Below are 139,300 nucleotides of genomic sequence, written 5' to 3' on the forward strand. Positions count from 1 at the left end.
GGATGGAGTGAGTCAACCACAGTCCTGTCACATTCCACAGAGCGACCAGGAGAGAAAGATACACATTATTATAACTATATATGATTAGTATTATTAGAGAGAGAGAGAGAGAGAGAGAGAGAGAGAGAGAGAGAGAGAGAGAGATCACGAGGAGGGGGTAGGGGGAAATAGAGAGAGGAGAGAGAGTACAGAGGGAGAGAGAGAATACTTGACATTGAGGAAATTGAAACAACCTCTGTCAACGTGTACAGGTCTGGGACAGTAATGGTGCAGGGCATCCTCATGCAGTTCCAGCAGGACTTTTATGGGATCAAAGAGAGAGCAGAGCAGGAAAATCTGTCTCTCTATGTGACGACTCCCCCATTCTGAGTGAGTCTGATCACACATCTTCAAATTGTCCTGCAGACGAGGATAGTCCCCGTCCTCTCCAGCACTGAACACACCCAGGTCCCACAACTGCACTGCTCCTCCATCATTGAGAGGGATAAATTCACAGAGCTGGAGAGAGACATGGTGGAGCTAAGAGAGCTAGTCCACACAGTCCAGACAGAACAGACCCACAAAACAGACCAGCAGAACAACACCCCCCCAACAACAAGACCAGGAGGGCGGAAGGTGGAGACATGGCACAGCTAACAGCACTGAAAGAGGAGGTGAGAAAGCTGAAGTGTGACAGAGCAGGACACTCCCCCAGAGAAGCCAGCAGAACAGCCCAACTCAGACCCGGACCACAACCTCAACACTAAACAGGGACAGACAACACAGGACGCACCAACCCAACAGACCCCACCCCCTCCTAACAGCCCCCCTGTCAGCTCCCCTGATAGCTCTCCTGACAAACCCCACACATCCACTGAGGACAAACAAAAGCCAGAAATTGTGCTCCTCATTGACTCAAACGGCAAATATATTCAAGAGAATAAACTTTTTCCCAAACTCAAAGTGGCTAAACTCATGTGCCCAAACACTAGGCACGCCCTGGAGCTGTTGTCAGAGGACAGACTAGGGTTCCCCAGCCACATTATAATTCACACGGGCACAAACGACCTGAGGGCCCAGCAGGAAAGGGTGAAAAAAAAGTATTCTACATTCCCCAACACACAAGTGGTTTTCTCCACCCTGCTATCACCCCTAGGTGGTAAGGGTAGACAACAAATCATACGTCACACCTGATCCTCAACACTGGGGCCCCTCAGGGGTGTGTACTTAGTCCCTCCGGTACACCCTGTTCATCCACAACTGCGTAGTCAAACGTCACTCCAACACCATCACTAAGTTTGTGACAACACAACAGTGGTAGGCCTGATCACCGACAACGATGAGACAGCCTATAGGGAGGAGGTCAGAGAACTGGCAGTGTGGTGCCAGGACAACAACCTCTCCCTCAATGTGAGCAAGACAAAGGAGCTGATCGTGGACTATAGGAAAAGGCGGGCCGAACATTAAGGCCCCCATTAACATGTAGTGGAGCGGGTCAAGAGTTTCAAGTTCCTTGGTGTCCAAATCACCAACGATCTATCATGGTCCAAACACACCAAGACAGTCGTGAAGAGGGCACGACAAAACCTTGTCCTCCTCAGGAGACTGAACAGATTTGGCACGGGTCCCCAGATCCTCAAAACGTTATACAGATGCACCATCGGGAGCATCCTGACCGGTTGCATCACCGCCTGGTATGACAACTGCTCGGCATCTGACATAAGGCGCTACAGAGGGTAGTGTGTACGGCCCAGTACATCACTGGGGCCAAGCTTCCAGCCGTCCAGGACCTCTATAATAGGCGTGTCAGAGGAAAGCCCGTAAAATTGTCAGAGACTCCAGTCCCCCAAGTCATAGACTGTTTTCTCTGCTACCGCAGCGCCAGGTCTATAACCAAAAGGCTCCTTAACCGCTTCTACCCCCCAAGCCATAAGACTGCTGAACAATTAATAAAATGACCACCGGACTATTACATTGACCCCCCTCCATTTGTTTTGTACACTGCTGCTACTCGCTGTTTATTATCTATGCATGGTCACTTCACCTACATGTACAAATTACCTCTAATCTGTACCCCCACACACTGACTGGGTATCGGTACCCCCTGTATATAGCCTCGTTATTGTCATGTTATTAGGTAACTTTTTATTATTTTTTACTTTAGTTTATTTGGCAAATATTTTCTTAACTCTTCTTGAACTGCACTGTTGGTTAAGGGCTTGTAAGTAAGCATTTCACGGTAAAGTCTACACTTGTTGCGCAGGTGACAAATAAAGTTTGATTTAATTTGTAAATACATTCACCTTGCCACTATACAGCGGGTGAGTGCAAGTATTTCCTGGGACTGTGCCTCAAAACCTAATGTCTACCTGGCCCACCACTCCACCCTGGACTTGAACAGCCTCCCAACTTTTGTCAGGACCCTAAAGGACGTCACCCTCAACCACAGCCCCAGCACCTCACACAGGAGCAACAGACACCCCGCCCAGATCGGCGAGACACCCTCCCAGACCTGCAAGACCCCCTCCCGAAGGACCTGCACCGAGAGACCCCTCGCCAAGAGGACCTGCACCCAGACCACAGCTTCACCAACCACACCCCGACCAGCTGAGACCAACCCAAACAAACCCCAGTCACACCCTTTATAGGCCCTCCCAGATCAGACCCATGCCCCTTCTGCCCCCCATGTCCCTCGTCCCTGCAGCAAGGACCTCAGCATGACAGCTGCACATATGCCCAGGCCGTGAGCATAGCAACAGGCCCAATCCCCACTAATGCACCCCCCCAAGCTCCATCCTGTGACCTCAGAGTTATGTATCAGATGCTCAACATGCTCTGCTCACACCTACTGTGATGGTCCCGGCCTAAACCACACAAAAAAACACTAGACACTATGGAACACAAAGCTCTTACTATCTCATCCTGGAATATACAAGGCCTTAGGTCATCTGCCTTTGGCCAAAAGAGCAGGAATGCAGACTTCATCAAAGAAATTGGAAATACAGACATTGTCATCCTACAAGAAACATGGTATAGAGGAGAAAGACCCACTGGTTGCCCTCTAGATTACAGAGAGCTGGTAGTCCCATCCATCAAACTACCAGGTGTGAAACGGGGAAGAGACTCAGGGGGTATGCTAATTTTGCATAGTGCAGACCTAACCCAGTCTATTAAATTTGTCAAAACAGGAACATTTTACATCTGGCTAGAAATTAATAAGGAAATTATCTCAACAGAGAAAAATGTCCTCATGTGTGCTACCTACAGTATATCCCCTCAATAGAATCCCCATACTTTAACAATGACAGCTTCTCCATCCTAGAGGGGGAGATCAACAATTTCCAGGCCCAGAGACATGTATTAGTCTGTGGCGATCTAAATGTCAGAACTGGACAAGAACCTGACAACCTCAGCACACAGGGGAACAAACACCTACCTGGAGGTGACAACATTCCCTCCCCCATATGCCCCCCTAGACACAACTATGACAAAACAACCAACAAAAATGGGTTACAACTCCTGCCGCTCTGTCACACGCTGGGTCTGTACAGTCAATGGCTTCAAGTTGACTCCTATGGTAGGTACACCTATAGTTCATCCATTGACAGTAGTACTGTAGATTACATTATCACCTCAACCCAGAGTCTCTCAGAGCGTTCACTGTCAGCCCACTAACACCCCTATCAGATCACAGCAAAATCAGTCTTCCTGAACAGAGCAATACTCAATCATGAGGACATCAATGCTAAAGGAACTACATAATATTAAGAAATGCTATAGATGCAAGGAAAGTAGTGTAGAAATCACCCGAAAAAGAATTAGGCAACGACAAATTCATCCTTTTTAGACAACTTTTTATATTTTTTGTATTTTTAAGGCCTGAGGCCTTTTGCATTTTGGTAGGCTGTCATTGTAAATAAGAATTTGTTCTTAACGGACTTTCCCAGTTAAATAAAGGTTAAATAAATACTTTGTTTATCCATTTCACTTGCTTTGGCAATGTAAACATGTGTTTCCCATGCCAATAAAGCTCCTTGAATTGAATTGAGAGAGGGAGGGAGGGGGTAGAGAGAAATAGAGAGAGAGGACAGAGAGCACAGAGTGGGAGAGAGAGTGAAACTGAATCACAAGAACACTCTGACTCACTCATGTTTAGCAGTGGTATAAAGTATTTCAGTAAAAATGCTTTATAGTACTATTTAAGTAGTTTTTTGGGGTATCTGTACTTAACTATTTATATTTTTGACAACTTTTAATTTTACTTCACTACATTCATAAAGAAAACAATGTACTTTTTACTCCATACATTTTCCCTGACAGCCAAAGTACTCGTTACATGTTTAATGCTTAGCAGGACAGGATAATGGCCAAATTCACACATTTATCAAGAGAACATCCCTGGTCATCCCTATTGCCTCTGATCTGGCGGACTCACTAAACACAAATGCTTTGTTTGTAAATGATGTCTGAGTGTTGGAGTGTGCCCCTGGCCATCTGTAAATGATGTCTGAGTGTTGGAGTGTGCCCCTGGCCATCTGTAAATGATGTCTGAGTGTTGGAGTGTGCCCCTGGCCATCTGTAAATGATGTCTGAGTGTTGGAGTGTGCCCCTGGCCATCTGTAAATGATGTCTGAGTGTTGGTGTGCCCCTGGCCATCTGTAAATGATGTCTGAGTGTTGGAGTGTGCCCCTGGCCATCTGTAAATGATGTCTGAGTGTTGGAGTGTGCCCCTGGCCATCTGTAAATGATGTCTAAATGATGTCTGAGTGTTGGAGTGTGCCCCTGGCCATCTGTAAATTATGTCTGAGTGTTGGAGTGTGCCCCTGGCCATCTGTAAATTATGTCTGAGTGTTGGAGTGTGCCCCTGGCTATCAGTCAATTAAAAATGCAAGAAAATGGTGATGTCTGGATTGTTTAATAAAGGAATTACTTTTACTTTCAATTACATTTACTTTTGATACTTAAGTATATTTAAAACCAAATAGTTTTAGACTTTTACTGACTTTCACATTCACTTTTACTTGAGTCATTTTCTATTAAGGTATCTTTACTTTTACTCAAATATGACAATTGGATAGTTTTTCCACCGCTGATGTTAAGGCAATGCAGAAGATGTATATTTTGAGTGGGGAAAGTCCACTGGCATGAGATGGGCCAGCTATGGCGGACTACATACCTCTGCCAGGGGGAGCTCAGTGTAAAAGGACGATGTCTCTACATCCAGGTACATGGGGAAGGACTGGGATTCTGCACAGCTGCACAAAGACAGAGAGACAGGAAACTGTCAACACTAAACAACGCTACAGCCACACCCCTGCAGCTTGACCCTCACACTCACTACAATGTATGCAACACACCGGTCAATACACAGTACTAGGGCCCAGAGTTTTCCCTGATGGTCCATTCATGCTACTAGGGCCCAGAGTTTTCCCTTGATGGTCCATGCACATTACTAGGGCCTAGAGTTTTTCATTGATGGTTCATGCACAGTACCAGGGCCCAGAGTTTTTCCTTGATGGTCCATGCACAGTAGTAGGGCCAGAGTTTTTCCTGATGACCGATGCACAGTACTAGGGACCAGAGTTTTTCCTGATGGTCCATGCACAGTACTAGGGCCCAGAGTTTTTCTTGATGGTCGATGCACAGTACTAGGGACCAGAGTTTTTCCTGACCAAATGACATGGAATACCCTAAAGTATTTCCTGTTGATATGTAGGCCTCAGTGTATAAACATGACTTGTAGGTTCTGGTGTTGTCATCAGTGACAGTGTTGCACCAGGAGGCCAGCCTAAGGGAGAGGGTGACAATGACCCATCCAGACACAGGCTCAGGGTCAGGAAGGCAGAGAACAAGGTGCTGGAAAAGGAATACAATAATAACATAGGTGACAGTGAACAAGTGGAAACATTGCCATTTGACATAAACTGTTATAACTATGTAATAGTAGTTAGCCCATAACACATAGAATGCATTGCACCATTTTATATTTCATAATGGTCATGATTATTATTATCAGGTTGTTTATGCAATTTCTGTTTCATTTGTATAATTATTTTTTGAAATAATAATAAATATAATACGCCTACTTTATGTGCTATTGATTAACTATTTAAAAGCCCATGTAAAGTGCACTCACTCGTCATGCCGTCCCTGGAGATAGAAGATGCTTCGCCAGCCCTGAACTGCGCCGAACATCACCGTGAAAACCCGACAAAAGTAGCGAACTGGCTAGCAGCCGGTAGGCCCCATTGTTGTACCACCAAATGTGAAATCTCACCCGGTTCCCCAGTAACTTCGGTTCAATTCTCCGTCCTCCATGAACCCGTGGTGAAAAGCGCACAACGCCCTTTGAAAACTGAGCCGTTGAGCGCAAGCGGGACAACCACCATCAACCCGAACAGGACTGACAGGGTGTGTGGGTTGCGCAGTGAGCCACCAACATTCGCCAATCAAGTTCCATAGTCCAAAAGATCGAACAGAACTAACTAAATACAGGATATCTTCAGGCAGTGCCTACCCGTTTATTCGGTGTTATCTGGAATTATTAAACCACCATCTGTGTTCCAAAAGAAATCAGCGGATATTTAAAGCACAGCCTGCATGATGGCTGGCAATCCGTTATACAATTCTCCCCTAGCAAATGTGCCAGTGATGCACTAGCAATCAACACATACCGGAGCACTGGCCAACTGGCCTAGATATTGGTGCTTTCGAGACAACTGGGAACTTGAAAAAAACGAGGTCAAATCATCTTCAGGTCGGAGCTCTAGAAAGATGCCCGAGTTTCTAACTTGGTATTCCGAGTTGGATGACCGGTCCAAACAAGTATTCCCAGTCGGAGATGCCCGAGTTCCCAATTCACAGTTCCCAGTTGTTTTGAAGGGTGCATAAAATATGCTGTCAAAATTGTCATTGAGTGATACTTTTTATTCAGTCATTATCCAGGTCGCCTTGCTTGCTTGGGGGGCAGGTAACCTAGCGGTTGGGCCAGTCACTTGCTCCATGCATTGACCTTTTGAGAAATATTTTTGTTTGTTTGTTATACAGTATAAGATGCATGGGATAGAATGTAGGGCGGGGTCGACTCCCCTAACAATGGAAAAGGCATTTCAAATTGCAAAAGGCTCATTTGCACTTTTTCCTTAGAACTATTGAAGGCTGACCTATAAATAATAAATACTGCAGCCTATGATATCCACAATGTATGAACTATTGCATTTGTTCCGAACAAACCTCGACAACCTTCGAACACTCTTCATCAATTCACCAAAGTGATAAACATCGACAACACTATTTTAATTTTCAGTATTGATTAATTTTGTTTCATTGATGAAAGCGTCACAGAGTTATGTCCATGTTGCTAAAGCATGTAGCGCTAAACTAAAAATAAGTTCCGTTGCAGTGAAATGGGATGGGTTCCTCTCACCACAGAAGAAGAAAAAGCAGGAAGTGCCTGCCTCTACCAATGCTGTGGTTGTTTGCATGCTCATTATTTACTAGCTACACTAAGTAGGTGGGCAAGTTCAAGTATTTGTATTTTGTGTAAAGATCAATAGACTGTAAGGTAAGCCGCCATTACACTTTTATTTATAACGGTTAACATATGGCCATGTCAATTGCAGTTACTTTGCATTTTGTTCACGCAAGGGCTAGCACCAGTAAAACCATTTTTCTCGCTTGCTTATACATGACCTAGTAGAACACCCATGTAACAGTTATTGAATGAGTTGAAATGACTAGCTAGTTCTTCTTTTAAAAGCAATCGTGATGGGGGGTCTCAGATCTCGGGTTTAGAGCATCTTCATGTCTTTAATTATATCTAGTTTTGTCTTAACATTTAGTGTTGGTGTGGACCACCCATGTAATATAATGTGTTCAGTCATCTAATATCATGTCTTCTCATGTACTTATTATCCCATCACTAAGTTCCATGGCAAGTCCAGAGACACCAGGAGATGAGAGTATGGAGCTGAGGTCCGGGGCTGCAGGGGTAAGCTGTTCAGGAACGCCTACCAAGCTTGGCCCCTCAGGTGCCAACGTAGACTCCCAGCTACAAGATGCCGTCCACTTAAAAATGGAGGGGAACAAATTCTACAAAGAGAAAAAGCTTCGGTCTGCAATTGGACGTTACCACCGTTCGTTGCTCGTTCTGCGTAGTTTCGACTCTGATGTCACTGCGGCAGTGAAGGGGTTTGGTCCTGAGGCTCCTGTCCTCACCGCAGGACAGGAAGAACTACTTAGGAACACACAGGTCGACTGCTACAACAATTTAGCAGGTATTACAGGCCTTGACATGTTTCATGCAGTAGATGAGTTGTTTCAAATGATCCACTTAAAGGAGGATAATACGAAGCATAATGCACAATCCGCCTCTTTCTGGACTTACCTTTATCTTCACTTTTCTGTCACTTGGTCTCCCCCTCTCTCAGCCTGTCTGCTGCAGAGGGAGTGTGTCGACTACACGCGTGTCCAGGAGTACAGCTTGCGGGTGTTGCAGTTGCGGCCAGATGACATCAAGGCCCTGTACAGAGCAGGAGTGGCCACTCTGGAGCTGGGAGACGCACAGAGCGCCAAGCAATACCTCACTCAGGCCAGCAAAGGACAACCCAATGGTAGCTCAGCTTTTTGGTTACTATCTTCCTGTTTATGGGCTGCTGTCCCTACCACAGCCTTTCAGTAAAACAAAACAGATTATTGATGATTTGTGAGGGCGTGTTATAATCCTAGGCATACGGTACAATTCCCCAACAGAATGAAGTAGAACACAATATATTGTATTATTGTCTCTATGCTATTCCCATTCCCCCAATTGTTGATTGAAATTGAAATCACTGTATTTGTGACTGTCTCTCTTTGACAGACACTAATGTGAGGAGGCACCTGCAGCGAGCAGAGGAGAGGCTGAACACGGAGTACCAGAAGGAGAAGGCTCTGTACCGGGGCATGTTCTCCTCCAGTTAGAGAGCCGGGGAGGGGGCCAGCGGAGGAGTCACCCAGAAATAAGTTCCCATCAGGAGGGATGTTCTATTGTTCTGACCCTGAGAATTGAGAAGAGAAGAAAAGAGGAACCAAGCCTGGACTGGACACATAGATCATTGATTCTGTGCAGAGCCTTGATCAGGCTGATCCTATTGAAGATCCTATTATGCTATAGAGAATATTTGTGCCTGATGACCAACAAGGAGATGGAGCTAAATTGTTGGAGGTTCAGCATAAGGGTTGAAGGTCAAAGCGAAGGTGCTAAAGAGAGACTATTTGTGCACTGTTCAAACTCAGTCCTGTTATGACTTCTGAAAGTGGTTGTTTCTGGTCACATAATCAGTCATGTTCCTTTTTGTGTACAAAATGTTTTGATTAAACCTAAGAAATATTTTTTGAAATTACAGCCTTTACTACAGCAATATACCAAACATTAGGAACACCTTCCTAATATTGAGTGTTTCCCTCAGAACAGCCTCAATTCATTGCGACATGGACTCTACAAGGTGTCTAGCATTCCACAGGGGTGCTGGCCCATGTTGACTCCAATGCTTCCCACAGTTGTTAAGTTGGCTGGATGTCCTTTGCGTGGTGGACCATTCTTGATATACACGGGAAACTTGAGCGTGAAAAACCCAGCAGCGTTGCAGCTCTTGACACAAACCGGTGCGCCTGGCACTTACAACCATACCCTGTTCATAGGCACTTATCTTGTCTTGCCCATTCACCTTCTGAATGGAACTCATAAACAATCCATGTCTCAATTGTCTCAAGGCTTAAAAATCCTTATTTAACATGTCTCTTCCCCTTCATCTACTGATTGAAGTGGATTTAACAAGTGACATCAATAAGGGATCATAGCTTTCACCTGGTCAGTCTATGTGATGGAAGTAGCAGCTGTTCATAATGTTTTATACCTCAGTGTAGAAGTGTTGGAGATGGATGTATTCACAGAGTCAAAAGTTTAATTAGAAGTTTCCTTTATTAATAATATTCCAAGATACACACATTTGTTTCAAATAACATTTTATTCTTAGTATTACTTTATTGAGATCCATTTCAAAATCCTGAGCACAATATCAATTTATAGCACAATTTGCCTGTTGATTTTGGTCTTTATGGCCAATATGATTGTACTTCAAAGGCAACATACAGTATATAAGGTTTGATTTGATATACACTCAGAGAGGAGAACAAGCTTACGATAGCCATGATAGCGCACAGAGATAAGTCACAGAGTTGCATGCAGAGGGGACCACTCACAGTCACACACTACTGAGAGTCAAGTTCAACAGATTCATAACATTGGCACCGCCTTATCAACCAAAATACAACCGACTGAAATATTGACTGTAACTTAGTGGTTTGGGGTTTTAGGCTGGGTTTCTGTACAGCACTTTGAGATATCAGCTGATGTAAGAAGGGCTATATAAATACATTTGAATTAGTGGCAAAAACACTATTTCATTTATTGTGATCATCTCACTTTCTAGACGTCTTGTGTTTCAAACTCAGAGACCTCACTGAGCTAAACACCCTTCTACTCAGGTCCCTCAGTGAGCGCGAGCGTGTGAGGGTTGCCCGAGAAGGAGGGGGGGATGGCGAGAATGATGGGGAGGAGAGAGGAGGAGAGAGGGAGGGACAGCTTCCCTCCAGACTCTGAGAGCGAGAGAGGTGGAAGAGGCTGGCAGTAGAGGACAGGCGCTTGTCTTCTTCCCCTCTTCTTCTCAACGTCAACGGACGAACCCGCTCCATGCTGAGCTCCAGGGAGGAGGTCCACTGTGCCCCCCTCAGACGCTCCTCTTTCTGGGCTCGAGGCTCCAGCACGTCCCCCTGGGACTCACTGCGGAACAGAGCCCGTCTGGACAGCCTCAGGCTGGAGCTACGCTTGTCCCAGCCACCACCACCACCCTTCCCTTTGCGTTTTGAGGCACTGCTCTCTTTCTCTCGCCTCTCTGCCTTGGCATGCTTCTCCTTTTGGTCATCTTTCTCCTTTCTCCTGATCCCCTCTCTCTTCCACCTCTCCTTGTTCTCCTCTTCTTCAGCCTCTTTCCCCCATGAACGTCCTTCAAAGCCCCTCCAGAGTTTGGCTGCCCCCTTCTTTGGCGTCTGGGCCGTGTCATGACTGCGTTCCTCTCCCCAGTTGCTGCTGTAGCACCTCTGTTTCCTGTGGAAGCTGCTCACTGTCGATGCCCTCACCAACTCCTTGGACGCATGCTTCCCCTGGTAGAGCCCCTCCCCATCCACCCTCTTCCATCCTTCTCCCTCCCCATCTACCCTCCATCTACCCCCTGAACCCCCTGCACCCTGCCGTAGTGACCCCCCTCTGGGCTGGATGTTGCCCCTTTGTGGTGAGCTGCTGTCCCTGACGCGAGGCAGGGAGCACTGGAATGGGTCATCCCGCCGGAACACAGAGAATGGAGTATTGGCAAGGGGGGAGGGCTGGAGAGGGCGGGGTGGGGAGTGTACCTTGGGGCGGTCACGGGACGAGGGGGAAGAGGCGGGGTCAGATGTGGAAGGGGTTTGTTGGCAGTGGAAGGTGTGTGTGTGGTGATGGGTGACATGATGATGGGTAGGTGGGTGAGTTGAGGTGGACTGGTAAGGGTGATTGGGGCTACTGGAATGTGGACTGGAGGAGTTGGGAGGTGTGAGGCCTGAGTGGGACTGTGGGGAGTGGGTGACACTGAGGGACAACTGGATCGGCCTCTGGTGGTCAAGGTCAGTCTTGCTACTGGCGTGGAGGTGATGGACGCTGGAATAATCATGATGATGAGACTCGTGGTCAGTCTGGGCTGTCTGGTGGGAGGAAGGGGAGGAGCTTTGGGCTTTAAACTCTGACCCCTGACCTCTTCTCTCGGCGTCGCTCTGGAAGCAGTCGACATCCAGCTCTACGCCCTGCTCCATCAGGCCCACCACCACAGCCCGGGGCAGGCCAGAGAGACGGGAGATCTCCCCCACCATCGCCGAGTCCTCGCTGAGCTTACTAGGGCTGGCGTCCGGGGCATTGACGCTGGGTTGACTCTTTGTCACTTTCCCTGGTGAAGAATCCAGTCCACTCCAGTCCAGCGAGCGGGAGAACCCTAGCCCTGACCCAGCCCCTGACCCGGTGACCTCCAGAGAGCTCCGGTGATTGAGGTTGGAGGGACATGTTGAGATGCGTGGCCGAGACCTCAGGGCAGGGGTGGGAGTGGCGGTGGTGGAAAGGGAGGTTGAAGGAGAGGGGGAGGCAGTGGGGATAGCATGGTCACTCCTTAATACACCACCAATGCTAATACCTTCCTTGGAGTTTGAGTCTAAACCCAGGTTTTTGTTCAGATTGGGGCTGAGGTTGAGACTGAGGTTGAGGTGGAGGTTGATTTTGAGGTCTTCTCCTGTCACAGAGGGCAGGTGGCCCAGGTTGATGGAGTTCCTACTGGCCTTCTTACTGATATTGCTGAGGCTGACCCGCGCAGAGTTACCCAGAAAAGACTTGCAGGGTGTCACACTGCCCCCTATCAAGTTGGAGGGGGTACTGCGGCTCTCGAAGGCCAACAGCGACTGAGTGGAGCCGTGGCCAGGGGTTCTGGGCCCCCTGTGGCAACTTGGCCCAGGGGTGGCAGTAGGGGTGGTGTCAGAGGGGGAAACCCGGCTGCGGTACTGACGAGCCAGCCTGGTGATGTACTGCTCCAGCTGGGTGAAGGTGGAGGGGTGAGGAGGCTGGGGGGGCCGGAAGAGGGGGGTGGACTGAGATTCCTCAGCCTGGGCAGAGAAGTCCGGACTCGGCGAGAGGCAAGAGGAGGGTGAGGCGTCCTGACTGGAGGTGAAGAGGGGGCTCTGGAGGGCCACAGCATGGAGGGGGCTGGGGTAATGGTACACCTCCTTGGTCCTCCGGGACACCAGATCAGAACAGAACCTGGGGTCGAGTTGGGGTCGGGGGTCAGCGAGTGGGAGGAGGGAGCCGGGATGGGGGTCACCCAGGCTGGAGCACAGGTCAGACAGGAAGAAGAGACTGTTCATTTCCAAGTCACCTGGGTTCAAAGGACGAGAGTGAAAGTTTATGAATGTTAGTCAGCTTATAAAGAAGCCAAAGCATTTATCTAGGACTATGGTCCCAGGACTCTCTGGAAAACAGTGACATTTATCTAGGACTATGGTCCCAGGACTCTCTGGAAAACAGTGACATTTATCTAGGACTATGGTCCCAGGACTCTCTGGAAAACAGTGATATTTATCTAGGACTATGGTCCCAGAACTCTCTGGAAAACAGTGACATTTATCTAGGACTATGGTCCCAGGACTCTCTGGAAAACAGTGACATTTATCTAGGACTATGGTCCCAGAACTCTCTGGAAAACAGTGACATTTATCTAGGACTATGGTCCCAGAACTCTCTGGAAAACAGTGACATTTATCTAGGACTATGGTCCCAGGACTCTCTGGAAAACTACTGGTTAAACACAGATGAACTGTACTGAAGTGTAAGTGTGTTTATGTGAGTGCATTTGAATGTCCATATGCGTGTTATATCTGACCCGTAGATACTGGTCTCCTATCACTGATCTCTGTGGTCTCCTCAATGCGCTGAGTTCTTGGCTGCTGCGCGGCCTCCGGCCACTGGATGTCACTGTGGTCTGCAGAGAGGGGCCGTTGTTCCCACAGCCTGAAGGCTCCCCCTGAGGGTGCTCCTGGTCCGGCCCGGACTTGCCCACCTGGTACTGGACCCCCCTGGGCCAGGACTGCCTCACTGGACACAGAGTAGCAGGAGTCTGATAGGGAGCTGCCACTGACCGAATAAAAGCCTACGAGAAATAAAGTGAGGGGAAGAGAGATGGAGAGAGAAAGAAAGAAAGAAAGAAAGAAAGAAAGAAAGAAAGAAAGAAAGAAAGAAAGAAAGAAAGAAAGAAAGAAAGAAAGAAAGAAAGAAAGAAAGGAGGGAGTGTAGGTCCAGAGAAAGAGTGATTTGTAAGAAAGGAGTGAGTAAGTGGTGTTGAAAAGATAACATGAGAGGGTAAATAAAGGAACAGGGACAGAAAAGTTGAAGGTTAATATTTAATACGGCTTTGCAACACGGTATCTCACAAAGTAAACAAAACTTGAGGTGAGAAGTGTTGTTGGGCAAAGCCAAGGCCAGATTACCAAACGAGTACGCAGGGCCCCCCCCAGATAGCCTATTCCGAACATGGCGGTCGGGGCCCCCCCAGATAGCATATGAACACGTCACAAGCCAATGTTTATTCGGGGGGGGGGGCCTGGAGGTAGGTATCCCAGGGCTCCAGATGTGATAGTCCAGCCCTGGCCAAAGCCGTATGAGTGTCACAGACCACCCCCAAAAGACCCCCCATGGTAGGATCACACAGTCCAGTACCTGAGCTGGGCCTGGAGTCATAGTCCACCTGGACTGCACCATCAAGGTCCGGGGGGGAGAGCAGGTCAGACGGGGCATCCCAAGAGAGGGTGGACCAGCGTGAGTCATCCCCACCAACCCCATCACCTCTGGAATGAACCAGCCCATCTCCACCAGAGTTCCCCACACGGTCCTTGTCCAACGTGCTGCTGTGGCATGGCAACACTGTTTCTGAAGGGGGAGAGGGAACCTGAAAAACAGAAAAACGGGTGTTCGAGTCACAACATGTCTTTAAAGAGATGATAATTAGAGAGTGGTGTAGAATGGATCTCTAATGTTCTTATTTACCAAACACTGATGTCATCAGCCTTACTGGAAGTTCTGGAACACTCGTGTTTCAAGACTCAGACACAAAAACAGAATATGACGTATTCTTTCTCCTCAATAGCCAATTCATGACTTTCTTCTTACTTAGATGAATGTGATTACTCATGACCTCTGCGGGTGATGCCCTAATATTAGCCTGATTGGGTGATAGGGGTGGGGGGGACAACAGGGGGCTTTGTTCACTGCCAGGCCTGATCAATCCTCCGTTACTACGGAGATAAACAGGAGACAATACAGGTGACTCATACTGCCTAACTGAGAAGGGAAGGTGTCCCAAATGGCACCCTATTCCTTATGTAGTGCACTATTTTTGACCAGGACCCACAGGGCGATGGAGGGCGATGGTCAAAAGTAGTGCACTACATAGGGAATAGGGTGCCATTTAGGACGGATTCTCACTCAGAGGGGGACTTAAAGGAAGAATAGGGGAAGACAGATGATGTAACAAAGAGCAGAAGGAGAGAGGGATAAGGGGGGGGAGGACAGGGGGGTGGGTGCAGGGAAAAAAGTTAGACCTTGATCCTGCTTACCAGCCATGTTTAGTTTTCTCTGTCTCTCGCTACTTTTTCCACATTTCATGAAGTTAGAAAAGGTATTTTCTAAGGGGAATTGAGTGGGTGCTTGAGAGTGGGAGAGGTAATGGTGAGTGAAAAGTGGAGTGAAAGAGCAAGTATATGAAAGAGGTAGTGGGGGAGGGGGTTGCCTGTGAGAGGCAGAGAGTGGCATCTTAACCCCCCCAACCCCCAACCCCACTCCATAATAAGTTAAAGCCACCCCCTCCTCACCATAGCTACAGCTGCTCTCTGGTTCCTGCTCAGTCCACCCACACAACAGACGTAGCAGCAGTATATATCTAACTCATCCAGAGCCTGCCTGCCACACACTAAAACCTGCCACACACTAAAACACAAATAGCAAATAATACTAAGACTAACACTAGCTTGCGCAAGCACACAAACACACTGATAACCGTCAGGGCCATGTTCACCCCCCCACACTCTTCCATGGACATAATGTGAACCATGTTACCCCAGTGTAATGTTACAGTGAGATGGTTATGATCAAATCAGGAGGAGAGAGAGAGAGAGGTGGAGGCCCTCAGCGCTAAGAGCTCTGTAATATGATATCCCTCTATGTGAGACAGAGAGACACAGACATTTACCCTAAAAAAACAATATATCTACACAATGCACAGACAAATCACAGCAAATACTCCAATTAGAATGAAGGACTACATAATATGAATGTACATAACATACTTTTGTGACGTACTTTCATTAGGTATCTACAGTATTTAGGGCTTACGAACACTTTACGAATGCTCTATAAAGCCTTTAAGTTGTTATTTTCAGAATGGGGCGCATCATTGTGACAACGCTAAATACGTTGAGATGTCATGTTGGGAAAGGTAAGCTACATTATCAACAGCACTAGCAGGTAAACATTGGTTATTGATAAACATATGCTTATGCAATGCGCACTATGCATTATTGATGAATTCTGTTTACTTTAACTGAAGAAGCAGAGGAGACTGACGTTTCAATCCAAGATAATGCCCTCTGACGTCATGTTTCTCTGTGTGGGCTGGAGGTTGATATAGGGCCAGCAATACATGTCATGGTCCAAATGTACATAGAAGAATGATGGTGAGGGTGATCACAGTGTGGGCTTTGGCAGCAAATCAAGTGTTGATGGGGTGCAACAGTAGTGTACTACTGTTACCCCACTGTGATAGTTCAAATAGCCAGAGAGAGAGAGACTCACTGCAGTCTTATCTCCAGTCATCTTTCCCCTCTTCCCTCCCTACCATCTTCCATCTCACCTTTCCCCTCTTCCCTCTCTACCATCTTCCATCTCACCTTTCCCCTCTTCCCTCTCTACCATCTTCCATCTCACATTTTCACTCTCCCCTTCCTACCATCTTCCATCTCACCTTTTCCCTCTTCCCTCTCTACCATCTTCCATTTCACCTTTTTCCCTCTCCCCTCTTTACCATCTTCCATCTCACCTTTTCCCTCTTCCCTCTCTACCATCTTCTATCTCACCTTTTCCCTCTCTCCTCCCCTATCTCCTCTCCTCTCCCCTCTCTCCTCTCCTCTCTCCTCTTCTCTCCCCTCTCATCTCTCCTCTCCCCTCTCCTCTTCTCTCCCCTCTCCTCTCCCCTCTCTCCTCTCCCCTCTCTCCTATTCTCTCCCCTCTCCTCTCCCCTCTCCTCTCTCATCTCTCCTCTCCCCTCTCTCCTCTCCCCTCTCTCCTCTCCCCTCTCCTCTCCCCTCTCATCTCTCCTCTCCCCTTCTCTCCCCTCTCTCCTCTCCCCTCTCTCCTATTCTCTCCCCTCTCCTCTCACCTCTCTCCTCTCCCCTCTCCTCTCCCCTCTCCTCTCTCATCTCTCCTCTCCCCTCTCTCCTATTCTCTCCCCTCTCCTCTCTCCTCTCCCCTCTCTCCTCTCCTCTCCCCTCTCTCCTCTCCCCTCTCCCCTCTCTCCTCTCCCCTCTCTCCTATTCTCTCCCCTCTCCTCTCCCCTCTCCTCTCTCATCTCTCCTCTCTCCTCTCCCCTCTCTCCTCTCCTCTCCCCTCTCTCCTCTCCCCTCTCCTCTTCTCTCCCCTTTCCTCTCTCATCTCTCCTCTCCCCTCTCTCCTCTCCCCTCTCCTCTCCCCTCTCCTCTCTCCTCTCCCCTCTTCTCTCCCCTCTCCTCTCTCCTCTCCCCTCTCTCCTCTCCCCTCTCTCCTATTCTCTCCCCTCTCCTCTCCCCTCTCCTCTCTCATCTCTCCTCTCCCCTCTCTCCTCTCCCCTCTCTCCTCTCCCCTCTCCCCTCTCTCCTCTCCCCCTCTCCTCTCCCCCCCTCCTCTCCCCTCTCTCTCTCTCTCCTCTCCCCTCTCCCTCTCCTCTCCCCTCTCCCCTCTCCCCTCTCCCCTCTCCCTCTCCTCTCTCCTCTCCTCTCCCCCTCTCTCCTCTCTCTCCTCCCCCCTCTCCCCTCTCCCTCTGCCCTCTCTCCTCTCTCCTCTCTCCTCTCTCCTCTCCCTCTCCTCTCCCTCTCTCCCTCTCTCCTCTCCTCTCCTCTCCTCTCTCTCTCTCTCTCTCCCCCCTCTCCCTCTCTCCTCTCCCCTCTTCTCTCCCCTCTCCTCTCTCCTCTCCCCTCTCCCCTCTCTCCTATTCTCTCCCCTCTCCTCTCCCCTCTCCTCTCTCCTCTCCCCTCTCTCCTCTCCCCTCTCTCCTCTCCCCTCCCCTCCCCTCTCTCCTCTCCCCTCTCCTCTCCCCTCTCTCCTCTCCCCTCTCTCCTCTCTCCTCTCTCCTCTCCCCCTCTCTCTCTCTCCTCTCCTCTCCCCTCTCTCCTCTCCCCTCTCCCCCTCTCTCCTCTCTCCTCTCCCTCTCCCCTCTCTCCTCTCTCCCCCTCCTCTCCCCCTCTCCCTCCCCTCTCCCCTCTCTCCTCTGCCCTCTCTCCTCTCCCCTCTCCTCCTCTCTCCTCTCTCCTCTCCTCTCCCTCCCTCTCCCTCTCTCCTCCCCTCTCCCCTCTCTCCTCTCCCCTCTCTCCTCTCCCCTCTCTCCTCTCTCCTATTCTCTCCCCTCTCCTCTCCCCTCTCCTCTCCCCTCTCCTCTCCTCTCCTCTCCCCTCTCCTCTCCTCTCTCCTCTCTCCTCTCCCCTCTCTCCTCTTCCCAGTGGGCAGAATTGGGTCGGTGATAACGTTGGTCACGTTGGAAACAACAACAGCAGAAGCAACTTGTCTCTCAATCTGTTGTTTAATATGCTAATAGGGTCTGCGTTGGCGGATGGAAGGGCAAGTAGAGCTACTCTCTATGGTGTTTGTGATGACTAATACCATTTAACATAGCATAGCTGCTGAACGTCACAGGGAATCTATAGAGAATACATTGGTGCAGTGTTTCTGAGAAGGAAAAAGCAGTAAGTAGAATGTTGTGCTGGTTCCTTACCTCGGGATCATTTGACCATTCTCTAATTGATTAATAAAAAGGGAATGACTTGAGTTGTCCCTATTACTGGAGCTAAGTGACTGTTCACCAAACACTGTAACAACAAACCAGTATGGTAACCTACCCTACATGAGGACAGTGTTCACAGACTCAGGTTAAGCTTCAGACTTCCAACTCCATTATGAGGCAGTGCAGGGCTCTGTGGCCATCTGAATTCTATTCTTAGTATTGTACCAACTAGGCCTAACAGTTGTCCAAATGGTAACAATGAAAGCTGAAGGCTGCATCCATAGTGAGAGTTAAAATGAATAGGGTCTGTATTCAATAGGTCTACTTCAGTCTGTGTACCAAGTTGTCTTACTATGGCACTTTCCCAATCAAATGATCTTATCTCACACAAAAAGATCAATGTATTCACATACTACAGTAGCCTATTTACACAGAAGATTTTTGGCCGATACAGAATATAGAACTCTGTAGGCATCTGTCATCTACAGTATGACCTGACCTCGGTGTATGCTTGTATCTACAGGGTGTGTACCAAGTGTACATTCTTTACACAGATACATTCTATGTCACGTCCTTGGGGAAAACTGGACTGTGAAAAGATGTGGACGTTGACAATCTCATCATCTGAGATCCATAAAGGGGACAGAACCATAACACCCTTTGTATTCTACATAACCTTGACTGATACAAAACGGAATTAGAAGCAGTGGAGGCGGGTGGATTACTGTCAATTCTATTAGACAGGTCAAACACCATTGTGTAATCAGTAGCTGTAGCTCCGTGCTTATGACTCCATCACTCAATCAAGGCTATTGAAGTGCAGCAGTCTGTTGGATGCAACGGGATACAAATGACCTACTGGCAGATCTGAATGCATTCATATTTAATAGCAACCAATCTTGTCAAGAGATCTGGGGCTACGCACTGACCTGTTGCCTGCGGGATGTCGCAGAGCCATCCGAGGCTGCGCTCTCGAGGTTTTCCTCCTGTTGATCGGTGATGACAGTCACCGTGGTACCGGTGCTACTGGTGTCTTTGAGGTCCAGCGCCGCATCGATCATGTCCAGATGTTGGCCCCGGAGCAAATCCAGCTCAAGGATTCCAGCCAGGGTCGCTTTCAGCCGCTCGCCAATCCGAACCCGCTCCGTGCCAGACCAGAGAGAATTCACACAACTGCGGCGGCCAGGCATTGTAGAGGCTGAATCCGGGGCGCTTTAGACTAGGAGCTCAGTCTCAATGACAATGGGCTACGGTCCAGCTAAAGTCAGTGCAACATATGTTCTCACGATCGACAATATAGCAACATTGTATCCTCCCGCTCAGTTAAACCAATGATTCGTTGGCAAAATAGCCTAGCCTACTTAATTAAATCTAAGCCATATTACATTGAGGCACGTTGACTAAAGAGTCAAATGTATGACACCAAAGAGATGATCAAACCATATTCCATTTTAATCCTCAATTTTGGTTTCGTATTATGATCACCCAATTGTGTCCGACCATTCAGTACTTCATGCAAATGATGTTCACGATAAACCCGACGTAACAATGCTGTAAATAACGTTACATTGGATCAAGAAAAATGTGTCCAGGGGGAGGAGCCGAGGAGGTAACGTGCCAAAGCTTGAAAGGGATTGGCCAGGGAAGTTTTCGAATAAACGCCTTGAAAATCCCTTGGCCGCCAAACTATTCCAAAACACACAGGAAAATGTTCAAATACACGATGAGTGATGGGCTATAATAAAGGTGATAACGTTCACCACGTGCATACCTTAGTCTATAAAAGCATAATAACACAAAGACTTTCAAAAAGTGTTACAAAGACTCCTCGAATGAAATATGTAGATTGACAAGTTTACTATTATTGTGAGTCTGAAAACGAAATGTTCAAGTTACAGTTGCATCAATCACCTATTTGGGTTGTATGGGACAAGTTCTGCCCCTTTGGATTCGGACAGGTGCACCTCCCCCATCTCCACCCTCTGCTCTGTTATGTCAACCTTCAACCAGCAGAGAGCAGCCTTGTGACAACACCAGGTTCATTCCAAGAACAGTTTTGGGTTTGGCCTAGAGTAGTTTATTTGATCTCTAGATCTATTCTATAATTCATGTTTTCTCACTGTAAAACAAACCTGTATTTCAAAGGGGTATTGAGTATTTCAAAGGGGATTGTTCAAACTCTAATTATGTAAGTGGGGCAACATTCTCCCACCTAGAGAGCAAAATACACAAATCCATAAAGCCCCGTTTTTCAAAGTGCATATAATGCAAAAAGAGAGGGATAAAGCATAGCATAAAGATAACTAGAGCCCGCCCGATGCATCGATTGACTGATACTAGCCTTTCACATAAATATTTGTATCGGTCTTTTTTCCACAGATAAAGCGCCGATATTATATACATATAATACACAAATACCTCTGCTCTTTTGCGATAATTTTGAAGAACTTTGAACATCATCCAGCCCTAGGTCACAACATGATTGGTTTGACAGGTGAGTAACTTGCCGTAGCGAGCGTATTTGAATAAGTAAATAATCAAACGTCGACTTAACCAAGCAAGCAGCCCTGTCCTCATCACATTCTCACGTAGTTAACGTTAGCTGGCCAGTTAGCCAGCAAGATATTTAGCTTAGCTATCTAGCCAGGAAGGTAGTTGTTACCTTAGCTCGCTAGCTAGCAGTCTGCGCTACTTATGTGCTAACACTGCCAAAGTGAACGCTCCTCGATACAAAAATAACGCTGTTATTGTCTCGGCCTATTATGTTTGCTAGTGGACTTATTTGTTTAGTTTTCCGAAATATGCAATCGGCAAAAAGCAAGACATTTGGCGCAGATCTATCATTTCAGGCCATGTGCTTGCATTCATGATGTGAGATAAGTAACGTTAGCAAGCTAAATTATGTGTGCCGAAAACCAGTGCCAAGCATTTCCCTGCATAAAGTTTTCAACCATCAGCACATGCCATTTGGAGTTAGTGTATAGCCAATACATTTAGTATTGATGGTTACTGTCAGAAAACATTGTTGTAATGAACAGCTAGCTTATGCCCTTCATAGGTTGCCATTAGTAATGGCATTAAGTGTTTGTTTACATGACCTTTTGTAAACACTAGTAAATCTACTCAAGACGAATGCTGATGATGGCACCTAGTGGTGACATTACGAACGGCATTTGTGAACTTGTCAACGCTTATTTGTGAACAGTGCAGTTTCTTTCAGATTGACTGAGACTAATTTTATTTAATTCAACCAGCCACCCCTTGTGGTGGTTTAGCACAAAAACCTTCCCTTGCATACTTCTTCTCCACTGCCATAGATAGACACGTCTTTAAGTTGCACCTAAGTATGGCGGCCCAGCGGGGTAAGAATTTGTTCTCAACTGACTTGCCTAGTTAAATAAAGGTAAAATAATGTTCAAATAAACAAGTTTTGTATTTAGTGTCGTATTTATAGAGGATATATAGTTGATTTTCGGTGAAAATCCTGTAAACAACAAATGTTTTAAAATAATGTTCAGTTTAATATTTTGATAAGAAATCATCATTAAGAATATTTGTTCATTCTTGTGTAAAAAAAATAGGTATGATTTTCATTCAACCTTTATAAAAACAACATATTGGCAGATATATCGCTAATCGGTGACTTTTGCCTCCCTAAAATCAGCATCGGACCCATCAGGCTCTAATGATAATACACAAGATACTGCGCAGACAATCCATGCCGGAATGAAGCATGCAACCTGACAACCAGCATTATGGGAATATTCTATTCGGGCCTTTGTGCCCTAATGATCACGTGTGTGGTCACCTGGAGCTGACTATCAGTCCAGCCAAGGGTCAAAGAAGTGTGTGTGTATGTGTGAAAGAGAGAGAGAGATAAGGTGAAAGAGTGAGATCTAGAAGTTTTCACCACAACCCTTTGTAACAGAACTCTTGCAGACAACCCCTGGGGATTTGACAATATGGTGTAGGTATCCCATTCTCTAACCCTAAAATTATTCACACACAGACATCCATCATTCCAGATTGAGGCCCCCATGTATCTTAGTTTTCAAATGTACAGTGAGTAATACAGACATGAATATATCACATATTGATTGTTTATGACTAAGTAGATAGTATAACATTTAATTATTCCTTTCAAAACCACAAAATAATCAAATATCAAAACTATTGGCTACAGTTTGAGGTTTACATCCTCTGGAGTTGTTTGTTATTGTTCAACAGTGAGTATGTGAGCCCTCGTGACACCAACGTCTGAGATATGCTGTAAGTGGTCTGAGATAACCAGTCTGTGTGAAGTGGATCTGAACCAATCATGAGGCCAGGACGAATACACAACATATCATTAGTACGAGGAGTGGGTCCAAGCTTTGTTCATGTAAGCATTCCCATAGCTCAGCCACGTACCGACCCCTCCCAGGGCAGCCCGCCTACCTATAAAAGCCAGCGGTGAACAGTGAAGTGTTGGGGTTTGTGCAAACTTCCACCTGAGGGGACTACTACCGTCAGCCTGGGTCAAGGACCACCGCCGGCACAAGCAGCCAGCAGCCACAGCAAGAAGCAACACCACCCCAAGAAGAAAAATGCCTCCCTTCGAGAAATCTATGGAGCTGATGTCTTTCAAGCAAAGAAAATGCCTTGGTTGGTGCTTCTATTCTAGTCGATTGACTACAGAATAAAACGTTCTTTATGATAGCTCTAGTCTTGATCAATTATAATTATGGTGATTAAGATGATCATAGCCTATCATTGAAGAGTGCATGATACATTTTAGTCGACTCACCTGGTGTTTTAGTTCATTCTACACCCTATATTATAACTTCTGGTGGTCTATAATGAAGTGGTAATGTTCTTCTGTTATGCTTTTTCTAGCAACAAGACAACATGAAGTGTGCAGTATTCGTACCAAATTCCCAAACAAGTTACCCGTGAGTAATTTTGCATTTTGGTAAATGATTGCCTCCAATCAAATGCAAGGAATGCTAACAGTTGTCTATCTGTGTTTTCTAACTGTGAAGGTGATCGTAGAGCGTTACCTCCGTGAGAAAACCCTTCCCCTATTGGACAAGACCAAATTCCTGGTTCCATTCGAGCTGACCTTGGGTCAGTTCCTCTGTCTACTCAGGTGAGCACTGGTTGAGGGTGTGTGAAAAAGGATTTGTATTATGATAAAATCTAAGTAGATTTTCTGACAGTCTGTGTGTTTAGTGTGCGTGTGTTTGCATATGGTATTGACCATGTCTTCACGGGACCCATGTGATAACCTCTCTTCCTATCCTCTACCTCTCCTCAGGAGTAAGATTGACTTGGAGTCCACCCAGGCTCTGTACCTGTTGGTGTCAGAGAGGAGCATGTCCTGCATGTCGTCCAGTATGGGAGACGTCTACTCCCAGTACAGCGACCCGGATGGCTTTCTTTACATCACCTATGCCTCACAGGACATGTTCGGAGGGGACGTGGACGCTACCCCTCCCTGCTGAGCCCACACAATGGGCTCCTTCTCAATTTTCTGAAAGATCAGTCTTCTACTCGCTTCCTCTCTTTCACTGCACTGATCTGGCAGAACTGGCCAGGTGAAATCCAGTCCAAGTAATGATGAGCTTCCACCATATTGTTTTCACCGGTCAAGTCTTTGACGATGAAGTGACAGTGAACGGGAGGAAACAGGGATTTTCAAGCACTTGAGATTGAGCTATTCTCCCGCCCTTCTACCTCACAAATGGACTGCGAATCAGAGTACTGCACCTTCGTCCTTCTCTTGGTTCGTTTCTGACCCCTTCCAGCTCTACCAGAGCTGGACTGAGATGATTGAATACATCGATTAATGAATGAGTCCAATGAGATTTAAGAGATAGAAAGAAACCTCTCTAATAAGTCTTTAATAATTTAGTAAAATATCTGTAGAGATCATTGTCGTAACACCAGAGAGAAATAGGTTGGCGAAGGAAGCCCTACATTGTGGGTACTCACCCTGACAAGTGAAATTACCTCCTGTTGGGATATTGTATCACTTCCAGGAACCACAAGGTCTGTTGGGTGCTCTGGGGTCTCCCCCAAGGGCCTATATCTCCTCTGTCTCCTCCTCCACCCCTCAAAATAAACATGTTGAAACGGAGGAAAATAAGGTCAATGGGAAGATCTCAATTGCATACTCCTCATGTTCCCTCTCCTCGTCTCCTTCTCAAAACCCATTGGAGGAGAAGGCCGGAGGGGAGGGACCTCAAGCTTTCAAATCTAATGGGTTTTGAGATGGAGAGAGGACGCGAGGAGTCTGCTGGTCTTACCTCTTAGCACTTTAAGCTCTCCTTTCGGTCTTCCTCATGAAACATTTCTACAAAATGTGAATTTGTGACCTTCAGGCACAGTGTTATTAAACACAATGTTACAAGTCAGACAAAGTGTTATGCGTGTTATTTGGACTGTTTACACTCAATGAAGACGTAGATATGTTCATGTTGTATGTCTAACAATGCCGTGCTCTGTAAAATCAAATGTAATTAAAATTCCCAAATAAACTCCCTGTCCTTTTAATGTATAATATGGTTTGATTTTTGGCTAGTCAAACATTCTTGTAATTTACTATTCCCCATAGCATCATATAATCATCATAACAGCATGTATTTTCTGTTCAAGGACAAAGTCATGAATGCATGACTTCACCTAAGTTCCAATAACTTCAGAGAGTCATGAGTTATACTAGTCATGTGTGGTTATTGGAGCCAGACCTGTGCCCCATACAGACATACAGGAATGCCATGACACACACACACACACACACACACTGTACTTTCACACAAAGCTGCCATGCTACTTCCCACCTCTGTCTTAGATGTGACACCCTTCTACACATAGTTGTGTTACATAACCTCCTGGCTGCATTTAACAGTACGGGTCAGTGTGTCACAGGGCCATCGGGGTGGTCCGAGCGTAGCGATAGAGGACTCTAGTGCCCCAAACAAATGGATTTAACATACAGGTCCTGTAATTTTGACATGGAAGACCATATTTATGTGATCTATACCTTGGCTTTTTACCTGTTCAAACTAAAACACACTAGGTGGCAGTGTGTACCCCTTCAGTTTGTTTGCCAACTCATGGAAGTAGTAGAAGAAAACTGACTACTTCAAAATGGAGATGGCCTCAATGGCACTGCCCATGCTCTCACAAACGCCATAATGGGACAGATACAATGATGTGATGTCTTAGTCTATTGGGCCAAGGTATTTTCAGAGAAGGACAGAATGACAGTGACCCAGAAATGGACTGATGGAGGTAGAGAGAAAGAGATGGAGACAGCTTCTCAACAGGTTTAGAGACATGGAAACAAACAGACAAGGGGAGAGAGAGAGTGAGAGTATAAGGGTTGAGTTAAGAGAATACACATACCCACTCACTTCACACCATCGTGGCCATTCTAGCACCCTTTGCACATGTTCTAGAACTGGTACTGCTGTTGAAGAGGGGTTTAAACCGGACAACTGGGTGGGTCTCTCTCGGTGGAGTCAATGTTACGAGCGGCAAGGTGCTCTATTTAATCACGTGTGAAGAACACAGAGATGCTAAGGAAGACTTGTGAAATGGCTCATTAGTGTCATGTCACGGGGCTTACATAATGTGTTGTTGGTTTACCTTACGGTACTGATAGCATGATGTTTTTTCCCCATCTGCCTTATACTACTACTGATATTATGAAGACGTTGAAGCATGTAAGCAAGATCATTTGAGCTGTAAACAGATTGTACAGAGTACACCAGAACAGATACTTTCAACACAGACATGGTCGTGGCCAAAAGTTGAGAATGTCACAAATATTAATTTCCACAAAGTTTGCTGCTTCATTGTCTTTAGATATTTTTTGTCAGATGTTACTATGGAATACTGAAATATAATTACAAGTATTTCATAAGTGTTAAAGGCTTTTATTGACAATTACATGAAGTTGATGCAAAGAGTCAATATTTGCAGTGTTGACCCTTCTTTTTCAAGACCTCTGCAATCCGCCCTGGCATGCTGTCAATTAACTTCTGGGCCACATCCTGACTGATGGCAGCCCATTCTTGCATAATCAATGCTTGGAGTTAGTCAGAATTTGTGGGTTTTTGTTTGTGCTCTTGAGGATTGACCACACGTTCTCAATGGGATTAAGTTCTGGGGAGTTTCCTGGCTATGGACCCAAAATATCATTGTTTTGTTCCCCGAGCCACTTAGTTATCACTTTTGCCTTATGGCAAGGTACTCCATCATGCTGGAAAAGGCACTGTTCGTCACCAAACTGTTCCGGATGGTTGGGAGAAGTTGCTCTCGGAGGATGTGTTGGTACCATTCTTTATTCATGGATGTGTTCTTAAGCAAAATTGTGAGTGAGCCCACTCCCTTGGCTGAGAAGCAACCCCACACATGAATGGTCTCAGGATGCTTTACTGTTGGCATGACTCAGGACTGATGGTAGCCCTCACCTTGTCTTCTCCGGACAAGCTTTTTTCTGGATGCCCCAAACAATCGGAAAGGGGATTCATCAGAGAAAATGACTTTACCCCAGTCTTCAGCAGTCCAATCCCTGTACCTTTTGTAGGATATCAGTCTGTCCCTGATGTTTTTCCTGGAGAGAAGTGGTTTCTTTGCTGCCCTTCTTGACACCAGGCCATCCTCCAAAAGTCTTCGCCTCACTTTGCATGCAGATGCACTCACACCTGCCTGCTGCCATTCCTGAGCAAGCTCTGTACTGGTGGTGCCCAGATCCCGCAGCTGAATCAACTTTAGGAGACGGTCCTGGTGTTTACTGGACTTTCTTCGGTGCCCTGAAGCCTTCTTCACAACAATTTAACTGCTCCCCTTGAAGTTCTTGATGATCCGATAAATGGTTGTTTTAGGTGCAATTGAACTGGCAGCAATATCCTTGCATGTGAAGCCCTTTTTGTGCAAAGCAATGACGGCACGTGTTTCTTTGCAGGTAACCATGGTTGACAGAGGAAGAACAATGATTCCAAGCACCACCCCCCTTTTGAAGCTTCTAGTCTGTTAATCAGCATGACAGAGTGATCTCTAGCCTTGTCCTCGTCAACACTCACACCTGTGTTAACGAGAGAATCACTGACATGATGTCAACTGGTCCTTTTGTGGCAGGGCTGAAATGTAGTGGAAATGTTTTTGGGGGACTCAGTTCATTTGCATGGCAAATAGTTACTTCGCAATTAATTGCAATTCAGCTGATCACTCTTCAAAACATTCTGGAGTATATGCAAATTGCCATCATACAAACTGAGGCAGCAGACTTTGTGAAAATGTATATTTGTGTCATTCTCAAAACTTTTGGACACGACTATACAGTAACCTAGCACAAAGATGCCAAACAAGCACTGTATTGATGGAACAGTATCTCATCCATATCCATTACTCACAACAGGAACTACAGTGGGGCAAAAACGTATTTAGTCAGCCACCAATTGTGCAAGTTCTCCCACTTAAATAGATGAGAGAGGCCTGTAATTTTCATCATAGATACACTTCAACTATGACAGACAAAATGAGAAAAAAAATATCCAGAAAATCCCATTGTAGGATTTCTAATGAATTTGCAAATTATGTTGGAAAATAAGTATTTGGTCAATAACAAAAGTTTATCTCAATACTTTGTTATATACCCTTTGTTGGCAATGACAGAGGTCAAACGTTTTCTGTAAGTTTTCACAAGGTTTTTGCACACTGTTGCTGGTATTTTGGCCCATTCCTCCATGCAGATCTCCTCTAGAGCAGTGATGTTTTGGGGCTGTTGCTGGGCAACACGGACTTTCAACTCCCTCCAAAGATTTTCTATGGGGTTGAGATCTGGAGACTGGCTAGGCCACTCCAGGCCCTTGAAATACTTTTTACGAAGCCACTCCTTCGTTGCCCATGCGGGGTGTTTGGGATCATTGTCATGCTGAAAGACCCAGCCACGTTTCACCTTCAATGCCCTTGTTGATGGAAGGAGGTTTTCACTCAAAATCTCACAATACATGGCCCCATTCATTCTTTCCTTTACACGGATCAGTCGTCCTGGTCCCTTTGCAGAAAAACAGCCCCAAAGCATGATGTTTCCTCCCCCATGCTTCACAGTAGGTATGGTGTTCTTTGGATGCAACTCAGCATTCATTGTCCTCCAAACACAACGAGATGAGTTAACAAAAAGTAATATTTTGGTTTCATCTGATCATGACATTCTCTCAATCTTCTTCTGGATCATCCAAATGTTCTCTAGCAAACTTCAGACGGGCCTGGACATGTACTGGCTTAAGCAGGAGGACACGTCTGGCACTGCAGGATTTGAGTCCCTGGCGGCGTAGTGTGTTACTGATGGTAGGCTTTGTTACTTTGGTCCCAGCTCTCTGCAGGTCATTCACTAGGTCCCCCCGCATGGTTCTGGGATTTTTGCTCACCGTTCTTGTGATCCTTTTAACCCAACGGGGTGAGATCTTGCGTGGAGCCCCAGATCGAGGGAGATTATCAGTGGTCTTGTATGTCTTCCATTCCCTAATAATTGCTCCCACAGTTAATTTCTTCAAACCAAGCTGCTTACCTATTGCAGATTCAGTCTTCCCAGCCTGGTGCAGGTCTACAATTTTGTTTCTGGTGTCCTTTGACAGCTCTTTGGTCTTGGCCATAGTGGAGTTTGGAGTGTGACTGTTTGAGGTTGTGGACAAGTGTCTTTAATACTGATAACAAGTTCAAACAGGTGCCATTAATACAGGTAACGAGTGGAGGACAGAGGAGCCTCTTAAAGAAGAATTAATAGGTCTCTGAGAGCCAGAAATCTTGCTTGTTTGTAGGTGACCAAATACTTATTTTCCACCATAATTTGCTAATAAATTCATAAAAAAATCCTACAATGTGATTTTCTGGATTTGTTTTTCTCATTTTGTCTGTCATAGTTGAAGTGTACCTATGATAAAAAGATGAAAGAGGCCTGTAATTTTCAAGTGGGAGAACTTGCACAATTGGTGGCTGACTAAATACTTTTTTGCCCCACTGTATATCATTTCCAGGGCAGTGAATACTCTGTCAGTAGAACAGTAACAGATGTATTGTATATAGTAATAACTAAAGACACAAGAGATGGCTATGGTCCCAATCAAAATGAAAATGTGGTAAACTGGTCTTAAACCTAAACCAGTCACACTAAGACATGTTGCAGGGATCATGTGGAACTGCGTCAGAACATGACAGAGTATGGGGATCATGTGGAACAGGGTCAGAACATGACAGAGTATGGGGATCATGTGGAACAGGGTTAGAACATGACAGAGTATGGGGATCATGTGGAACAGGGTTAGAACATGACAGAGTATGGGGATCATGTGGAACGGGGTCAGAACATGACAGAGTATGGGGATCATGTGGAACTGCGTCAGAACATGACAGAGTATGGGGATCATGTGGAACAGGGTCAGAACATGACAGAGTATGGGGATCATGTGGAACAGGGTTAGAACATGACAGAGTATGGGGATCATGTGGAACGGGGTCAGAACATGACAGAGTATGGGGATCATGTGGAACAGGGTCAGAACATGACAGAGTATGGGGATCATGTGGAACTGCGTCAGAACATGACAGAGTATGGGGATCATGTGGAACAGGGTCAGAACATGACAGAGTATGGGGATCATGTGGAACAGGGTCAGAACATGACAGAGTATGGGGATCATGTGGAACGGGGTCAGAACATGACAGAGTATGGGGATCATGTGGAACTGCGTCAGAACATGACAGAGTATGGGGATCATGTGGAACGGGGTCAGAACATGACAGAGTATGGGGATCATGTGGAACAGGGTTAGAACATGACAGAGTATGGGGATCATGTGGAACAGGGTCAGAACATGACAGAGTATGGGGATCATGTGGAACAGGGTTAGAACATGACAGAGTATGGGGATCATGTGGAACAGGGTCAGAACATGACAGAGTATGGGGATCATGTGGAACAGGGTCAGAACATGACAGAGTATGGGGATCATGTGGAACAGGGTCAGAACATGACAGAGTATGGGGATCATGTGGAACAGGGTCAGAACATGACAGAGTATGGGGATCATGTGGAACAGGGTCAGAGCACGACAGAGTATCACACAGTCGGAGTTTCATGCTAGGCCTTTAGGTGAGCGTTTGACATGAGGCAAAACGCGTGTCTGTGTCACAGGAGGTTGGTTGCACATTAATTGGGGAGGATGGGCCCATGGTAATGGCTGGAGAGGAATGGATGGAATGGTTTCCATGTGTTTGATGCCAATGCATTTGCGTAGTTCTAAAGGAGAGAAAGATGCAGAATGTTGTTTTGCTGTCACAGAGACACAAAGGAAACATATAGAATCAAACAGCTACAGTAGGCATTACCTTCATTGTATGTAGTGGGCATCAAGTTCAAATAGTAAAAGGTGCAACACAAAGCACAAAAACAAGCTTCAAGGTGTGAACAGACAACTGCTTCTACAGATGTAAAACAACCCACATGCTGCATTCAAACAGCAGATGAGCCGGTTATATAGTGAGCATGCCAACACACAGAAGACCAGGGTGCCTCTGCATAACTCACATTCCTGTCCCTGGACCATTCTCTACGAGGTAGATGTCATTTGAGTGAAAAATATCTATGATTACCATAGAGACAAGGCATTGTGTGCAAAACAACTAGGCAGGGTTGGGTGGGTGGGGGGGGCATGTCATAGTGATGGTATGTGAGTTGTGGAAAAAGTAAACATTGTAAATTGCAATCAATCAAGTAAATCGGTTGAGGGTAAACATATGGTTACTCTTGTACTCTGTTTGAATCAAATATGGAAATAAGAGCATTTGAAATGGTGCAAAACAGGTTGTGGTGAAACCAGTCTATTTGTTTAAAACTTGTTTTTGAAAGCTTCGATGGTTTCAACTTTCAACTAAAAATGTATGTCTCTGTCCGTTTATGATTTGTGTTAACGTTCTGGAACTTTTTCAACTGTCCTTCCAGCATTGTAAATGATCTCCACATGTTCACTGTGAAAGTGTTCCAGAATCTCATAATCACTTCCTTCTCTCTCACACTCTCTGTCAGTATCTTCACTTGATCAATAGGCCAACAGCTGCCAACAGCTGCACCCTTGTTTAAAACATATTTTACAAGCAGATACATAAGCCGAGTCCTGTCATCAGGTGTTTGCTTCCAGCCCAGTAGACTGTGACCAGTTCTCACCTACAGGGGGCACTTATGTATTCAATTCAATAGTTTGACATGTCTAAATAACACAATGACCAAACCGGCTGCACGTTAAATTGGTCTAATCCCCACCAGATGCGACCAGGACACGCCGGTTGAAATATCAAAACTCTGACACAAAATTGTGTGTTCTCTACTCCGACAATTAATCCACAGATAAAAGGGGAAACCTAGTTAGTTTTTAATAATCTCTCCTTGTTCAGTCTTCTGTAGATTTTATATTGCGGTTGGCAACCAACTTTAAGGTGCATTACTGCCACCAACAGGACTGGAGTGTGGACTTCATCTTTCAATCACCCACATGGGTATATGCTCCTAAAAACCAATGAGTAGATGGGAGAAGGGGGACTTTCAGCGCGTCAAGTGTCTAACATAGAACCATGTTAAATTTTAGTGCCTGGCTACGCAAATGCTCGCGAGCAGTTTGGATGAAATTATTGAATGAGTAAATTGCAACGCGGCCAGTATGTAAAAGTTTTCCAACATAGTAAATACTAGACTACCTTCTTGGGATAAATATTTCCTTTTAATTCATCTGAGAAAATAATAAAATGGAAGCATTTGAATGCATCTCATAGTAAACAGACAGGAAATACAAAAATATAGATAAAATATTCTAATTTAGAATTGTTTTTTTCTTCAAAAAGGATGTTAATTATGTCTCTTTGGATCAACATATGGACAGTATATTTTTTGGATCTGATATATTTGCAAAACATTTATTTAGCAAGTTTCCCCATCCCATTCCCTCATGCAGCAATCAACCCATTTCGTTCCGTTAATGTCCATTCATAAGTACCAACTCTCCACCCACCCAACCATCCCTCAGCTAATCTTCAGAAACATTTTCCCCCACACATCAAAACAACCCCTCCTTAAGCCAGCCCTCCCCAGTCTGTCCCTGGCTCATTAGATTGTGGTTTTCCCCCTTCCTCCCAGTCCCATATCACTCTCCCATATCAATCTCCTGGTGGCGTTTAGAAGGTGGCACTAGGTGTTCCGGAAGCTTCCCCGGCAGCTCATGCCCTTCCAGCTTCACCTTAATCAGGTGATTGGCCAACGCAAACTCCTCGTCGTCCAGGTAACCATCCTTATCCACGTCGGCCAGCTTCCAGATCTTGCCCAGGACCGTGTTGGGCAGCTTGGACTTCACCATCTCCTTCTTGGCTGCCGCGCCCGACACTTTCCCATTGATCGGCGAAAGCGTGTAGAAAATCTCATCGTATGAGGGTTTGTCCCGGGCCACCACCCACTCCAGCTCGTCGATGCCTTCCCCGGCTCCCTCTCCGTAGCCGTGGCCAAAGGGGCCGGACATGGTGCCCTCGAAGGCGCCTCCGTGGACAGCCTGGCTGGGCATGGCGGCTTCCTCCTGGCGGACCAGGGTCATGAGGCGGGCGATGTCGTTGGCCAACATGTCCTCCACAGCCTCTAGCAGCTTGGGCTTCATGGTAGAGAACTTAGAGAAGTCGTGGCCAGCCAGGAGCTCCTACAGAGATGAAAGAGCGGGGAGATGTATACTATGTTAAAGGTCTGATGTCATTAATAAAGAATGTGTTCATCATTGGATGGTCTTCATTTCTTCAACAACATAATATGGAGGACAGGATAACACTTCAGTTTGTAGAGTCACATTCATTAACCTCTGGTGTGGATGTGTGTACGGAAACTACACCATCAACTTTTCTCTGAGGAAACAAAGGCTAAACTAGATATGGATTCAGAGGCTCCATCTCACCTGCATCTTCTTGAGTTTAGGGAAGTCTCCAGGGGAGATCTGATGTTCCCTCTCTATCTTCAGGTACGTCTCTCCCAGGTTGGCGATCAGCTCCTTCTTCTTGTTCTCCTTCCCAAACACACTGGGCATCTCCTTCTTCAGAGAGCTGATGATGTAGGCATGGACCTGGACAAGGGTTCAAAGGTCACACAAGCTTTAGAAACAAGCTATTGACCCAGACTGATATTCTGCCATAATAAACCTAAAGATGTAGGTATGGACAAGGGTTCAAACATCCTTTAGAAACTACCGGTTGACCCACAACAAAATACTACTAACTCAAACTCTGCTCCTCTCTGCTAAAGTACCCTCTTGGATATTCCATCACACCTTCCCTACACCCATCTGGGAACCCTCCCCCATCCCGTCTCACCTTAGCCAGCCGTGCCCTCTTGATGAGGTCATTGAGTTTCCGTATCGCTGCATTCCGGGGAAGCCCCTGGATGTCCTGGAACAAGTCCTGTTCCTCAGCCTCAAACAGCTTCCTGTTGTCAGGGATCAGGAGAGGCTGGGCCCAGAACGACCCGATGTACACCCTCACCACCTGAGGACCACAATACACACACACTCAGTAAAAAAGGAAACGGCCACACACTGTCAACTGTGTTTATTTTCAGCAAACTTGACATGTGTAAATATTTATATGAACATAACAAGATTCAACAACAGACATAAACTGAACAAGTTCCACAGACATGTGACTAACAGATATGGAATAATGTGTCCCTGAACAAAGGGGGGCAAAATTAAAAATAACAGTCATTATCTGGTGTGGCCACCAGCTGCATTAAGTAATGCAGTGCATCTTCTCCTCATGGACTGCACCATATTTGCCAGTTCACGCTGTGAGATGTTACCCCACTCTTCCACCAAGGCACCTGCAAGTTCCCGGACATTTCTGTGGGGGGAATGGTCCTCACCCTCCGATCCAACAGGTCCCAGATGTGCTCAATGGGATTGAGATCTGGGCTCTTCACTGGCCATGGCAGAACACTGACATTTCTATCTTGCAGGAAATCATGCACAGAACGAGCAGTATGGCTGGTGGCATTGTCATGCTGAAGGGTCATGTCAGGATTAGCCTGCAGGAAGGGTACCACATGAGGGAGGAGAATGTCTTCCCTGTAACGCACAGCATTGAGATTGAGCTTGTTGTCATTGCAGGCAGTCAAATGATGCTGTGACACACCGCCCCAGACCATGACGTTTCTTTTTTTTGCTGAGTTTATGCACACACACACGTTCAAAAGTTGGGGTTACCTAGAAATGTCTTTGTTTTTGAAAGAAAAGCACATTTGTCCAGTAAAATAACATCAAATTGATCAGAAATACAGTGTAGACATTGTTGTAAATGATTATTGTAGCTGGAAATGGCAGATTTTTTATGGAATATCTACATAGGCATACAGAGACCCATTATCAGCAACCAGCACTCCTGTGTTCCAGTGGCACATTGTTAGTTAATCCAAGTTTATCATTTTAAAAACGGCTAATTGATAATTAGAAAACCTTTCTGCAATTATATCAGCACAGCTGAAAACTGTTGTGCTAATTGAAGAAGCAATAAAACTGGCCTTCTTTAGACTAGTTGAGTATCTGGACCATCAGCATTTGTGGGTTCGATTAAAGGCTGAAAATGGCCAGAAATAAAGACTTTCTTCTGAAACTCATCAGTCTATTCTTGTTCTGAGAAATTAAGGCTATTCCATGCAAGACATTTTGAAGAAACCGAAGAGCTCATATAACGCTATGTACTACTCCCTTCACAGAACAAACTGGCCCTAACCAGAATAGAAAGAGTGGGAGGCCCCGGTGCACAACTGAGCAAGAGGACAAGTACATTAGATTGTCTAGTTTAAGAAACAGACGCCTCACAAGTCCTCAAATGCCAGCTTCCTTAAATAGTACCCGCAAAACACCAATCTCAACGTCAACAGTGAAGAGGCGACTACGGGATGCTGGCCTTCTAGGCAGAGTTGCAAAGAAAAAGCCATATCTCAGAATAAAAAGAAAAGATTGTCCATTGTGGCCCCAAACTTTTGAACAGTAGTGTATATGCCATTTAGCACACCTTTGTCCAAAGCGACTTAGAGTAGTGTGGGTGACCCCAGAGAGATCACAATAGAAATAAGTTGTTAGACTTTACTGTTTCTTTTATCCTTAAACGTTGTTTTGTTTTGTTGTCATCCGACAGCTAAGGCAACTCTATATGTATTTAAAAATGTCTGCATCTGATATGGCACCCTACTCCCAATATAGTTACTTTTGATTGTGGGAAAGTAGTGAACTATATAGGGAAAGTAGTGTATTATATAGGGAAAGTAGTGTATTATATAGGGAAAGTAGTGTATTATATAGGGAAAGTAGTGAACTATATAGGGAAAGTAGTGTATTATATAGGGAATAGGGTGCGATTTCAGGCACATCTTTGTTGAAATAAAACAAATAATAAGTCACCTCGGGGGTGTTGATGATCTTCCCCAGCGACCACATGAGGGCACCGTAGACCCTCATCAGCTGCTGCGTGTTGATCTGGTCAGCCTTGTTCAGCACCACGCGCATCTTGTCCTCGTGGTTCTTCAGGGCGCGGATCACCTCAGAGAACTCGTCTGAGATGTCCAGCTTGTGGGCGTCAAACAGGAGGATGATGCGGTCCACACGCTCCGCAAACCACTCCAGTACTGCTGCAAAGTCATACCCTGTAGAGCGGCAAGGCGGGTTACGCTGGATTCACACAGTCTGGACTGTCTATCAGCAAGACTTATGTTGAGGAGGAACCCCAAATGAGATTGTGGGGAGAAAGATGACAAACTGAATAGGAAAAGTGGATATTGGGTTTTGATGGTGTGGGTTGTGGTGTATTGTGGCTAACATGACCCTATAATGGACAACACTACTGATGGACATACTGAAAGTATAGAACCTATGCAGCATGTTTCAAAACATCTCCGATACTGTCCAAATATTCAAACGTGTTCAGTGCCATCCTCTTTAGCCTATTTAAAAAACAACAGGAAACAGAGGAGTCTGAAAAGCAATAGGAACAGAGAGGCTTTTCCTTTTCTGAACAGAAGCCTGGGGAGTCCTGGCGCAGCGAGCCGAGGCTCTTTAAAAATACAAAGGAAGAGAAATAGAGGGGGGAATTATGGTTTTGATTAGTGCCGTCATCTGATCGGAGAAGAATGCAGGCAGTCAGTCTAAAAAGCTAATCTACGCAGCTGGCCACACAATCAGCACCAGATCTGCTGCACATGCATTCCAGGGGTAGGCTTTGTGCATGTGTGTGTCAGGGGGGTGGGAGGGGCAGTGGAAAGAGTGAGTGGGAGAGAACAAATGCAAGCAAGAGAAAGTGAGTGAAAGAGACAGAATCACAGACAGAGAGAAGAAAGGGAAATCATAACACTAGCATATCGAGAGAGAGAGAGAGAGAGAGAGAGAGAGAGAGAGAGATGGGGGAATCTGAAAGTCAGAGGCCTGTGGGATTTAGAGGACATTCTTTCCATCAATTGGAGTTTGAAACAACTGTCTCCACACAATGACTACTGCACCACTCTCCAGTCTACCAACAACTGTTGCTTCTAACACACACAACACCAGCCCCCGGCACTGTCATACACCCGATGAACAATACAGTCAGCTGTGTGTGTAATGATAGTGGTCTGAGGTATGTATGTGGTATTGAAGTACAGCATTTCACCCCCCCAAGGCTATCTCTCTCATACTTTCCCTCTGCTCCTCCTCTCAAAGCTCTTAGCTATGTTTATCTCTCTCATACTTTCCCTCTGCTCCTCCTCTCAAAGCTCTTAGCTATGTTTATCTCTCTCATACTTTCCCCTCCTCATCTCATAGCTCTTAGCTATGTTTATCTCTCATACTTTCCCCTCCTCCTCTCAAAGCTCTTAGCTATGTTTATCTCTCTCATACTTTCCCCTCCTCCTCTCAAAGCTCTTAGCTATGTTTATCTCTCATACTTTCCCCATCTCAATGCTCGGTTTATCTCTCATACTTCCCCTCACCTCATAGCTCTTAGCTATGTTTATCTCATAGCTATGTTTATCTCTCATACTTTCCCCTCATCTCATAGCTCTTAGCTATGTGTCTCTCATACTTTCCCCTCATCTCATAGATCTTAGCTATGAGTCTCTCATACTTTCCCAATCTCATCTCATAGCTCTTAGCTATGTTTATCTCTCTCATACTTTCCCCTCATCTCATAGCTCTTAGCTATGTTTATTTCTCATACGTTCCCCTCATTTCATAGCTCTTAGCTATGATTATCTCATACTTTCCCCTCATCTCATAGCTCTTAGCTATGATTATCTCATACTTTCCCCTCATCTCATAGCTCTTAGCTATGATTATCTCATACTTTCCCCTCATCTCATAGCTCTTAGCTATGTTTCTCTCTATCATACTTCTCCATGCTGTCCCTTCTTTCCTTGTCTCTACTCTCTTGGGATCTCTGCCCAGCTCTCCAGCAGTCTTGTTTAGCAGTCTTTTTGCTTGGGGGTAGATTCTGTTCATGTCTGGAACCAACAGAAACATGAACAGCTTCTACACCCAAGCCATAAGACTGCTTAATAGCTAATCGGAGTACCTGCATTTACTTCTTTTTTTTAACCCACACATTCTTATGACACATAACACGGGCACACATGCATACCGAGGCCACATAGACACCAAATACACTGCTGCTGTCTATCATTGATCCTGTTGCTTAGTCACTTTAACACTACCCATATGTACATAGCTACCTGGTACTCCTTGTATATAGCCATGTTATTTTTTACTTGTTATTCACTGTGTATTTACTTCTGGTGTCACTATTTCTTCAAAAAAAAAAATCATATATATATACACACATATATACACACACACACTAAGCATTCAACTCTGCAACTCACTGTTAACAATTGTTGCTTATGAAGCATGATGTGACAAATACAATTTCATCTCTCAACCTTTCACTTGAAGTGTGGGGGGGGGGGGGGGAATGAACCAATAAGAAATTATATGACCAAATAGTATTAGCAGAATGAGCCAATAAAATATTGGCTGAACATTATCAGAAAATGTGCAACATAGGGATTGTGGGGAAACTCACAGTCATCTCAGTTCTAGTCAGCTTCCCTTCCTAGGACCCCAAATGTCATAAGAGTCAGTTGCATTAGTTGTACTTCTCTTAAAAGAAAAGAGAAGTCTTGCATACTATTCTCTCATCTTAGGTGAGGTTTAAATTGCCTGTGTTACCTCTGACCCACTTAGTGGTTCACACCTTTATGGAGAACTGTGGAAAAAAAAACATAAAAGCAAGTGTTTTTGCGTGGGTGTGAGGCTGACCTCTGCTTATCCTCTGTTTCTCTCCTGACAAGATTCCAGGGGTATCGATGATACTGATGCTCTCCAGGACCGGGTTGGACATCTGAGCACACGTAAATCTGCAAGGAAATGGAGTGGAGGGTGGAAGTGAAAGAGGTAGATATAAAGAGAGAGAAAGGGATGTTGAAACAAAGACAGGCATTAATCTACGTCTAAACTGCTTACAGTCAATCTGTCACGGCTAGAAATGGGAATTGAATGGTTTGCCTAGAAGTGGAACAAAACAAAATACAAAAACAAGTTTGTGAGAGTTAAATTCTGCATAATTTATTAAATTGTCCATAGAATAACTAACTTATGAATAACCTTGACTCACTGGCAAGCCTAAACAATACATCATATTATAGTTGTGCATTAGTCAGCCCAAACAAATGTCCCTCAGCCTAAAACTTCAAGTGGGTAAGTATATAATTGGGAGCAAATCATGACACACACAGAGAAAACAACATGTTTTGTATCTGGAGAGAGAAGGCTAGGCGGTCAAACAGAAGACTGCAGTTTCCTCAAGCAGGAACAACGATTGTTACGTTTAACCACTTATTTTCCTTCTCATCTCAGAACTCCGCTGACCCACCGCTCCCTCAGAACTCCGCTCCCCCAGAACTCCGCTGCCCCTTCGCTCCCCCAGTACTCCGCTGCCCCACCGCTACCTCAGAACTCCACTGCCCCTTCGCTCCCCCAGAACTCCGCTGCCCCACCGCTCCCTCAGAACTCCGCTGCCCCACCGCTCCCTCAGAACTCCGCTGCCCCACCGCACCCTCAGAACTCCGCTGCCCCACAGCTCCCTCAGAACTCCGCTGCCCCACCGCTCCCTCAGAACTCCGCTGCCCCACCGCTCCCTCAGAACTCCGCTGCCCCACCGCTCCCTCAGAACTCCGCTGCCCCACCGCTCCCTCAGAACTCCGCTGCCCCACAGCTCCCTCAGAACTCCGCTGCCCCACAGCTCCCTCAGAACTCCGCTCCCTCAGAACTCCGCTGCCCCACCGCTCCCTCAGAACTCCGCTGCCCCACCGCTCCCTCAGAACTCCGCTGCCCCACCGCTCCCTCAGAACTCCGCTGCCCCACCGCTCCCTCAGAACTCCGCTGCCCCACCGCTCCCTCAGAACTCCGCTGCCCCACCGCTCCCTCAGAACTCCGCTGCCCCACCGCTCCCTCAGAACTCCGCTCCCTCAGAACTCCGCTGCCCCACCGCTCCCTCAGAACTCCGCTGCCCCACCGCTCCCTCAGAACTCCGCTGCCCCACCGCTCCCTCAGAACTCCGCTGCCCCACCGCTCCCTCAGAACTCCGCTGCCCCACCGCTCCCTCAGAACTCCGCTGCCCCACCGCTCCCTCAGAACTCCGCTGCCCCACCGCTCCCTCAGAACTCCGCTCCCTCAGAACTCCGCTGCCCCACCGCTCCCTCAGAACTCCGCTCCCTCAGAACTCCGCTGCCCCACCGCTCCCTCAGAACTCCGCTCCCCCAGAACTCCGCTGCCTCAGAACTCCGCTCCCCCAGAACTCCGCTGCCCCACCGCTCCCTCAGAACTCCGCTGCCCCACCGCTCCCTCAGAACTCCGCTCCCTCAGAACTCCGCTGCCCCACCGCTCCCTCAGAACTCCGCTGCCCCACCGCTCCCTCAGAACTCCGCTGCCTCAGAACTCCGCTGCCCCAGAACTCCGCTGCCCCAGAACTCCGCTGCCCCAGAACTCCGCTCCCCCAGAACTCCGCTCCCCCAGAACTCCGCTGCCCCAGAACTCCGCTGCCCCAGAACTCCGCTGCCCCAGAACTCCGCTCCCCCAGAACTCCGCTCCCCAGAACTCCGCTCCCCCAGAACTCCGCTGCCTCAGAACTCCGCTGCCCCAGAACTCCGCTGCCCCAGAACTCCGCTCCCCCAGAACTCCGCTGCCCCAGAACTCCGCTCCCCAGAACTCCGCTGCCCCACCGCTCCCCCAGAACTCCGCTCCCCCAGAACTCCGCTCCCCCAGAACTCCGCTCCCCCAGAACTCCGCTCCCTCAGAACTCCGCTGCCCCACCGCTCCCTCAGAACTCCGCTGCCCCACCGCTCCCCCAGAACTCCGCTCCCCCAGAACTCCGCTCCCCAGAACTCCGCTCCCCAGAACTCCGCTCCCCAGAACTCCGCTGCCCCAGAACTCCGCTCCCCAGAACTCCGCTGCCCCAGAACTCCGCTGCCCCAGAACTCCGCTGCCCCAGAACTCCGCTCCCCCAGAACTCCGCTGCCTCAGAACTCCGCTCCCCCAGAACTCCGCTGCCTCAGAACTCCGCTGCCCCAGAACTCCGCTGCCCCAGAACTCCGCTCCCCAGAACTCCGCTGCCCCAGAACTCCGCTCCCCCAGAACTCCGCTGCCCCACCGCTCCCCCAGAACTCCGCTCCCCCAGAACTCCGCTCCCCCAGAACTCCGCTCCCCCAGAACTCCGCTCCCCCAGAACTCCGCTGCCCCACCGCTCCCTCAGAACTCCGCTGCCCCACCGCTCCCTCAGAACTCCGCTCCCCCAGAACTCCGCTCCCTCAGAAGTCCGCTCCCCCAGAACTCCGCTCCCCCAGAACTCCGCTGCCTCAGAACTCCGCTGCCCCAGAACTCCGCTCCCCCAGAACTCCGCTCCCCCAGAACTCCGCTGCCTCAGAACTCCGCTGCCCCAGAACTCCGCTGCCCCAGAACTCCGCTCCCCCAGAACTCCGCTCCCCCAGAACTTCGCTCCCCCAGAACTTATATTCTGGACATTATACTACAGGCATTAGGTCACAATACTAGTAGAACTAAGCTCTTAGCTTAAATTATCAAACAAACACTCATGAGAGGAAATTTAAGGCCAAACAAAAAGTAAAATAAATAGGGGTGTGAAAAGTCCTATTGTAGAGGAGTATCATATCACAAAAGGAATATTACATATCCCAACCAGAAGCTATTGGTTACAGGCTACATCTGCACTGAGCTAAAGGCTGGAGCTGCCGCTTTCAAGGTGCGGAACACTAATCCTGACTCTTATAAGAAATCCTGCTACGACCTAAGACGAGGAATCAAACAGGCAAAGCGTCAATACAGGACTAAGATCAAATCATACTACGCTGGCTCTGACGCTAGTCGGATATGGCAGGGCTTGCAAACTATCACAGATTACAGAGGGAAAACCAGCCGCGGGAGGTCAGTGAACTGGCAGTGTGGTGCCAGGACAACAATCTTTCCCTCAATGTCAACAAGACAAAGGAGCTGATCGTGGACTACAGGGTCCACATCAATAAGGAATTAACATGGTCCACACACACACACACACACCAACACAGTCATTGAGAAGGCACAACAACTCTTCCCCCTCAGGAGCCTGAAAAGATTTGTCATGGGCACTCAGATCCTCAAAAAAGTTCTACATCAAGTCATAGACCAAGTCTGGAACCAACATGACTCTCAACAGAACCCTGAACAGCCATAACATTTCTAAATAGTCCGGGTGGCTATTTGGTTAACTATCTGCAATCCCCGCCCCCCCCCCCACCACCACACTAAATTGTTTAACTCATCACATACGCTGCTGCTACTGTTTATCTATCCTGTTGCCTAGTCACTTTACCCCCGTCTACATGTACATATCGTCACTCACTGTGTATTTGTTCCTTGTGTTATTATCTTTCTATTATTTTTCAATGTTTCTCTCTGCATTGTTGGGAAAGGCCTGCAAGTAAGCATTTCACCGTCAGTCTACACCCGTCAGTCTACACCCGTTGTTGACGAATGGGATATGAAAGTCCAAGCCTTACAGTTTATCTAATATTCTTCACACAAAGCTCAGCACAACTGTGCTAACCTCAGAATCTCTCCCGCTCCACCAGACACTACTCAAACAGTAACCCCCATACCTTCTTCCCCCTCCCTCTCTGAACCCTTCATCAGGCAGCCCCACAACTCCCCAAAGTGAAGAAATACTATGAGGCTTGAGGACATTGTGTGCAAGACAAGTCGGCCCAAGTACTTAACATTTCCCTTTGAGATGTTACTGGAAGACCCCATGCAGTAATGTGCAGAGTCAGTCAGTGTCCTGAAATAACAGGCTGAGTTCAGTAAAACGGAACCCCATCCCGCTGACTCTTACTACAACCATTGTGGACACACACACACACAGAGAGAGAGAGAGAGAAAGGCCGATGGCTGGCTGTGGTAATTAAAGGCCAACACTATGGTTATAGATCTATAATCATCTCACCATCTGTGTCTGTGCTGCTCCCTCGGTTACAATAGTCATCAGTCTTGTTGTGAAACAGCCCTGTCTAATGGGCCTTGTGACGCCTTGTTCATCTCGTCAATTAGCCTCTAAGCGAGGCTAATTATCAATTGACCCTCATTGACTTTCTCTGCTATGAGCCAACAGAAATCAATTCTACAGATGCACCCTGGGCAATGTAGTACCCCAGAACAGGAGTGAGCAGCAGTGTAGTCCAGTATCAGTGGTGACCCATGTGTCTTGAACCAGCATATGGCAGTGTGCGAAGCACCACAGCTAATCTGGGGTTGAGGAAATGACCTATTGCCAGGTTGAGCACATGACTTCCTCTAAAACCTGTCCAGTCAGTCTGTAGCACAGAGAGAGACAAGGCCAGGTTTATCTAACCATCTGTTTAGGTGCTGTGTCTTGTGGTGACAGCCAAGCTCTCACAGAGAGGTGATATCCATTAGAAATAAGGACTACTTCAGTAAAGGACACTGCAATAAACCAACCTTGAGGGATTCTGTGTTTAAAGTAGTGATGAGGGAAGAAAATAAAAAGTTACATATCGGGATAATATTTGACGATATTTCATATAGTATTGTTTTTGACAATATAATTTTGGCACTTGTTGGCTGTACTGTACCTCCACCAAAATGCCAGGATTTATCCTTCATAGTTTGTTCTCCATCTTCTTTGTAAATGGGGAGCTAATTTGTTTTCAGCACTTTTATTTCCATGACTGATCAAACCCAGTTCTCATGGCTCTTGTCCCACTGCAGCAGACGCATGGTGAGCAATACGTTTGGAACATTAAATCGCAATCAAATCACAGCATCGAATCTTAATAATATATGTAGAAAATGGGGAGAATCATAATAGCCTACACATCCTATTGCACCTCAGTATTGGGATAATTTGGTTTATTTAGAGATTGGATATGATTGGGATCCCCATGCCTATTGTGAGGTCCCTGGCAATTCCCAGCCCTAGTTTGAAGTCTGAAAGAAAACTGAGCACACAAAGCCCCAGGACAGACAAACTCCCATTGATTGTTGTCATAATGCCATATAGAACAGACTAGAACAACTGACTGTGGTGTCAGAATATGCCATAGAGCAGTCTGGACCACTGAATCACTTTGATTTGTCATGGTAATGAGTCATTGAACACACAAGAAGACCAGATGAGTATTGACTAGTCGGCTGCATTTAGACAGGGAGCCCAATTAAGTGGCAAAATATCAGAATTAGGCTGCCTGCAACCATTATAGCCTAGATTCTGACTTAGTGTGCTGTCACACTACCATAAAGAACATACCAGCACTACACTTTGACTTCGTCTCATAGTAGGCAGAAGCCACAGCGGGAGTTGGCCAGCTGTTACTACTGATGTGGCAGCTGTAACCTGCCCTGGGATGTCCATTCAACTAAGAGGAAGACATAACTCACTGTGTTGCCTGGCTACTGTAAACAGTCATTCATATGTTTTTAATTTACCTGACAGTGACATGAGCCCAAATCAATCTGCTGCAGTGTAGCCAGACTAGGATGTGACTCATCTAGTTTAGGCTTGGTGCTGTTACACACTGTTCAAATTGCCAAGGGGAAAAGGTTGTCTACTTGGCAAGGTGACTTTTCCAGGCGGGTTAACAAACAGGTGTTTGTAGTGGATGCAACAGAGGCTACAATCTGTTGTGGTGATGAATTGAAGGTATAAACACCTTGGGCTAAATGACTGGAGGAATATGATGCAACAGTAGAGATTTTATTTCAGAGAGTCCCTACATGGAGAGGCTTGTGCCAGAGGTATTATATGGAATGCTGGGAGTGGTGTCACTGTCAATGACATTATGACTGTCACCTGACACTTCATCAGATCAACAATCAAGTAACACTGTTATGAAATGAGCTGCTGGCTATTAGTCCTATGTATGAGGTATAGCCTTTTTGTATACTGTACTTTACAAAAAGCATACCCTCCCCTACTAGTGCGTGGGAACTTGGAATTAGTATTTACCTGTTGAGGAACGCGTTACCAAATGCGTTGAGTTTGCGGAAGGGTTTTTTGGGGTCGACAACCAAGGCGTTGCCAGGTATCATCCCGTCCTGGTCACCGTGCATCACAGCTATGAAAGAGTCTGTCGTCGGCTCGGGCCCGATCCTCATACCGGGGAAGTCTTGCTCCATCAGGTGCCGAATAAAGGTAGTTTTCCCGGTCGAGTACTGACCGACCAAAAGAACCATGGGTTTGTTGTCGAAGTCCGCATCCTCGAGCGCCGGTGAATGGAAGTCGTGGAATTGGTAGCTGTCCTCCAGGGGAAAGAGTTTAGTCCGGTAAAGTTTCTTCAAACCTTGCGAAACATCCTGGAACGGTTCTGGCGTTTTTTTATCCCTAGTGCGGAACATGCTGGGCTGTTGAGCTGGTTTGACACAGCAGTGTCGCTTTGGATCTGAAAACAGCAGAGAGAGATGGCGATGTGGCTAAGTTGTTAGTGCAACTCTTATCATAGATCACACTAGTAGAGTAACGTTGGCTAAAGTAGGCGAGTCTTGAAGTTTTGATTGTCCCTCCCTCCCGACTAGACAAACACGCCCCAACTAGTTTGTACTACTAGTCAATCACGCACCAAGCACAATCCCTCTCCAGTAACTTGAGAATGAATGTATCTAGCCAGCTATTGGCAATCTTTCCTAGAAGTCGAGAGCGTAATTTATCTGAAACATTTAATAATAAAAACACACTATCCTTTAAAAGGAGGAAAACATAACTTTTACCTGTCCTTTAGAGTTATGTGACCGCGTTCACCTGCTGGCTGACACTTGTGTGTGTGACACGCAGGAAGTGGAATGTGAACTTCAAAATAAAAGTCCCACCGAATGAATGAAGTACGTAGGCTTATCGTCCAAAATTATGAAAGTGAGGAAAGAGGATGAAGAAACAGGCAATTGGCTAATCGTCATATCACCCAGTCTTATGACAGCTGCAGCACATTGCTAGTTTGGCCTCACTATCCGGCAATTCCTTAAAAGTTGGACTCAGCTCTATAATGCCCTGTCTGATAGCCAAATAAAAATGTGTGTGTGTGTGTTCAATGCTGGCCCAAATATGTGGTAGGCTGTGGTAAAGACCAGACACACTAAACAAGAGAGACAATTACAGTAAATGCCAGTATCTTTATTGTGAAAAGAAACACTGAAAAGAAACACAATATAAATACATTCGTATTAAAAGGCCTACTCAAGTACAGTACATACAAGCGCACATACAACGTCACATACAGTAGATTTAGGTCTACACAGTGCACCCACGGTGATGACCAGAGGTGTCTCTCCGCCCATAACAGCAGCTCCACTGGAACCCTGAGCTATTCCATATGGAGATGCTGTTACAGCCAGAGGACACCAGACACTTGAGTTATAGCGCACTTTATCACACAGCCGTAAAGCCACATGATTCGATAGTAAACCATTTACGTACTCTTATCACAAGTCTCAAATTGTCTTGTCATATCGCGTGAGATTAGACTGCCCCCTGTTGATCAGAGAGAATTACAACACTGTGCCATAAATCTGAACATGTGATGACACTGCATAAAAAGCATGTGATAATGGAGCTAAGACACCATTAAGAATGACATCTACTGTATTTTATTATTACCTTTGATCTACCTTATTGCTAATTTACAATACAGATTGTGTATCACTCAATTGTAGCAATAAAATCATGGTGATTGTGCCCACCAGCGCAATGTTCTCAAAGGGTTGGTCCCGTTCAGCACATACAGGAGGATGACTGGTTCTTCTGTAAAGGGGGGTCAGTTATTCAACTTCAATCAATTAAATACTTTTATATGGATTCATTAATTCAATTACACTTGTTGAATTCAGAGGAATTCAAACAGTATTGAACTTACAAAACAGTTATTATTTGTTAACCCTTTAGTTCCAGAATCCTAGGCCTTCTCTTTCTCGCTGTCCTTCCCAGAATCTCTATAGACTTTGACTCACTGATCTTTACCTTCCACCCTTCCAGCTTTGCAAAACAAAACAATAAAACAATTCAGGAGAGAGTGACTTTGGCCCCTTATTTCCTCCTTCAACGTTGTTCACCTTTCAGTCTTACATGTTGCTCTCTTTCTATGTTTTTAAATTCATTTGGGTTTCTTTCTCTGATCAGGGAATTCACACATCACTAAAGATAATCATTGAATCACTTATCAGCTGACTTTCTTTGTGCCTGCCAGTTACAAGAAGAGGAAACCGCAAGATGAAAGGCTACCAGCGTCCTAAATAAAACTGACTATGGATGGAATGATCTATTGCAATTGATTAAATGTCTTCATCTCATCCAATGGGATCTCATAATCTAGACAGGTTGAGATTTAAACATAACAATTTAAAAACAAACTGAACCTACTCACCCTCAGGAACTGAAGTTCAGTAAAGTACTAGTTAAGGAAGTGAGCGAGGGCTGCTTAAGACTGTGAGAGGGAGAGAGAAATGAATCATTATACATACAGTAAATATGTAACAGGCCCTGCCCATAAACTTTGCATCCTGTTTGAACATTTATAGCCATGCAGTAAGACATTTGCAAGCACACAAAGCCGACACACACGTACACCACAGCAGGTTGGTGGCACCTTCATTTGGGAGGACGGGATTGTGATAATGGCTGAAGTGGAATGGTATCAAAACACATCAAATACATGGTTTCCATGTACATGGATTCCATGTATTTGATGCCATTTAATTTGCTCCGTTCCAGCCATTATTATGAGCCATCTTCCCCTCAGCAGACTCCGCTGACGTACACACAATACACACGTATACACATACCAGCACACACACACAAACACACAGTTTTGTACTGCTATCCTTGTGGGGACCAAACAATTTGTTCCCATCCATATCCCTATTTTTCCTCACCCCAACCCTAAATCGAACCCTAGCCCTAACCTTAACCCTTAACTTAACCATAACCCTAACCTTAACCCTAAGTCGAACCTTAACCCCAAACCCCTAACCCTGAAAGTATACCTAACCCTAACTCCTAACCCTAAACTTAACCCTAAACCTTACCATAATTATAATCCTAACCCTTATTGTAACCCTAACGCTAAACCTAATCCCTAAGCCTAAAATTGCATTTTTCCTCATGAGGACCGACAAGGATAGTTAAACAAAAATATACACACTCAGACACACACTTAACCCAAATTGTAAAAGTAAACACATGCTTGGGAATCAGATAGACTTATAGATACAAAACAAACTGCAAACAGAAGTGGAGCTTACCCACAAGGCAACAGTAAACATGTTGTCCCCCACAAAGGATGCAGCACCCCCCTTGAGCCAATCCATGTCATTTTGTAAATGACCGATGGATCTCTATGGCAAGAACCTTCATTCACCCAAGTTTCGTCAAAATCCACCCAGTGGTGTCTGAGATATTGAGTGGGTTAGCTAGACTCATCTCCCTGAGCATGTGTGCCAAATTTTATCACTTTGAGTCAACAGATCAAGAGATATAAACATGTGCCCTTTATAGCGCCACGTTATAATGTGCCCGTTATAGGTCGATATGAATGTTTTTGCATGTGTTGAGTGTTGACAGTGTTTGCAACATGTGTGCCAAATGTTGTTATAATATGAATATGCATTTATGTGATTCATATGCATTTATGTGCCAGACCACGCCGGCATGAACGTTTATTGGCCAATACCAGCCATGTTGTTTTAGGTTCTAGTCTGAAAAATATTGCTTTGAGAGACCTTTGACCATAGATATCACATATCAAGTTTGGTGCAGATCGGTCATTAGGTGCCAAAAGAGTAGCATCAAAGATATTTATAGGTTTCCACTTCTGCCTGTGTTAGCGTTTTAATAGTTTTTTCACCAAATTCAAAATGCCAGAAAATCCATAATGAAAGACGTGTCCCAGAGGCAAATTTGTTTCATGTGGGGGGAGGGACCGTTCTTTATATACCTGAGGGACCTACAGTATATACGAATTTCAAACGGGCTGAGGGGCGTATCTTTTTATTGCGCCACCATCTGCCCAATCAGTAACAACTTTGTAAATGCATCATTCACCTAAGTTGAGTCCAAATAGGGCCAGTGCTGTCTGATATATCAAGTGTGAATAACGTAGGAAAGAACATCCTAACGGATGGAGACAGACCCACAGTCCCCTCACAGATTTTTATCTTCGGGGACGACCAATAATGTATACAAACCCTGGACTGCTGTTGCAATGTTTTGGCCATTGAGAGTTTTTGAAGCCACCGGTTGGTCATATTGGAACTCCAGTAGGATCAGTCCTCCATAGGAATGAATGGAATTCTACAGTACTTCAATTCAATGTTTCTAGAACAAAATTACATGTATTTAAGTATGTTTTGTTGTAGTGGGGAAAGTAACATTAGTACTAAAATAAAATACTTAACTTATTACTTTACTTATTTTTTATTTGTATGTTTGGCTCACATAATGTAATTTAAAAGTATGCATTAAGGTTTTCTGTAATATAATAAACATGTCAAAAACGAATGAATAAATGCATTTATGTAGCGTTCAAGATGGCTACGCGGTGGCATCATTACAGCACCCCCTGTCAGTCATCCAGGGTTTATACACACGACTGGGGACAACTATAATGCAAACTGTTATACGGATACTGCTAGTGTAAGGTCCACTAGATGGCAGCAATATTCTGTGAATGAAAATGTTTGGAAAATGCGGTCATTTTGTATCCTATAGGGCCTCCATACATGCTCGCATGTGACAAGATTGGAAGCGGTGTTTGTTGACTGATTCCGAATGTGAGTTGTTAATGTTTCTCAAACAAATAATGCTATTTAGTAAAATAACGTTTATGAAATCGTTGATCTCTATCATTTTCGCGAGTATAATGCAATAGTCACCCTCTATTGTACAGAGCATCATCAATTTACTTTGCAAACAGTTTTTCTTGTTACAGCTAGCAGGAGAGGCTAACTGAAATGAGCCATCTCATTCGTCCATCAAGCTAACGTTAGTTAGCTGGCGAACAATAGCTAGTCCATATGTAAACATAGATAATACGGCAAAGTTACTGGGCAATTCTTCTTTGGTTTATGAATGATATTAATGTGGTGGTCTGTGTAGATACTAAAATGTTTCCTGCGGGACGTTACCTAAGGGATGCTGCTTTGTTATCTTCATAGCCAGTTCAATCCAGTCAAATAACTACACAGCTACTAGCACATTATGGAACTATGTAACAACAACCCATGTAACTAGCTCACGAGTTATTCGGGTAACATGTAATTGGTTCAACCTGATTCTAAATCATTTACACTAGTATAGTTAATACCTGTTTAGGGCTACTTTACATGCTCACCTCCTTGCCTACAGTATCTGACTCCAAAGTGAAACTTGTCTTCTTTAACTTCCATGTTCTCTCAGCAAGATGGCAGAACAAACGACGTTGGACAGCCTGCTGGAAATGGGCTTTGACAGAAACAGAGCGTAAGTAGCTAACTGAATTAATGTGGCTATTTTTCGACACACTAAATATCAACTCTGGTCCTGTCTGTCTACTGCTTTCAGGGAAAAGGCTGTGGCACACACAGGAAACCAGGGCATAGAGCGGGCCATGGACTGGTAAGTCAGCTGGCAGAGGCTTTGGTGAGCTGGCCTCAGAGGCTTATAAATCCACAGCTGAATTTTACAGATGGTCAGTTGAGTATTTCACATGGAATAACTGATTTGCCATTTCTTTCTTCCATTATGGCTTCCTTCCACAGGCTAATGGAACATGAGGGTGACCCAGACATTGACGAGCCCTATGTACCTCCTGTGGGGAACGTGCTTGGTGGAACTGGAGGAAGTGACCCACAACAGCCCAGCCCAGCAGCCCAAACCGCAGCAGAAGGAACAGACCCTGGTAAGTGGTCAATGGTCATGGCAGCATATTGTTTTATTACTCCTATTGTTATAACCTCATAACTATGGCTTGTACTTCCCATTACTGGTTAACATGGTTGTTGGTTTACATTGTTTTCTTGTCCCCTACCTCTTCTATGTCAACTCTACCTTTTAGCTACAGATGGTAGTGACCAGATGATCCATGACGGGGATACCAAACGACCAATGACAGAGGAGGAGAAACGTGAGCAGATAAAGAGGTCAGATAATTCACCTCTACTGAGGTTCTGTTTACACACTTGTTTTATTCTGTCAGTGGGGAAATGTCAGGTTTGGTCAATAATGTTACTCAAAGAGATTATCAAGTGTCAGCAAAAGCTTTCAGTAGAAAATGCAATGAGACAGCATACAATGAAGCCTGTGTCTGTTTCTTTCTGTGTGTGTCTATTTCTTTGTCTACTTCCATGTGTGTGTTTCTGTGTGTACCAGGCTAGAGGAGCTGATGCGGGTGAAGCAGGAGGAGCGGAGAGAGAGGGAACGAGCAGAGGAAGTAGACAGAGAGAAGCAGAGGAGGAGGCAGGGCCAGGAGCTGCTGCAGGTCAAACAGAAACTGCAGGAAGATGAGATGAAAAAAATGGTCGACCTGCGCCAGAGAGAGAAGAACGATGACAAAATGGCCAAGTAAGCCATGAAGTCAATAGGCTTGTTTGACATTGCAGGCGACTGCCGATTAACTGATTTACAAAATATCTTACATATAAGTATTATTATTTGTAGATCAGCTAGGCAGTCACAATTTACCCACAATGCATCACGGATGGATTTGATGCTCTCGAAATCGGCCAATGGCTGTTGTCTCAAAGAACATTGGAGGAGAGGATCCTTGAACAACCTCCTTCAATGAGCTTTGAGAGGAATTGAGAAAACAAGAATAGCTAGTAAGGTTTTCATACACAGCCAATAGTTAGTTTTTGTAAATGTCTTAGTGCAAATAAAGTCTATTCCCATTCTACAACTCTTCTCTTTGTCCAATGAATACCCTCTTTCTCAGGCAACGGGTGCGAGACAAGATAGCACGCGACAGAGAGGAGAGAGCACTTAAGGTACTGACTACAGCATCTGACTCGTATGCTGAACTGTTGCTAAATAATGTCTTCATGTCTTTCATAGAAAGAGTTGAACTCACTAACCCCTTCTACTCCTCTCCAGTTTGGAGGCGGTTCTTCCAGTACAGCTCTTACCTCCCCTTCAGCAGAGGGCCCTCCTTCCTCTCCGCCCAGTCAGGGCCCGCCTCCCGCCAAGAAGGACTATAACGAGTGCAGAATCCAGGTAAGGGGCCATGGATGTCTACAGCCGAGTTCACATTCTGTTCATACTCACAACTGATGTACAACGCATTTTGACACAACAGATATTTTTGATGAGTTTGTCTCAACAGTCAATGTAGTTTATTTATTTATCCTCCTGTCCTCAGGTGCGTATGCTGGACGGCTCGGCGCTGACCTCCGTGTTCAAGGCACAGGAGCCGCTAGCTGCTGTGCGCGTCTACGTCCAGATGAACGGCAACGCCCCCGAAGGCCAGGACTTCACGCTGCTGTCCCCGTACCCCCGCCGCATCTACACAGAACTGGACATGGAGAAACCCCTGCAGGAGCTGGGTGAGCAGACAGGATGCCCGTCTTACTGGGCTTGAACAGGGAGAATCGCAATAGTCTAAAGGGGCTTCCTCTCCTTCATCTGCACTAATCTGAAAGGACGAGACGTCAAAACCAGCCAAAGACGTACTACTTTCATCTATCCTGTGTTGTCAGATCAGTTTTAGAGGAATCTAATATGATATTTAGGTGTGTTGTAGTTTGTGATGTACCGTCTTAACTGTTTTGTGTCATTGTTCAGGTTTGGTGCCTTCAGCTGTGCTGGTCGTTGCCAAGAAATAAGGACCCTGAAGTAAAAACATGCTTTATGAGCCAACCTCAATTCCACACATCATTTATCACAACAGGACAATGAACAGGATGTCAACTATGGATTGATTCTCCTTCAACAAACATTGAGCTTTAATCTTAAATAGCAACACAAGATGGATGACTATTGATTCTCATGGGGCCTAAAGTGTAAGACATGGCTGGTGTTGAGACACTGCGACTTTCCACTGTATTGAAGTTATAGTTTTTATAAGTTAAACAATTTGACAGTGGTGTTATTGCATAATCACTTGGAGTCACATGGTGGACTGAACATACTTTAAAACACATAAAACACAATGTACCTTTAAGAGAAAGCTGCAAAACTTGATGACCTAAGTCAACTTTGTATCTCACTGACTGGTGAGAGTTGCTTATATGTGCATGACAGTTAATTAAGAAAGATACACTCTTAAGAAATCACGTGTCATATCAAGAGTCCCAAAAATGCACATTGTGCTTCACTCAAATGTTTTATTGAACAATGTAAAAGTGAAGATTAAAAGTTACATTGTCATACATTTGCAGTGTATTTGTGCATGCCTTTTTTGAGTACAATGGATTGGATGCACTAAAACAACTTAAATGGAATGTTTTTTTTAAAACTGAGTGATTAAAAAAGGCTGAAGTTGTGTGGTGGATTTTGCCAAACATGACTGATGCTGTTGGTTTTAGACATGTCCACTAGGTACAGCACAGCGTACCTATTCAATTATTATTCTTTACTTAACCTCTGAGTCCAGAGGCACTGGTACACCTGCATACAACATGGCTTCCCTATCTCTGTCTGGAGGACGACGACACTGGAGGGCAGAAACTTGAATAAAGGACACAATAGATTGATCTTAACCTGCTCGTTAATGAAAAGAGCTTTGACTTCACAACTATAAAACACCATTATGTACATTAGAAAAAATTACTAGCCAATACTTCTGGAATGACAATAATACAGGAGGTATGGAGAGACGGTTTTGCTTAAAATGAAAGGGGCTGCATGTAGAAGAGAATATAAAAATAGTTTATCATTAAAACAATGTACAAGAGCACATTTTCAAAGACCAAACAAGTAGTAGACGTCACAGGTCCCACCCCTGTTCCTGATAAAAGATGAGTTTGCACCCTATTCCCTACAAAGTTCACTAACTTTTGACCAGAGCTCTATGGGCCCTTGTCAAAGGTAGTGCACTATATAGGGCTAAATGTGCCATTTGGGGTGCATCAATGGAGTTTAAACACGTGAACACTGGGTCGTCAATGCTGAATCATCTCTGGTAACCCCTGCTGTCAGTTGGCGTGTCACAGGAGTTCTCCACCCTTAGCTAGGAGGGTAGTAACCCTGATTGTAGTTCCAGGCTTGCTGGTAGCCTCCGTATCCCCCATACTGTGGTTGCTGAAAGAGGAGAAGAACACTTTAAAAAAAGGGCAAGTGAAGGAACACCCGCTCTCTAAACAACATTTTAGTGCAGGGGTATTCAGATCTTACCCTACGAGGTTCGGACTACTTCTGGTTTTCTGTTCTACCTGATAATTGCACCCACCTGGTGTCCCAGGTCTAACTCAGTCCCTGATTAGAGGGGAAGAATAAAATTTTAAAAAGCAGTGGAACTGGCTTTGATGTTCAGATTTGAATTTGAGCGCTTCAGTGTCTCTCCTATCTGGCTTAATTTCAAAAGAAGCACTGATCGTTTAAGACCGTATGTAGACGATATTTGGCTCGTATCAGTTTGTACAGCGTAACAATCCCTGTCATACCTGATGCCAGTTTCCATATCCTCCATAGCCTGCATGAACCGCATTCATGTCCCCACCCATCATGGGTGGAGGTGGTGTCGTCATGGGGACATGGGGCATTGTGGGAGGGGCCTGTGGTGGAGCGGGCACAGCAGAGCCATCTTCTCCTTTACTCATCTTCTCTGGGTCCTCACTGTCTCTGCAGATCAATCGATATAACAACTGCGTCAATAACCAATCCATGAACAGTTTACCCATTTGCTTCTCCATGAACAGCTTCAGATCAACAACAAAAAAAAGTGTCACATCACACAATTTTACAGGTATAAACCCTTGCATGATATTGATAGATACGTTATAATCTCACCCGTTCTCAGCCACTCTCTTCTTGTTGCCGAGCTCTTTCAGTAGCTTCTGATGCTCCTCATAGACTGTTAGCACACTGCAGGCCAGAGAACAGCAACAGTAGTCATTTAAAACATGGTAAAGTGATGCTCCTCAGACTGTTGGCACACTGCAGGCCATAGGACAACAACAGTACAGTCATTTCTCCTGGTTGGTTGATTTCATACCCTTAAATCAAATATGGGCAGAATAAAATGCTTGTTTTATGTTCTCCAGGTTCCTGATTGTATCTAAAAACAACAAACAATCCTATGACCCCTGACCTTTGCACAGAGGTCCCATAGTCCTCAGCGTACTGCAGGCCCCTCTGGGAGAAGAGGATCTTGGTCTGTGGGGAGAGGGGTGCGGCCAGCGCCCGCGTCACACACTGCTGCACCCCCTCGGCCGACCCTCTGGGGTCACCGGACACCTCCAGCTCCAGCAGGTTCAGGTGCAGCTTACCGTCATCCTGGAAAACAGAGGGGACATTAAAGAGGGAACAACAAACAATGATAAATGATGCTCTGACAGGTTACATTTTCTATGAGGTTTAGATCTGGATGATTTTCCATGTTCCATCCCTGATATTCAATCCCAATTGCATCTTAAATGTGATCCTTCCTTTTTCAGTCGATGCTTAGAGCGTTGGGCCAGTAACCGGAAGGTTGCTGGATTGAATCCCAGAGCTGACATGTTAAAAATCTGTCGTTCTACCCCCGAGCAAGGCTGTTAACCCACTGTTCCCCGGGCACCAAAGACGTGGATGTTGATTATGGCAGCCCCCAGCACCTCTCTGATTCAGAGGGGTTGGGTTAAATGCAGAAGACACATTTCAGTTGAATACATTCAGTTGGACAACTGACTAGGTATCCCCCTTTCCCTAAATCTTTTTATTTTCGCCTCTCTTAGATCTATCTCCCCTCCTCTCACTGGGCTAATCTCCAGCGCCTCCTGCAGGACTCCCCGGGCCTTGCTGGGGTTCTTGCAGAGCTTCAGCAGCAGCCGGGCCAGTTTGATGGAGTAGAACGCATGGAGGTGAGGTGTTTCTTTGGCCTGGGCCACCGCGTCCCTGAGCAGAGCTTCTGATTCATCTAGCCGGCCCGCCCGTCTCTCTAGCCCCGCCCTGCGCAGCCGGACCATGGCCAATCCCGGCACTGAGGTTTCCAGAGCCTCCAACACTCGCCGTGCCTCTGTTAGGTCACCTGGTAGGAGATGGAGGGGAGGAGGGCGTGAGTGGGCTACAACACTGGGTAATGGTGTCCTGTGTATCACATTAGAGGTGAAAGTGAAAAGGTTAACAATGTGACGTGTCTCTTCCTCTCTCACCATGCCTCTCCTCGAAGGTGGCCCACTGCAGGTGCATGGTGTGCTTGTGGGCCAGGTGGATCTCACAGGCTCGCCGAAACAGTCCCCGCGCCTCGTCCAGACTCTGAGGTTCCAGGTACTTAACATACTGAAAAACATACATACAGTATACATTAGTCACACTGACATACAAACATGTTACTGACACACACACCCCTGCAGCCCCTCCTTACCTTGGTCCAGAACTCCTCGTAGAGAGCGCAGGCAATCAGACAGCGCTCAAACAGGATCCGTACCCTCCCGTCTCCCCCGGCAACGATCTCACTGCTCTTTGACCCCTCCTTTTCCTCCTTTTGCTCCTCTTCCTGGCCCTCCATGGCCTCTGGTTCGGTCTCGGTCTTCACCTCCTTTTCACCGCCCCCCCCCAGCTCGGTGAGCTCCCAGTCCAGGTAGGAGTGCCAGGCCCTCAGCTGGGTCCGGTCCAGAGGCTTCACGTGGAAATATGGACGCTTGATCTGGAAAGAAGGGAGGAATGGAAAAAGAAGAGAAGATAAGTAAATGTTTCCAACCAATGAAAGTACACTACTTGACCAAAAGAGTGTGGACACCTGCTCGTCGAACATCTCATTCCAAAATCATGTTTACTAATATGGAGTTGGTCCCCCCTTTGCAGCAATAAGTCTCCACTCTTCTGTGAAGGCTTTCCACTAGATGTTGGAACATTGCTGCGGGGACTTGCTTCCATTCAGCCACAAGATTATTAGTGAGGTCGGGCGATTAGGCCGGACTCGCATTCCAATTCATCCCGAAGGTGTTCAATGGGGTTGAGGACAGGGCTCTGTGCAAGCCAGTCAAGTTCTTCCACACTAATCTCGGCAAACCTTTTCTGTATGGACCTCGCTTTGAGCAAGGGGCATTGTCATGCTGATGTTTCCACAAAGTTGGAAGCACAGCATCATTTAAAATGTCATTGTATGCTGTAGCATTAAGATTTCCCTTCAATGGAACTAAGGGGCAAGCCCGAACCCTAAAAAAACAGCCCCAGACCATTATTCCTCCTCCACCAAACTTTACAGTTGGCACAAAGCATTGTGGCAGGTAGCGTTCTACTGGAATCCGCCAAACCCAGATTCTTCCGTCGGACTGCCAGATGTTGAAGCGTGATTCATCACTCCAGAGAACACGTTTCCACTTCTCCTGAGTCCAATAGCGGCAAGCTTTACACCACTCTAGCCAATGCTTGGCATTGCGCATGGTGATCTTAGGCTTGTGTGGAGCTGCTCAGCCATGGAAGCCCATTTGACGAAGCTCCCGACAAACATTTCTTGTGCAGAGGCAGTTTGGATCTCGGTAGTGAGCGCTGCAACCAAGGACAGACCATTGTCACGCGCTACAGCACTCGGTGGTCCCGTTCTGTGAGCTTGTGTGGTCTGCCACTTTGCGGCTGAGCCGTTGTTGATCCGAGATGTTTCCAATTCACAATAACAGCACTTACAGTTGACCGGGGCAGCTCTAGCAGGGCAGACATTTTACAAACTGACTTGTTGGAATGGTGGCATCCTATGACGGTACCATGTTGAAAGTTACTGAGCTCTTCAGTAAGGCCATTCTACAGCCAATGTTAGTCTATGAAGATTACATGGCTGTGTGCTCGATTGTATACACCTGTCAGCAACAGGTGTGGCTGAAATAGCCGAATCCACTCATTTGAATGGGTGTCCACATACTTTTGTATATAGCGTATCATGCTTCAATCATTGCTTCTGAGTTGCACATAGAAGGGATGTGTGTGTGTTCCAGGGGTAACTCACAGCTTCCTCAAAGTTCCACCTCTTCCTGACCTCTCCCTCCAGGTCTTGGTACACCTTCTCTCTTCGAGCCAATAGGAGCTCTCGCATTTTCGGAATCAGTTCTTCCTGATTGGGTGAAACATAACATGACAGTTATGATGGCAGACTTTTAAATCAGTGTAAAATCAAAGTTAAGATCCTATACCATAGCCTTACTCCATAGCTTGAAATGTCTCCACTTTATGCTATTTTGGCAGCATCTGACACTCGTGTTTAATGTCATGTTAAATGTCATGTTAAATCTTAATCCAACACTACTAGGGATTTGTCATTTGTAATCCACCTCTGTAGGTTCCTTCTCTTCCCCAGGTGGTAACTCTTCTTCCCCCTCAGCCAACTCAGACTTCTCAGTCTTGTGGCTCTGTTTAGATTCCTCAAGCAACCCCTCATACTCCACTGCTGAGAGGACGTCCTTGGGCGCATGGGCATTAAGATGAGTCTTGAATCTGTAAGAGAGAGATAGGAGGGACGGAGAAAGTGGATCAGATTCACCAGGTCAGCAAATACGAGGTCCATAATGGGAAGTGAGTTTGATAATTATTAAAATCTATCATTTAATAAAAGGTTACGATTTTATACTTTAGATATATTTTTTACCCCCTTTTTCGATCTTGTCTCATTGCTGCAACTCCCCAATGGGCTCGGGAGGCGAAGGCTGAGTCATGCGTCCTTCCCGAAACATGACCCACCAAACCATGCTTCTTAACACCCGCCTGCTTAACCCGGAAGCCAGCCGCATCAATGTGTCGGAGGAAACACTGTTCACCTGACGACCGAGGTCAGCCTGCAGGCGCCCGGCCCGCCACAACAAGTTTCTAGAGCGAGATGAGCCAAGTAAAGCCCCCTCGGCCAAACCCTCCCGACGCTGGGCCAATTGTGCACCGCCCTATGATAATCCCGGTTACAGCCGGTTGTGATACAGTCTGGAAACGAACCAGGGTTCGTAGTGACACCTCTAGCGCCTTTGACCGCTGCGCCACTCGGGAGGCCCTATAGTTTAGAGTTTTGACTGATTTGAAGCTCTACTGTTTTTCTTAGTAGAGAGAGTGTACTGTTTGTGAATGTGTATAGTCTCACTTCTCATAGTGGCTGCTGTACAGCTGAGTGGGGACTCTGAGGACTCTGTCGTAGACTCCAGTGGCAGCCTTCATGTCTCCCTGCTCCTTCTCCCACTCGATGTACAGCTCCCACAGACGGTCAGAGTGGAAGTCTAGTCCAGCTGCCGTCACCGCCTCCTCAAATGCACTGGGGAGAAGTGACAAGAGACAGGGATCAGGCTGACATCTATCTATCTGACATCTATTAAAAAAGAGTTAGGGCTCCGTATCTTTATTTGAACATTCATTCTGTGAATGAGAATAAATACTGAATTAAAACATTTGGAATGTTCAGGCTAATATTGAAAGTAAAGGCTGGCTAGTGTTGAATGTATATAAGTGTGGTACTGTGTGTTTAAGAGTATAGGAGTGTGTACCTGCGAATGCGCTGAGAGGACTCTGGCAGGTTCATGTTGAGCGTGCCCAGTAGCAGGTTAATGTAGTGGATCCAGAGATCTACACTCAGGGGAATGGCCTTCAGACCCTGAACACACACCTAGAACAACAAAACAACATTACACATGAATGTTATGGAACTAAAGCCATTACATACTGTGAGAGAAAAGAATGTGCCTTTTTGTCAATAAAAACTGTCAGTCAGCAGACCACATAACAAGACACACATCCATGTACCAAACACACTCCACCTCATCCTCATACCTCCTGAGCTTTGTTGGTGTAGCCAGCACGTCGCTCCAGGTCAGCAAACTTCTTCCAGTATCCGTAGCACAGTGGGTACCGTGCCAGAAAGGCTACCAGCGCCAGACGTGACGCTGTCATGTGACTCTGGGGACAATTAGAAATCTGGTTAGCTGCAAATTCCACTTCAACAGTGCACATCTGAACAACAGTGGTATAGTTAGCTATGCATTATTAATGCAGAAGAGCTTTAGGCGTATGACAAAATGGCAATAGGAGTCTTGTCTGTCTCCTCAGCTCTTTTCACCTCTTGCTCACAGTACTGCAGTAGGTCAGTCCAGCTAGAGAAGTCCTGTGGATTGTCATGGGCCAGCTTCCAGAGTCGGTCAAAGTCCGCAGGTAACTCTCCGTCTTCTTCCTCCTCATTCTCTGCCAGAGGCATGTTGTATGATGTCGCAGCTGCTGCTTCTGGAGCCTCAGAGGCTCCTCCTCCACCATTCTCCTCTGATGCCTCTTCCTTCTCTGTTGGAAGTTGGACAGCCTCGATGGCTTCCAGAGCTATTAAATGAGAAATTTAGAAAGTTACACATGGAAGAATTTGTTTTATCTATAACACAAAGAAATGGCTGGCCTGCTCAATGACGCATAGTCCTAATCAAATGTAATTTACAGATTAAATGTAGATTACTGCCATTATAAGGGGAATTCCAATCACTGATGGTGCTTTTAGCCAATCATTCATGAATATTTCTAGGTACTACACACAAATCACTACACTCATAACAATGGCTGGGGACGGAGCAGCAGGGGGCATGATGTGACTAATGTCTGCATCTACAGTAGTTAGATCAGCTTACTATACCATAATAAAAGACCCGGCCTGGCAGGTACTAGCTAGTGCAGGGATGGGTAACTGGCAACCGGACTGGAACTCAGTCGGGGTCTCAACCTACTGTTGAGAGTTAAAATCGTAGAATACAATTTCAAAATGTGGTTGTGCATCAGCAGTTTGTCTTGTTATGTCAGTCACTCAATTAGCCCATTTCAGCTAACATTTTTTAGATTGGTAAATTAGTCAAGCTAGGCAAGCTAGTCTCGTGGCAAGCCTTCTAAATTTGTAGTAAACGTGCCTGAAGACTCAACGTTGAATTGCATAGAATTCTATGTCAGGCAAAAATTTGCATTTAAATCAGAAAAGTTCTCTCTCACGACCTCTACAAGTCAGAATGCTGAATAGAATGATACTTCCGGTTGTCCGTGTGGTTGGTCCTTTTGCAGGTAGGAATGTTAGACAAAATATCCAGAGTAGTATTATCAACCCCACCTTGGGTGGTCTGTATATCATTTGTATTTCTGGTTCATATTTTCAATACTGATGCAATTCACATGTGACCAACCACTTGCATAATATGGCCAAAACTAACCGAACAGCAAACACTTCAAGCTTATTGCGAGGAAACGTGCTTTTGTTTACATATTGTGCATCATGTGCAATGCGTCAACAGATTGAAAATACAAGTAATAACCTATTGGCACCGCAAAGTTTTCCTGTGGACAGCCTATCTCCACCTCCTACCGCCAAAAGGATCAACAGCATGTACAACCGGTAAAGTAAGTGGAAGTATCATTTTATTCAACATTCTGTCTTGTAGAGACTATTGCATCTTTTTTTACAGACTTATTTCAGACTGATATTCATGGGATAACCATGGTAACGGGCTGATGTTTAGGCAAGTAGTAATCATGGTCAAATTATCGACCCGGGGCCCCAATTGAATTTGGTTAGTCACTTGAAATCAGATATCATATTAAAAACTGCAAACATTTTCTCACCACCCCATGGCAAAATGTGTAGATTTGCAGCAAAGTTGCTTTAAAACTGCAACACTTTCTATATGCCCCCATGGCAAAATGTATAGAATTTAGGACTGACCCCGAATAGTCGACTGGTCGATAGGCTGTTTGTCGGCCAAAATATTTTTAGTCGAGCAGTAGCAAATATACAGTATACATTTCCTACATTGTAAAATAATAATGAAGACATCAAAACTAACACATATGGAATCATGTAGTAAACAAAAAAGTGTTAAACAAATCAAAATATATTTTAGATTCTTCAAAGTAGCCACCCTTTGCGTTGCTGACAGCTTTGTACACTCTTGGCATCCTCTCAACCAGCTTCATGAGGTAGTCACCTGGAATGCATTTCAATTAACAGGTGTGCCTTGTTAAAAGTTAATTTGTGGAATTTCTTTCCTTCTTAATGCATTTGAGCTAATCAGTTGTGTTGTGACAAGTTAGAGGTGGTATACAGAAGAGAGCCCAATTTGGTAAAAGACCAAGTCCATGTTATGGCAAGAACAGCTTGAATACTGAAAGAGAAACGACAGTCCATCATTACTTTATAACATGAGGGTCAGTCAATGTGGAAAATCTCAAGAACTTTGAAAGTTTCTTCAAGTGCAGTCTCAAAAACCATCAAGCGCTATGATGAAACTGTCTCTCATGAGGACCGCCACAGGAAAGGAAGACCCAGAGTTACCTCTGCTGCAGAGGATAAGTTCATTAGAGTTACCACCCTCAGAAATCAACAATTAACTGCACCTCAGATAACAGCCCAAAAAATGCTTCACAGAGTTCAAGTAACAGACACATCTCAACAGCAGCTGCTCAGAGGAGACTACGTCAATCAGGCCTTCATGGTTGAATTGCTGCAAAGAAACTTCTACTAAAGGACACCAATAAGAAGAGACTTGCTTGGACCAAGAAACACGAGTAATGGGCATAAGACTGGGGGAAATCTGTCCTTTTGTCTGATGAGATATTAGGCCGACGAAAATTTTAGATTTGGGGTTCCTACCCGCTGTCTTTGTGAGACTCATGGAGGAAGAGGTGTGATGGTGCTTTGCTGGTGACAGTCTGTGATTTATTTATAATTCAAGGCACACTTAACCAGCATGGCTACCACAGCATTCTGCAGCGATACGTCATTCCAACTGGTTTGCGCATAGTGGCACTATCATTTGTTTTTCAACAGGACAATGACCCAACACACCTCCAGGCTGTGTAAGGGCTATTTGACCAAGAAGGAGAGTGATGGAGTGCTGCATCAGATGACCTGGCCTCCACAATCACCCAACCTCAACTCAATTGAGATGGTTTGGGATTAGTTGGACCACAGAGTGAAGGTAAAGCAGCCAACAAGTGCTCAGCAGAAGTGGGAACCCCTTCAAGACTGTGGAAAAGCATTCCAGTGACTACCTCATGAAGCCAGATGAGAATGGACAGTGTGTGCAAAGCTGTCATCAAAGGTAAAGGGTGGCCACTTTAAAGAATATTAAATATATTTTGATTACTACATGATTCCATAAGTGTTATTGTATAGTTTTGATGTTCTACAATGTAGAAAATAGTCTAAATAAATAGATACATATATATGGTGTGTGTGGGGGCGGCACATCCTGTATAAACACAAACTCACTCCCTTGACAACAGAACTGCACTGCTCAGTGAAGCACAAGAAGTATGAATACCCAGTCTTTTGCTGAGGCCGTATCACCGTAAATGCTGCATGGCCAATGCAGACGTCAGATTGACCATGCGCCCAGATGAATAATTCACTTCTATCTCCAGAATGCGCTCTCGCCCACCAATTTGTGAACATTCATTGTTTCATAACTTCATTGTGTGAATTGTTTGCATTTGATTGTTAGTGTCTGTCAATTCCCCATCATATCACCAGTAGTACATTTCTCAGTAATTCCTAATCTACAATGTTTCTTTCTTTCGTTATGGTAATTTCTGTTAATGCATTCAATATTATTCCAGTCTTACAGTTCATTGTCAGAGTTGACACTGTAGAGCGCACAACCTATGCTACATGTGAAGTGAACAACACAATTTAGTCATTGCCTTTTGTTTGGAGTGCTCATGTCAATGTTGAGTAAGGACACGCATGCATAGAAGTAGGCCTATAGGCTACCTGGCCTGCGCACAAATGTAGCTATATAAATGGGGTATAGTATTTTTGATTGGCTTCAAGCACCACCACTAATGAGCTGTGGAGCTTCTCAACGTAATGTTTTCACATCAAATAGTAAGCAAGCGAAGACTTTTTACATCCATTGAGCATTACACTACTTCCTCAATGTATTTGAAAAAATCTTTCCAGCCCTCTCCCTTTCGATAACCACTCAGCATGTAAGGGGAAAATAAGGTCATGCTCTGAGCCAGTGGAAACGTCATAAAATAGGTCTACCTGATTTCTTATCAGTGCTTGTCATGGACTGAAATAGGTTCAGGTAATCATTTTGGGTGCTGGTATTGTTTATATGTAGTTGCAGGATCTCCACAATACTTTTGAGCTAATATTCTAGAAGAGGAACAGGAGCTCAAGCAGTAAAACAGTTGAGGTGCTGGTCGTCAGCTACAGTGAGCCTACAACTGTGACCGTCTTGAGCTCACTGGTGGGAAACTGAGGGCCCAGAATATTTTATACAATGTTACAGGTTTGCTAGTGCAAGCTACAGGCCAGACCCAAGGTGATGCAATGTTTCAAGTTTGTTGCAGACAGGCCAATTTGATTTATAGGATATGTATTTTTAAATCAGGATATTTTCTACCTGCAGGATGTACTGTTTTTATTGTTGGCTTTATGTAGGCTATTTTACATAGTTGGAAATGGCAATAGAAGTGACTTTTTAGGTTATTTTCATTTGGATAGAATGAAATTATTTACAAATATGAAGACGTTATTATAAATTATATTTAAAGGTTCAATGAAAATGTGCATATGAAAACCATAACTGGCACGCAGATCGGTAGAAATTGTAAGAAATTGCCATTCCTCATGAGAAATGGTTGCCGACTCCTTGCGTAGCCTATTACCGGAAACTTCAGGAGAGTAATGGCAGAATCGGCGAAAGCCAGCAGGAACAGAAAGAAAGAGTTGGGTCAGCTTAAGGTTACCTAAATCTCTGGTTCCCTCAAGGCATTGGTGTCTTATTTCATCAAAAGCTTAAAGCATCAGACAAGCTCAACACATAGTTATTTAAAACATATGGAAAAATATGTTCCAAAATTGACTAATCATTTGATCTTCAAAGATTGATGACTTTCGCTGGACCAATATTTTTTTAGCAGGGGCCAGCCCTGGTAGAATTGCAGGAAATGTATTTAAAAACGTCCTTTTCTCCCCCTCTATCCACTGTCTGATGGAAAAAGTTTAAATGTTTTGCTCACAAGGTGGGGGTAACAAAATGTAGCTTAGGGCCCCCAAAAGGCTAGGACCGGCTCTGACTACATGTGTATGGATGTGTGTATGCAGACCCGCGAGCCTCTGAGGCTCCCCATAATGAGTTCAGATTTATTGTGGACCCCCACCCCCCATCAAAGTTGCCCAACCCTGTGCTAGTGCATTAACTCTGGTACTTGCTAGGGGGAGGCAACTTTCGGTTTCTCCAGTTGGCGCAACGTACTCATATTAGCCATGTCAGCTAGTTAACGTTAGCTAACCAGCCATCTTTTCACAGGCGTAGTTGCGACTGTTAGCTGACAGTAAAGATACAAACGACTATACATATGAACCCCGCGTAACCATTGAATAACTTCGTGAATATATTTAGATTATTTCATGTTTTTACAACCTGAAGGAGCCTCCATTAGCCCGTTGGTGTTCAGGTCTTCTGAATCCGAGCCTTCTGCCGCCATGACAAAAAAAAATACGTCACTTCCATGCGACAAGTACTGTATGCAAGATAACCGATTTTTTTTTTGCTGAGCGTTGATTCACGGTATTTTCGGCCAAATATGTATTCCACTGACAGTATTCATATGGAAATGGGTACGCGGATCCTTGATCAATGACTTTCCTCTAAAATGGCTGGCAATATTGTAGGCCAAATTCGTAATCTGTATACACACACATTGCAAATGAAAGCTTTGGGTTAACATATTTTTGGTACAATAAGAACAAAACAAGGACTCATTAGATTGGGAATATAGTTATTTTATTAACATCCCCCATCTACGTAAACCGCATTAATTCATAATTAAAAACAACAATGCCCTCACATTTGGTCAGGTTTATTTTCACTTGGTCCGTCATCTTATCACATACAGCTGGCCTCCTTGGTTCCCAGTTCCAACACTCATCCTGAGAATGCTGCAGTAAGTTTTTGAATTCAACCACAAAATAATGAAGAAAAACTCTTCAAAATGCTTGATTACCAACGACAGTAGGGAATACAACCGCTTAACGATGCTTTGACCAACCAGGACCGGTTGCTTGTCTCCAGAGAGCTCACTGCATCTTAGTAAACATATCTTTCCTAAGTCGCATTTAGACTATTAAAGCAACACTATAAAGAGCATATGACACTCAAGACAGTGGACCATGACCCTGTATCCCAACTGACAATCTAATCCCAATGCATGGCCTTAACTGCTATTAGGATGAGCATCCACCAAGTCAAGTGGTTTTAGAATAATTCCCAAATATGACCCAACTTATAAAGCCAAATCCTCGCCATTCATTAGTTCAGTCGACCATACTTTGTGTCTTTTCTCCAGCACATTTTTAAAAATGGCATAATAATGACTGAGGTAAGCGCGCACATTCTTGTCAGAAACTAAATTAGGGGCAAAATAAGAAGGAATGACTAACCTTAAATTAGGAATATCAGAGATAAGACTCAATACACCTTATGGCATTTAGAGAGACGCCCATGACATTTACAGATCTTGATCAGTGCAGCATTCTTGATTGGTGGAGAGTTTCTACCCCCCCCCCTAATAAAACCTGAATAGAATGTGGCACATAAGCTGAAAGCATAGGGAGCGGTTTGGCTTTCCTGTCAATTTCTCTTCAGTAATTACAGGGGGAATATGTAATGGAATAAAAACATGAAAAATATAAGAATTTAAAGTCTTAAGAGATGGCCAGATATGGAATTAAACAGATACTAACATGTCTGAATGAGTGTCTTAATTTTGTTGTCAGCAAACTTATTCAATGATCTTTTACATCTACAGCATACTTGATGGAAAACCTAAAATAATCATCCAGACTTGAACGTCCGAGTACTCCCAAAACATTAACGACAATGATACCCTGATTTGAATTGAAGAATTTTGCCCTAAATGCCGCTAACAAAGAACAATCTACCTAGTAACCAGTTCAGATCTACAGAGCAAATCCCTGTCCACGTGTGTTTGTGTGTACAAAATTGTTATGACAGTGTGGTATGTGTGTGTGTGAGAGAGAATAGTCCTGTATCACCTGTCCAGTCTGAGTACCACAGAGCAGTCGTTCCAATATCTTGCTTGGTGCGTTACGATTGCAGGCCGTGTCCACTCAGTTCCTCCATCTCTCTCATCCTTTCCTGTTCAGTCAGGTTCAGCGCCCCCCCCCTCCATTTCTCATCTCCATGGTTACTGAAGCACCACAGTCCAGTCCACCCCTGCGTTGACGCCTGGCTTACGAAGGGTTAACACCGACATCGAGGCCTCAAACTCAAACTCCAGCAGATTCTCCTTGCCATCTACAGAGAAAAAGACATCAGAACATAGCAATAACAGTCATTTGAGTATGACCTGCCATTATACACTCAGTGAAAGATACACAAAAAATGACAACAAAAATATAAATAACAAGTGTTGGTCCCATGTTTCATGAGCTGAAATAAAATAGCCATACATTTTCCATACGCTCAAATTTCTGTGCATTCATTTGTTTACATCCCTGTTAGTGAGCATTTCTCCTTGCCAAGATAATCCATCCACCTGCCAGGTATGGCATATCAAGAAGCTTATTAAACAGCATGATCATTATACAGGTGCACCTTGTGCTGGGGACAAAAAGGCCACTCAAATGTGCAGCTGTCACATAACAATGCCACAGATATCTTAAGTTTTGAGGGAGCGTGCAATTGGCATGCTGACAGCAGGAATGTCCACCAGAGCTGTTGCCAGATAGAGAAATGCACATTAATTTACAATTAGCCACATTCGTCGTTTTAGAGAAATTTGCAGTATGTCATCCGGCCTCAAAACCACAGACTATGTGTAACCATGCCAGCCCAGGACCTCCACATCCGGTTTCTTCACCTGCAGGATCGTCAGACCTGCCAGCTGAAGAAACTGAGGAGTATTAGTCTGGAATAAAGCCCTTTAGTGTGGAAAAACTCATTCTGGATTGGCTGGGCCTGGCTCCCCAGTCATGAGAAATCCATAGATTAGGCCTTAATTTATTTAAATTGACTGATTTCGTTATATGAACTGTAACTCAGTAAAATCGTTGAAATTGCTGCATGTTGCGTTTATATTTCTGTTCAGTATAGTTTATTCCCAAACTGTTTCCGTCTCAAATGCCTACTTGGGTGTGAAAACCAGAAACATTCGAACACACAATGACTTACTGGCAAATGAATTCGGCACACTAATCCATAGTATGAATAAGACATTGGAAGAACTCACCAGGAGTCTTCAGAGTGGCCTTGCTGGGCTTACTGGCCCCCAATATGACTATCTTCTCAATCCAGGAGGGAGTGATAAACTGGGAACCAGGGGCCAGGTTTCTACAGGGAGAGAAAGGGAAATCTGAGTTAAACAAAAAGCCAGGAGTAATAATGACTAAACAATTTGGAGAGAGAAAAATGATCTGACAGACCTGGAGGACAGGGCCTTATTGGCAAAGGAAAGTCTTCTGTGGATGAACTGTTTCTGTTTGTCAAAGTTAAAGGTGTGGCCGTCGTCTATGTAGAGCTCGCCCTGGGCAAATCTCTAATGGACGCAAAAAAGGTCAAATCCCACTTCGGAAATCCATCTAAATGGGGAACATTTAGTGTACAAGTGATAATGTCTGTGTTTGTTTTACCTTGGGGCTAAGCGCAACAAATAAGGTGTAGGGGTCATGTTCCATGCAGGATGATGACCTTCGAACCCGGGTCTTCCTGGGAATAATTGAACCACCGCGCTGGAAAACCGGAATCTGGTAACGAGAGAGCGAGTCAAACAGGGAGTGTCTTTCCAAGCTTACACAATTCTCTCAAAAGCACATACAGGATGTAATCTTAACTGCATGTGACTGTTTAACTAAGCATGTAGCCCCCTGGTCATGACAGACTGGTTGTGAGTCTGTTGTAGAGTTTCTTACAGAGCTGATGGTGACAGGGATGTAGAGGTTCTGGGCTCCGTTGTGTTTCTGGAACGTGTGGACGTCAAACCAGACCTGAAGGACACAGAACAGAGCAGCAAGGAGAGGGTTTCAATTAGACGGCTGACATGTAACCTACACAAGACATAAGTCACAATGTTATGACAGTTCCTGAGATGGACTTGCCTCTCCTTTTCCAGGCAGGTAGGCAGTAACACCCCTGCCCCCCTCCTCAGTCACAGGGTGCACCAGCAGATCTCTCCCTGAAACAGCAGGATAGATGGAATGTGACTCAGTCATGGCATCAGTCATAACGGATAAGCAAAGACAGGAATATCTATTGACAGAGTTATACTAGGGAATAACAGATAAATATAAACATGATCTCACTCACCAAGCAGGAACTGGTCATCCATGGAGAACGTGGCCGTATCCTGAGGATACTCCACCCACAGAGGTCTCATGACAGGCTGGCCAGAGTGGTGGGCGTGGTAGAACAGCTGGTACCAGTAGGGCAGGAGGGCGTAACGCTGGCGGACAGCCTCCCTGATCAGAGCAGTGTTCTCTGGGCCAAACAGCCAGGGCTCCCTGCGTGGGGTGTCCAGATGGGCATGGGCCCGGAAGAAGGGCTGGTAAGCCCCTGTCTGGTACCAACGCACCAGGAGCTCAGTACTGGGAGACTTGAAGAAACCACCCACATCAGCTAGGAGAGGGAGAAACAAGGACAGGAGTGGTACATATATTTAAGAGAGGGAGAATAACCAATAACAATGTGGTGGGGTTTAAAGAAACAGGCAACGAACCATAATAAATGTAATGTAAACAAGTCGATAACGGCAACATAAAATTGTGCAAAATATTTCCGATGTATTAATTGCTTAGTTGTGACTTTTAGTGGAGAGGAAAATAGAGGTTTTCACTAAGCCTGAGTCAGACTCACCTCCACAGAAAGAAACACCAACCAGACCCAGACTGAGACACATGGGGATGGAGATCTTCAGATGTTCCCACTCAGCAGTGTTATCACCTGTCCACACAGCACCGTAGCGCTGGGAGCCAGCGAAGAAGGCTCTGGTCAGGACAAACGGCCTCTCCACTCCCCCTGAACGCTCAATCAGACCCTCTGCTGTGGCCATTTGCTGAGGGAGAAGACAGGGTGGTTACTGCAAGTTCAAGCAGCAAAACTCAAACATTCAACAGTCCAACAGTCATTTCTTCAAGAAAACTTCTACCATTGCAATTGTAAGTCCCAGTTCTACTGGTGAAGATGGGCACATACAACACACTCACCACATAGAGTCCGTAGAGATTGTGGAGGTCACGGTTCTCCCAGTTCCCGTGCAGGGCGTCTTTATGCATGGTGACCTCTGGTCCGTTAAACACTGATGGCTCGTTCATGTCGTTCCATGTATACATGTTCTCCATGGATCCCTGAGATCAGAGATGGGGGAAGAGATATTTCAGCAAAAGAACGACACAGGGAATGAGACGACATGGCAAAAGTCAAACCCGGGCAGAAGGGACTAGGGCTGTTACGGTGACCACCCCACACTTCATGTCGGGCTGTTGCGGTGACCGTATTACCGCCACACCGGCGGTAACGAGTCATGAAGGAGGAGTCAAATGCCACGTGACCGCGTGAAAAAACAGTGATGGCCACTAATAAAAAGAGGTGCCCAACAGCTTTCTATAGGCTAGGCATACTATATTTGTTTCTCAACTTTCCTCATATTAAGCACATTGCTTCTCTTTACAACAGGAGTATAGCCTACCTGGCTGGCATGAAAATGAAACTATTTAAGTGCAGAGATGTAGTATTTCCCCTGTTCCCGTTTCAAGAGGTGCATGATAATGGTCTATTCTAAATCAAAACAAATTTCACACATTATTTAGTATATGTAAAGACAAAACTAAATTAACAAGTCTGATGGGTGACAATATTGCTTATCACTTGTGAATGATGGCCAGTTTAAGGAAAGGAACGATGCCTTGTGACTTTTTCAAATCATCGTCCAACAGTCATTTCTTCAACAACTCATGTAGCCCAGCCCATAGACCTATGTTTTGATAAGTCTTGTATCACAACTAAAGTGGCCAAATAACTTAAAATTAAGCACATTAATCCGCTTTACAAAGGGTGTAGAGCCAAACTGCCACATATACTGTACACATGGCCTGAGTTTCAAGTTTGGGGAAGATAATTTTCACCATAAAAATGCACCTTCATAAAAGCATTACATGCATAATTGCATTTGCAGTTACTTTTGTTAATGGTGTTTTCCGCTAATGGAACATTCACGCTTATAGACAATCATGTGTGCATTGCTGTGCTTATAATGTGAAGAAATAGCATTTTAAAAATGTTAAGCTAAACGTTCTGATCTGTTGTGTCAGCCTCATTGGGGGCGGCAGAGTAGCCTAGTGGTTAGAGCGTTGGACTAGTAACTGGAAGGTTGCAAGTTCAAACCCCCGAGCTGACAAGGTACAAATCTGTCGTTCTGCCCCTGAACAGGCAGTAAACCCACTGTTCCTAGGCCGTCATTGAAAATAATAATTTGTTCTTAACTGACTTGCCTAGTTAAATAAAGGTAAAATAAATAAATTGCATAATTTATTTTTATGATGCTAGTCGTTGTATTAATTTTGGATCTATAGCATCCCACCACTGTCCCAGACTGTTTGAAATATTTATTTCTCGCACAGAATAGGTCAACTTTTGTACTGTGGGGGACAGTATATTGACATAGGCTAGTTATTTTTCTGTTCATTAGGCCTACTCATCTTGTTGGCTGATACAAAGTAAATGTGGACAGTTCTTCCAATATCTTCAATAAACACCACAGAATTAGATAAGGACGCGTGCAATTGCGTCACAGATGTGTCTGTCTTCACTTGCAGCCTATGAGAAAGACCTGAGCACCTGATGGGAGAGCTGTGTGAGTGAGATGAGGTGCTTCGGAGCAGGCAGCACTCAGGGAGAAGGGCTGCAAAAGGCATGGATTATTTTAGGGTGCAATATGGCCACAAAGGGGATGCTGCCGGGAAATTATAGGCATTATCAAGTGCTTCTCAAATTGTGAATGAGAGACTGACGAAGTGTGTAGAGGCTGTGTAAAAAAACAAAGCAGAGCTTATGCTACTTTTTTTCAAATCAAAGCTACTTTTTTTCAAATCAGAGTCGCATCATATAGCTTTACAATGCATTTAAAATCAAAACATATAGCCCAACGTTTGGAGAACAACTAAAGTTACATTGATAACTCTAAATTTAGCATATAGGAGTACCTATTTCTTTGTTAACCGCATTCCCTCAAATAATAAACATTCTATTTTATTCAGCTTTGTTCAATTGTATTCTTCATACTATAAAATAATGCCACAGAATTCTAAGCAAATCTTGCTTGCTAAATGTGTAGCCCACAGCCATATGGCAACTCCGAGTATACTACTCTGTTTTTCTGAAATAGACAATATTTCCTTCATATCATGTTTCTTTAGACCTGTCTAAAATAAATAATGGATTTATTGTGAAGGTGTAGGCTATATTACATGGATTTATTAGACTTTTTTAAATGTAGATGTTCCAAAGGTCAGCATCAGTGACTTGTAAGCTGTGTGTGGAAGCCAGGAGATGCTAAATGTGTTCGTTAATTAACAGTCAATTACCGTGAGACTGACCGTTATTTGCTTGACTATCAACGGCTAACAACATTTCGTAACCGCCACAGCCTAAAAGGAACTTACCTCATACTGATCGTAGGCAAACATACTGGTCCACCAAGCTCTCATCTCAGGGTTGGTAAAGTCTGGGTAACCAGAATTACCTAGATTAGAAAAGGGAAAGCTTAGACAGAGATGTTGAGTAACTGCAATATGTTCTTTGATTGTGGGTCAGACTCATTTCCCAGTTTCTTACCAGGCCAGCACCAGCCCTCGTAGTCTCCACCATCTTTGTTTTTGACGTAGAAGCCTTTGGAGCGGATCTCATTGTGGATCTTGTAGCTGCTGTCCACCTTGATGTGGGGGTCCACAATGGTCACCATCTAATGGTAGAGGGGGGTAATGACGGAGAAGGAAAACAGCACAATTGAGATTAGATGACTTGTCAACCTGGTCTCAGAACCTTTGGCTTTTTTCATTCTTCAACCATTTAAACCAGTGGTCACCAACCTTTTCTGAGTCAAGATCACTGAGTCAAAACGCATGCCGAGATCTACCTCAGATTTTTTTTATTAACATGACTTTAAAAAAAATGTAAGCCTATGCAACATTAACCAATTAAAAACAGTCCTGTAGCAATGAGGTTTGTGCAGTAAGCTATAGGCCCAATATATTATCACTGCATACTGGCTTTGCTTGAATTGCCCTGCCAATACATTGTTGTTCGAGACACGTTTTAAAATTTCAACATCTGAGGTGGACAAAATCATTCCACCGGTAATAAATCCATTGTTGTATTACTTGTGAGGCACAGCTGAGTGAGCATACATTTAAAGAATTTGCTTTTTATTTTACTGGGCTGATGGCACCTGCACCTGATGGTCAGTCTCAGCGGAGGGAGAGAGCAGCAGACTGAGGGTCCGTCTCTCAACATCCCTCCTCTCTCTCTTTCCTCCACTGACCAAAAAGGGACATCGGCTTACAGCTGATAGTGAAACTCGAGTCGCACTGCATTATTTCTGCCTCATGCATAAATTCATGTTGTTACTCCAATAAACAGAGAAAGTGAAATATTCCGATATTTAAAAAAAGACCCAAGCCGCTAATATTAACAAGGCAAGCATATAAATACACTTTCCTACTCATTCATTACTGCTGCACTGCTTGTTGTAGTGCTGAGTAGAAACAGGAAGAACTAGCATTTTATGGTTTATAAATAAGTGTTGAATACTACAAAGTGTTGACAGTGCTGAGTAAGAACAAACATTAACTCACCTAAAAACAGCAGCTCTTTGCTGTATTCGTTGACAGTCTCTTTCTAGTCAAAGTTTAAAAAGTTTTGAAATCTCACAGTATCAACTTAACCGTAGCTTTATTTTATGCCTGCTACTTTACTGCAAACTCAGTCATCTGAGCAATCTGATTGGCCAGGAAAGGCATAGTGCACTTGATTTCCTCTCCAGGCCCACCGGGAAGGCAAAACTTGTACCTACAGACACATGAAATGGCAACAGTTTTCATACCCGGCGCGCAGGGCAGCTGAATTGGCTGGACCTACCACCAACAGAAATGTTTGGCTATCGACTAGAAATGCCTTGGAGATAGACAAGTCGATCACTATCAACCGGTTTTGTGACCACCGATTTAAACAGTTGAGTCCCAATAAGACAGAACCCAAAAATGTCTACTACAAGGGAGCCCTGGCCAGACAGCTGTAACACATGCATGTGCTCACCTTGCGTCTCTTGTCCAGCAGGCTCTGCAGCATGTCTTTGGGCTGGGGGAACTTGTGAGGGTCCCAGGTGAAGTAGCGCTTGCCGTCCGTGTGCTCTATGTCCAGCCAGATAAAGTCGTAGGGGATGTCGTGCTCATCAAAGCCCTGGTCCACAGCCGCCACATCCTCCTGGTCATTGTAGTTCCAGCGGCACTGGTGGTAGGCCAGGGCAGACAGGGGAGGGAAGGCCTGGGTACCTGGAGCAGTGTGTGAGGGTGATATGAGGGAAGTAGCACGATCTGCAAAACTAACCTCCACAGGGACTTAGAAAATAGACTGGTGAACTGGCAAAGTGCACAGGGAATATGAACTGGGTTTCTGTAGTGAGAGTCTGACCTGTGAGTGATGCGTACTGGGAGAAGACATCAGTGGGAGTGGGTCCCAGCATGATGAAGACGTCGATGATGCCGCTCTCTGAGATCCAACGCACATCTGTCTGTGGCGTCTCACTGGAGCCCTGAACATAGTCTAGCATCTGGCCAAACACAGTCTAAACAACCAGAGAGAACCAGAGTAGGGGTAAGAAGGTGTGTTTGGTTTCTCTCTGACTGTACCCTTCAATGTCTATACACAGGGTGGTTGAGAGGTGTCTCACTGGGAACCATGGAGAAAAGGATTTACTGACTAACTGTGTGTGTGTCTCTTACCTTTCCAGCGGTGTTGGAGCTGATGTCCACCCAGGTCTCAGCAGCGTTGAGCCAGAAGATGCCCATGGTGCGTTGTGCACTGTGAGACAGCATGACAGGGATGGCACCGTACAGGGCCATGGGGTTGAACAGCTCATACTGGAACACGTCTAGATTAAACAACCGGTATGGATCCCCTCCACTGGAAAACACATGCGCATATATTATTGTATAAGTCATATAGTCTAATTTGATCTTGATTAAAAATCTTCAACCTACAACGTTGAAAATAAAAGAAAATGCATAAACAAACAGAACTAATTAGGATGTCCTGCACCGTCAGAAAATACATACGGTGGAAAGCCATGTGAAAACATGTCTTAATGAACTACAGTCTCAATTAACCAATATAAGGGGTCAATGTCGGTATCACTCACTCAGTGGTTTTGAGTTTAAGACTGTCTGCGTGTTCCGGGATGCCATAGACATGCTCTACCCCTGGCAGAGAGAAGTCCAGACTAATGGAGGAAGGGCCTGTGGGAGAAAACAGCCAACCAGGACACACTACATTCAAAACCCATTCAGCACTGGTCACTGTGCCTAAAGCAAGTTAAAACTCATCCAATCAGAAAATAATATCTCCAGGAGATGAGGACCCAGGATAAGAATACCAAGTATTTGATTGCAAGCCTCCTCTTTCACCTGTCCATTTATCTGAAACAACAGGTCCACAGAGATGTATCCGTACCATTGGGTTTGTTGTCTGTGTGCGACTTGAACGTCTCCTCCCACATTCCATCCTCCTTTGCAGTCTAGGAAGGAACAAAAGAACCAACGTGGAGACCGATGGAAAGAGCAGGAGAGAAACATTGTGGTGGAGAGAAAGAAAATGGGAAAAGCAACAAAAAGGGGGTTGATGTGCGTTTCAGTCCGTTGGCAAGGGCAGTAAGCAGTGCTACAAAACATTTAACTGCATCTCTCGTTCAGTTTACTGATCCTAATCAAAAGACTGGGGGCAACCTTCGTTCTCATGTTACTTCTCTCTTCATCCCTCCCCCACACACACACACACCTCTCCTTCTGCCGGTTCGTTGGCAGCATCAGTTTCTTCTTTCTTCTCAGCTCCTTCTGGGTCTACCTGACTGTGGGAGAGAGAAACATCCCCAAAAGACACAACTTCCTGACAACTGAGTGATTAAACATCTAAATTAGGTACAAGAAGCACACAGGGAAGAGGGAACACACACCGGAGCACCAAGTCTGGGTCCAAAAGGCTCCTTAACAGCTCCTCCCTCCCCCCAAGCCAAAAGTCGGCTGAAAAATGAATCAAAATGGCCACCCAGAGTATTTACATTGACCCCCCCTTCTTTTGACACTGCTGCTACTTACTGTTTATTATCTATGCATAGTCACTTTACCTCTCCTACATGTACAAATTACCACAACCTGTACCCCCACACATTAACTCATGAACTTGTGTTAAATAGTTTAACTATTTCTTGAACAGAAGTCTTGGTTAAGGTCTTATAAGTAAGCATTTCACACCACGGTCCACACCAGTTGTATTTGGTGACAAATACAATTTGATTTGAAATAAGTAAAATCATGATGACCACCCACACACACAGCCTTCTCACTAGTATCAAAATACAGCTAGTGTCAAACTACTTAACCCTCTAAGATTTCACTCTAATGACAAAGGGGAGCAACTCCCTACCTTGGTTATTTTTTTAGCTGAACACCCCAAGGGACTAACCCCCAAGTGACAACCAGTACCCTGCCTTACACACAGACCTCCTCCGAGAACACACACTACCCCAGTGGAAGCACACACTGACTGGAACAAACAAGCCTTGAGGATATTGTTGTCTATTCAGTGCTATGGGATTAGACTAGGCAGCCACTACATACAGTGCCTTTGGAAAGTATTCAGACCCTTTTGTTTTTCCACATTTTGTTACAGCCTTATTCTAAAATTGATTGAATTTTTTCCCCTCATCAAATCAGTACACAATACCCGCAAAACGGGTTTTGAGATTTGGTTGCTATTTTATTTAAAAAATAAACTGAAATATAAACTCAACAAAAAAGAAAATGTCCACTCACTGTCGACTGCATTTATTTATTTTCAGTAAACTTAACATGTTTGTATGAACATAAGATTCAACAACTGAGACAAACTGAACAAGTTCCACAGACATGTGACTAACAGAAATGGAATAATGTGTACCTGAAAAAAAGGGGGGGGTGGTGTCAAAATCTAAAGTAACAGTCAGTATCTGGTATGGCAACCAACTGCATTAAGTACTTCAGTGCATCTCCTCCTTGTGGACTGCACCAGATTTGCCAGTTCTTGCTGTGAGATGTTACCCCAATCTTCAACCAAGGTACCTGCAAATTCACAGACATTTCTGGGGGGGAGGTCCCAGATGTACACAATAGGATTGAGATCCGGGCTCTTCACTGGCCATGGCAGAACACTGACATTCCTGTCTTGCAGGAAATCACACACAGAACGAGCAGTATGGCTTGTGGCATTGTCATGCTGGAGGGTCATGTCAAGATGAGCCTGCAGGAAGGGTACCACATAAGGGAGGACAACATCCCTGTAATGCACAGCATTGAGATTGCATGCAATGACAACAAGCTCAGTCCGATGATGCTGTGACACACCGCCCCAGACTATGACATACCCTCCACCTCCAAATCGTTCCCGCTCCAGAGTACAGGTCTCAGTGTAACGCTCATTCCTTCGACGATAAACGCGTGTCCGACCATCACCACTGTTGAAACAAAACCGCGACTCGTCAGTGAAGAGCACTTTTTGCCACTCCTGTTCAGTGACGTTGGGTTTGTGCCCATAGGCGACGTTGTTGCCGGTGATGACCTGCCTTACAACAGGCCTACAAGCCCTCAGTCCAGCCTCTCTCAGCCCATTGAGGACAGTCTTGAGCACTGATGGAGGGATTGTACGTTCTTGGTGTAACTCCGGCAGTTGTTTTGCCATCCTGTACCTGTCCGGTAGGTGTGATGTTCGGATGTACCGATCCTGTGCAGGTGTTGTTACACGTGGTCTACCACTGCGAGGACAATCAGCTGTCTGTCCTGTCTCCCTGTAGAGCTGTCTTAGGCGTCTCACAGTACGGACATTGCCATTTATTGCCCTGGCCACATCTGCAGTCCTCATGCCTCCTTGCAACATGCCTAAGGCACGTTCACGCAGATGAGAAGGGACCCTGGGCATCTTTCTTTTGGTGCTTTTCAGAGTCAGTAGAAAGGCCTTGTGTCCTACGTTTTCATAATCGTGACCCTTATTGCCTACTGTCTGTAAGCTGTTAGTGTCTTAACGACCATTCCACAGGTGCATGTTCATTGTTTATGGTTCATTGAACAAGCATGTGAAACACTGTTTGAACCCTTTACAATGATGATCTGTCAAGTTATTTGGATTTTTACCAATTATCTTTGAAAGACAGGGTCCTGAAAAAGGGCAGTTTCTTTTTTTGCTGAACTTACATTTACATAAGTATTCAGTCCCTTTACACAGTACTTTGCAGAAGTACCTTTGGCAGCAATTACAGCCTCGAGTCTTCTTGGGTATGACGCTACAAGCTTGGCACACCTGGATTTGGGGAGTCTCCCATTCTTCTCTGCAGATCCTCTCACTTTCTGCCAGGTTGGTTGGGGAGCATTGCTGCAGCTATTTTCAAGTCCGGGCACTGGCTGGGCCACACTACGACATTCAGAGACCTGTCCCGAAGCCACTCCTGTGTTGTCTTGGCTGTGTGCTTAGGGTTATTGTCCTGTTGTAAGGTGAACCTTCACCCCAGTCTGTGGTCCTGAGCACTCTGTAGCAGGTTTTCATCAATGATTGCTCTGTACTTTGCTCTGTTCATCTTTGCCTCGATCACGACTAGTCTCCCAGTCCCTGCCGCTGAAAAACATCCCCAGAGCATGATGCTGCCACCACCATGCTTCACTGTAGGGATGGTGCCAGGTTTCCTCCAGACGTGACGCTTGGCATTCAGGCCAAAGAGTTCAATCTTGGTTTCAGACCAGAGGATCTCGCTTCTCATGGTCAGACTCCAAGCGAGCTGTCATGTGCCTTTTTACTGAGGTGTAGCTTCTGTCTGGCCACTCTACCATAAAGGCCTGATTGGTGGAGTGCTGCAGAGATGGTTGTCCTTCTGGAAGTATCTCCAATCTCCACAGAGGAACTCTGGAGCTCCGTCAGAGTGACCATCGGGTTGTTGGTCACCTCCCTGACCAAGGCCCTTCTCCCCCGATTGCTCAGTTCGGCCAGATGGCCAGCTATAGGAAGTGTCTTGGTGGTTCCAAACATCTTCCATTTAAGAATGATGGACACCACTGTGTTCTTGGGGACCTTCAAAATGGCAAAAATGTTTTGGTACCCTCCCCCAGATGTGTGCCTCGACACAATCCTGTTTCGGAGCTCTATGGACAATTCCTTCAACCTTATGGCTTGGTTTTTGCTCTGACATGCACTATCAACTGTGGGACCTTACATAGACAAGTGTGTGTCTTTCCAAATCATCTCCAATAAATTTAATTTACCACAGGTGGACTCAAATCAAGCTGTAGAAACATCTCAAGGATGATGAATGGGAACAGGAGGCACCGGAGCTCAATTTTGAGTCTCATAGCAAAGGGTCTGAAAACGTACCTAAATGGGATATTTCAGTTTTTTTTATACATTTGTAAACATTTCTAAAAACCTGTTCACGCTTTTGCATTATGGGGTATTGTGTGTAGATTAAAATCCGCAATCTATTTAATCCATTTTAGAATAAGGCTGTAGCGTAACAAAACGTGGATGAAGTCAAGGGGTCTGAATACTTTCCAAAGGCACTGTATAACATGACTGTGTTGGGTCAACAGTGTGGTGAAATGACTATCATGAAGACGTTTGAAGTCAAAAGAGAAGTATGGGAGGAAAAAGGCTTGTGAACATCTCCTCTGAAGACAGGTAGAGAGCTTAGAACTGGTTTTCATGCCAAGACAAGAAATGATTTAAGAAAAAGCTACCAAGCCAAGTCACCACATCCTTGAGCCATTTGGGCATGTCATTTTTGGATGTCTACTATCTAAACTTTTACACTCGACTCCATACTCCTACTCAACACAGACAAATACAAACCTACAAAGCTGAAGGAATTTACCTAGAGAATACCCACTTGATATTTTCCCACGCGCTATAAACTTTGTTTTTTATCTTATAGGAGATGCTGAGACATTGAACAGAACAGAGGGAAATTATTTAATGGATTAACAGAACACCAAGCAGTGAAAAAGCAAGAAAAACAAAGAAACATGTATACTGTGAGAACATGAATACAAACTTGCATTGTGGCGGGATATGTGGGTGCATTGCTGTCACTTACGTATCCTTGCGGATCCGGAGGTGCTCGAAGGCCAGCAGACCACGGGAGTTAAGTGACAGAAGAACCTCCCGCCCCTCCATGATGTCCAATCGGAACGGTTTAGCACTGACGATCAGCCACTGAGAGTCTGCCCCCAAAGACAGAACCACCCCATTCTCATCCTGCGACAGGAGAGACAGACTGAGGAAGGGGAGACGAGTGTGAGAGAAAAATGGGTGGAATCAATACGCAAATCATTGAGAGATGACATTATGCTGTGCCATCTTGTCTCCGCTGTCTATTCATACAGATGCATTCTCTCTTGGTGCTGGTGGCTATAACATTATCAACAAATCTACACCACTTCCTGAAAGCCAGGTCATTCATCTTCTGCATGTCCTCAGGTAGTGTGTCACTGCGCCCTCCACTAGCCTACACTAACTATATTTCATTTTAACTCCCTTGCTGGTCTCTGTCCTAACCAATTAATTTCACTCTCCCCATTTCATTTCACTCTCCCCATTTCATTTCACTCTCCCCATTTCATTTCACTCTCCCCATTTCATTTCACTCTCCCCATTTCATTTTCCCCATTTCTCCTCAAGGGTTTTTACATGACATGTTCTACTCTGCTTTAGCCACCATTTCCTGTATTCCTGAAACAGAGTTCGCTCTAGAACATTTCTCCTCCATATCCATTCCTCTGGCAGTTACACACGCCCCTTTTAAAAGTCAGAGTCAAAGATAACCAAAGGTTAGATCTATCGGAGCTCATTCAGATGAGAAATCAGGCCTGGGCCAAAGCAAGGAAAACTGACTCTATAGTGGACTGGCAATCTTTCAGACAATTGAGAAACCCATGTACTATCTTGACTAAGAATCTAAATCAAGCTACTTTTTAAGCTCCATCTCTGACTCTGCTGGGGATTCTTCCAATTTTGGAAAACAGGAAATGCACTAAAGCGTACAAATTCCTCCTCTTCCCAGCCTATGCACATTCTGCCTGACTCTGGCATAATAACTGCAAAGAATGGAAGTGATTTTAATCATCACGATAATTTTGTGCTTTTAATCATCATTTTATCTCAGCAGGCTTTAAGCGGTGGTTTAATTGACCCTGGCCAGTCAATCGACTGCTCTTCCCTCTGCCAGGCTCTAGCGGACTCAAAGGTTAATCCGTCAACTTCTAGTCAATCTGTTTTAATTTCAACAATTTACTAACTATGATGTGCTAGATGCCTTGCTTAGGATATGTAAAATCCACTGGGGCTGAGTTGCTTGATCCATTTTTACTTCAGCTCTCCGCCCCCCTGATTGCTGAATCATTAACCCATATTTTTAACCGGAATGATTGTCTCTGGTACTATCCCCAAGGTTTGGAAGTCAGCCCATGTACTCCCCCTTCACAAAGGTGGATATACATGTGGTTAACTATGAATAAAAGGAAACATTGTGCAGCCCTCTTTATTGACCTGTCAAAGGCTTTCAATACTGTTGATCACTACTAATTCAGAGGCTTTCCTCAAATTTGCCTACACCAGGCTGCATGTAACTGGTCTAAAAGTTGACATATAGAACTCAATGTGTATCTACTGATGATGTTAAAACAGGTTTCCTGGATATTACGAAAGGTGTCCCGCAAGGGTCGATTCTAGGTGCCTTTACAGTTTACATTAAGAATATCGACTGGTCCGTAAAAAACTAACCTGCACTTGTATGCCAATGATACTGTTGTGTATGCAATTGCCCCCATGGTTGACCATGCTGCCTTCATTGCATTACGATCATATTGATTGTGTCCCTGCTTACAAATATCTGGGGATTTGGGTAGATAAAGCTGTATTTTAAAAAGCATATTGATGTGTTAGTTCTGAAGCTGAGAATAAAAATGGGCTTCTTCTATAGAAATAGGTCCTGCCTCTCGCTAAATAGTAGTTATTATTCAGTCAATGTTCTTATCGGTCCTAGACTATGGCAACATCTATATGAACGCAGCTGCCACCTCATTAAAGCCATTAGATGCATTATCATAGTGCACTGCGCTTGACTACGGACGATAATTTAAGTGCTCATCACTGCACTCTCTACCAGAAAGTTGGTTGGCCCTCTGATGTCACATATGTTGATACATTGCTTTTTTCATTTAGAAAAGCCCTTTTACAAAAAGTCCCACTGTACCTAACATCTTTACCAAATTTTAGACAAACAGGTTAACTCCTTTGGTCTCTACTGAGTTAACTAAAAGGTGATTTACCTTTTTTGCACCTTATTTGTGGAGCAATCTTCAAAATGTTCTTAAATGGGATGTTTTGGTGCCTCTAGGGCAATTCAGACAGCTGATTGAGGACCGTGTCATTGATGAATGTGTGGTTGTTTTATGACCATGTTGTTCTTTCCACTTGCATTTATAGTGATGTGTGCATTTTCTGTAATTCAGGGCTCATCTGTAAAAGTGTTGGAGGAAATTATAGTTGAAATGATTAATTATGCATACATTCCAATCAGGACTGACTAGTCCAAATGCTATTATGTACATAATGAATTTTCTCTCTTGCTCCCATTCCCAATTGTATATAATATAGTCAGGAGTTTAGTAACAATGAAGGTCTGTTCCTTTGTACAAATGAATGAACCATCTCCAGATGGCAGGGACGGACTATCTCCAGACTGTCTAGAATGCTGATTTATACTGACTGACCTTGAGGCGAGGAGGGAAGGCTCGAGAACTATAGGGCCTCTCTACCGGTGTCATGAAAGAGATGGAACATTTAGAAAACGCTGACGTCATTTTCAGTTTATAACCTGTGGAAAAATGTGTATGTGGCAGTACTCACTTGAATTGAACGCTACTACCTGACTTTTAAGACTGGTCTCGATCTATTTCATGTGAAATAATAAACTTACAACTTATTAAGAAATAGATAGTGTGAATTTGGTTTTGGCTACAAAACATATAGGAATTTAGAATTCCTCTATCAAAAAGAGACCTTGGTCTCAGTACGACACCCTGATAAAATAAAGGTTAAATAATTACAAATAAAATCCACATGGCTCAGTGTCACCCATCACCCACCCACTACTGCAGATGGCTCTCTGAGACTTACGGCTCTGTAGGAGGGTCGTTGATGAGCACATCGGGGACCTCAAAGCGAGGCTTCAGCGGCTTCAACTCATTTATCTTCACCCTGGTCATGTTGCCCTGGAGACGATAGAGCTCGAGCAGCAGACGCACCTGCGGGGGAAGAGAGGGGTAAAAAAATATATTAAAAAATAAACAAGAGACCAGATCCCAGATCCCATAGGGGTTTCAAGCACACCTGTTAATACATGTATGGACATATAACAACATCATATTGCATCTGTCGATTGAGGTGCGAGTGTAACAGACCTTGTTGTTGTCATTGATGAGCTGCAGTGTGAGTTTAGTGTTGGTGAGCTCCAGGGTCTCCAGCAGGGCTCTGTACGGGGACTGGCCAGGCTTCAACGCTCGCTGACGCCTGAGTGCACAAACACACACCCTGATAAACATGTTCTATTTGCATATAGAAGTACATATTGTGAACATTCTGGATCATAAGTGAGGAGAGACTTGAAGGCTCACGCATTACCGTCAGTCACTTACTGAACTAAAATATTTAAAAAACGCAACATGCAACAATTTAAGATTTTACTGAGTTACAGTTCATAAGGAAATCAGTCAATTTAAATAAATTAGACCCTAATCTGTGGATGTCACTTGACTGAGAATTCACATATGCATCTGTTGGTCACAGATACCATAAAAAAGGAACGTGCCGAGATAAAAAAACATTTTTTAACTCAGTATCTGATGTGACCACAATTTACTCATGCAGCATGACATCTCCTTTGCATAGAGTAGATCAGGCTGTTGATTGTGGCATGTGGAATGTTGTCCCACTCCTCTTCAATGGCTGTGCGAAGTTGCTGGATATTGGTGGGAACTGGAACACATATACATGTCGTACACGTCGATCCAGAGCATACCAAACATGCTTAAACGGGTTACATGTCTGGTGAGTGAATATGCAGGCCATGGAAGAACTGGGACATTTTCAATTTCCAGGAATTGTGTACAAATCCTTGCGACATGGGGCCGTGTATTGACATGTTGAAACGTGGTGACGGCAGCCAATGAATAGCATGATAATGGGCCTCTGGATCTCGTCACAGTATCTCTGTGCATTCAAATTGCCATCGATACAATGCAATCGTGTTCATTGTCCGTAGCTTATTTCTGGCCATAACATAACCCCACAAACACGGTGCACTCTTCACAACGTTGACATCAGCAAATCGCTCACTCACACAAAGTCATACACTCTGTCGGCCATCACCCCAGTAGAGTTGAAACTGGGATTAATCTGTGTAGAGCACACTATTCCAGCATGCCAGTTGCCATCAAAGGTGAGCATTTTCCCACGAAGTCGGTCATGACGCAGCACTGCAGTCAGGTCAAGACCCTGCTTAGGACGACGAGCACGAATGAGCTTCCCTGAGATGGTTTCTGACAATTTGTGTGGAAATTCTTCGGTTGTGCAAACCCACAGTTTCATCAGCTTTCCAGGTGGCTGGTCTCAGAAGATCCCGTACGTGAAGAAGACAGATGTAGAGGTCCTGGGCAGGCGTGGCTACACGTGGTCCGCAGTTGTGAGACCGGTTGGAAGTAGTGAAAATTCTCTAAAATTACAGAGGCAGCTTATGGTAGAGAAATGAACATTCAATTCTCTGTCAACAGTTCTTGTGGCCATTCCTACAGTCAGTATGCCAAGTGTACACCCCCTCAACTTAAGACATTTGTGGCATTGTATTGTTTGACAAAAGTGAACATTTTAGTGGCCCTTTATTGTCCTCAGCACAAGGTGAACCTGTGTAACAACCATACTGTTTAATCAGCTTCTTGATATGCCACACCTGTCAGGTGGATTGGTTATCTTGGCAAAGGAGAAATGCTCACAAATTTGTATTAGATAAATACATTTGTGCATATGGAACCTGTTATTTCAGCTCATGAAACATGGGACCAACACTTTAGGTGTTTATATTTTTGTTCAGTATAAATACATAGTCTACTTTCATGAATTGTGTTTCATCTTCATCAAGGTGCTAAGTGGTGTAGCTGTGTATCATCCAGGACTTACTTGCAGAAGGCACTCTGGTCACAGGTTTTGAAGTTCCCACGGTCCACCGCCCAGGTCCCACTGAGGAAGACAGCCAGCCACAACACTAACAGAGGCCCCATCCTGAGAGGGCAGAAGAGAGAAACAGAAAATGGAAAGCAAAGGTTAAGAGGAGAATGAAATACTACATACATTAAGCAATTGTTTACCAACCCTGGTCCTCGAGTACCCCCAACAGTACACATTTTTGTTGTAGCCCTGAAAAACACACCTCATTCAGCTCAAAGGCTTGATGATTAGTTAACAAGTTGAATCAGGTGTGCTTGTCCATGGTTAAAATACAAATGTGTACTGTTGGGGCTACTTGAGGACCAGGGTTAAGAAACACTACATTAAACTTGGCAGAGTTGGTGATAGATAATGATGCTGACAAGTCAAATGCCTAGACCGGTGTTAACCAATGTCGGTTCTCGAGTATACCCAACAGTACATATGTATGTTGTGGCTCCAGACAATCATAACGGATTATATTTGTCAACTAATCATCAAGCCCTTGAATCATGCGTTTTTGTCCGGGGCTAGAACAAAAGTGTGCTGTTCTTACGCAAGGACCGGAGTTGGGAAATACTGGCCTAGACGGTGAAATTGCATGTGGGAATTTACACTACAATGGACTTTAACCTAGTTATGCATCATCAAAGGTTGATACAATTGCCACTTGCTGATAGGCTGTTGTTTCCAAATCCTGTTGATTAAGCTCATCTAAACGTGTATAATGACTCACTAACGCTATAACTTAACGAGCCAAAACCATACCCCAACTAGCTAAATCCTCGGACAGAGAGACAAGACAGACACGCACGTTATGACACTTCACCGATCAGAGTTAGTTAAACGTATGTAGAAAATTATATAAATTAGAGATCTTGAAATGTTAACTTAGCTGCATAGAGGGCTCTCAAGCCGCTAACTTAATTCAATTCAAGGGGGCTCGAGCTTCTTCCTGTGACTGCTACTAGCTAGAGACAGTAAAAAGATAAGAGTGGACTGGTCGAGGTATGGCGAGCGAAAGTCCCTGGATCACCGTACATGCGAAATATTTCTCGAAATCAATAGCTAGCTAAATGCATATTTAACCGCCGAATTGGTTTGTCTTACCTTACTATGAAGGCGGCCATCTTGGTTTAGTTCCAACCTTGGCCCAGCCCCGTTTCACATTGAACTAACAAAGACCGCGGAGAAAAACAAGATACCCGAAAAAGCTGAGTGACAATTTTTGGAGTCTTTAAATATGTAGGACCTCATTCGATATTGGTGGATTCTGTTCAATATTTATAATTATCAATTATCATAGGCAATTAGATTCGAAACTATTTAGTCTTCTGGAATGTGTCCACACGGTTTATCTCGCTCCTTGTATTTATTTATCCTCTCAGACACGGACACATCAGCTTGAATTGGTAGTCAGTTCTGGAGCAATCCACTGATTTATTTGTAATATTCTGGTTGCAATGTGCTTGCTGTATTTCCCTTCAGGGACAAACACACTTACAGGCTCTACTAATATAAAAACACTTTGTGAAACATCTACACAGAGCACGTATGGTGGTTCAAACAAATGGTCCTGTTTGTAATCACATAGAGCATATTTGAGTGATACCTCATGATGTACCTGTGGGATGTGTTTGCTGGTGTGAAATTACAATATAATCAATGTACCTTTTCCAAAAAATATAAATATATTTCTTTGTCAGTTCAGAAAAATCAAGGACACATACCTGCAGAAGGTAGAAACTTAGCCAAGTTCAAAGTCAAATATTTGAATTAAAAATGTGCTCAGATCTCTTTTTCTGGTTATTTATTGTATACTACATGTTTTTATCCCTCTACAGTAACAGCTAGATACAAAATCCTACTCAGTCTATAAAATGATACAACAGGAGATAAACAGTAGATGTAACATTCTCAGCATTTGGTGAACTAAGGTGCCTTCAGAAAGTATTCACACCCTTCACCTTTTCCACATCTTGTTGTGTTAGCATGAATTTAAAATGGATTCTATTTAGATGTTGGGTCCCTGGCCGACACACAATACTGCACAATGTTAAAGTGAAATATTTTTGGGGGACATTTTTACAAATTAATAATTTTTAAAAAGCTGAAATGTTTTGAGTCAGTAAGTATTCAACCCCATTGTTATGACAAGCCTAAATAAGTTCAGGACCAGAAATTTGCTAAACAAATCAAATAATAAATTGCATGGACTCACTCGATGTGCAATAATAGTGTTTGACATGGGTTTTTTTTTCTCTACACATACAATTATCTGTGAGGTCCCTCAGTCGAGCAGTGAATTTCAAACAACCACAAAGAACTGGGATGTTTTCCAATGCCTTGAAAAGAAGGGCACCTATTGGTAGATTGGTAATACATTTAAAAAACAGATATTGAATATCCCGTTGAGCATGGTGAAGTTATTCGTTTTTTTCCAATTGCTAACACACTAAAATGACATGCACAGCACAATTATTTAAACTGACACACAGAGAGCAAAACCTCTTCTCAAGTCTCTAAAAGTCTAAACACATTTTCTGCTTTACACACATTTTGCAATTCAAAATGGCACTTTTTAAATGCACTTCACACGGTTCTCTGCATAAGACACAACAATCTGACATAAAGTCACATGTTTGCCATTTCAAAACACAGCCATTCAAAATGACACTACATGAGCTAATTGGCCAATAAATGTGCCACCTGGTCAAACACCTCTGGTTAAATGTTACCACTTCAATCAGGAAGTAAGCACTATGAAAAGACCACAGGTGAGCACATTTTGTTTTACAACAACAATGGAAGCCGTTGCAGAGAGAGGAAGAGGGAGGTTGAGAATGAAAGGGGGAGGAAGAGTGAGAGGTAGGGGTAGAGCTGGTAAAGGAGTTCATGGCCAAAGAAGACAACAACTTTCAAATGAAATCAGAGCAACCGTAGTTGATCATGTCATCAACCATGGGCTGACAATGCGAGAGGCTGGACAGAGTGCAGCCCAACTTGAGCCGTTTTACTGTCGCCTGTGTCATCCGGACATTTAGACTGGAGTACAGGTATGTAACCAACATTTCTTTCACACTATGTAGTACACCCCATGTCATAGTGTACCAGTTGGGTGACACCTGTTTACTTCATGAATGGTTGATGTCATACACTAACTGCACAAATTTCCTGTAGAATTTACTCTACTGTGGGGGAATTATCTTTAGGCTGCATTGCCCAAGCCCTATATTTTTGTTTTTCTGTTTTTCTAAAGGACTGAGAGACGCAACCTTTGTGGAGGATGATGTTCACTGGGGTACAGGATGCTGCCATTGTAAACTTGGTTTTGGAAAATGAAATCAGATTACAAGAAATTCAAAGCCACATCATCCAAGACAACACCATATTCAACAACATTCAACGAGTCAGTCTGTCCACATTGGCTTGCATTCTCAAGTGAAACCAAATCAGAATGAAACAACTTTATAAGGTGTCATTTGAGAGAAACTCTCAAAGAAACAAAGAGGTCAGACGAGCATATGTGGATGTAAGTACAATATTGACTGCAGTACACTACACGCAACATTGTTTCCCAGTGTACTGGATAACACCATATTGACTGCTTTTGTTCTTTGTTTTCAGGGAGTACTGGAAATGGATGCTCATGCAATCCCACATGAGTTCATCTTTATAGATGAGGCTGGGTTCAACCTAGCAAAGACCAGAAGAAGGGGGGGGGGACGTCATTGGCCACAGAGCCATTATAGATGTTCCTGGCCAACGTGGTGGGAACATCACAATGTGCGCTGCCATCTCCAATACGCATGGTGTCCTCCACCGTCATGCCAACCTTGGACCATACAACACAGCCCATATTCTCACATTTCTGGACAGACTCCACAACATTCTCATACCACCAGAGCTGAATGATGCAGACCATCAAAGAACCCGGTACGTTGTAGTATGGGACATGAGCTTTCATCGTGCAGCCCCAGTCCAAAACTGGTTTGCTGACCACTCACCATTTCTCGTGCAATACCTCCCACCATACTCACCATTTCTGAACCCCATAGAAGCATTGTTTTCGGCATGGCGGTGGAAGGTATACGACCGGCAGCCCTTTGTGTGCAGGCCTCTTGTGCAGGCTATGGAAGAGGCATGTGATGAGATTGATGTGGGTGCAATTCAGGGATGGATAAGGCACTCAAGGTGCTTCTTCCCTCGATGTCTGGCAAGGGAAGATATTGCCTGTGATGTGGATGAGGCGTTGTGGCCAGAACCAGCTGTGCGGCAAGATGCTGCCTAATTATTTTTCTTGCCTTTTCTTTTTCAGTTTACTGTTTTTTTTGTGGTCATATTTTGGTTCAGTCCAATGTAAATATATCTGCTGTGCATATGTTGCACTGACTTGTTTGGTGAAAAATAAAAATAAATATTTCAACAGCATGTGTGTGTATCTACAAATATTTCTGTGCATCTGAAGAATTTTCTACAATTTTAACTATTTTAGTATTATGGCAAAGCATACTAAAGATGAGTGCTTTTCATTATGCCCAACAGTGTGTAGTTGGTTAGACAAAAATCTGGTTATATGAATGAAGTGTGTGCCATTTCATGCAAACGTTTGATTTTGATAATGCTATATGTAGTTTTGGTTGCAGGGCTTCATTTTGCAGGATATGAGTTTTTTTTGCAGTTTGGGAATGTGGTTTTGTGAATTGTGTTAAGTATTTTGATAAAACCAGCCTAGTTAGCAAAATTGTGTTTTAGCAATTGGGAAAAACTGTAATTACACTTTGGATGGTGTATCAATACACCCTGTCACTACAAAGACAGGGGTCCTTCCTAACTCAGTTGCCGGAAAAGAAAGAAACCACTCAGGGATTTCACGAGGCCAATGGTGACTTTCAAATGGTTAGAGTTGAATGGCTGTGATAAGAGAACTGAGGATGTATCAACATTGTAGTTACTCCACAATGCTAACCTAATTGGCAGAGTGAAAATGAAGCCTGTACAGAATATGCATCCTGTTTGCAATAAGGCACTAAAGTAAAACTGCAAAAAAAAATGTTGCAGAAAAATGAATTTCATGTCCTGAATGCAAAGCATTATGTTTGGGGCAAATCCAACATAACACATCACTGAATACCACTCTTCGTATTTTAAAGCATGGTGGTGGCTGCATCATGTTATGGATATGCTTTAAAATAATAATGTGCAAATATTGTACAATCCAGATGTGCAAAGCTCTTAGAGTCTTAACCAGAAAGACTCAGCTGTAAAAAACTGCCAAAGTTGATTCTAACACATATTGATTCAGGGGGTTGAATACTTATCCAATCAAGATATATTAGTGTTTCATTCTTATAAATATTATCATTTTTCTTCCACTTTGCCATTACAGTAAAAAATACTTTAAAGTACTACTTAGGTAGTTATTGGGGGTATCTGTACATTACTATTTATATGACTTTTACTTCACTACATTGCTAAAGAAAATAATGTACTTTTTACTCCATACATTTTCCCTGACAACCAAAAGTACTCATTATATTTTGACATGAAAATGGTCCAATTCACACACTTATCAAGAGAACGTCCCTGGTCATCCGTACTGCCTCTGATCTGGCGGACTCACTAAACACAAATGCTTCGTTTGTAAATTATGTCTGAGTGTTGGAGTGTGCCCCTGGCTATACGTCAATCATTTTTTTTAAATAATTGTGACGTCTGGTTTGCTTAAAATAAGGAATTTTAAATGGTTTTAACTTTAGATACTTAAGTACATTAACAATTCCATTTACTTATGATACATAAGTATATTTAAAACCAAATATATTTAGACTTTTACTCAAGTAGCATTTTAGTGGGTGACTTTAACTTGAGTAATTTTCTATTAAGGTATCTTTTACTTTTACTCAAGTATGACAATTGAGTACTTTTTCCAACACTAACATTAAAGAGTATTTTGTGTAGACCGTTGACAATTACATCCATTTTAATATCTCACATTGTAACACAACAAAATGTGGAAAAAGTCAAGGGGTATGAATACTTCATGAAGGCACTGTATGCTTCAGAGTGCATACAGAACTAGATGACAGTGATAGAGCAAAAACCAAACTTAGAAAACGGCAAAGCAACATCTCCACAATGACCTATAACCACACCTTCCTCATCTTTCACAATCAATCCCAAGCGTCCCCTTCTTGCATCCTCTTCATCCATCCATCCCTCCTTCAGTTTTCTCCTTCCCTTGTTCAGAGCTGGAAACGCCAGCATAGATGCCCCAGCCGGTCAATGTTCTTATGCAGGACACTGTGGATGGGCGCTACGTATCTTGCCACGTCCCCGTCCCGTGCAAAATCCCGGCAGAACAGGCCCTTCTCGGCACTGAAGACAAACTTCTGTGGCATGGGGCCATTGCCCCTCACATACTCCCACACAGCCAGGAGGAGAAGCCTCACCTCGAAGGGCGTCAGGTAGGGGAAGGCCTCGTGGACGTTGCCCAGCACCGGGGGCAGCAGCTGGCCCTCGCCCATACATGACACCAGCATGCAGGAGGCCTGGAGGTGCCAGGGGGAGTCTACTGCCAAAGGCTCCCTCGAAGCCTCCCAGTGGGCTAGCAGAGTGGCCAGCAGGCCCCGGAGCACCGCAGAACAGTAACAGAGAGCAGGATGCCCGGCAGCCACAACATGGAGTAAAGGGAAGAGGACAGGGTGGGCCTCGAAGCAGCGGCGGATGTGTATGTCACGTTCTACAGTGGTGCGGGCGTGTTCCTCTGGCGGCCATGACAGTTCCCCATTGGCCACGTCGGGGCAGATATACTCCACCAGTGTCACCGCCATCATTTTGGCCGCCTCAGCGTTAATGGGCGGCGGCTCGTCGGGAACGACGGAGGATTGGTGTCGGGTGCCTCCACTGTTGCCACCATTCCCAGATGGCACGCTGCAGCACTGGACGGTGACAGCCAGCAGAGTCTGGACGTTCTGTATGACACTGGCGGCGTCGGGGTGAGGCGTAGCGCTGCGCTGCTTCAGACCCTTCCCTATCACCCCAGCATGGAACACAGACCACACACTGCCAGAGAAGTTGACCGTAGTGCCAAACCTGCAGTTGATGTCCAGCAGGAAGCCCCCCCGGTCAGGGGCCAAGGATGGGGAGATGGGGGTGTCCCCTCTAATGTCCTCGCTCTGCCCTCCGAACAGGTCAGCGTTTCCTTTATGTAGAGCTCCCTCCACTAGCTGCAGCAAGACACATTTGAGGGTTAGAGGGGAGTAACCTGCCAGACGGGACAGGAGGAGCACCGAACAGTTCACTGCCTCTCCTTCCTGCCCTCCGTCTCTCCCCTTCCCTGCCTGTACTCTCCTCCGCAGCGCCAGGAAGAAGTGTGTGACGGCGGCCCGACAGACGAGCAGCAGGTGGGAAGGCAGGGTGGCACGGGGGAGAAGGCTGCGGGACAGGAGCCGCACGGCAGCGTGGGATACTGCCTGGTCACCGTGGAGGAGCAGAGGGCAGAAATCATGGAGGTGTCCCGAGACCGCTGCTCCAACCTGCACTGCCATGGAGGACTGTGGACTAGCACCTCCTCCCATGCCTCCAGGACCCCTCCTCTCCTCCTCCTGTACACTCTGCATGGCAGAGGCCAGGTTGAGGAGGAGCTGGCAGAGCTGCTTGGGTCCCAGGGTGTGTGTGTGGATCTGGGCCACGCAGCGGGTCACTGCTGCAGGGATGAGGCCTGACAGGCAGGTGGACAGCGGGGTGTGGAGCTGCCAGGCCAGGGCCAGCTGATCTGGGTTCCGTGCCAGGGTGAGCAGCTGACAGAGAGCCTCCGTGGCCACACTGGGGCCCCTGTACACAGACAGCAGACACAGCAGCTGGTGCAGCCAGAGATGGCGCTTCCTCTCCAGCCTCAATGTCTCGGCACACAGCTCTCCCACGTGTGAATGCATCTCCTCCAGGAAGGGGACTACCCGGGGGGCCTGGGAGGAGGGAGAGTGGGGGCGGCTGTAGTAGCCGTCGTCCCCCTCTGAGCAGGTGTAGACCAGCTTGTGGAGATGCAGCAGGAGCATCTGGAGGAGGCGGTCGCAGGCCTCCCGGACCCCCTCGTGAGGGGAAGGCATTGGGCCGGAGATAATGACGGATGCGGGGGTGGCCGTGTCAGCGAGGAAACGGAGGATGCGTGCCCCTCCAGCAGGGCTCTGGGCGATGAGGTGAACAACCAGCCCCATCATGTTGTCCAGCTCGTCCTTGGGAAGCCCTTGTAGAACAGCCTGGAGCTGGAGCAAGACTGGAGGCCGTAGAGACTCCACCAGCTCAGTAGACACGGCGCCCAGCAGAGAGGGTGACAGCGCCGCCAGCTGGAGGAGGAAGGGCACTGCACCTCGGCGTAGCTGAGCTGAGTGCTCCCAGGAGGTGGACCCAGAGCTGGGGGGTATAGTCGGGGGACTGAGGCTCTCCTGGAACATCCTCAGCAGCTCCTGCCGGATGCTGTCAGAGTGCCGCGCCGCCAGGTGGCCCAGGATCCCCACCACAGAGCCGATCTTAGGCACTCGGTTGCTCTTGTCTCCCTGACCCTTGTCAGCCGTTCCGTGGGAGCAGAAGTCTTTAAGGCCACAGGCCAGGACGCGGCTGATGATGGTGCCCGGGAAGGAGGATCCGATGTGGGCCACCACCCAGTCGAAGTGGGGGGAGTGCTGCACGGAGGTGTCCAGGAGAGCGTCCACACATTGATCAGGACACCAGGCTATCATGGCCGCCAGGCACTGGGTATAGGCCTCCATGAGGGAGCGGGTAGCTGCACAGGACATCCACAGCTGCAGCAGCTCGTTGAGACTGGAGGATTGGGGAGCTGCCCTGCGACCAGCATGCTTGGAGCTCAGCTGCCCCAGCAGGTCTACAGCCCAGGTGGAGACGAGGGGAGCCCAGGCTCGGGGGTTGAGCCTGATGAACTCTGCCAGGACGCCATGGACCTCCATGATGACGTCCTCCAGGTTGGAGTCCCCGTCGCCGTCCGCCTCCAGATTGTGAAGAAAGGCTGATACATGCTCGTTGTAAACGCCCCTTAGGTGCTCAAGCACCGCCCCACGACAGGCAGGCACGGATCGTAGCAGACGCACGGCACAGCGGGCATGCTCACGGACGCTGAGTTTACGTCCCTGGGTCTGGTCCACGCCACTGATGAAGGATTTGATCTCCTGGGACAGCTCCTGGGGGCTACACAAAACACACGCACACTCACAATAAAAGTTCACAGTTGCAAAAAAATCTATAAACTAACAAATGTGATTCTAATTGGTTGAATTTTCTATTCTCTGACTAGAATATTTCAGAAATATAATTGAAAAATGCTAACCACATCTCTCCACAATACCCTTAGCATAATAACAGCCTTATAACTTTCTGGTACAGTAGGGAATCAGCCACACACTGTAGCTATTACTACTGGCTGGTTGGCTAGCTAGCTATGCTAAGCAACAAACCTAAGTGCATTCTGCGGTGAGTGAGCGAGAGAGGTCTGCATGGTGACTGTCAGGAGAGTTCCGTCAAAAAAGCCAGACATCGTTCAACTTCCCAAACTGAAAATAGAACATTAACTCTCCCCTAATAACAAGCAACGAATAACCAACTCTACACCTGAAATATTATGATATTTTTTAAGTAATGTTCGGTCTAAATATCAAAAGGGCGCTCCAAAACCGGAAGTCTTTATTTTATTATTCTATCATGTTTACCGAGCAGCAATGCAGAAAAATATATTTACTGCCATCTACTGGCCTGACAGTACTTCGAAACCAACGTCAGCGCGCACGCTTCCAACAGAGACGCCGCTCTGATTTGTTTTATTTTTTTTGAGTCAGCTGATAGCTGACGCTTCTGACTTCTGTGTTCGAGGTGAAAGCAACATCCGCACGACACCGAATTTACTGTAAGTATAACAATTTTAATGTATTTCAATTATTATCTTTACAGAAATACTTGTGTGAAGAAGATTACAAATAACTAGGTAGCTAACTGGGATCGAACATCATACCATGACTCTTGACAGCACGCAAACACTGTCTCTGTTTTGTGCTGTCTGTGGTCAGTGAACGTATCTAGCTACGCAAACTATCTATTTCGTTGCATAATGTTTTATTATAGACACCAAAACACAGTGAAATCCGTTTCTAATTTATTTGTCAATAGATTGCCTAATATTCTGTGAGCTCGTGTGTTATGGTAACAGGCTCCCTAAATATAACCCATTGGTTTCATTTTGACATAAAGGGTTGAGATCGAAGCTCAGTGAAGGGAAATCAAAGCTGTGTAAAGGAAATAACAGTAACCATGGCTCCAACATTGGTAAGTAAAGTCCAGTCCTGTTGTTGTCCTCTGTCTCTATGTAGTCTTATCTGTTTGTTTAGAACATATTTACATTTAGTTTGTACAGTGCATGAGTCATGATTGAAGAACTTTTTATAGTTCTCTGATCTGAGAACTTTGCCTTTCAGAACTGCATACTTGGCACTTTAACAAGATGGTGTCTAGCAACATTGTGCCAATACACAGATTTCTAAATCATTCTTAATGGTTTCATCATTTTATTTTATTTTTCACAGTATGATAAGAAGCCGGAGCCAGGGGATCTGATAGAGATATTCAGAGGGAACTACCAGCACTGGGCTTTGTACGTTGGTGACGGCTTTGTTGTTCACCTGGCCCCACCCTGTGAGTAATACTCTTGATATAGTGTACTCAACAATGTATATACTGTAGATATAGAGTACATTCAACTCAACTTTGACACTGATGATGTCTTGTCTGTGCACCCCCTCCCTTGGACCTTTCCCTCTCCCTCACCCATGTCTCTTTGCTCCCCAGCCGAGGGACCTGGGGCCAGGGCCAACAGCATGATGTCTGTGCTCAGTGACCAGGCTAAGGTGAAGAAGGAAGAGATCTGGGACGTGGTGGGACATGATCAGTGGTGCGTAAACAACCAGCTGGATGAGAAGTACCAGGTCAGTAGCAGTAAGTACAGTAAGGGTGTGTCCTCAATGGCACCCCATGGGCCTCTGGTCAAACATAATGAACTATTATGTAGAGAATAAGGTGCCATGTGGGACACAGCCTGTGTGATCCTGTGTGGCTCAGTTGATAGAGCATGGTGCTTGCAATGCCAGGATAGTGTTTTCCATTCCCACTGGGGCCACCCTTATAAAAATGTATGCATGCAAGTTCGCTTAGGATGAAAGCATCTGCTAAATGGCATGTAGTATTATTATATTATCATTATAGGTCAGACCCATACATGAGATACTGAGGGAAGCCCAGGCCTATGTGGACCAGGAGATGCCCTACTGTGTCTTCAGGGGAAACTGTGAGCACTTTGTCACAGAGCTGAGATATGGGAAGGCTGAGTCTCGACAGGTAGGTACAGTGGACTGGTGCTCAACGCTAGTTGTACTGTGCTCAGCGTAGTATTTTTGTGAGTCGTAATAACATTCTCAACTTGATCAAGACACACGTGAGTGTAGAGTAACTGGTGTACTTGTTGTTATACATTCAAAGCATCTATGCTGTGATACTGTTTCTGAATCAGTCAGTCAGTCAGTCAGTCATTCATTCATTCAATTCTTTCAAATGAATGTTAGTCTTTTTCTGCCCAGGTTCGTCAGGCTGTGGGAATGGCCACACTGGTGGGCTTCGGAATCCTTGCCTTTGTAGGTATTGCGGCCATCTTTGGAGGTGGAAGCAAGAAGAAGAATGAAGAAAAAGAAGAATATAAGTGACCAACTGTATAATAGCTTCCTGAGCAGCCAGTCACCAATAAGCCTAATAGATTATTATTTTAACTACTGTACTGCCATCGTCACTTGTATAATTCTGGGGCTTTCAGAAGAAAGGGTTGAGTATTTCCATAATATTTTTATTTTTTACAGTTAAACAGACATGAATTGAAAGCACAAAAGGAGGAAAAGTGTCTGGTTATAATTCCAAGGTATACAGCCTTGGAGGGGCCATAACCTTGCAGGCTGCTAGACTAAGCTAGCTGTTTAAAAAATGTTGACCGTTACTTATAAGCTATGAAGTTTCTACTAAAGTTTTAACATATTTATGTAGATTTTCTTTTTAATGGTATAAAATGGTATTCCACTGAAGTTCTAATGTTTCTATCATGAAGCAAATTGTCTAAAGGACCCAGGGCTTTCGAGTGGCACAGCATCTCAGTGTTAGAGACATCACTACAAACCCTGGTTCGATTCCAGGCTGTATCATAACCGGCGCACAATTGGCCTAGCGTCGTTAGGGTTTGGCTAAATAATATTTTTTTCTTAACTGACTTGCCTAGTTAAATAAAAAAAATTAAAGGACCCACAGAACTACTCCTGGTTAGGGTTGAAGTGGATACATCTAATGCTGCTTGTATCGCTTCGTAATGACTGACAGCATTATGAACAGGTGCATCAAAGCAGTGACCAAGAGACTGAAAAACAGCTATATCAAGTCCATCAGACTGTTAAATAGCCATCAGTAGCACCTTAGAAGCTGCTGCCCTATAAATGGTTTAATTTGGAAGTTTACATACACCTTAGCCAAATACATTTCCACAATTCCTGACATTTAATCCAATTAAAAATTCCCTATCTTAGGTCAGTTAGGATCACCACTTTATTTTAAGAACATGAAATGTCAGAATAATAGTAGATGCTTTTATTTCTTTCATCACATTCCCAGTGGGCCAGAAGTTTACATACACTCTTTCTGAGGTCTTGGCTGATTTCTTTTGATTGTCCCATAATGTCAAGCAAAGAGACACTGAGTTTGAAGGAAGGCCTTGAAATACATCCACAGGTACACCTCCAATTGACTCAAAGGATGTCAATTAGCCTATCAGCAGCTTCTAAAGCCATGACATCATTTTCTGGAACTTTCCAAGCTGTTTAAAGACACAGTCAACTTAATGTATGTGAACTGTCCCACTGGAATTGTGATACAGTCAATTATAAGTGAAATGATCTGTCTGTAAACAATTGTTGGAAAAATGACTGCATGCACAAAGTAGATGTCCTAACCGACTTGCCAAAACTATAGTGTGTTAACAAGAAATTTGTGGAGTGGTTGAAAAACTAGTTTTAATGATTCCAATCTAAGTGTAGGTAAATTTCCGACTTCAACTGTACATAGACTTGAAATCGCTGTCCACTTTAATAATGGAACACTGGTCACTTTAATAATGTCACATATTTTGCATTACTCATCTCATGTGTGTACTGTATTCTATTCTATTACACTGTATCTTAGTCTATTCCTCTCCGACATTGCTCGTGAAATATTTATATATTCTTAATTCCATTCCTTTACTTTGGATTTGTGTCCATTGTGAGTATTGTTGTTAGATGTTACTCCACTGTTGCAGCTAGAAACAATAGCATTTTGCTACACCCGCAATAACATCTGATAAACACGAGTATGTGACCAATAAAATTTGATTTGAACAAATTCTTACTTTATTTAAATGTTTGATTGAAAATATTTGAAATCATAACTGGTGTTTCATCTTTAAAAAAGAGTTTGAAGAGTTTGTTTTTTAAATATTGATTAACTGAATCTTATTAGCATTTTATCTTAGTAGATTTAGTCTTGACATCCTCTTTGATTTATATTTGTAAATGTCTACTTAACTTATACTTGTCTTAGTAAACAAAATAAACACCTCTGTTGGCCCACTGCAAGTCCCAGAAGGAACTTCAGTGGATTTGGATGTTGACTCTTGGCAGAAGTAGTAATTATCGTGTTATGGGTCAGTTGGAATGATTGATGTGCATTTAAATTCTTAGAGAATGAAGGTAGTGTTAAGTTTCAGCTCTTTGTGTATGAAAAGTGTAATTATCTAGTGGACTGCAGTCTACTGTAGGAATGTGTACTCCCAATAACTAAGGCACGGAGGAGCAAGAAGGTTCCGGACTCAGGCTGGGACACGAGAACACCAAGAAGAGGAACAGACTCAGTTCCTGTCCAGAAACAGAGACCGATTATTTATCTTAGAAATACAAGGAGGTGACTCCGCCTAGTCGTAACGTGTATAGTGCATTCGAAAGTATTCAGACCCCTTGACTTAAAAAACAATTAATTGACATTACAGCCTTATTCTAAAATTGAATAAATTGTTTTTCCCCCCTCAATCTACACACACTGCCCCATAATGACAAAGCAAAAACAGGTGTTTAGACATTTTTGCAAATGTATTTAAAATAAACAACTAAAATATGACATTTACATAAGTGTATTCAGACCCTTTACTCAGTACTTTGTTGAAGCTCTTTGACAGCGATTACATCCTCGAGTCTTCTTTGGTATGACGCTACAAGCTTGTGTTGTGACGTTGTATTAGTTAATTTGACGACTGTTGCTCATCGAATGGTTAAAGTTTCTTATTGCGTGATTAACTGAATCAAGCAGTTAACCTCATTAACCTGGGGCACCATGGGAAAACTAGTTTTTTATTGAGTTTCTATTTCCCAAATTAACTCAAAGAATATCAGAATATCGATTTTACAACAGCCGCTAATTAACCAGTTACCTCAACAACCTCGTTCTGAATGTCGTATAGTCCGTGAATCTGCACGGACCCGGGTCTCACCAATGAGTTCGTACCACACCAATCTTAGTTGAATATTTATTGACTAGAAAGCTAAAATGATGATAAAAGATACACATAGACAAAACTCATTATTGGCTATTGGTTAGAACTTAGTATAACGGGCCAACACACTATGGCGCGTGTTACCCAAAATGGGGATTTCAAAGAGAGAGAGAAAAAAGAAAGTACACAAGAGAAATATACATTTGGGTGAATTTGTCAGCTATGCTATTCTAACCCTAGTCTTGCCCCAAACTGCCGCTCCTAAGGCAGCCATCTTCTTTGGGTATTTTGTGGGTTATTGTCTATGTCTAGTTGCCTGTGTCTGCACATTTGTCGTATAGCTTCACGTTCGTGTTGTTGTTTTTGTGGTTTGTTTAGTGTCCGTCTTCATTAAAATATAACATGTATTCAATTCACGCTGCGCCTTGGTCTTCTCACTACGACGAACGTGACAGAATAACCCACCAACAAAGGACCAAGCAGCGTGGTAAAAGGCAGCAGCAGCGATCACAGGACTCATGGACTTGGGAGGAAATTCTGGACGGCGGAGGACCCTGGGCACAACCAGGGGAATAACGCCGACCCAAGGCAGAGCTGGAGGCAGCAAAAGCAGAGAGGCGCCGGTATGAGGAGGCAGCACGGCAGCGCGGCTGGAAGCCCGAGAGGCAGCCTCATAAATGTATTGGAGGGGTGAGTCTGAGATTGTCGAGGAGTTATTGGACAGATTGGAGGAGAGTGAACGGATGGGAGATTATGAGTCATTCGAGGAGTTGTTGACGAAATTGGAGGAGAGTGAAGAGAGATAGCTGTTGGTTTGGTGTAGTATGCACGGCATTCGCCCTGAAGAGCGTGTGAGCTGTCCGATGCCACCTGTGTCAGTTCCTCGTACTCAGCCTGAAACTTGTGTTAAAGTTCCGGAAGATTTGATGCCGGCTATACACACCAGGTCTCCAGTACACCTTCACAACCCGGTGTGTCTTGTTCCTGCTTCTCGCACTCATCCTGAGATGCGTCTTCTCACCCCGGTACCACCAGTGCCGGCACCACGCACCAGGCCTATAGTGCACCTCGACAGTCCAATACGCCCTGTTCCTCTTCCCTGCACTCGCCCTGAGGTGCGTGTCCTCGGCCCAGTACGACCAGTGCCAGCACCACGTACCAGGCCTATAGTGCGCCTCGGCAGTCCAGTACGCCCTGTTCCTTCTCTCCGCACTCGCCCTGAGGTGCATGTCTCCAGCCCGGTACCCCCAGTGCTGGCACCATGCACCAGGCCACCAGTGTGCCTCCAGGGTCCAGTACTCCCTGTTTCTGCTCCTCGCACTCGCCCTGAGGTGCATGTCCCCAGCCTGGTACCACCAGTGCCAGCACCACGCACCAGGTAAATAGTGCGCCTCGGCAGTCCAATACGCCCTGTTCCTCTTCCTGGCACTCGCCCTGAGGTGCGTGTCCTCGGCCCAGTACCACCAGTGCCGGCACCACGTACCAGGCCTATAGTGCGTCTCGGCAGTCCAGTACGCCCTGTTCCTTCTCCCCGCACTCGCCCTGAGGTGCGTGTCTCCAGCCCGGTACCCCCAGTGCTGGCACCACGCACCAGGCCTATAGTGGGCCTCTCCAATCCAGAGCATCCGGCGACAGTACCCAGTCCAGAGCGTCAGGCAACACTACCCAGTACAGAGCGTCAGGCAACAGTACCCAGTCCAGAACGTCCGGCAACAGTACCCAGTCTAGAGCGTCCGGCTACAGTACCCAGTCCAGAGCGTCCGGCTACAGTACCCAGTCCAGAGCGTCCGGCTACAGTACCCAGTCCAGAGCGTCCGGCAACAGTACCCAGTCCAGAGCGTCCGGCTACAGTACCCAGTCCAGAGCGTCCGGCAACAGTACCTAGTCCAGAGCGTCCGGCAACAGTACCCAGTCCAGAGCGTCCGGCAACAGTACCCAGTCCAGAGCGTCCGGCAACAGTACCTAGTCCAGAGTGTCCGGCAACAGTACCCAGTCCAGAGCGTCCGCCTTGGTCTTCTCACTACGACGAACGTGACAGTTCCCTCACCCTTGCTCTGGAAGGGGTCTTTTGACGACAGACAGCTCAGGTAGCTCAGAGCTCACAGCATAGAAATGAAACAGTGTAGATACCACAATTCGATGGGAGATGGAGACTGGGTGGTTTGACTTGAATTCACTCGCTTAGACACAGCTACTCAACCGTAGCTTGGGTAGAAAAAGATTTCTCTGTCTTCAAACTTGCGTTGCGTTTTGGGTTCGTTGACTTTTTAGACCTTGGCTGCAGCTTGGGTCACGTAGTCTTGTCTGTAAATTCTTTACTCACAGGTTTTATACCATTGGGTCAGAAGTGGGCGTAACAACGTCATCTATCAACCTTTTATAACAAAACAAAAATGACATACATTTTCATATTCCATCTATTGTCATGACCACAATTGTGGCTGACAGAAACCATTGTTCCAAAGTCCCTTTATTTCATGTTTAATGTTCTGAGGCTGGTTCTCCATAGTAACAGGACAAAGGAATTTGTTTGTGGCCTGAGATTTACCAGGGGCGTGAGGGGTCATAAAACCCCCACATCTTCAGAACCCTAGATCTCTCCTCCTCTGTTGGGGTTAAGAGATAATCTGTAGGGTTGTGGTCTCCTGTAACCTGACCTGATCAGGACAGTCATGACACTTGGCACACCTGGATTAGGGGAGTTTCTCCCATTCTTCTCTGCAGACCTTCACAAGCTCTGTCAGAATGGATGGTGAGCGTCGCTGCACAGCTATATTCAGGTCTCTCTAGAGATGTTCGATCGGGTTCAAGTCCGGGCTCTGGCTGGGCAACTCAAGGACATTCTGAGACTTGACTCCTGTGTTGTCTTGGCTGTGTGCTTAGGGTCGTTGTCCTGTTGTCAGGTGAACCTTCACCCCAGTCTGTGGTCCTGAGCGCTCTGTAGCAGGTTTTCATCAAGGATAGCTCTGTACTTTGCTCTGTTCATCTTTGCCTCGATCCTGACTATTCTCCCAGTCCCTGCCATTGAAAAACATCCCCACACCATGATGCTGCCACCACCATGCTTCACCGTAGGGATGGTGCCAGGTTTCCTTCAGACGTGACGCTTGGCATTCAGGCCAAAGAGTTCAATCTTGGTTTCATCAGACCAGAGAATCTTGTTTGATTTTTGCTCTGACATGGACTGTCAACTGGGGAACCTTATATAGACAGATGTATCAAATGTAAATGGAATTGCTCAATGTACTTAAGTATCAAAAGTAAAAGCATAAACCATTTAAAATTCTTCATATTAAGCCATTTTCTTGTTTCTTTTTGTTGACCGATAGCCAGGGGCACACTCCCTACAACCAAAGCATTTGTGTTTAGTGAGTCCGCCAGATCAGAGGCAGTACGGATGACCAGGGACATTCTCATGGTAAGTGTGTGAATTGGACCATTTTTGTGTCAAAATGAAACGAGTACTTTTGGGTGTCAGGGAAAATATATGGAGTAAAAAGTACATTATTTTCCTTAGGAATGTAGTTAGGTCAAAGTTGGAAAAATCTAAATAATAAAGTAGTTACAATGTGCGTGCTGAGAGTCGGGAAGCAAGTTTTGGGAGTGAATATTTAATAAATAAACAGAACTTTATACGAAACACAAACAATGCACAGACATGAAACAGAAACACCTGGAGACGGAACCAAAGGGAGTGACATATATAGGGCAGGTAATCAAGGAGATGATGTAGTCCAGGTGAGTCTGATGATGCGCAAGTGCGCGTAACGATGGTGACAGGTGTGTGCCATAACGAGCAGCCTGGTGACCTAGAGGCTGGAGAGGTGTACACGTGACAGTAGTAAAGTACAGATACCCCAAGTGTTCCATCAAACAAGGCAGACATCTTTCAATTTCCCAAACTTAAAATAGAACATGAACAACTCTCCCCTAGCAACAAGCTACGAATAATCAACTCTAGAACTGAAATATTATGACATTTTTTAAGTAACGTTCAGGAAAAATATCAAAAGGACACTCCAAAAGCGGAAGGCTTTATTTTCTTCTTCTATCGTGTCTTTCGAGGGGTAATGCAGAAAAATATATTTACTGACATCTACTGGCCTGACGGAGTACTTTGAAACCTACGTCATTGTGCAGGCTCCCAGCAGAGACGCCCCTCGAGTCAGTTGATCGTGCCTGATGCCTTTTGGCTGATCCATTTGTGGTTTCAGGGAGAAAACAGAGTTGGGTGCTGTGGAATCGGTGAGGTTAACCAGAAGTGGTCTTGTGTTAATTGTTTGTGTTTCCGCTGGTCAGAGGGAGCAGGCGCTCCGCATGCCCTGTGTAGCGTGCTGTCTTTCGGCTGGGACGTTAAACGGGTGTCCTGACTCTCTGGGGTCACAAAATTACTATTATTATTTTTTATTACTATGTTATTTTTTTATTGTGAGTGTAGTGTTAGATGGTAGGGTAAAAGTTTATTTATTTATGTTTTCAAGCAAAGTATAAGGGAGTTGTACTCCGGTCTAGTAGGTGGCGGTAATGAAACATTTATTGGATGCCAACCACCGTTAAACCTCATCGAGGAAGAAACAGAAGTTGACGTTTGATTTGTACTTCTGTGTTCTAAGTGAAAGTAAGCAACATCGAGGCCACGACACCGAACTTACTGTAAGTTATATGAATTTAAATGATCTGGACAGAAATACGTGTGTGAAGAAGATTACAAATAACTAGGTAGCTAACTGGGATCGAAAGTCATACCATGACTCTTGACAGCACGCAAACACTGCCTTTGTTTTGTGCTGTCTGTGGTCCGTGAACGTATCTAGCTACGCAAACTATCTATTTCGTTGCATAATGTTTTATTATAGACACCAAAACACAGTGAAATCCGTTTTTAATTTATTTGTCAATAGATTGCCTAATATTCTGTGAGCTCGTGTGTTATGGTAACAGGCTCCCTAAATATAACCCATTGGTTTCATTTTGACATAAAGGGTTGAGATCGAAGCTCAGTGAAGGGAAATCAAAGCTGTGTAAAGGAAATAACAGTAACCATGGCTCCAACATTGGTAAGTAAAGTCCAGTCCTTTTGTTGTCCTCTGTCTCTATGTAGTCTTATCTGTTTGTTTAGAACATATTTACATTTTGTTTGTACAATGCATGAGTCATGACTGAAGAACTTTTTATAGTTCTCTGATCTGAGAACTTTGCCTTTCAGAACTGCATACTTGGCACTTTAACAAGATGGTGTCTAGCAACATTGTGCCAATACACAGATTTCTAAATCATTCTTAATGGTTTCATCATTTTATTTTATTTTTCACAGTATGATAAGAAGCCGGAGCCAGGGGATCTGATAGAGATATTCAGAGGGAACTACCAGCACTGGGCTTTGTACGTTGGTGACGGCTTTGTTGTTCACCTGGCCCCACCCTGTGAGTAATACTCTTGATATAGTGTACTCAACAATGTATATACTGTAGATATAGAGTACATTCAACTCAACTTTGACACTGATGATGTCTTGTCTGTGCACCCCCTCCCTTGGACCTTTCCCTCTCCCTCACCCATGTCTCTTTGCTCCCCAGCCGAGGGACCTGGGGCCAGGGCCAACAGCATGATGTCTGTGCTGAGTGACCAGGCTAAGGTGAAGAAGGAAGAGATCTGGGACGTGGTGGGGCATGATCAGTGGTGCGTAAACAACCAGCTGGATGAGAAGTACCAGGTCAGTAGCAGTAAGGCTGTGTCCCAAATGGCACCCCATGGGCCTCTGGTCAAACGTAATGAACTATGTAGAGAATAAGGTGCCATGTGGGACACAGCCTGTGTGATCCTGTGTGGCTCAGTTGATAGAGCATGGTGCTTGCAATGCCAGGATAGTGTTTTCCATTCCCACTGGGGCCACCCTTATAAAAATGTATGCATGCAAGTTCGCTTAGGATAGAAGGGTCTGCAAAACGGCTTAAGTTGTTTTGCTAAATGGCATATATTAAATTATCATTATAGGTCAGACCCATACATGAGATACTGAGGGAAGCCCAGGCCTATGTGGACCAGGAGATGCCCTACTGTGTCTTCAGGGGAAACTGTGAGCACTTTGTCACAGATCTGAGATATGGGAAGGCTGAGTCTCGACAGGTAGGTACAGTGGACTGGTGCTCAACGCTAGTTGTACTGTGCTCATTGTAGTATTTTTGTGAGTCGTAATAACATTCTCAACTTGGTCAAGACACACGTGAGTGTAGAGTAACTGGTGTACTTGTTGTTATACATTCAAAGCATCTATGCTGTGATACTGTTTCTGAATCAGTCATTCATTCATTCAATTCATTCAAATGAATGTTAGTCTTTTTTTACCCAGGTTCGTCAGGTTGTGGAAACTGTGGTAATGGCTGCAATGGTGGGCTTCGGAGTCCTTGCTGTTGCAGGTATTGCAGTGGCCATCTTTGGAGGTGGAAGCAAGAAGAAGAATGAAGAAAAAGAAGAATATAAGTGACCAACTGTATAATAGCTTCCTGAGCAGCCAGTCACCAATAAGCCTAATAGATTATTTTAACTACAGTACTGCCATCGTCACTTGTATAAAACAGACATGAATTGAAAGCACAAAAGGAAGAAAAGTGTCTGGTTATAATTCCAAGATATACAGCCTTGGAGGGGCCATAACCTTGCAGGCTCCGAGGCTATGCTAGCTGTTTTATTTTTTTATTGTCAGTTACTTATAAGCAGTGGTGGGAAAAGTACCCAGTTGTCATACTTGAGTAAAAGTTAAGATAACTTAATAGAAAATGACTCAAGTAAAAGTGAAAGTCACCCAGGAAAATACTACTTTAGTAAAAGTTTAAAAGTATTTGGCTTTAAATATACTGAAGTATCAAAAGTAAAAGAAAACCGGACTGCATCTTTTTAATTTTTGGGTAGCCAGGGGCATGCTCCAACACTCAGACATCATTTACAAACGAAGCATGTGTTTAGTGAGTCAACCAGATCAGAGGCAGTCGGGATGACCATGGGTGTTCTCTTGATAAGTGTGTGAATTAGACAATTTTCTTGTGCTGCTAAGCATTCAAAATGTAATGAATACTTTTGGCTCTCAGGGAAAATGTATGGAGTAAAAAGCCCATTTTCTTTAGGAATGTAGTGAAGTAAAAGTTGTCAAATATAAATAGTAAAGTACAGATATCCTAAAAAAACTACTTAAGTAGTACTTTCAAGTATTTTTAAGCAGTGGTGTAAAGTACCTATGAAGTTTCCCTACTAAAGTTTTAACATATTTATGTAGACACTCTTTTTAATGGTATAAAACGGTATTCCACTGAAGTTCTAATGTTTCTATCATGAAGCAAATTGTCTAAAGGACCCAGGGCTTTCGAGTGGCACAGCATCTCAGTGTTAGAGACATCACTACAAACCCTGGTTCGATTCCAGGCTGTATCATAACCGGCGCACAATTGGCCCAGCGTCGTTAGGGTTTGGCTAAATAAGAATTTGTTCTTAACTGACTTGCCTAGTTAAATAACAAAATAAAAGGACCCACAGAACTACTCCTGGTTAGGGTTGAAGTGGATACATCTAATGCTGCTTGTATCGCTTCGTAATGACTGACATTATGAACAGGTGCATCAAAGCAGTGACCAAGAGACTGAAAAACAGCTATATCAAGTCCATCAGACTGTTAAATAGCCATCAGTAGCACCTTAGAGGCTGCTGCCCAAAACACGTAGACTTGAAATCACTGGAAACTTTAATAATGGAACACTGGTCACTTTAAAAAAGTTTTCATATATTGAATTACTCATCTCATATGTATATTCTACTGTATCTTACTCTATTCCTCTCTGACATTGCTCGTCCAAATATTTATATATTCTTAATTCCATTCCATTAAATATATTGATAAACTGAACCTTATTAGCATTTTAGCTTAGTCGATTAAGTCTTGACATCCTCTTGGATATAAGTTTTGATAGGTTTGGTTTTTGAGCTTGAACTATTATTAATCATTAGTTCTAAAAGATACATATGAGGGGTGCCGTAATGACGCTTGGGAGGGGCTGAGTGCAGGGAACACAGTCACGTGGCAGTACTGATAAGGGGAGGAACCATTTAAGGCCCAGATCACTCAGCTCCCTGCCTAGAAATAATGGTGCAATGTTTGGCGATAATGAGGAGACTCCACCCAAAGTGGGGTATGTATACTACCATGGGTGAAACCATGTTTTTTTGTTTAATGCAGCTGTACTGACCCTCTGGGAAGAATAAACTTGGTTTTAAGCTTTCATAGTGTCCATTGACTTTGTACTCTGAAAATTAGAAGCTAACAGTTTGTACATGTTTTTATAAGCATTGTTTGGTCTCTTATAGGTTTGGGGTCTACTTAACTTATACTTGTCTTAGTAAACAAAATAAACACCTCTGGCCCACTGCAAGTCCCAGAAGGAACTTCAGTGGATTTGGATGTTGACTCTTGGCAGAAGTAGAAATTGTTCTGAATATCTCTGTAAAACACTGCACACGCTTTCACATAAAACACACACTGTATTTTATTGTCATGGTTTATTTAGGAATTGTTCACATGGTACAAAAGAATCCACCTTTATAAAACAATGCATCTGATTTTACTGTCTTCTTCCATATGAACTTCCCTCCCTCCCCATCCACAACATATTTAAAAATCATCAATCATCTGACCACATAACACCAGTAAATAGTGCTGCCATCCAACAAAGGCACAAGCAGAACCTTCCCTTGACCCAGCCAACTCTAACAAGATAGTTGATGGACAGAATTATTTTGCACTTTATGATTTGATATTAAATAACTCAGTGACTCCATAAATATATAGGAGGAATCTACAGGTAAAATTTCATGACACTGTCCATGTTCAATAGTTTGGCTTCAAGTCAGTCAACCCACCATCACTAATAATAATAACTGATGTGTCCGGCAACAGTACCCAGTCCAGAACGTCCACCTTGGTCTTCTCACTACGACGAACTTGACAGTTCCCTCACCCTTGCTCTGGAAGGGGTCTTTTGACGACAGACAGCTCTGTAGCTCAGAGCTCACAGCATAGGAATGAAACAGTGTAGATACCACAATCTGATGGGAGATGGAGACTGGGTGGTTTGACTTGAATTCACTCGCTTAGACACAGCTACTCAACCGTAGCTTGGGTAGAAAAAGATTTCTCTGTCTTCAAACTTGCATTGCGTTTTGGGTTCGTTGACTTTTTAGACCTTGGCTGCAGCTTGGGTCACGTGGTCTTGTCTGTAAATTCTTTACTCACAGGTTTTATACCATTGGGTCAGAAGTGGGCGTAACAACGTCATCTATTAACCTTTTATAACAAAACAAAAATGACATACATTTTCATATTCCATCTATCGTCATGACCACAATTGTGGCTGACAGAAACCATTGTTCCAAAGTCCCTTTATTTCATGTTTAATGTTCTGAGGCTGGTTCTCCATAGTAACAGGACAAAGGAATTTGTTTGTGGCCTGAGATTTACCAGGGGCGTGAGGGGTCATAAAACCCCCACATCTTCAGAACCCTAGATCTCTCCTCCTCTGTTGGGGTTGAGAGATAATCTGTAGGGTTGTGGTCTCCTGTAACCTGTCCTGATCAGGACAGTCATGACACTTGGCACACCTGGATTAGGGGAGTTTCTCCCATTCTTCTCTGCAGACCTTCACAAGCTCTGTCAGAATGGATGGTGAGCGTCGCTGCACAGCTATATTCAGGTCTCTCTAGAGATGTTCGATCGGGTTCAAGTCCGGGCTCTGGCTGGGCAACTCAAGGACATTCTGAGACTTGACTCCTGTGTTGTCTTGGCTGTGTGCTTAGGGTCGTTGTCCTGTTGTCAGGTGAACCTTCACCCCAGTCTGTGGTCCTGAGCGCTCTGTAGCAGGTTTTCATCAAGGATAGCTCTGTACTTTGCTCTGTTCATCTTTGCCTCGATCCTGACTATTCTCCCAGTCCCTGCCATTGAAAAACATCCCCACACCATGATGCTGTCACCACCATGCTTCACCGTAAGGATGGTGCCAGGTTTCCTCCAGACGTGACGCTTGGCATTCAGGCCAAAGAGTTCAATCTTGGTTTCATCAGACCAGAGAATCTTGTTTGATTTTTGCTCTGACATGGACTGTCAACTGGGGAACCTTATATAGACAGATGTATCAAATGTAATTGGAATTGCTCAATGTACTTAAGTATCAAAAGTAAAAGCATAAACCATTTAAAATTCTTCATATTAAGCCATTTTCTTGTTTCTTTTTGTTGACCGATAGCCAGGGGCAAGCTCCCTACAACCAAAGCATTTGTGTTTAGTGAGTCCGCCAGATCAGAGGCAGTACGGATGACCAGGGACGTTCTCATGATAAGTGTGTGAATTTGACCATTTTTGTGTCAAAATGTAACGAGTACTTTTGGGTGTCAGGGACAATATATGGAGTAAAAAGTACATTATTTTCCTTAGGAATGTAGTTAGGTCAAAGTTGGAAAAATCTAAATAATAAAGTAGTTACAATGTGCGTGCTGAGAGTCGGGAAGCAAGTATTGGGAGTGAATATTTAATAAATAAACAGAACTTTATACGAAACACAAACAACGCACAGACATGAAACAGAAACACCTGGAGACGGAACCAAAGGGAGTGACATATATAGGGCAGGTAATCAAGGAGATGATGTAGTCCAGGTGAGTCTGATGATGCGCAAGTGCGCGTAACGATGGTGACAGGTGTGTGCCATAACGAGCAGCCTGGTGACCTAGAGGCTGGAGAGGTGCACACGTGACAGTAGTAAAGTACAGATACCCCAAGTGTTCCATCAAACAAGGCAGACATCTTTCAATTTCCCAAACTTAAAATAGAACATGAACAACTCTCCCCTAGCAACAAGCTACGAATAATCAACTCTAGAACTGAAATATTATGAAATTTTTTAAGTAACGTTCAGGAAAAATATCAAAAGGACACTCCAAAAGCGGAAGGCTTTATTTTCTTCTTCTATCGTGTCTTTCGAGGGGTAATGCAGAAAAATATATTTACTGACATCTACTGGCTTGACGGAGTACTTTGAAACCTACGTCATTGTGCAGGCTCCCAGCAGAGACGCCCCTCGAGTCAGTTGATCGTTGACGCCTGATGCATTTTGGCTGATCCATTTGTGGTTTCAGGGAGAAAACAGAGTTGGGTGCTGTGGAATCGGTGAGGTTAACCAGAAGTGGTCTTGTGTTAATTGTTTGTGTTTCCGCTGGTCAGAGGGAGCAGGCGCTCCGCATTAAACGAATGAGGGCAAGAGATGTGCAAGAGATGTGAATTGCTCTCTCTTCGTCCGCCCACGTGTTCTCGCACACCCCGAGAGCTTCTGGTCAGCGGGGTGGTGGCACCGGGATCCTCATCTCTCCCAAGTGGTCATTCTCTCTTTCTCCCCTTACCCATCTGTCTATCGCCTCCTTTGAATTCCATGCTGTCACAGTTACCAGCCCTTTCAAGCTTAACATCCTTATCATTTATCGCCCTCCAGGTTCCCTCGGAGAGTTCATCAATGAGCTTGATGCCTTGATAAGCTCCTTTCCTGAGGACGGCTCACCTCTCACAGTCCTGGGCGACTTTAACCTCCCCACGTCTACCTTTGACTCATTCCTCTCTGCCTCCTTCTTTCCACTCCTCTCCTCTTTTGACCTCACCCTCTCACCCCCCCCCCTACTCACAAGGCAGGCAATACGCTCGACCTCATCTTTACTAGATGCTGTTCTTCCACTAACCTCATTGCAACTCCCCTCCAAGTCTCCGACCACTACCTTGTATCCTTTTCCCTCTCGCTCTCATCCAACACTTCCCACACTGCCCCTACTCGGATGGTATCGCGCCGTCCCAACCTTCGCTCTCTCTCCCCCGCTACTCTCTCCTCTTCCATCCTATCATCTCTTCCCTCTGCTCATACCTTCTCCAACCTATCTCCTGATTCTGCCTCAACCCTCCTCTCTTCCCTTTCTGCATCCTTTGACTCTCTATGTCCCCTATCCTCCAGGCCGGCTCGGTCCTCCCCTCCCGCTCCGTGGCTCGACGACTCATTGCGAGCTCACAGAACAGTGCTCCGGGCAGCCGAGCGGAAATGGAGGAAAACTCGCCTCCCTGCGGACCTGGCATCCTTTCACTCCCTCCTCTCTACATTTTCCTCCTCTGTCTCTGCTGCTAAAGCCACTTTCTTCCACTCTAAATTCCAAGCATCTGCCTCTAACCCTAGGAAGCTCTTTGCCACCTTCTCCTCCCTCCTGAATCCTCCTCCCCCTCCCCCCTCCCTCTCTGCAGATGACTTCGTCAACCATTTTGAAAAGAAGGTCGACGACATCCGATCCTCGTTTGCTAAGTCAAACGACACCGCTGGTTCTGATCACACTGCCCTACCCTGTGCTCTGACCTCTTTCTCCCCTCTCTCTCCAGATGAAATCTCGCTTCTTGTGACGGCCGGCCGCCCAACAACCTGCCCGCTTGACCCTATCCCCTCCTCTCTTCTCCAGACCATTTCCGGAGACCTTCTCCCTTACCTCACCTCGCTCATCAACTCATCCCTGACCGCTGGCTACGTCCCTTCCGTCTTCAAGAGAGCGAGAGTTGCACCCCTTCTGAAAAAACCTACACTCGATCCCTCCGATGTCAACAACTACAGACCAGTATCCCTTCTTTCTTTTCTCTCCAAAACTCTTGAACGTGCCGTCCTTGGCCAGCTCTCCCGCTATCTCTCTCAGAATGACCTTCTTGATCCAAATCAGTCAGGTTTCAAGACTAGTCATTCAACTGAGACTGCTCTTCTCTGTATCACGGAGGCGCTCCGCACTGCTAAAGCTAACTCTCTCTCCTCTGCTCTCATCCTTCTAGACCTATCGGCTGCCTTCGACACTGTGAACCATCAGATCCTCCTCTCCACCCTCTCCGAGTTGGGCATCTCCGGTGCGGCCCACGCTTGGATTGCGTCCTACCTGACAGGTCGCTCCTACCAGGTGGCGTGGCGAGAATCTGTCTCCTCGCCACGCGCTCTCACCACTGGTGTCCCCCAGGGCTCTGTTCTAGGCCCTCTCCTATTCTCGCTATACACCAAGTCACTTGGCTCTGTCATAACCTCACATGGTCTCTCCTATCATTGCTATGCAGACGACACACAATTAATCTTCTCCTTTCCCCCTTCTGATGACCAGGTGGCGAATCGCATCTCTGCATGTCTGGCAGACATATCAGTGTGGATGACGGATCACCACCTCAAGCTGAACCTCGGCAAGACGGAGCTGCTCTTCCTCCCGGGGAAGGACTGCCCTTCCCTGATCTCGCCATCACGGTTGACAACTCCATTGTGTCCTCCTCCCAGAGCGCTAAGAACCTTGGCGTGATCCTGGACAACACCCTGTCGTTCTCAACTAACATCAAGGCGGTGGCCCGTTCCTGTAGGTTCATGCTCTACAACATCCGCAGAGTACGACCCTGCCTCACACAGGAAGCGGCGCAGGTCCTAATCCAGGCACTTGTCATCTCCCGTCTGGATTACTGCAACTCGCTGTTGGCTGGGCTCCCTGCCTGTGCCATTAAACCCCTACAACTCATCCAGAACGCCGCAGCCCGTCTGGTGTTCAACCTTCCCAAGTTCTCTCACGTCACCCCGCTCCTCCGCTCTCTCCACTGGCTTCCAGTTGAAGCTCGCATCCGCTACAAGACCATGGTGCTTGCCTACGGAGCTGTGAGGGGAACGGCACCGCAGTACCTCCAGGCTCTGATCAGGCCCTTCACCCAAACAAGGGCACTGCGTTCATCCACCTCTGGCCTGCTCGCCTCCCTACCACTGAGGAAGTACAGTTCCCGCTCAGCCCAGTCAAAACTGTTCGCTGCTCTGGCCCCCCAATGGTGGAACAAACTCCCTCATGACGCCAGGACAGCGGAGTCAATCACCACCTTCCGGAGACACCTGAAACCCCACCTCTTCAAGGAATACCTAGGATAGGATAAAGCAATCCTTCTCACCCCCCCCCTTAAATGATTTAGATGCACTATTGTAAAGTGGCTGTTCCACTGATGTCAGAAGGTGAATTCACCAATTGGATAAGAGCGTCTGCTAAATGACTTAAATGTAAATGTAAATGTAAATGTTTTACTCTCAAGAAAAAGGCGCCAATGAAAGGAGTGGTAACTGGGGTAGAGGTAAAGGGGAACCACTACTTCAAGGTTTCAGAGCAAGTGACGTTATTTAGTGCACACCACCGCTAACTAGCTAGCCGTTTCACATCCTTTACACGAGACCGATCAGCTGTCCGACCTGCCTCCCTGTAGCGCTGTCTTAGGCGTCTTACAGTACAGACATTGCAATTTATTGCCCTGGCCACATCTGCAATCCTCATGCCTCCTTGCAGCATGAGTTTTACGAATTATCTTTGAACGACAGGGTCCTGAAAAAGAGACGTTTATTTTTTTGTTGAGTTTATATATCAGTAAGATTGGATTTTTAGAATTTATAGCAATGGTTGTCAACTGTACTGCAGGGATGGAACGTAAGTCACAAAAAATGTAGGTTGTGGTGGCAGCTGCAGAGAGGTTTTTGGGTGTGCGAGACTTGACGTCAGCATACCACCCTGCATCCCACTGCTGGCTTGCTTCTGAAGCTAAACAGGGTTGGTCTTGGTCGGTCCCTTGATGGGAGATCAGATGCTGCTGGAAGTGGTGTTGGAGGGCCAGTAGGAGGCACTCTGTCCTCTGGTCTAAAAAAATATACCAATACCCCAGGGCAGTGATTGCCCTGTGTAGCGTGCTGTCTTTCGGCTGGGACGTTAAACGGGTGTCCTGACTCTCTGGGGTCACAAAATTACTATTATTATTTTTTATTAATATGTTATTTATTTTATTTTATTGTGAGTGTATTGTTAGATGGTAGAGTAATAGTTTATTTATTTATGTTTTCAAGCAAAGTATAAGGGAGTTGTACTCCGGTCTAGTAGGTGGCGGTAATGAAACATTTATTGGATGCCAACCGCCGTTAAACCTCATCGAGGAAGAAAAAGAAGTTGACGTTTGATTTGTACTTCTGTGTTCTAAGTGAAAGTAAGCAACATCGAGGCCACGACACCGAACTTACTGTAAGTTATATGAATTTAAATGTATTTAAATGATCTGGACAGAAATACGTGTGTGAGGAAGATTACAAATAACTAGGTAGCTAACTGGGATCGAAAGTCATACCATGACTCTTGACAGCACGCAAACACTGTCTCTGTTGTGTGCTGTCTGTGGTCAGTTAGCTAGCGATCTATTTCGTTGCATAATTCATGTTTTTATAGACACCAAAACACAGTGAAATGAAATCCGTTTTCAATTTATTTGTCAATAGATTGCCTAATATTCTGTGAGCTCGTGTGTTATGGTAACAGGCTCCCTAAATATAACCCATTGGTTTCATTTTGACATAAAGGGTTGAGATCGAAGCTCAGTGAAGGGAAATCAAAGCTGTGTAAAGGAAATAACAGTAACCATGGCTCCAACATTGGTAAGTAAAGTCCAGTCCTTTTGTTGTTGTCCTCTGTCTCTATGTAGTCTTATCTGTTTGTTTAGAACATATTTACATTTTGTTTGTACAATGCATGAGTCATGATTGAAGAACTTTTTATAGTTCTCTGATCTGAGAACTTTGCCTTTCAGAACTGCATACTTGGCACTTTAACAAGATGGTGTCTAGCAACATTGTGCCAATACACAGATTTCTAAATCATTCTTAATGGTTTCATCATTTTATTTTATTTTTCACAGTATGATAAGAAGCCGGAGCCAGGGGATCTGATAGAGATATTCAGAGGGAACTACCAGCACTGGGCTTTGTACGTTGGTGACGGCTTTGTTGTTCACCTGGCCCCACCCTGTGAGTAATACTCTTGATATAGTGTACTCAACAATGTATATACTGTAGATATAGAGTACATTCAACTCAACTTTGACACTGATGATGTCTTGTCTGTGCACCCCCTCCCTTGGACCTTTCCCTCTCCCTCACCCATGTCTCTTTGCTCCCCAGCCGAGGGACCAGGGGCCAGGGCCAACAGCATGATGTCTGTGCTGAGTGACCAGGCTAAGGTGAAGAAGGAAGAGATCTGGGACGTGGTGGGGCATGATCAGTGGCGCGTAAACAACCAGCTGGATGAGAAGTACCAGGTCAGTAGCAGTAAGTACAGTAAGGTTGTGTCCCAAATGGCACCCCATGGGCCTCTGGTCAAACGAAATGAACTATGTAGAGAATAAGGTGCCATGTGGGACACAGCCTGTGTGATCCTGTGTGGCTCAGTTGATAGAGCATGGTGCTTGCAATGCCAGGATAGTGTTTTCCATTCCCACTGGGGCCACCCTTATAAAAATGTATGCATGCGAGTTCGCTTAGGATAGAAGGGTCTGCAAAACGGCTTAAGTTGTTTTGCTAAATGGCATATATTAAATTATCATTATAGGTCAGACCCATACATGAGATACTGAGGGAAGCCCAGGCCTATGTGGACCAGGAGATGCCCTACTGTGTCTTCAGGGGAAACTGTGAGCACTTTGTCACAGATCTGAGATATGGGAAGGCTGAGTCTCGACAGGTAGGTACAGTGGACTGGTGCTCAACGCTAGTTGTACTGTGCTCATCGTAGTATTTTTGTGAGTCGTAATAACATTCTCAACTTGGTCAAGACACACGTGAGTGTAGAGTAACTGGTGTACTTGTTGTTATACATTCAAAGCATCTATGCTGTGATACTGTTTCTGAGTCAGTCATTCATTCAATTCATTCAAATTAATGTTAGTCTTTTTTTGCCCAGGTTCGTCAGGTTGTGGAAACTGTGGGAATGGCTGCAATGGTGGGCTTCGGAGTCCTTGCTGTTGCAGGTATTGCAGCGGCCATCTTTGGAGGTGGAAGCAAGAAGAAGAATGAAGAAAAATAAGAATATAAGTGACCAACTGTATAATAGCTTCCTGAGCAGCCAGTCACCAATAAGCCTAATAGATTATTTTAACTACAGTACTGCCATCGTCACTTGTATAAAACAGACATGAATTGAAAGCACAAAAGGAGGAAAAGTGTCTGGTTATAATTCCAAGGTATACAGCCTTGGAGGGGCCATAACCTTGCAGGCTCTGAGGCTATGCTAGCTGTTTTATTTTTTTTATTGTCGGTTACTTATAAGCAGTGGTGGGAAAAGTACCCAGTTGTCATACTTGAGTAAAAGTTAAGATATTTAATAGAAAATGTTAAGAAACTTAATAGAAAATGACTCAAGTAAAAGTGAAAGTCACCCAGGAAAATACTACTTTAGTAAAAGTTTTAAAGTATTTGGCTTTAAATATACTGAAGTATAAAAAGTAAATGTCATGGATAAAATTTACTTAAGTATCAAAAGTAAAAGAAAACCGGACTGCATCTTTTAAATTTTTGGGTAGCCAGGGGCATGCTCCAACACTCAGACATAATTTACAAACGAAGCATGTGTTTCGTGAGTCAACCAGATCAGAGGCAGTCGGGATGACCAGGGGTGTTCTCTTGATAAGTGTGTGAATTAGACAATTTTCTTGTGCTGCTAAGCATTCAAAATGTAATGAATACTTTTGGCTGTCAGGGAAATGTATGGAGTAAAAAGCCCATTTTCTTTAGGAATGTAGTGAAGTAAAAGTTGTCAAATATAAATAGTAAAGTACAGATATCCTAAAAAACTACTTAAGTAGTACTTTCAAGTATTTTTAAGCAGTGGTGTAAAGTACCTATGAAGTTTCCCTACTAAAGTTTTAACATATTTATGTAGACTCTGTTTTTAATGGTATAAAATGGTATTCCACTGAAGTTCTAATGTTTCTATCATGAAGCAAATTGTCTAAAGGACCCAGGGCTTTCGAGTGGCACAGCATCTGTGTTAGAGACATCACTACAAACCCTGGTTCGATTCCAGGCTGTATCATAACCGGCGCACAATTGGCCCAGCGTCGTTAGGGTATGGCTAAATAAGAATTTGTTCTTAACTGACTTGCCTAGTTAAATAACAAAATAAAAGGACCCACAGAACTACTCCTGGTTAGGGTTGAAGTAGATACATCTAATGCTGCTTGTATCGCTTCGTAATGACTGACATTATGAACAGGTGCATCAAAGCAGTGACCAAGAGACTGAAAAACAGCTATCTCAAGTCCATCAGACTGTTAAATAGCCATCAGTAGCACCTTAGAGGCTGCTGCCCAAAACACATAGACTTGAAATCACTGGAAACTTTATTAATGGAACACTGGTCACTTTAAAAAAAAAAATCATATATTGAATTACTCATCTCATATGTATATTCTACTGTATCTTAGTCTATTCCTCTCTGACATTGCTCGTCCAAATATTTATATATTCTTAATTCCATTCCTTTACTTTGGATTTGTGTCCATTGTGTGTATTGTTGTGAAATTGTTAGATATTACTGCACTGTTGGAGCTAGAAACACAAGCATTTTGCTACACTTGCAATAACATCTGCAAAACATGTGTATGTGATCAATAAAATGAGATTTGATTTGAACAAAATCATACTTTTAATAAAAATATTGGATAGAAAAAATTTGAAATATTAACTGGTGTTTGATCTTTAAAAACTTGAGTTTGAAGAGTTTGTTTATTAAATATATTGATAAACTGAACCTTATTAGCATTTTAGCTTAGTCGATTAAGTCTTGACATCCTCTTGGATCTAATTTTTGATAGGTTTGGTTTTTGAGCTTGAACTATTATTAATCATTAGTTCTAAAAGATACATATGAGGGGTGCCGTAATGACGCTTGGGAGGGGCTGAGTGCAGGGAACACAGTCACGTGGCAGTACTGATAAGGGGAGGAACCATTTAAGGCCCAGATCACTCAGCTCCCTGCCTAGAAATAATGATGCAATGTTTGGCGATAATGAGGAGACTCCACCCAAAGTGGGGTATGTATACTACCATGGGTGAAACCATGTTTTTTTGTTTAATGCAGCTGTACTGACCCTCTGGGAAGAATAAACTTGGTTTTAAGCTTTCATAGTGTCCATTGACTTTGTACTCTGAAAATTAGAAGCTAACAGTTTGTACATGTTTTTATAAGCATTGTTTGGTCTCTTATAGGTTTGGGGTCTACTTAACTTATACTTGTCTTAGTAAACAAAATAAACACCTCTGTTGGCCCACTGCAAGTCCCAGAAGGAACTTCAGTGGATTTGGATGTTGACTCTTGGCAGAAGTAGAAATTGTTCTGAATATCTTTGTAAAACACTGCACACGCTTTCACATAAAACACACACTGTGTATTTTATTGTCATGGTTTATTTAGGAATTGTTCACATGGTACACAAGAATCCACCTTTATAAAACAATGCATCTGATTTTACTGTCTTCTTCCATATGAACTTCCCTCCCTCCCCATCCACAACATATTTAAAAATCATCAATCATCTGACCACATAACACCAGTAAATAGTGCTGCCATCCAACAAAGACACAAACAGAACCTTCCCTTGACCCAGCCAACTCTAACAAGATAGTTGATGGACAGAATTATTTTGCACTTTATGATTTGGTATTAAATAACTCAGTGACTCCATAAATATATAGGAGGAATCTACAGGTAAAATTTCATGACACTGTCCATGTTCAATAGTTTGGCTTCAAGTCAGTCAACCCACCATCACTAATAATAATAACTGATTGGCTCAGAGGGGTGGTCTATATTATTCATCTGCGTACAGTGAAGTACAGTTCATCAACAGAGACCAGGGCCACTTTCAGTAGGCAAACATTGTGGAACGTTGAAGATAGAAATATCATAAATAGACATGATTCCTTATTCTATAAGAGGCATGTGTGTTCTACATAACATATTTCTATCTGTTCCACAACATTGTGCCTTGCTGAACGTGTCCCAGCATTACCCTTCAGGGAAGTACAATATGTTGTTTGGTAGGTAAGTCACATATACAGACCCATGCTTGAAGACTATCAGTCTTATTTCTGCAGTGTGACAGCTCATATAAAACATTCATAACCCATTTATGTGTATATGTCAAATAAACTTTCATGCATATACACACACTTTATATCATTTTTTAAAACAATTTGACTCTAATCTGTTTATAATTGTATAATAATCCTAACAGTAGTAATTATCGTGTTATGGGTCAGTTGGAATGATTGATGTGCATTGTGTTTGGGGACAGGTAAAGTACAAAGGCTGAGTACCAGAATGATTCCATGAGGGTTGAATAGGAGCCATGTGTCTGGGGTTAAGACTGATGGATCCTATTATCTGTTTTAGGGCACTGTCTAATATCGTTACAGTTTTATATTATTATATACTCTTAATATGAATATATAGATCTTTTAAATTCTTAGAGAATGAAGGTAGTGTTAAGTTTCAGCTCTTTGTGTATGAAAAGTGTAATTATCTAGTGGACTGCAGTCGACTGTAGGAATGTGTACTCCCAATAACTAAGGCACGGAGGAGCAGGAAGGTTCCGGACTCAGGCTGGGACACGAGAACACCAAGAAGAGGAACAGACTCAGTTCCTGTCCAGAAACAGAGACCGATTATTTATCTTAGAAATACAAGGAGGTGACGCCGCCTAGTCGGAAGGTATAAATATACAGTATGTCCTTGTGTGACCTCTAGGTGTGCTGTGCAGCTGCAACACCCACTGTGGTGAATAAATCTAGCTTGAGTTTTTCTCAGAGTATGTCTGGATTATTGCACCAGAAATTACAACCTAACAACATTGATATCATTTATTTATAAAAACATGTTCAGTTTTTTTTTGTCACAGTCCTTTTCAGACAAATACAATTCTTTACAACGTAAATATGTGATGTAATGTTTAAACCCCAGAATAGTCTGGATGAGTCCTGTCTCTTATCCCTTTGTCAAACAATAAGCAGCTTGCACCGTCATCCAGTTCACAGTTTCTCTTGTTATTTTGATTATGGAATGTTGATCCTGCCATACAGTCCACCCTCTCTGTGGGAGTCAGGGAAACGTTATCACAGCACACGGTCTGCTTTGCTTCCCGTCTTCCACCAGCCCTAATTTTTTTCCCAGTCAGTCCAGTTTCCGAGCGCCCAGTTTGAGAGGACCCTTAGCTGCCTTGCGTTCTGCTCGTTTGGCCTCCAGTTCTTTCCTCCTCTCCTCACGCTTCTTCTTGGCCAGCTCTGTCTTGCTTAGGCCTGCTTAGGAAATAGAGAGAGACATCTGTTATCGTCTGTCTTGAGGCTGATAACATGAATAGCATCTTGTTAAATGACTCCCTGGTTTCAGATCATTGAGATAAATAATGGAGAAGAGATGTTAGAGCAGGTTGAGACTCACCTGGACTTCCGCCCACAGACTCCCAGCTCTCCTCGGCTCCCCAGTCTCCAGCAGGCTCTGCACTCCAGCCATCACCAACCTAGCATGAACCAGAAAACACATGCAAAATGCACATGCATTAAAACACACACGTGCCGTCCTTCCATTTCCACATCAAAACCATTCCCCACTTAGCATCAACACCAAACTTTTCCATTTTGACAAACCTGCTTGTAATGTTCTTCAAAACACAAAGCCTACTCCTGTCAAAGTATTTTATTTATAAAGCCCCCCTCCTCTCCTCACCATAGCAGTGGGGGTGGGCGTTGCTCTCTGAGACACATTGGCAAGGAAGTCAGTCTGCGTGTCTCCCTTAATGTCCCAGTCATACTCGCTGGCTAACCGAACCCCCTCCGGCAAAGCAGCACTCTTAGTGGTTGGCGCATTCCTACCCTCCTCTTCCCAGTCATTGCCCCACCCATCCTCTCCTGGTGAACTCTGACCCTGGATGTCAGCCTCCTTCTCATTGGACCAGCTGTCGTCAGCATCCCAACCTGAGCTGCTCCAATCAGAGCTCTGCTTTTTTACTGCCTCAGAGGCTAGAGACACCTAGATGGAGACGGAGACAGCAATGAATGAAGTTTCAGCACTATAACAGTTTTAGATCATGGACCACTGTTCAGTAGGTTGGAACTTTCAGCACTTTGCAGAAGAATATGTAAATACATTCCTGTCATTTAGCAGACACAGCCAGAGAGAATACAGTTTGTGCAATCATCTTAAGATAGCTTGGTGAGACAACCACACATCACAGTAAGTACAGTTTTCCTCAAAAAGTGTGAGTGGTAGTTACTTTACAGTGCCATTATCTTTGACTTTTTTTCAAACACTCTGCCTCCCTGAATAACCCTTAGGTCTAAATAAATCCAGATACGTACTCCTCTGACACTGGCCTTCTTTTTGACTGATGACATTCCTGACCAATCAGAAGAGTTCCAGTCATCTGGGTCAGCTGCCTGTACCTTCTCTGCATCCTGGGGGGGGAGTGAGAGAAAGACATACTTTAATAACTTAATTGATCAAACAGAACACCATTTCCATGTTTAGTGACAGTTGACGTCCCTTGGTCCCAGCTGTCATATCCCATTCATGTCAACTACAGTTGAAGTCAGAAGTTTAAATAAACATTATCTAAATACATTTAAACTCAGTTTCACAATTCCTGACATTTAATCCAGGTAAAAATTCCCTGTCTTAGGTCAGTTAGGATCACCACTTTATTGTAAGAATGTGAAATGTCAGAATAATAGTAGAGAAAATTAATGATTTATTTCAGATTTGATTTCTTTCGTCACATTCCCAGCAGGTCAGACGTTTACATACTCTCAATTAGAAGTTGGTAGCATTGCCTTTAAATTGTTTAACTTGGGTCAAACGTTTCAGGTAGCCTTCCACAAGCTTCCCACAATATATTGGGTGAATTTTGGCCCATTCCTCCTGACAGAGCTGGTGTAACTGAGTCAGGTTTGTAGGCCTCTTTGCTCACACGTATTTTCAGTTCTGCCCACAAATTTTCCATGGGATTGAGGTCAAGGCTTTGTGATGGCCACTCTAATACCTTGACTTTGTTGTCCTTAAGCCATTTTGCCACAACTTTGGAAGTATGCTTGGGGTCATTGTCCATTTGGAAGACCCGTTTGCAACCAAGCTTTAACTTCCTGACTGATGTCTTGAGATGTTGCTTCAATATATGTAGATAGCATCATGAGGATGGAAATTATCTATTTTGTGAAGTGCACCAGACCCTCCTGCAGCAAAGCACCACCACAACATGATGCTGCCACCCCCATGCTTCACGGGTTGGGATGGTGTTCCTCGGCTTGCAAGCCTCCCCTTTTTCCTCCAAACATAACGATGGTCATTATGGCCAAACAGTTATATTTTTATTTCATCAGACCAGAGGACATTTCACCAAAAAGTATGATCTTTGTCCCCATGTGCAGTTGCAAACCATAGTCTGGCTTTTTTAATGACGGTTTTGGAGCAGTGGCTTCTTCCTTGCTGAGCGGCCTTTCAGGTTGTGTAGATATAGGACTTGTTTTACTGTGAATATAGATACTTTTGTACCCGTTTCCTCTTCTGTGATTGATTCTCACTTTTCGCACCAAAGTACATTAATCTCTAGGAGACAGAACGTGTCTCCTTCCTTTCCTGAGTGGTATGACGGCTGCATGGTTCCATGGTGTTTATACTTGTGTACTATTGTTTGTGTAGATGAATGTGGTACCTTTAGGCATTTGGAAATTGCTCCCAAGGATGAAACATACTTGTGGAGGTCTACAATTTTTTTCCTGAATTCTTGGTGGCTGATTTCTTTTGATTTTCCCATAATGTCAAGCAAAGAGGCACTACGTTTGAAGGTAGGCCTTGAAATATATCTACAGGTACACCTTCAATTGACTCAAATGATGTCAATTAGCCTATCAGAAGCTTCTAAAGCCATGATATTTTCTGGAATTTTCCAGGCTGTTTAAAGGCACAGTTAACAAACAAGTTTTAATGACTCCAACCCAAGTGTGTGTAAACTTCCGACTTCAACTGTACCTCTAAACTTCCCCAGTCCTCGTCATCCCAACGGTCTCCAATTGGCTCCTCGTCCTTCTCTGTCACCTTAAGGGAGTCTGATTGGATAGCAAGGCCAGAAGCAAAGGGTAGAGTCATGGAGGCCGGTGGTGGTTTAACTTCGGAGCCTGGAGGAAGGAGAGATGGAGGGATGAAAAGAACGGTGAGGTGAAAGGTGAATGTAAGTTGTGGACTGATGGGTACAACTTTGCCAGTTCATCCTATGTTTCTGTGGGGGATGCCACCCTAATCTACACAATGACCTAAACAGAAACATATATACGAGCTGAGTGATTAAGAGCTTTCATGTTCATAACTCAGTTCCTTACCCACGGGTACCCCATCTGTCACAGGGTTCCCTGTGCGAGGAGAGGCAGTACCAGCAGCAACAGGTGTGTTGTTGGCCGGGCCGCCCACCTCTGCCCCCGGGCCAGTTCGGATGAGCTTGGAGGTCAGAGAGGACACCCCCGTCACTGCCCAGCCTGCCCAACTGGCTGCTGCCCCCGCCGGCTGGGCTGATGACATCACATCCTTTTCTAGGGTGAATGGGAGATAAATAGACACTCAAAGGCTGTACTCAGATTCCTAACGAGCATAGCGCAATGACTGGAAGTCTTCAGGTACAGCTAGCACTAGTTTCATGAGTGAATGCTATCGAACTTCCTTCATACTGACTATCCTACCAATCCTTGACTTTGGCGATGTCATTTACAAAATAGCCTCCAACACTCTACTCAGCAAATTGGATGCAGCCCATCACAGTGCCATCTGTTTTGTCACCAAAGCCCCATATACCACCCACCACTGCGACCTGTATGCTCTCGTTGGCTGGCCCTAGCTTCATATTTGTCGCCAAACCCACTGGCTCCAGGTCATCTATAAGTCTTTGCTAGGTAAAGCCCTGCCTTGCCTTAGCTCACTGATCACCATAGCAGCACCCACTCATAGCACTCGCTCCAGCAGGTATATTTCACTGGTCACCCCCAAAGCCAATTCCTCCTTCGGCCGCCTTTCCTTCCAGTTCTCTGATGCCAATGACTGGAACGACTGCAAAAATCACTGAAACTGTAGACTCATATCTCCCTCACTAGCTTTAAAAACTAGCTCTCAGAGCAGCTCACAGATCACTGTACCTGTACATAGCCCATCTGTAAAAAGCCCATCCAACTACCGCATCCTCATACTGTTATTTATTTTGCTCCTTTGCACCCCAGTATCTCTACTTGCACATTCATCTTCTGCACATCTATCACTCCAGTGTTTAATTGCTATATTGTAATTATTTCGCCACTATGGCCTATTTATTGCCTTACCTCCCTTATCCTACCTCATTTACACACACTGTATATAGACTTCTCCTATTGTATTATTGACTGTATGTTTGTTTATTCCATGTGTAACTCTGTGTTGTTGTTTGTGTCGCACTGCTTTGCTTTATCTTGGCCAGGTCACAGTTGTAAATGAGAACTTGTTCTCAACTGGTCTACCTGGGTAAATACAGATTAAATAAAATAAAATACTAAACACAAAAAAAGACAAAAAAATGCAGATGCAGATAAAGGACTTCATTGCCAAAATCCTGCAGTATCCCTTTAATGTGAGAACAGTGCTTGTTTACAGACCTATTTCAGCCAGCTTGGTTGGATCTTCAGAAACAGTCTCCAGCTTTGTCAGGAAACTCTTGATGGCTTTGAACGCCTGAGGGAGGAAGGACAGAATTTTTTTTCATCCAATTGTTGACAGATTTTCATGCAAAAAAATTTAAAATATGCATAAATAAAATACGCAGATTTTCCCACTAGAGATGTGTTTCCATCAAATTAACTTGTTGTGTATAAAAGTATGTATGTGATGATGTAGTGCACATAAAAATGACCATGTACCGAATAAAAAATACAAGTTAAATGGGATTCCATCGCATTTTCAACTCTACTGATGGTTTTGTCACCAGAAATGTTGCATTATATAGTGAATGTCCCCACTCTGGTATTGGCGCTAACGAACAGCTGGCAGATCCAGTGTGGGTATAGCCTTCATGATGAGAGTCTTATCGACTACAGAACGAGATTATTTTTATTTGTCAAACAGCAGCCAAGCATAGATGATCATGTCACCAGAATACAACCCTCAATATTTATCAGAAAGAAGCATCAAGCTCATCACTGTGCACTTTCACCACCCTGTGAAGTTCATCAGAACTTATTTCATCTGTAAACTAATAAACTGCATGCTTTCCCGAGTCGTAGTGGGAGGAGCATACATGTCATCGCATGACTCCAAGTTTACTTCGATATGATGGTTATTCTATCAATATTTACACATAAAAGCACATCCAGTGACATTTCTAGCATAATTACATCTTACAGACAAAAACATTCCACCGTATCGAGTATATATTTTTGTGTCGACATTTGGATAGTTCATTGCCAAATTTGCAGTTTCCATCAGACCTGTCGTAACCTTTTCTTATATACGACGTACTTTACTCGTGTAAAAAGGTTGGATGGAAACCTGATAACAGATGGAATGTTGCAATGAGAGTGTAGGTAAAAATAGATTGTCACACATAATTGTAGATGGAATGTTGCAGGGTGAAATCACAGAGTTTCTAAATCCAGAGGTGCAACATTGTGAGACTTCCGGGAACGCTTGTGATCAAGATCAGGCTGTGGTTTGGGGTTTGAGAAGTCAATTTTGATAATTTTCTCGAAATCTAAAAAGGCACAACTCTAACTTCGTGAGTGACACGTTTTCATTTGTCAAAACAACAATATCAAAGGAGTGCTTTTGATTTGACAACCTGTACAGGAGCAACTCGGTGCAAGACAACTGCTAAAGCTGATGATGCGTTTCTACGCATGAGCTTAGCAAGTCATCATTGCCATGACATCGCCTACAAGTGTGATCGGGATTTCTATTGGAGAAGCAGCCTGTGTTTTTGTGAAATATTTCTAAACAGAATGTTTAATGTCCCAGTCCTGTGGTTCAATGTGTGAGGGGTGTAAAGGTGTTTGTAGTGCTTCTCACCTGATCTCTAACGTTCTTGTCAGGGTCAACAGTGAGGGTACAGAGTGTTGGCAGTACTCGTGCTGCGCTCTCCGTCACACTGTAGTAGTTGTGCGTTGCTGCGAAGCCCAGAACCCCGGCCGCCCGAGAAGCAGGAAACGGGTCCTTAGTGGCCCGAGAGAACGCAGAGATCAACACTCGCTGCCGCGTCTGTGGAGGAAAGGAGAAGGGCATGAATAAGAGGGTTAGGAAGAGGGAGGGAGAGAGAAGAAATGGTCAGGCAGAGGGAGGGAGAGAGTAGAAATGGTCAGGCAGAGGGAGAGAAAAGGAGAGATGGGTAAAGAGAGAAAGTGAGTTACCCCAGCGTTGAGGTAGGGGGCAATCTTTCCCAGGCACACGGTGGTGTTGCAGCGGATTGGTCCCTGCTCGTCTCTCGCCTGCAGTCGTGCAAAGTGCCTCATCAGCTCCTGATTCACATTACTCTCATTCAGCTTGGGGGCCAGCAGCAGCATGGACTGGGAGACGAAAAGAAAGACAGAGGCATAAAAAAACAAAACAAGAACAGAGCGTTGGGAACACCATTAACCACAGGGAAGGAACCCTGTCAGTTCCACTTGAATGAAGAAGTGAGTGAAGCCATCAGGTCGTGTGAGTCTGACAGACTGGGTGAGCCAGTTATACCTTGACAGTCTGTTCTCTGATGGCTGGGTTTGTGTCTGTGAAACCGTGAACAACATGAGGGAAGATCTGCGAGTTCACCGCTGCATCATTTAGATACTGAATAAACTGCTCCATCTAAAGGAAAGAGAGATGAGTACGGGGTTGGAAAGAGGGATAAAACAAGAGATCTGCAGCCAACACTCATTCTGGTGTAATGGCCGCCTCTGTACTCTGACGTGTGGTACTCTGTACCTGTTGAAGCAGTCGTATCCTCATGGCCCGGTCTGTAGAGGAGAACATCTTTACAATGACAGGAATGATCTTCTGCTGGTACTCCTCCGCAGACAGGAACTTACCCACCTGACAGACACAGAAAGAACAGGGAGAGATGGAAGAAGGAACCTTCTGCTAAACACCTGTGAAAGTCAACAGTGAAGAGGCGATTCCGGGATGCAGGCCTTCTAGGAAGATTTCCTCTGTCCAGTGTTTGTGTTCTTTTGCCCATCTTAATCTTTTCTTTTTATTGGCCAGTTGGAGATATGGCTTTTTTTTCTTTCTCAACTCTGCCTAGAAGGCCAGCATCCCGGAGTCGCCTCTTCAGAGATTGGTGTTTTGCGTGTACTATTTAATGAAGCTGCCAGTTGAGGACGTGTGAGGCATCCGTTTCTCAAACGAGAGAAACTAGTTTGCTCAGTTGTGCACCAGGGCCTCCAACTCCTCTTTCTCTTCTAGTTAGTGCCAGTTTGCGCTGTCCTGTGAAGGGAGTAGTACACAGCCTTGTACGATATCGTCAGTTTCTTGGCAATTTCCAGCATGGAATAGCCTTCATTTCTCAGAACACGAATAGACTGACGAGTTTCAGAAGAAAGTTCTTTGCTTCTGGCCATTTTCAGCCAGTAATCGAACCCACAAATGCTGATCCTCCAGATACTCAACTAGTCTAAAGAAGGGCAGTTTTATTGCTTTTATTACAGTTTTCAGCTGTGCTAACATAATTGCAAAAGGGTTTTCTAATGATCAATTAGCCTTTTAAAATGCTAAAACGCACAAAAAAGTGCTTTTCTTTCAAAAACAAGGAAATTTCGAAGTGACCTCAAACTTTTCAACAATAGTATGTGTGTGTATACAGTTGAAGTCGGAAGTTTACATAAACAAGTTTTAAAGACTCCAAACTAAGTGTTTCAACCACTCCACAGATTTCTTGTTAACAAACTATAGTTTTGGCATGTCAGTTAGGACATCTACTTTGTACATGACATAAGTCATTTTTTACAGACAGATTATTTCACTGTATCACAATTCCAGTGGGTCAGAAGTTTACATACACTAAGTTGCCTGTGCCTTTAAACAGATTGGAAAATTACAGAAAATGATGTCATGGCTTTAGAAGCTTCTGATAGGTTAATTGATATCAATTGGAGGTGTACCTGTGGATGTATTTCAAGGCCTACCTTCAAACATACCTCCAAACACCTGAAGGTACCACGTTCATCTGTACAAACAATAGAATTCAAGTATAGTCCCCATTGGACCACTCAGCCGTCATACCGCTCAGGAAGGAGATGCGTTCTGTCTCCGAGAGATGATTGTACTTTGGTGCAAAAAGTGCAAAATCAATCCCAGAACAACAGCAGAGGACCAGGTGAAGATGCTGGAGGAAACAGGTGCAAAAGTATCTATATCCACAGTAAACGAGTCTTTAGACAACCTGAAAGGCCGCTCAGCAAGGAAGAAGCTGCTCCAAAACCAACATAAAAAGCCAGACTACGGTTTTCACCTGCACATGGGGACAAAGAACGTACTTTTTGTAGAAATGTCCTCTGGTCTGATGAAATAAAAGTAGAACTGTTTGGCCATAATGACCATTGTTATGTTTGGAGGAAAAAGGGGAGGCTTACAAGCCGAAGAACACCATTCCAACCGTAAAGCACGGGGGTGGCAGCATAATGCTGTGGGGGTGTGTTGCTGCAGGAGGGACTGGTGCACTTCACAAAATAGATGGCGTCATGAGGATGGAAAATTATGTGGATATATTGAAGCAACATCTCAAGACATCAGTCAGGAGGTTAAAGCTTGGTCGCAAATGAGTCTTCCAAATGGACAATGACCCCAAGCATACTTCCAAAGTTGTGGCAAAATGGCTTAAGGACAACAAAGTCAAGGTATTGGAGTGGCCGTCACAAAGCCCTGACCTCAATCACATAAAAAATTTGTGGGCAGAACTGAAAAAGCGTGTGCGAGCAAGTAGGCCTACAAACCTGACTCAGTTACACCAGCTCTGTCAGGAGGAATGGGCCAAAATTCACCCAACTTATTGTGGGAAATTGTTTGACCCAAGTTAAACAAGGCAATGCTACCAAATACTAATTGAGTGTATGTAAACTTCGGACCCGAATGTGATGAAAGAAATAAAATCTGAAATAAATCATTCCCTCTACTATTATTCTGACATTTCACATTCTTAAAATAAAAGTGGTGATCCTAACTGACCTAAGACAGGGAATTTTTACTTGGATTAAATGTCAGGAATTGTGAAACTGAGTTTAAATGTATTTGGCTAAGTTGTATGTAAACTTTGTGTGTGTGAGATATACATATATATATATATATATATAATGTCTTCTTCAGACATACTACATATTATCTCCATCATGTCTATACATCCCATCATGTGAACAAAAATATTAATGCAACATGTAAAGTGTTGGTCCCATGTTTCATAAGCTGAAATAAGAGACCCCAGAATCTTTCTATACGCACAAAAAGCTTATTTCTCTCAAATTTGGTGCACAAATTTGTTTACATCTCTGTTAAAGAACATTTATCCCAAGAAAATCCTTCTACCTAACAGGTGTGGCATTTCCACGAAGCTGATTAAACACCATGAACATTACAAAGTTACACCTTGTGCTGGAGAAAATAAAAGGCCACTCAAAAATGTGCAGTTTTGTCACACAAAACAATGCCACAGATGTCAAGTTGAGGGTGTGTGCAATTGCCATGCTGACTGCAGGTATGTCCACCAGAGCTGTTGCCAGAGATTGAATGTTAATTTCTCTTCCATAAGACAACTCTGTCGTTTTAGCAAATTTAACAGTATGTCCAACTGGCCTCACAACCACGTGTAACCACACCAGCCCAGGACCTCCACATTCCGTTTCTTCACCTGCAGGATATTCGGAGACCAGCCACCTGGACAGCTGATGAAACTGAGGAGTATTTCTGTCTGCAATAAAGCCAATTCTGATTGGCTGGGCCTGGCTCCCCAGTGGGTGTGCCTATGCCCTCCGAGGCCCAACCAGGGCTGCGCTCCTGCCCAGTCATGTGAAATCCATAGATTAGGGCCGAATTAATTAATTTCAATTGACTGACTTCCTTATATGAACTGTAACTCAGTAAAATCGTGGAAATTGTTGCATGTTTCATTTATATTTTTGAAGCAGATCATGAGAATGCCAAGAGTGTGCAAAGCTGTCATCAAGGTAGAGGGTGGCTACTTTGAAGAATCTAAAATACACTGCTCAAAAAAATAAAGGGAACACTAAAATAACACATCCTAGATCTGAATGAAATATTCTTATTAAATACTTTTTTCTTTACATAGTTGAATGTGCTGACAAAAATCACACAAAAATTATCAATGGAAATCAAATGTATCAACCCATGAAGGTCTGGATTTGGAGTCACACTCAAAATTAAAGTGGAAAACCACACTACAGGCTGATCCAACTTTGATGTAATGTCCTTAAAACAAGTCAAAATGAGGCTCAGTAGTGTGTGTGGCCTCCACGTGCCTGTATTACCTACAAAGCCTGGGCATAATCCTGATGAGGTGGCGGATGGTCTCCTGAGGGATCTCCTCCCAGACCTGGACTAAAGCATCCGCCAACTCCTGGACAGTCTGTGGTGCAACGTGGCGTTGGTGGATGGAGAGAGACATTATGTCCCAGATGTGCTCAATTGGATTCAGGTCTGGGGAACGGGCGGGCCAGTCCATAGCATCAATGCCTTCCTCTTGCAGGAACTGCTGACACACTCCAGCCACATGAGGTCTAGCATTGTCTTGCATTAGGAGGAACCCAGGGCCAACCGCACCAGTACCTAATGGCAGTTAGGCTACCTCTGGCGAGCACATGGAGGGCTGTGCGGCCCCCCAAAGAAATGCCACCCCACACCATGACTGACCCACCGCCAAACCGGTCATGCTGGAGGATGTTGCAGGCAGCAGAACGTTCTCCACGGCGTCTCCAGACTCTGTCACATGTGCTCAGTGTGAACCTGCTTTCATCTGTGAAGAGCACAGGGCGCCAGTGGCGAATTGGCCAATCTTGGTGTTCTCTGGCAAATGCCAAACGTCCTGCGCGGTGTTGGGCTGTAAGCTCAACACCCACCTGTGCACGTCGGGCCCTCATACCACCCTCATGGAGTCTGTTTCTGACCGTTTGAGCAGACACATGCACATTTGTGGCCTGCTGGAGGTCATTTTGCAGGGCTCTGGCAGTGCTCCTCCTGCTCCTCCTTGCACAAAGGCGGAGGTAGTGGTCCTGCTGCTGGGTTGTTGCCCTCCTACGGCCTCCTCCACGTCTCCTGATGTACTGGCCTGTCTCCTGGTAGCGCCTCCATGCTCTGGACACTACGCTGACAGACAGAGCAAACCTTCTTGCCACAGCTTGCATTGATGTACCATCCTGGATGAGCTGCACTACCTGAGCCACTTGTGTGGGTTGTAGACTCCGTCTCATGCCACCACTAGAGAGAAAGCATCGCCAGCATTCAAAAGTGACCAAAACATCAGCCAGGAAGCATAGGAATTGAGAAGTGGTCTCTGGTCACCACCTGCAGAACCACTCCTTTATTGGGGGTGTCTTTCCACCTGTTGTCTATTCCATTTGCACAACAGCATGTGAAATTTATTGTCAATCAGTGTTGCTTCCGAAGTGGACAGTTTGATTTCACAGAAGTGTGATTGACTTGGAGTTACATTGTGTTGTTTAAGTGTTCTCTTTATTTTTTTGAGCAGTGTATATTTTGATTTGTTTAACACTTTTTTGGTTACTATATGATTCCATGTGTGTTATTTCATAGTTTTGATGTCTTCACTATTATTCCACAATGTAGAAAATAGTAAAAATAAAGAAAAATACTTGAATTTGTAGGTGTGTCCAAACTTTTGACTGGTACTATATCTATCTATATACACACACGGACTCTGACATTGTTCGTTCTAATATTTCTTCGTTCCATTCTTTTACTAATTTAGATGTGTGAATTGTTCGATATTACTGCACTGTTGGAGCTAGGAACAACAAGCATTTCACTACACCCACAATAACATCTACTAAATATGTGTATGCGACCAATAACATTTTATTTGTAAAAAGGGCTTAATAAAATATATTTGACTGATTGAGGAAGGGTGGGAAATCATTAGTTGCCAAAAGCTTTCCCCCTGAAGAAATGGCTTTAACTCAAACCACTTCCAATGATTATGCTTTACATAGATATTACATAGTTTTCCCACTTCTGCATAAAACAGAGGAGCAATTCAATGCCAGGCCGGTGATTCCTTCTGAATCCATCCTCGCTGCCTTCACAGCACACATACCTTAAACAGAGGTGTGAGGACGACAGCACCAGCATTGCCAAACTCAAAGGCAGTGAGTAGCTGTGGCAGCACCTTGTGCTTACAGAAGTCCTCTGGGAATGAGTCCAGGTTCTCACTCAGGTCCTGAAAAAACTGATGCTTCTCTGCAGGGTCTTTGATCTGGATCACATAGATATATGTTAGATAGACATAAGATACATAGATATTTCACACTTCACAGAATAAAACATTTTATCGACACATTTCAATGAAAGCTGTGTCATCTCTATCGTGTCAAGCTTTTTCTATAGCGGAGATGGAGGTTAGGAATTGTACCTGGATCTCCTCAAGGAAAAGGTTGCTCTCCACAAAGCTGTTGCTAAGAAATCCTCCAGGAGCTCTGCAGTTCTGGAGGAAGCGAGCTGGGTTTGGCCGGGCCCTGGCGTTGGCCCCTACCAACTCACAGTAGTGTGGAACCAATGCTTTAGGGATCTGAGGGACAACATACCATAATACATTTCAAATCACTTCCAATTAATTCATGACCTTTGATATTTTGACAGGATGATATTAGAATCACTTTAGGATTTCCTTAAAATGTGTGATGCTCTGGTAAAATGTTAGAAGGTAAAGGGTGGGGGGGGGGGGTACCTTTCCGAGGGAGCGTAGGGAGGAGGTTCGGGGCAGTGGACCATTGAACACTTCCCAGATCAGACAGCCCAGCCGCCACACATCCCCAGCCCTGGAACACAGAGATATTTTTTTATTTAACTAGGCAAGTCAGTTAAGAACAAATTATTATTTACATTGACGGACTACCCAGGCCAAACCCAGACAACGCTGGGCCAATTGTGAGCCGCCCTATGGGACTCCCAATCACAGCCGGATGTGATTCAGCCTGGATTCGAACCAAGGACTGTATAGTGTCACCTCTTGCGCTTAGATGCAGTGCCTTAGAGCACTGTGCCACTCGGGAGTCCAAGAGATATACTTCATACTACAAATATTAAGTATCTTCAGAATACATCAAGCATTGAACTAAAACCTTTGTATGTGAGATAGCAGCAATACAATTTGCAATGAAATCAGTATTTTACACCCTCTCATTCTTAACTGATTGTCTGTCAGTCTCACCATTTCTCTCCACCGTTTGGTGACTCAGGGGGGTCGTATTTGTCCATGTCAGAGTGAACAGCTTTAGCAGAGGGTAGTGATGTGGAGGCGTCCTCGTTCTCTGGGGTCATGTGGTCCAGACCGCCAAGATTCCATTCTCCAGCTCGGTCCACAAACACAGACCAGATACCCAGGTTATTGTGAAGGAGGTGGCAGTCATTCACCAGGAAACTAAGGGCTTTCTACAGGGGGAGAATATCGTGTGTGAGCATTTATTTTATTTGATTTACTGTTGATATGGATTGCTATGTATTAAACATGATTTTAAGTATTGCAAGACATAGACAGAAGTATTGCCTTGGGGGAAGGTAGTCTACAATCATCTGTTGTCACAGAGTACTGATGTTTCTACCTTCGACCTGTTTAACTGCCAGTATCAACTGTCTGCCAGTGTTGAATGTTATGGTTACATTTTGGCTCCATTCTGGGCCTGGTACACACTGATAATGTATCTGTAGCAGCTGATGTTGTGACTTCCTATGAGCCTTTCGGGCTGGTGTTTAGACAACATTCAGTACTGCATGATTAACATAGAAAAGAGCCTTCTCAGAGAAGATGGAGAGTCACCTTTCCATTGAAAAAGAGATTGATAGAGAGAAAGAGAGAGAGAGGAAGGGAGAAGGATAATGGAGTAGAGGTGGAAGAGGCTTGATAAAGGACAAGCAGAACTCAACATACAGAAACACATGAGGAAATCAGAGCACTCATCTCTCCTCCAGTCTACTGACCACAATCTGATGAAGGCCCCAGGACATCTCCAGATCCCCAGAGCCCCCCCGGTCTGACTGGGCCTTCAGGTGGGCTGCCAGGGGGGTGACCTGCTCTGTGACCAGGTACAGGCTCTTCTCTGTCTGTAAGGCACCAGAAAGAGACAACATTAATGCATTCATGACTTGGTTAAAATGTGCATTAAAGTATTTTTCTATTATATGGTGAATACACCAACAACTAGCACACTAGCTACTGTTTCTCTATAGAACTGGTAGACAGGGGAACTAATTGATTCAGTAGATACTCACCACAGTCTGCATGAAACAATGAAAATAAAAACAGATACAAAAGAATGCGACAATGGTGACAGAAAAAGAGTGTCGTTTGCCTTTTAAATATCAACTATATTGTGATGTTACACTATATGCATTTGGGGTGAAACACACCGACAGACACACACCTCCAATCCATCTACGTAGGCCAGGATGTTGGGATGTCGAAGGGTCTTCATGCGTTTGAACGCTGCCTTTGCTAGCTGGGTCTGTTCCTCTGTCCCTGTTGACACCTCGTACACAAACACTGATACTGGCTCCCCACCTGTCTGAAGAGAGAGATGTCAAAATGTGATAATGTCATGTTTCATCATTGGTATGAGGAGAGATGTTATTGTGGTTTAGGAGAGATGAAGTTACAGTCTCCTTGGTGAGGCCAGAGGCCTCAACCACACTCACAGGAGAGGTGTTGTTTGGTTCTGTACCTTGCAATAAGTGTTGTTGTCATGTCAAGACACAATGTCTCAGTCTAGTAGCTATTTCAGGTTAAACACAGAACGACACCTAGGCAAGTCTGCCATCAAAGGTTCTACCATTGCATTCCCATGGCTTTGAACAATAAGTAAAGGAAACAATGCAACCTTTGATGACAAACGAACTAGATGATGTTAGCATCTAGTTAGTTAGCTACCAGTCAAAACAAGACTGACACTGTGCAAACATCATTATTAGTCATGATATCAGTGGTGGAGAGTACTCTATTGTCATACTTGAGTAAAAGTAATGATAATTTAATAGAAAATGACTCAAGTAAAAGTGAAAAACATCCAGTAAAATATTACTTGCGTAAGTCTAAAAGTATTTGGTTTTAAAATATATTTAAGTATCAAAAGTAAAGTAAATTTCTAAAATATACTGAAATATCAAAAGCAAAAAATGTCAAATTCTTTATATTATATATTTCTTGTTTTTGTATTTATTTATGGATAGTCAGGGGTACACTCAGACATAATTTACAAACGAAGCGTGTTTAATGAATCCGCCAGAGCAGTTGCAGTAGGGATGTTCTCTTGAGATGTGCGTAAATGGACCATTTTCATGTCCTGCTAAACTATTCAAGATGTAACGAGTACTTTTGGGTGTCAGGGAAAATGTATGGAATAAAAAGTATATTAATTTCTTTAGGAATGTAGAAGTAACGTTAAAGTTGTCAAAAATATAAAAACAAAAAACGACTTAAGTAACGCTAGTACTTGAAATTATTTTTTACACCACTCCATGAAATTAGTTGGTCGAAATACATTTCGCATGTAACTAGCTGAGGGAAAATGTATGGAATAAAAAGTATATTAATTTCTTTAGGAATGTAGAAGTAACGTTAAAGTTGTCAAAAATATAAAAACAAAAAAACGACTTAAGTAACGCTAGTACTTGAAATTATTTTTTACACCACTCCATGAAATTAGTTGGTCGAAATACATTTCGCATGTAACTAGCTGACGTTGTTAGCTCGTTAGGTTACAACAGTGACTGGCTAGCCAACGTTAGTTAGCGGAGATTGACGTGGCCCTGCATAAACAAAACCTACTAGGTAGGTATCTATACTAGCCTAGCAGTAACGTTAGCTAACAGTGCTGTTTTAGCTTCTATAGGCGATAAATATCCTGACAATGTTATATATATGATAGTGATAATATTGTATGGAAAATACATACAATTTCATCCCAAAAATAACTAGCTAGCGAGACCTTACCTTGTATCAGTTAACCGCTACGTTGCCTAGCTAACAAGACATAATTATTCTGTTAAAATATATTTCTGCACCCACAATTTGATTTACCTTTCGTTTTCCCCGATGTAGTGTCCATATTCCAGACGTTTCTTGAGTTTCCGGTAAAAAGTCATAATTAAAGTCTTTAACTGGATCCCGAGCGAAAAAGGCCCACATCTCTGATATCTTCCAGCCTACATCAAGTAAACAACAACTATGGCGAACCGCAGCCTGCTAGCAAGCTAGCCACCCCAGAGAAATCAGATCCTTACGTCCCACACCTTGGGGAAAGCAGAGTGAGCGGCGGTTGACTTCTTTCTTCCAGAATTAATATTTTAATACCAACAAATAAAATATATTTGTCTCCGTGGTCATGGGACCACATTGACCCTGTCGTTTTACAGCAGTGAGGAGGTCCAACTCGGTGGGAAATATGTCTCCAACCAGTAGGTTGCGTTGTTTCGACTACCAGGCAACGGTTTTTGTATGGAGGTCAGTGTCGAATTTAGTCAACCTCAAAACATGAATGGCTTATTTGCTACGTGAGGTTTATTTGATCGAATATACATTTCGTTATGGTTAAGTTGTTACGAGTGTAATGATATATGTAGGACACGTGACATTCCGTCAACTATGAGAAAACACACTTTATATCAGTTGTCTCGGATGAATATTCATCAAATGGGCTTGAAGCATAGCATTGCTGCAACCTATTTAATACAGGCGCTTGACGTCAACACAGAATACTCTAAAAAAATAATTACAATATGTGTAACCGATGTGAAATGGCTAGCTAGTTAGCGGTGGTGCGCGCTAGTGGCGTTTCAATTGGTGACGTCACTTGCTGACACCTTGAAGTAGTGGTTCCCCTTGTCTGCAAGGGCCGCAATGGGTAACGATTCTTCGAGGGTGACTATTGACGTGTGCAGAGCGTCCCTGGTTCGCGCCCAGGTCAGGGCGAGGGGACGGACGAGTTTATACTGTTACATTGCTGTTGACCCGGATCACTGTTTGCTGCGGAAAAAGGGGACTTCGTTTTTACTGGTCTCCATGGAAATTGTACCCACAAACCTGACATTGCAAGCCATGCTCTACCAACTGAGCCAGACAGAACCGGTTTGTATATTTCGTAAAACATGATTCAGTAAATGAGACATGCTAAATGCAATGCGATTGTACTTGACATGTACCATTGCCTCTGGTACTTGCTGATCAATCCTGTCAGGGCAGTTTACTGATCACTGTAGACACCCAACCACCTCATGTTACTTATCCTCTTGCACCCCAGCAGTAGCACATCTTGCACATCTAACACCAGTGTTGATACTAAATTGTAATTGTTTAGCCTCCATGGCCTATTCATTGCCTTCACTCCCTACATTTGCATATTATGCTGACAGTACATTTGTTTAACTTTTACACTGCTTTGCTTCATCTCATCGAATTGCTATGCTTTATCTTGGCCAGGTCGCAGTTGCAAATGAGAACTTGGTCAACTGACCTGCCTGGTTAATTAAAAGTGATAAATACACCCTCATTCCTTGGTTATGTAAGCTTACTCTACTCTGTAATGAAAATACACTTCAGGCCACAAATTGGATTTGTCAAATATGAAAAGCACATTAAACCATGGCAAGTAAAATTGTAATGTATAACCCAAATAAATCCAGGGAATTAAGTCAATATTGAAGACATTGTA

General features: G+C 44.5%; 12 protein-coding genes and 1 long non-coding RNA gene across 17 annotated transcripts; 7 read left to right on the top strand and 6 right to left on the bottom strand.

Annotated features, from left to right (window-relative positions):
- Nucleotides 1-7,428: 7,428 nt before the first annotated feature.
- On the top strand, nt 7,429-9,351 carry ttc9c (tetratricopeptide repeat domain 9C). Its single transcript, XM_064955120.1, has 4 exons — nt 7,429-7,543; nt 7,906-8,255; nt 8,409-8,591; nt 8,840-9,351. Exons 2-4 carry the CDS (start codon nt 7,910-7,912, stop codon nt 8,938-8,940), a joined length of 630 nt encoding a protein of 209 aa, XP_064811192.1. The 5' UTR covers nt 7,429-7,543; nt 7,906-7,909; the 3' UTR covers nt 8,941-9,351.
- A 576-nt stretch (nt 9,352-9,927) lies between these two features.
- On the bottom strand, nt 9,928-20,173 carry LOC135526607 (uncharacterized). Its single transcript, XM_064955119.1, has 4 exons — nt 19,538-20,173; nt 14,303-14,531; nt 13,470-13,736; nt 9,928-12,965 (listed from the first exon to the last, which is right to left on the bottom strand). Exons 1-4 carry the CDS (start codon nt 19,796-19,798, stop codon nt 10,441-10,443), a joined length of 3,282 nt encoding a protein of 1,093 aa, XP_064811191.1. The 5' UTR covers nt 19,799-20,173; the 3' UTR covers nt 9,928-10,440.
- A 2,792-nt stretch (nt 20,174-22,965) lies between these two features.
- map1lc3cl (microtubule-associated protein 1 light chain 3 gamma, like) lies at nt 22,966-24,432 on the top strand. Its single transcript, XM_064955761.1, has 4 exons — nt 22,966-23,252; nt 23,484-23,539; nt 23,630-23,736; nt 23,905-24,432. The coding sequence occupies exons 1-4, from the start codon at nt 23,195-23,197 to the stop codon at nt 24,089-24,091; spliced, it is 408 nt and encodes a 135-aa protein (XP_064811833.1). The 5' UTR covers nt 22,966-23,194; the 3' UTR covers nt 24,092-24,432.
- A 7,914-nt stretch (nt 24,433-32,346) lies between these two features.
- On the bottom strand, nt 32,347-46,087 carry LOC135526609 (EH domain-containing protein 1-like). Of its 2 annotated transcripts, XM_064955122.1 has the most exons (7): nt 45,968-46,087; nt 45,210-45,642; nt 38,957-39,054; nt 36,074-36,315; nt 33,990-34,160; nt 33,578-33,742; nt 32,347-33,328 (listed from the first exon to the last, which is right to left on the bottom strand). In XM_064955122.1, the coding sequence occupies exons 2-7, from the start codon at nt 45,596-45,598 to the stop codon at nt 32,789-32,791; spliced, it is 1,605 nt and encodes a 534-aa protein (XP_064811194.1). In that variant the 5' UTR covers nt 45,599-45,642; nt 45,968-46,087; the 3' UTR covers nt 32,347-32,788. The 2 variants fall into 2 exon arrangements, with proteins under 2 accessions (XP_064811194.1, XP_064811193.1); XM_064955121.1 differs by lacking the exon at nt 45,968-46,087 and having other exon boundaries at nt 45,210-45,745.
- Nucleotides 46,088-49,930: 3,843 nt separating this feature from the next.
- Nucleotides 49,931-53,700, top strand: LOC135526611 (UBX domain-containing protein 1-like). 2 transcript variants are annotated; one of them, XM_064955124.1, is made up of 10 exons: nt 49,931-50,017; nt 50,643-50,705; nt 50,787-50,840; nt 50,984-51,123; nt 51,280-51,364; nt 51,594-51,785; nt 52,156-52,207; nt 52,314-52,433; nt 52,579-52,762; nt 53,001-53,700. In XM_064955124.1, exons 2-10 carry the CDS (start codon nt 50,647-50,649, stop codon nt 53,039-53,041), a joined length of 927 nt encoding a protein of 308 aa, XP_064811196.1. In that variant the 5' UTR covers nt 49,931-50,017; nt 50,643-50,646; the 3' UTR covers nt 53,042-53,700. The 2 variants fall into 2 exon arrangements, with proteins under 2 accessions (XP_064811196.1, XP_064811197.1); XM_064955125.1 differs by having other exon boundaries at nt 49,960-50,017; nt 50,647-50,705.
- Nucleotides 53,701-54,065: 365 nt separating this feature from the next.
- On the bottom strand, nt 54,066-65,790 carry LOC135526610 (pre-mRNA-processing factor 39-like). Of its 2 annotated transcripts, XR_010453327.1 has the most exons (15): nt 65,720-65,790; nt 60,382-60,632; nt 60,096-60,221; nt 59,813-59,931; nt 59,416-59,583; nt 58,622-58,784; nt 58,300-58,404; nt 56,722-57,003; nt 56,510-56,636; nt 56,114-56,385; nt 55,468-55,652; nt 55,167-55,241; nt 54,821-54,998; nt 54,552-54,632; nt 54,378-54,458 (listed from the first exon to the last, which is right to left on the bottom strand). XR_010453327.1 is itself a non-coding variant. In XM_064955123.1 (14 exons), the coding sequence occupies exons 1-14, from the start codon at nt 65,781-65,783 to the stop codon at nt 54,384-54,386; spliced, it is 2,190 nt and encodes a 729-aa protein (XP_064811195.1). In that variant the 5' UTR covers nt 65,784-65,790; the 3' UTR covers nt 54,066-54,383. The 2 variants fall into 2 exon arrangements, 1 of the variants encoding a protein (XP_064811195.1); XM_064955123.1 differs by lacking the exon at nt 54,552-54,632 and having other exon boundaries at nt 54,066-54,458.
- Nucleotides 65,791-66,065: 275 nt separating this feature from the next.
- Nucleotides 66,066-87,041, bottom strand: LOC135526613 (neutral alpha-glucosidase AB-like). Its single transcript, XM_064955127.1, has 22 exons — nt 86,966-87,041; nt 85,829-85,930; nt 84,058-84,166; nt 83,774-83,901; nt 80,691-80,870; nt 76,361-76,430; nt 76,037-76,100; nt 75,726-75,822; nt 75,310-75,490; nt 74,999-75,152; nt 74,624-74,859; nt 73,145-73,271; nt 72,973-73,052; nt 70,519-70,659; nt 70,169-70,367; nt 69,623-69,931; nt 69,415-69,491; nt 69,229-69,303; nt 68,950-69,063; nt 68,743-68,855; nt 68,550-68,650; nt 66,066-67,615 (listed from the first exon to the last, which is right to left on the bottom strand). Exons 1-22 carry the CDS (start codon nt 86,983-86,985, stop codon nt 67,506-67,508), a joined length of 2,787 nt encoding a protein of 928 aa, XP_064811199.1. The 5' UTR covers nt 86,986-87,041; the 3' UTR covers nt 66,066-67,505.
- Nucleotides 87,042-87,117: 76 nt separating this feature from the next.
- On the top strand, nt 87,118-90,276 carry LOC135526614 (uncharacterized). Its single transcript, XR_010453328.1, has 3 exons — nt 87,118-88,911; nt 89,115-89,387; nt 89,483-90,276. It is a non-coding gene; the product is annotated as an uncharacterized LOC135526614 (long non-coding RNA).
- Nucleotides 90,277-91,820: 1,544 nt separating this feature from the next.
- Nucleotides 91,821-95,546, bottom strand: LOC135526612 (integrator complex subunit 5-like). Its single transcript, XM_064955126.1, has 2 exons — nt 95,323-95,546; nt 91,821-95,056 (listed from the first exon to the last, which is right to left on the bottom strand). The coding sequence occupies exons 1-2, from the start codon at nt 95,400-95,402 to the stop codon at nt 92,101-92,103; spliced, it is 3,036 nt and encodes a 1,011-aa protein (XP_064811198.1). The 5' UTR covers nt 95,403-95,546; the 3' UTR covers nt 91,821-92,100.
- Nucleotides 95,547-95,667: 121 nt separating this feature from the next.
- On the top strand, nt 95,668-99,322 carry LOC135526615 (phospholipase A and acyltransferase 3-like). Its single transcript, XM_064955128.1, has 6 exons — nt 95,668-95,768; nt 96,110-96,184; nt 96,442-96,550; nt 96,704-96,840; nt 97,118-97,249; nt 97,489-99,322. Exons 2-6 carry the CDS (start codon nt 96,170-96,172, stop codon nt 97,609-97,611), a joined length of 516 nt encoding a protein of 171 aa, XP_064811200.1. The 5' UTR covers nt 95,668-95,768; nt 96,110-96,169; the 3' UTR covers nt 97,612-99,322.
- Nucleotides 99,323-104,996: 5,674 nt separating this feature from the next.
- On the top strand, nt 104,997-108,733 carry LOC135526616 (phospholipase A and acyltransferase 4-like). The gene is made up of 6 exons (XM_064955129.1): nt 104,997-105,119; nt 105,449-105,523; nt 105,781-105,889; nt 106,043-106,179; nt 106,461-106,592; nt 106,816-108,733. The coding sequence occupies exons 2-6, from the start codon at nt 105,509-105,511 to the stop codon at nt 106,948-106,950; spliced, it is 528 nt and encodes a 175-aa protein (XP_064811201.1). The 5' UTR covers nt 104,997-105,119; nt 105,449-105,508; the 3' UTR covers nt 106,951-108,733.
- A 6,739-nt stretch (nt 108,734-115,472) lies between these two features.
- Nucleotides 115,473-119,508, top strand: LOC135526617 (phospholipase A and acyltransferase 4-like). Its single transcript, XM_064955130.1, has 6 exons — nt 115,473-115,580; nt 115,913-115,987; nt 116,248-116,356; nt 116,510-116,646; nt 116,937-117,068; nt 117,288-119,508. The coding sequence occupies exons 2-6, from the start codon at nt 115,973-115,975 to the stop codon at nt 117,408-117,410; spliced, it is 516 nt and encodes a 171-aa protein (XP_064811202.1). The 5' UTR covers nt 115,473-115,580; nt 115,913-115,972; the 3' UTR covers nt 117,411-119,508.
- Nucleotides 119,509-119,775: 267 nt separating this feature from the next.
- Nucleotides 119,776-138,058, bottom strand: LOC135526620 (N-terminal kinase-like protein). Of its 2 annotated transcripts, none has more exons than XM_064955132.1 (18): nt 137,671-138,058; nt 136,019-136,159; nt 135,576-135,698; nt 134,809-135,029; nt 134,326-134,416; nt 134,011-134,166; nt 133,696-133,854; nt 128,343-128,450; nt 128,112-128,225; nt 127,790-127,945; nt 127,452-127,640; nt 126,047-126,122; nt 124,754-124,960; nt 124,407-124,552; nt 122,741-122,836; nt 122,109-122,411; nt 121,824-121,902; nt 119,776-121,681 (listed from the first exon to the last, which is right to left on the bottom strand). In XM_064955132.1, the coding sequence occupies exons 1-18, from the start codon at nt 137,776-137,778 to the stop codon at nt 121,557-121,559; spliced, it is 2,598 nt and encodes an 865-aa protein (XP_064811204.1). In that variant the 5' UTR covers nt 137,779-138,058; the 3' UTR covers nt 119,776-121,556. The 2 variants fall into 2 exon arrangements, with proteins under 2 accessions (XP_064811204.1, XP_064811203.1); XM_064955131.1 differs by having other exon boundaries at nt 119,776-121,684.
- Nucleotides 138,059-139,300: the final 1,242 nt, after the last annotated feature.

This window comes from Oncorhynchus masou, chromosome 32 (assembly GCF_036934945.1).
Source record: "Oncorhynchus masou masou isolate Uvic2021 chromosome 32, UVic_Omas_1.1, whole genome shotgun sequence".
Lineage (NCBI taxonomy): Eukaryota > Metazoa > Chordata > Actinopteri > Salmoniformes > Salmonidae > Oncorhynchus > Oncorhynchus masou.

Excerpts from the sequence above, each read along its gene's own strand:
- ttc9c (XM_064955120.1), top strand. The coding sequence starts at position 7,910 with ATGGCAAGTCCAGAGACACCAGGAGATGAGAGTATGGAGCTGAGGTCC. Across the intron at positions 8,256-8,408 it reads CTGCTACAACAATTTAGCAG|CCTGTCTGCTGCAGAGGGAG; the intron begins GTATTACAGGCC and ends CCCCTCTCTCAG. Across the intron at positions 8,592-8,839 it reads CAGCAAAGGACAACCCAATG|ACACTAATGTGAGGAGGCAC; the intron begins GTAGCTCAGCTT and ends TCTCTTTGACAG.
- LOC135526607 (XM_064955119.1), bottom strand. The coding sequence starts at position 19,798 with ATGCCTGGCCGCCGCAGTTGTGTGAATTCTCTCTGGTCTGGCACGGAG. Across the intron at positions 14,532-19,537 it reads CGACATCCCGCAGGCAACAG|GTTCCCTCTCCCCCTTCAGA; the intron begins GTCAGTGCGTAG and ends TCTGTTTTTCAG. Across the intron at positions 12,966-13,469 it reads TAGGAGACCAGTATCTACGG|GTGACTTGGAAATGAACAGT; the intron begins GTCAGATATAAC and ends CTTTGAACCCAG.
- map1lc3cl (XM_064955761.1), top strand. The coding sequence starts at position 23,195 with ATGCCTCCCTTCGAGAAATCTATGGAGCTGATGTCTTTCAAGCAAAGA. Across the intron at positions 23,253-23,483 it reads CAAGCAAAGAAAATGCCTTG|CAACAAGACAACATGAAGTG; the intron begins GTTGGTGCTTCT and ends TGCTTTTTCTAG. Across the intron at positions 23,540-23,629 it reads AATTCCCAAACAAGTTACCC|GTGATCGTAGAGCGTTACCT; the intron begins GTGAGTAATTTT and ends CTAACTGTGAAG.
- LOC135526609 (XM_064955122.1), bottom strand. The coding sequence starts at position 45,598 with ATGTTCCGCACTAGGGATAAAAAAACGCCAGAACCGTTCCAGGATGTT. Across the intron at positions 36,316-38,956 it reads GAAACAGAGGATAAGCAGAG|GGTATGACTTTGCAGCAGTA; the intron begins GTCAGCCTCACA and ends GCCGCTCTACAG. Across the intron at positions 34,161-36,073 it reads AGATCATCAACACCCCCGAG|GTGGTGAGGGTGTACATCGG; the intron begins GTGACTTATTAT and ends TGTGGTCCTCAG.
- LOC135526611 (XM_064955124.1), top strand. The coding sequence starts at position 50,647 with ATGGCAGAACAAACGACGTTGGACAGCCTGCTGGAAATGGGCTTTGAC. Across the intron at positions 50,706-50,786 it reads GGCTTTGACAGAAACAGAGC|GGAAAAGGCTGTGGCACACA; the intron begins GTAAGTAGCTAA and ends TACTGCTTTCAG. Across the intron at positions 51,786-52,155 it reads AACGATGACAAAATGGCCAA|GCAACGGGTGCGAGACAAGA; the intron begins GTAAGCCATGAA and ends CCTCTTTCTCAG.
- LOC135526610 (XM_064955123.1), bottom strand. The coding sequence starts at position 65,783 with ATGGCGGCAGAAGGCTCGGATTCAGAAGACCTGAACACCAACGGGCTA. Across the intron at positions 60,222-60,381 it reads TGCAGTACTGTGAGCAAGAG|AGTCACATGACAGCGTCACG; the intron begins GTGAAAAGAGCT and ends AATTGTCCCCAG. Across the intron at positions 58,405-58,621 it reads AAGAGAAGGAACCTACAGAG|GAAGAACTGATTCCGAAAAT; the intron begins GTGGATTACAAA and ends TCACCCAATCAG.
- LOC135526613 (XM_064955127.1), bottom strand. The coding sequence starts at position 86,985 with ATGGCCGCCTTCATAGTAAG. Across the intron at positions 73,053-73,144 it reads CGAGGGCTGGTGCTGGCCTG|GTAATTCTGGTTACCCAGAC; the intron begins GTAAGAAACTGG and ends TTTCTAATCTAG. Across the intron at positions 69,304-69,414 it reads ACCTGCCTGGAAAAGGAGAG|GTCTGGTTTGACGTCCACAC; the intron begins GCAAGTCCATCT and ends TGTGTCCTTCAG.
- LOC135526612 (XM_064955126.1), bottom strand. The coding sequence starts at position 95,402 with ATGTCTGGCTTTTTTGACGGAACTCTCCTGACAGTCACCATGCAGACC. Across the intron at positions 95,057-95,322 it reads TCACCGCAGAATGCACTTAG|CCCCCAGGAGCTGTCCCAGG; the intron begins GTTTGTTGCTTA and ends TGTTTTGTGTAG.
- LOC135526615 (XM_064955128.1), top strand. Across the intron at positions 96,551-96,703 it reads TGTTCACCTGGCCCCACCCT|CCGAGGGACCTGGGGCCAGG; the intron begins GTGAGTAATACT and ends TTTGCTCCCCAG. Across the intron at positions 96,841-97,117 it reads AGCTGGATGAGAAGTACCAG|GTCAGACCCATACATGAGAT; the intron begins GTCAGTAGCAGT and ends TTATCATTATAG.
- LOC135526616 (XM_064955129.1), top strand. Across the intron at positions 105,890-106,042 it reads TGTTCACCTGGCCCCACCCT|CCGAGGGACCTGGGGCCAGG; the intron begins GTGAGTAATACT and ends TTTGCTCCCCAG. Across the intron at positions 106,180-106,460 it reads AGCTGGATGAGAAGTACCAG|GTCAGACCCATACATGAGAT; the intron begins GTCAGTAGCAGT and ends TTATCATTATAG.
- LOC135526617 (XM_064955130.1), top strand. Across the intron at positions 116,357-116,509 it reads TGTTCACCTGGCCCCACCCT|CCGAGGGACCAGGGGCCAGG; the intron begins GTGAGTAATACT and ends TTTGCTCCCCAG. Across the intron at positions 116,647-116,936 it reads AGCTGGATGAGAAGTACCAG|GTCAGACCCATACATGAGAT; the intron begins GTCAGTAGCAGT and ends TTATCATTATAG.
- LOC135526620 (XM_064955131.1), bottom strand. The coding sequence starts at position 137,778 with ATGTGGGCCTTTTTCGCTCGGGATCCAGTTAAAGACTTTAATTATGAC. Across the intron at positions 135,699-136,018 it reads CCTACGTAGATGGATTGGAG|ACAGAGAAGAGCCTGTACCT; the intron begins GTGTGTGTCTGT and ends GGTGCCTTACAG. Across the intron at positions 128,451-133,695 it reads TCCTCACACCTCTGTTTAAG|GTGGGTAAGTTCCTGTCTGC; the intron begins GTATGTGTGCTG and ends TGTGTCTGTCAG.